The 112,888-nt window shown below is 45.6% G+C and overlaps 1 protein-coding gene across 1 annotated transcript; it reads left to right on the forward strand.

Annotated features, from left to right (window-relative positions):
- The first annotated feature begins 1,265 nt into the window (after positions 1-1,265).
- LOC143769388 (uncharacterized) lies at positions 1,266-81,810 on the forward strand. Its single transcript, XM_077257860.1, has 7 exons — positions 1,266-1,316; positions 52,989-53,138; positions 53,268-53,447; positions 53,531-53,654; positions 54,138-54,235; positions 55,535-55,625; positions 80,729-81,810. Exons 2-7 carry the CDS (start codon positions 53,061-53,063, stop codon positions 81,739-81,741), a joined length of 1,584 nt encoding a protein of 527 aa, XP_077113975.1. The 5' UTR covers positions 1,266-1,316; positions 52,989-53,060; the 3' UTR covers positions 81,742-81,810.
- The last annotated feature ends 31,078 nt before the right edge of the window (positions 81,811-112,888 follow it).

The following is a 112,888-nucleotide window of genomic DNA, read 5'->3' on the forward strand; positions in this document are numbered from 1 at the left end:
TTTTTTTCATGAACCATAATTTATCTTTGACGGACTTTCTCATGAACTTTGACATATCGTGCTTTGTTTGGCTTTTTTTTTTCAAAAAGAAACTGCATATAAAACGTTCTAAGCTTGACATGTTCATCCGCTATCAGGTTTTGTCCTGAGGAAGAGGTCCTGCGTGACTGTGAAACACGTTGACTTTGAAAACCTATGTGAATAAACGTTTTTAAGGAAATCTCCATATCTGATAGTCTTCATCAGCAGTGCAGGTACAGACACATTATACCCGGATCAGCCATTCTGCTCGGTCTTTGTCCCCGTGTCCTGCAGCAGCTGATTTATGCATTGAACATGTTGCTGAGGTGCCGCTCTATCAGGTGAGTGTAATACTCCTCTATTCTCATTACATCTTGTTATCAGATAAGACCCTATTTTTCGCCTGTTTGTTCCTCAGTATCTCGACTGCAAGAAATCTCTGTAAGGCTACGTTCACATTTGCGTTGTGCGCCGCAGCGTCGGCGCCGCAGCGCACAACGCAAACAAAAACGCGGCAAAACGCACGCTAAAACGCTGCGTTTTGCGCCGCATGCGTCCTTTTTGGCCGAAAGTTGGACGCAAAAAAAATGCAACTTGAAGCGTTTCTTGCGTCCAACGCTTGCGGCCATGCGGCGCAAAACGCAGCACAACGCATGTCCATGCGCCCCCATGTTAAATATAGGGGCGCATGACGCATGCGGCGACGCTGCGGCGCCCGACGCTGCGGCGCTGACCGCAAATGTGAACGTAGCCTAACGCTTTCAGGTTCCTTGGTTAGAAGCCATCAAGGACTGCTTGGACCTTAACTGGGTCCATCTGAACCCCCAATGCAGAAGCCAAATGTCCTGAGAACTGGACCTGCTGTACCACAAATTGCCATTTCTCCAGGTCAGCAAATAAATAGTTGTCACGTAGAACCTGACACTGGAAGGGGGTAAATAAGCAAGATTTCGGCATTTTAGCCCCCGGTGTGGAGGCGATAGCACAATCATATGCCGCCATATACTAGACGTCCGGTAACCGGTGATAATCCCCTCATGTGTGGGGTCTATTTGTCTCCAGAGAAATCACACGTTACATTCCACACAGAACATTGTGGAGAAAAGGCGGCGCGAGGTGATTGTGCCAGTAGTGAGGGCGAATAATGGCGGGAATGTCACTGACTGAGGAGAAGTCTCCATGTAGCGTCTTCACTGCGGATCACGTGACCCCTGACTCCTCCCTCCTGTGACCTCATCACAGGTCCTGTGCGCACAGAGCAGCCATATCTGTGGAGTGCGGCTCTGCAGGTGGAGGTATGTGGAGATTCCCCAGTACTGAGCGCAGCCGGGGACATTAACCCCTTCTGCACGGAGGAGACTCTTTATAAGAACCATAACGTTGTTGTTCTGTTTCCTGTAATAGATACATACGAGACAACTATGGAGGACAGGAAGTGAGGAGCGGAGTGTTCTCCTAGTACAGGGCCCCTTTCTTGGCCCCACACAGTGTAATGCTCCGAGTCCTTATGTAGTATGTATGATGCCCCCCACACAGTATAATGTTCCTACAGTACCGACATCCCCACACACAGTGTAATGTTCTCATAGTACCACCATAATAATAATAATCTTTATTTTTATATAGCGCTAACATATTCCGCAGCGCTTTACAGTTTTGCACACATTATCATCACTGTCCCCGATGGGGCTCACAATCTAGAATCCCTATCAGTATGTCTTTGGAATGTGGGAGGAAACCCACGCAAACACGGAGAGAACATACAAACTCTTTGCAGATGTTGTCCACACACAGCATAATGTTCTTACAGTACCGCCATACCCCCCCACATAGTATAATCTTCTCATAGTACCAGCATACCCACCACACACAGTATAATGTTCTTACAGTACCGCCATACCCCCACACAGTATAATATTCTCATAGTACCAGCATACCCACCACACACAGTATAATGTTCTCATAGTACCGCCGTACCCCCACACACAGTATAATGTTCCCATAGTACCGCCATACCCCCACACAGTATAATGTTCTCATAGTACCGCCATACCCCACACACAGTATAATGTTCTCATAGTACCGCCATACCCCCACACACAGCATAATGTTCTTACAGTACCGCCATACCCCCCCACATAGTATAATCTTCTCATAGTACCACCATACCCCCACACACAGCATAATGTTCTTACAGTACCGCCATACCCCCCCACATAGTATAATCTTCTCATAGTACCACCATACCCCCACACACAGCATAATGTTCTTACAGTACCGCCATACCCCCACACAGTATAATATTCTCATAGTACCAGCATACCCACCACACACAGTATAATGTTCTCATAGTACCGCCGTACCCCCACACACAGTATAATGTTCCCATAGTACCGCCATACCCCCACACAGTATAATGTTCTCATAGTACCGCCATACCCCACACACAGTATAATGTTCTCATAGTACCTCCATACCCCCACACACAGCATAATGTTCTTACAGTACCGCCATACCCCCCACACAGTATAATGTTCTCATAGTACCGCCATACCCCCGACACACAGTATAATGTTCTCATAGTACCTCCATCCCACCACACACAGTATAATCTTCTCACACCATCGCCATACCCCCCCACACAGTATAATGTTCTCATAGTACCGCCATACCCCCACACACAGTATAAAGTTCCCACAGTACCATCATCCCACCACACACAGTATAATGTTCCCACATTAGTGGCTTCCCACAGACACAGGATAATGTTTCCACAGGACTGGCATCCCCCTCACACACAGTATAATGTCCCCACATAACTGCCATCCCCCCACTTTCTAATGTTCCCACAGTACTGCCCCCTTCATGCACAATATGGTACCATCCACCTCACTGACTACCTCCGACCACCGACAATTAATAAATACTCACTTAGCCTCATTCTTGGTGCAGATACTAATGAACCCAGGATCTATGAGATATTTACCATACGATAGTTGGATAGGCAGGAGTGTATCATCCATAAAGGTAGCCCACTCGGTTGCTATGATGCCTATGAATTGACAGGGCTCGGTGGGGTGTGGTATTGGTCACCGTCTCCTTCCCATCATCACAATTTCAGCGATATCCACATTCCCATGACGGTGATACCGCTGAATAGATTAGTGAATCAGGGAGTGGAAAGCTCCTGATCCACCATTCAGCCTTCACTTCTGAGTCTGAGACTCCGTGCACTGCAGGCACAATGACGTCACTACATCACACCTGTAGTACGGAGCCTCAGTACTCACACCACACAGACCAGAGCAGCGCTCCTCAGGAACCGGGTTGGCTGAGTAATGTGTGTTTTTTTTTCAAATATCAGGAATTGTGGGGGCATCATATTAAGAGAAGAGCGGTTGGGACTCTCATACTGAATGTGTGGCTGTTAGGGGCCATTATACTGGGGTGTGGCGGACTATAAATGTCTCCATACTGAGCGGGGTTTTATTTTGTGTAGCAGGTTGTGGTGGCCATAATTAGAGATGAGTATGGCTGATCGAGTATAATCGTGGGTATTCGATGCTCAGCCAGTAATGAAGTACTCGGAACATAGTGAGTATTTCACTACTCACCTCGCTCTATTCGAATCTCCCGCCCAATATTTGCCAATCACAGTAATGCCGCAGCCTTCTTGGTTGTGGTCAACATTACTATGATTGGCTGGCCGCCCAGCGTCATACATGAGTCATAGCCTGGCTCTATATACTGTAAGCCCTGCTGCCGCCATTTTCTACACATTGCATGCAGAACATAGCTACTGTAGGGAGAGTGTGAGCAGCTGCTAGGGAGAGTTGTGTTTGGTTCAGAAATCCTCTGTAAAACCCCAAAACTCTTTTCAGAGCTGAAAGTATAAGGTCATGGACTGAGTAGTGACAGTTTTCCCAGCTATTTTTGGGGTCACATTTACCCCTGCAGGGCACTTATTTTGTGCTGTTGCGGTGCTGTGTTCACAGCGAATAGGACGCACGATACTACGCAACTGACGCGCAGCCTGCACCACTGTCTTGTGTTGTGACTGCGGTGCGTAATCTCACCTAAAACCTCAGGGCAATTTTTTAGTGGCAGCACCTCTGTCTTGTGTGGTGACTGGGGTGCGTAATCTCGCCTTAAACCTCAGGGCAATTTTTTTTGTGGCAGCCCCTTTGTCTTGTGTGGTGACTGGGGTGCGTAATCTCGCCTTAAACCTCAGTGCAATTTTTTAGAGGCAGCACCACTGTCTTGTGTGGTGACTGGGGTACGTAGCTTGCCTTAAACCTCAGGGCAATTTTTTTGTGGCAGCACCCCTGTCTTGTGTGGTGACTGGGGTTCATAATCTCACCTTAAACCTCAGGACATTTAATTTTTTTTGTGACGTTGCGGTGCTGTTTGTAAAACGCAAAGCAGTTCTAGGCTGTAGTTCTACCTTCCACAAAGCACTAACTGCTTCTTGTTCCCCAATATCTGCATCTGAACATCTGCAACTATGGCAGAAAAATCCAAAATTCCTAAAAGGGTGAAAGGAGAGGGACGTGGACGTGGGGCTGTGTTTGGTGCTAAACAAAGCACTGAGTCAGGGAGATCGAAGAAGGTTGATGCGTCTAGGTTCCTGGTGAAATTTCCCGGTTTTGAACATAAACATGTCTGAAAGCCAGAAGAACAAGAGCAGATACTGTCTTGGATGGCTGATAAGACCTCAACTAAATTTTCTAGCAGCACCCAATCGTCCATGACCAAATAGTCTCCTGTCCATACAGAGAACGCTGGGTCATCCTATTCTTAACCTGTTCCTGGTTCATCACCCTGTCAGGAGTCACCGGAAACATGTGACCCCAACCTTTGCCACTACGAGGATCTGTTTGGTCTATTTCCTTTCATTGCCTCTGGCCTCTCACCGCGCGACATTGAAGAGGAATGTGAGGAGATATCGTCTGTTGATGATAGCCAAATATTTCAAACCCCACGGCCAGAAGAAAGCCACTTTCATCCACGTGATATACAGGGTGAAGAGGTGGAGACTGATGGTGATGACACACAGTTGCATACCTCCCAACTTTTGAGGAAGGGAAAGAGGGACAAAGTTAGCGTCATGCGGAGCAAATTTTAGGCCACACCTCTGACCACACCCATTTCACAACTAGTCACGCCCTAACCACACCCATTTAGCACTGCTGATCACAATGTTTCATAAACAATAATTATAAACAAAAAAAAATATGGCCCCACAGTGCTTCATACTGTATAATGGCCCCACATGATGCTCCATACTGTATAATGGCCACACATGATGCTCCATACTGTGTAATGGCCACATATGATGCTCCATACTGTATAATAGCCACACATAGTGCTCCATACTGTATAATGGCCCCAAATGATGCTGTGTACAGTGTACTGGCCCCACGTGATGCTCCATACTGTATAATGGCCACACATGATGCTGCGCACTGTATAATGGCTCCACATGATGCTCCGTACTGTATAATGGCCACACATGATGCTCCAAACTGTATAATGGCCACACATGATGCTCCAAACTGTATAATGGCCCCACATGATGCTGCGTACAGTATACTGGCCCCACGTGATGGTCCATACAGTATAATTGGCTCACATGATGCTTTGTTCAGTATAATGGCCCCACACGATGCTGGGTACAGTATAATTGCCCCACATGATGCTGGGTACAGTATAATGGCCACACATGGTTACCCCACCCCCATCATTGCCTTCTCCATCACTACACACACACACCTTTCACCGCGCTCCCTCGCAGCAGCTGGCAGCTTCCACTCCTGAGGCGCTGAATGATGTCATACAGCTGCACCGCTGACTGCTCACGTCGCTGCAGCTGTGATACACCACTGATAAAGACCTCTCCGTGTCTCCTGTGCCAGTCAGCGTCAGAGCGAGGAGCAATATCTGCTTCGATCCGACACAGCTAGCGTCCACTCCGTACACCTCGTACACACGTGGCTCCGCTCCGTACACCTCGTACACACGTGGCTCCGCTCCGTACACCTCGTACACACGCGGCTCCGCTCCGTACACCTCGTACACATGCGGCTCCGCTCCGTACACCTCGTACACACGCGGCTCTGCTCCGTACACCTCGTACACACGCGGCTCCGCTCCGTACACCTCGTACACATGCGGCTCCGCTCCGTACACCTCGTACACATGCAGCTCCTCTCTGTACATCTCGTACACACACGACTCTGCTCCGCTCCGTTTACCTTGTACATACACGGCTCCGCTCCATACACTCGTGGCTCTGCTCCGTACACTTCGTACACACGCAGCTCCACTCCGTACACCTCGTACACACGACTCTGCTCCATACACCTTTCACACGCTGCTCCAATCCATCGACCTCATACACACGCGGCTGCGCTCCGTACACCTCATATACATGGCTCCGTACACTTCTTACACACACGACTCCGCTCCATACACCTTTCGCACACTGCTCCGATCCATACACCTTGTACACACGTACACGGCTCTGCTACATCCACACTGTAAACACCTCCTGACCTCACACATACGCTTACCCTCGTCCAGCGCCATGACAACCAGCAGAGTCCTGTACACGGAGGTCCTCCCGATCATGTGACCCCTGACTCCTCTCATCCTGTGACATCATCACAGGTCCTGTGCAGACAGAGCAGCCAATATGTGGTGTGCTGCTCTGTGGGTGCAGGGACTCGGGGACCTGACCAGGTGATATTACACACCTCCCAACCAGTGCTGGACAACTAATGTCCCACCCGTAATCGAGGGGCTGTCTGTCAAAATCGGGACAGTCCCGCTGGATCCGGGACGGTTGGGAGGTGTGCAGTTGCCATCTGGCCAGTCGACAATATCAAGACGGAAGGAGGATGACATGGACGACGAGGTGGTCCATGATGAGACCACCGATCTGACCTGGACCGTTGGCATGCATAGCCAGCACAGCAGCACAGAGGAAGAAGATGTATACGTAGCACCAAGAAAGGCACCAAGGGCTACTGGTTTGAGCACAGTGCGAAGTGTGTCAACTGTTGCCAAGAGCAATCCCTCTGTGCCCCAAGTCAAGGCAAGGGTGCGTTCAGCTGCTGTCAGGAATTTTTTTTTTGATAATCCCTCTGAACCAAATGTTGTCATCTGTAGCATCTGCCATATGAAGCTGAGCAGAGGCCAGGGCAAAGGCAACCAAAGCACCAGTATGTGGAAACACATGGCAGCCAAGCACTCTAGTCAGTGGGCGAAACAACAGGGTACCAAATCGGTGTTTGCGGGTCAAACCAGTGCCATGTCGCCTGTGATCTGTCCTTCCCAATCAGCTGGGCAGGAAGCAGGTGATCATCATACCTCTTGCACACAAGCTGCGGTTGCACAGACAAGACACACAACAAGCTCATCCACTTGTTTGTCCCAGCCAAGCGCCAAATTGTCCGTGCCCCAGATGTATGAAAGGAGGCGTAAATACCAAGCCACGCACCCACAAGCACAAATACTGAACGCGCACATTGCCAAGTTGCTAGCCATGGAGATGTTGCCATTTAGGCTTGTGGGGACACAGTTTTTCCATGATCTGTTGGCTGTGGCTGCTCCATGATACTCGGTTCCTAGCCGGCACTATTTTTCCTGGTGTGCTGTCCCCGCGTTACACCAGCATGTCTTAAACGATCTAAAGCGTGCTCTCACCAATGCCGTAACCGGGAAGGTCCAACTTACAACTGACACGAGAACAAGTACTTGTGGCCAGGGACGATAGATCTCTGTCACGGCTCACTGGCTCAACCTGGTGGAGTGTGGGACAAAGTCTGAATCTGGACCATCACATATCCTACCCTGTTGTGAATTGGGTTTCTGGGCTCCCCCGGTGGTCACTGGTGGTACTGAACTTGTGTGCTTCATCTCCTCTGTTCACCTGTTTCCATCAGGATGTGGGAGTTTTCTATTTAACCTTGCTCCTCAGTCATTTCTATGCCGGCCAACAATGTTACCAGAAGCCTTTCTGTTGCATGTTCCTGCTCCTAGACTACTATCAGCTAAGTTGGACTTGTAGTCCTAAGTTTGTTTTGCATTTTTGTTCCAGTTCTCTGTGTTTGAATATTTCTGAGGCTGGAAGCTCTTGTGAGCTGAAATTGCCACTCTAGTGTCATGAGTTGATATTAGAGTCTTAAAGTAATTTCAGGATGGTGTTTTGAAAAGGGTTTTCAGCTGACTGTGAAGTTCCCTTTTCTGTCTTCCTACTATCTAGTAAGCGGACCTCAATTTGCTAAACCTATCTTCATACTTCGTATGTCAATTTCCTCTAAAATCACCGACAATATATGTGGGGGCTACTGTCTGCCTTTTGGGGAAAATTTCTCTAGAGGTAAGCCAGGTCTGTATTTTCTTCTGCTAGGGTCAGGCAGTCCTCCGGCTGGCGCTGGGCGTCTAGGGATAAAACGTAGGCACGCTACCCGGCCACTGTTAGTTGTGCGGTAGGTTTAGCTCACAGTCAGCTCGAGTTCCCATCTTCCAAGAGCTAGTCCTTTGTATGCTTTACTACGGTCTCTTGCCATTGAGAACCATGACACTACCCACACCATGAATAGCGGGCGCAACCTCAATCAGTGTTTCTGCCCTATCATATACGTCCTTTCTCCCCTCTTCCTCCTCCTCCTCTGCCTCGTCATCCTATGCTAAATTACACTCTACATCACTCCCAAGTTGGGAGCAGTGCAGCAGCGCATCGGTAAAGCGGCATCATGCTCTGCTGAAGCTGATCTGCTTAGGTGAAACACCACACACTGCAGCAGAGCTGTGGCAAGGAATAAAAGAATAGACCGATCAGTGGCTCTCCCCACTGCAACGCCAACCCAGTCTGGTTGACCCGACAATGGGCATAACCTGGTGGTGGCTTTAAAGCTCAGGAAGCTGGTACACATGCCATGCATGGCTCACGTGCTGAACCTAGTGGTGCAGAAATTTATAAAAACATACCCTGACTTGCCGTACCTACTTGAGAAGGTGCGCCGTATTTGTGCCCATTTTCGCCATTCCTCAACCGCTGTTGCCAGTCTTGCAGCGCTTCAAAAGCAATTTAATTTGCCAAACCACTGACTCATTTGCGACCTGCCAACATGGTGGAACTCAACATATTATATGTTGGCAAGTATAAGTGAGCAGCAGAGGGCACTTGCTGAATACCAGCTTAAACATGCTCGTCACACTGAAACGCAGCCAAGACACATAACAACTGTTAAGTGGGTGTGGATCGCTGATATTTGTGAGGTGTTTGATAACTTTGAGTACTGCACCAAGCTTGTGAGCGGTGATCAGGCTATTATCAGCGTAACCATCCCTCTGCTATGTCTGCTGAAAAAAATCGCTGCAGAATCTAAAAATGGAATCTTTGCGTGCCCAGCAGCTGGGTATGTAGCAATATTTCACAATGTGTGATCCTACACAGCCTAGCCAATATCATCATGCAAGACTGGGGGATGAAGATGATGACGAAAACGAGGAGAGGACTTCTTTTTCAGTGGTACCGAAGGGACACCTCATGTTACAGAGGGGAATCCCAACCCCAGCTTCATGTCTGTCCAGCATTGGTTGGCTGGAAAGGAGGAGGTGGAGGAGGAGGAGAGTCAGTGTGAGGAGAGGATGGGTATTGTTCCTCCTTCTGGGTTTACAGAAGATTTGCCTCTTTGCAGCTTGGCACACTTCATATCTGACTGTCTGTGCCAAGACCCTTGCGTAATCCACATTTTCAATAGCAACCTATACTGGTTGGCCACCTTTCTTCACCCACAGTGCAAGGACAAATTTCCTTTGCTACTGTTGCAGTCACCAAAGGATTTCACAATTGAATCCTTCAAGAGGGCCGTTGTCGATCATTTGATGGCAACTGCACCCTCAGACACTACTGCTAGCAGAGGTACCAGCTCTGTGCAACAGCATGCATTAATGGGGAGAGGCAAGCCAAGCAGTTCCAAAAGAGGTGGTGGTAAAATGTCCACAAACTGGGCTATCTTCAATAAACCGGCTCATCACCAAGGACTAGCTAGAACAGTAACAATGTCAAGGAGGGAGAAGTTGAAAAGATGGTCAACGACTATCTAAGTGACCATACCTGCATCCTTCCTGATGCTTCTGTTCTGTTTAATTACTGGGTATCCAAGCTGCATAGTTGGCCAGACTTGCCTTATATGCCTTGGAGGTGCTGGCCTGCCCTGCTGCTAGTGTGATGTCAGACACACACGGTTGACTACAGAGAATGCAGGCAGGCTGATTCTGATAAAATTTAACAAGGACTGGATTTCGCAACAGTATTTAAGCCCTCCAGATGACAGTATCCCAACCTAAAGTCACCCAAAACGTTTTTTTTTTTGCAACTGGTGATCCATCCCTTCCCATACAAACCCCTTTTTGTCTTCTTACACGTGTTCAAATCCCGCTTCTGCCACATGTACCTCATGGTCAATAAGCTAAAAACAATGTTCCATTAATTAATATTTCCCATCAGAGGAACTTGTGATGAGACCCTTCTTAATTCATCAACCATGGTATCATGCCACTTGGGCTAATTTTTTGAGACACTATAGCTATGCCTGGACACTGGGCACTTCAACTACTGTGCTAGTAGTCCTAGCTTCATAATTGTTTGGCCCTTCAGACCTGCTTTGCTTCTTTCATCAACTATGATACAGCCCCTTGGGCTAATTTATGGAGACACTATGGCTATGCCTGCACATTGGGCACTGGAACTACCACGCTAGTAGACTACTTTGATAATTGTGTGGCTCTTGAGGCCTCCTTCCTGCATCAACCATGATACAGCCCCTAGGGCTAATGTTTTGAAGACACTATGGCTATGCCTGCACATTGGGCACTGGAACTACCGTGCTAGTAGTCTACTTTCATAATTGTTTGGCTCTTGAGGCCTCCTTCCTGTGTCAACCATGATACAGCCCCTAGGGCTAATGTTTTGGAGACACTATCTCTATGCCTACACATTGGGCAGTGGCAGTGGAGCAACAAGGACAGTAGTCCATGCTTTATAATCCCTTGTGATGATGTTGATGGGTGGCTTCTTCCTGCGTTAACCATCACACGGCCCCTAGGGCAGATCGCTCTCCTTACACCACTTGCACACTTAGCTGTCCATCATCAATCGCTCTTACGGCACTTCTGATATATCAATGGCACTGCGTAAGTGGCATACGAGTCCCGCTCTGCCAACAAGAAGCGACAGGACTTCAAATAGTGTTTGTACATTCTAGTGAAGCAGTGGTGTAAAACAACTCGTGCAGCCCCTGACCAGGTGCCCCCATGCTGGCTCAAACGTTGTCTGGATTAACAAGGTCCCTGTCACATGTCGAGGAACCAGGACAATCTGATGATAAATGGGCTACTGGACCAAACCATACATGGACAAGGCAAGAGAACCTGGATCTGATGAAATGCTACTATAACAACAGACCAAATGAGAGAGGATATATGAAGCATATGAGGAAACCGGACTGATACAAGACCTGCATGTCCACTAACTGAGAAACAACTAGTCACCCAACATTTCAATATCCTAAAGTGAAAGCTATTATCACAACTTGAGATGGATCAACTGCACTGTAGATCCACCTCACATGAAGACCTGGAAGAACAACATGTGCAACCCCCTGAAGATCCTGATCCAACCCTTCAACTAGAGAGCACTGCAGCTGGTTAGAAAAACAGAAGATCTTAGATAAACTAAATACCATCAATAACATAGATCGACTGCCAAGGCTCAGCAAAGAAAGACCACCAAACAGTATGCTAGAGGATGCCAATAGAGCAGCACTTGCATCAATACCTATCGCCACCATAACTCAAACTAATAACCTGATCTATGCTACTGCCTCAGCAATCATGGAAATGCTTGGCTATACAACCAGCAAGAACAACAGAAGTAGGTGCCCCCCCTTCGAAAAGAAGACTGTAGACAAAGATCAAGGTGCCACGAAGGGAAATCAGCTAACTATCAGAAATACAGAAGTGTGTAAAGATCAAAAATAAGACCAAGATGGACAAGTACAAAGGCCTGACCTCAACTGAAGAGACTGCTAAACAAAGGCTCACAGCACTCACTGCAACACTAGGGAGATACATTAGAGAAGCTGAGGCCAAGAAGATAAATGCCCTGTTCTCCAAAGAACCATCCAAAGTGTACTCCCAACTACAGAGGAACAGCACAAAGGCAGCCACTCCATCAATAGCAGAGACTGAACAATACTGGAGAAACATATGGGAGAAGGAAAAAGCAAACACCAGTGTGGAATGCCCACCAGGGCAGCATGGATACTCGGTACCGGTCCGGTCTTAAAGGGGATGTCACAGTGACTTTGACCCGGTCCGTGGCCCTGGGCGCCCAATTAAAGGGAAAGTCTTTTAGGTTTTTTTTTTGTAAAGTCTATTGTTTGTGACGCCACCTGTGGTGTTAAGTCAGTAGGGAATGTCGTTGCTTAAAGGGGTCCTCTGGGGTGATGGTATGCAGCATGATGGTAATGCTTCCTACAGGTGAAGCGGGGTCCCCAGGGCTTCCCAATTGTAGAGCACCGATGGTGTGGTGGATGGTTTGAGGACACAGGTTTGCAGTCTTTTACCTGGTTTACTGATGTTAGCAGTCCTCAGTCCAGGGTACCAGGTGCAGGGCAGCTGTGCTCCGGCCGGCTTGGAGGCAATAGGAGATCCCTCTCACAGGTGAGGTCCATAAACCTTTCCTACTTGCGCTTCTTTAGCTGGCGGAGTCCCTGCTGCTTTAAGCTTCATTGCAAAGTCCCCTCTCTCCTGTCCTAAGACAAATGTCTGTATGTTAGGCAATTCAAGCATGTTTATAGGATCTCTTAGATTACCCGGCTCTTTGGGTTACTGCTTCACCTCAAACTTGATGTGAGCAATTGACATAAAGTCCTATGCCCTCCGGTTCTGATGCACGTCCTGGAGAGCAACATGACCTCGGGCTCCCGGTACCCGGTTTCTGCGCTAAGACTCTGAGGGTGTCCTTCCGCTGTTCCCCTCCTGAGCCCTTTCCTCTCCTGTGCTTCTTCCCTCTAAGCTCTCCACTATACAACTCCTTCTGGTTCTCACTCTTTCCAGCGGTCACAGCTCCCACTTGGCTGTGCAGCCCCCTCCGTCTCTTCTAGACTTCTCTTTTCTTCAGTCTCTCTGAACAACTGCTCTGCTTGGTCACCCTGGACCAACTGCCTATCTCCTCTTCTAGGTCAGGATGCTTATAGCTCAGGGAAGCTCCCCTGAATCCAGGTCTTGAGTTCCCCCTCCTGGCCTAGATTCAGATGTGTTGAATGTGAGTGCCTTACCTGATAAAGAATCTCCCTTGCCTCCAAGCGAGACATCACCCTCCCTGAAGGGAAGGTAATATCACTGCAGCAGTCGGTTACCTGGGGTGCTGCAAGTGCAATGTGGCTGCAATATTTGAGAATGAAACACCGCAACCACCTAGAGCAAGAACCAGTCACCATTACAGAAGCAGACATCCAACAGCGGGTCAAGAACATGAAGTGCTGGACAGCACCTGGCCAAGACATGATCCTCACCTACTGGCTAAAGAAATTCACAGCAGTACATGAGCGCATAGCAAAGCAGATGAACCAATTGCTAAAAGCAGGCCACCACCCAACTTGGCTAACACAAGGAAGAACAGTGCTGATCATGAAGGATCCTCACAAAGGAACAGTTAAATCCAACTACCTCCCAATAACCTGCCTTACAACAACATGGAAACTTCTGTCAGGCATTATAGCCACCAAGCCACAGAACCATATGAACCAGTACACGAATCCAGCTCAGAAAGGCATCGGGCCTGATACCAGAGACTCTCAGCACCAGCTCCTAGTAGATAGAGCAGTCGCTCAAGACTCAAGATCCAGACAGACCAATCTCAGCACAGCCTGGATTGACTACAGGAAATCCTATGACTCAATGCCACACACATGTATCTGTGAATGCTTGGCTCTGTACAATGTCAACAGGAAATTTAAAACCTTCCTCAGAAACTTACTGGGGCTATGGAGAACAACATTGGAAGTCAACTCAAGACAACTAGCACAAGTGACCATCAAATGCAGCACATGCCAAGGTGAAGCACTTTCCCTATTGCTGTTCTGCATAGTCTTGAACCCCCTCAGTCAGATAATTACAGAGTCTGGCTATGGATACAAGTTCAAGATTGGAAGCACCATCAGGCACCCCCTCTACATGGATGACATCAAGCTGTATGTGAAAAATGAACAAGACCTCAATTACTGATCCACCTGACAAGGAACTACAGTGAAGACATCGGCATGTCCTACGGACTGGAGAAGTGTGGCCGATTGGTAATAAAGAGAGGCAAGGTAGTCAAGGCTGTCACGATATTGTAAATATTCCATGGTCTAAGTAATTTTCTGGAAGGTCCATGGTTCCAGACACATGCTGCGATTTGACTCCCCCTCCCTCCCCCCTGCTATACAGCTGTAATGTGAGACCAGCATGCCAGCAACCCTCACTGAGGAGTTTGATGGCCTTAAACTGAAAGTACAAGTAGAAGCACATGGAAAAAAACAAGGTTTGTTTGTCCATGCAAACATAAATATCATAGAACTGGTTAATCATAGAAGTGGGACAAATACATTTTTGGCATGTGCCTCGCTAGAACTACCAGCCAGTGAATTTTCTAGGTTCCAGAGCCAGCACAATTGAGAAATGGATTACTACATAACTGGGTCACCCAGCTACCCCATGTCTATGCTTAAATGAACCCCCATGTCACGCTGAGCATAACGACATGGGTGTCATCTTTCTATGAGGTTCATATGCCGAGATATGTGGAATGATGGTTTTTCATATACTCAAGAAAGAGTAGTGCATTCCATAGCTCTGCCCACCCATTGAGGTCATCCAGGGTAGGAGACCCTTAGTTTTGGGCAAAGGTGTAAAACTCAAAGGCCCAGAAAAGGGGGGTCTTTTGCCGGGGAATTCAGCTACAACAGGCTGTGCAATCTGACCTGAAGATTTTGGGGAAGGTCCCCTCCCCCAGCCACCACATGGTGTACAATTGAATGATATGAAAGAACTGTAAGTTGATTTTCATCGTTAATCCCTTTTTTTTGTAATTGTCTGTAAATACGATATTTGTCTTCTTTTGTAATATCTTTTTACTCTTTTGTAAACATTGCCTATCTTTTGGAGTAAAATATATAAAATTACTAAAATCAAATGGGGTAGAAACCGCGCTTGGGGAGAAAAAAATGATAATAATGAAATAGTTCAAAGACAAATGTCCCAAGAAGAGTAACAATACTACTTCACTAGAGAACAGTAGTAGCGACAGTAAAATAGTAGAAATACCATCATTTAATGAATTGCCCACCTCATAGACCTGAAATCATATCACCGAAGAGACAACTGTGGCTGTCAGCTTACCTAGGTGTGTGAAGTGCTGCGGCTTGCTGATTACAGGCTGCAGGTACCCGGGGCTGCGGCCCTGTCTGTGTCAGGCGATGAAGCACTACTTGCAGTGCACTACTGGAGGTATGTTCATCTGATTGCCTGGGGTTACGGCACTAGTTGTGCCGGATGGTGGAGCGCACTTGTGGGACCAGGGGTGCTCCGGCCGGTAGCGCTTGCTGGAATACCACGAGGAAGGAAAAAAGATGGCTGGTAGACTCCTCCTACCAGTGACGTCACTTGCAGTATGGATCGCCGAGGCGCTCAAAAAAGGGAGAGGGGAGCTAACCGACGCGTTTAGAAGAGGCTAAGCTCTTCCTCATCAGGGTTACCGCTATCCCTAACCTCCCTGTCATATATACAGCAAGTGACGTCACTGGTATGAGGAGTCTACCAGCCATCTTCTTTCCTTCCTCGTGGTATTCCAGGAAGCGCTACCGGCCGGAGCGCCCCTGGTCCCACAAGTGCGCTCCACCATCCGGCACAACTAGTGCCGTAACCCCGGGCAATCAGACGAACATACCTCCAGTAGTGCACCGCAAGTAGTGCTTCATCGCCTGACATAGTCAGGGCCGCAGCCCCGGGTACTTGCAGCCTGTAATCAGCACGCCGCAGCACTTCACACACCTAGGTAAGCTGACAGCCACAGTTGTCTCTTCGGTGATATGATTTCAGGTCTATGAGGTGGGCAATTCATTAAATGATTGTATTTCTACTATTTTACTGTCGCTACTACTGTTCTCTAGTGGAGTAGTATTAATACTCTTCTTGGGATATTTGTCTTTGGACTATTTCATTATTATAATTTTTTTCTCCCCAAGCGCGGTTTCTACCCCATTTGATTTTATATTACGTACACGGGTGGGCACTACCCGGTTTGATCCCAGCAGCTGAGGAGTATTGCGTTTTGGGAGAGCGCCAGTGGTTCGATATTTCATATAAAATTACTAGCTTCGTTTCTTCTTGCTCTATAACGTACTGTCACGTTCTCTGAAGTGAATTACGCTACTAAATGGGTTGGCTCTGGACCCATTATTAATTAAGAAGTCTGAGCTGGTGGCAGCAGATTTGTCCTGCGCCTTTGGGAAACCTAGTAGCGACGGACGGCGTTGATAAATATTGTTCCCGTGGAAGTAGTTATATCGCCCTCGCTGCAGTGTGCCCATCAGTCAGTACATAGTAAGGCAACCTTTCTGGCGGCTTCTTATCCTAGGTGCAGTACCCTGTCTGACTTGAGGGGAAGGGGGGCACCAGAGAGCTGCAAGTTCCAAACCGTATTTGGGAAGTGGGATGTAGATAAATCCCCTTCAGAAAAGAATCGGGGCACCCAAACAAGCTCGGTTCAGGACATATTGGTGTGAGTGGGTGGGATGATAAATGTTAATTCCCCGTGAGTCATGACTGTCACGCTCATGCCCTGACTGGTGGGCATGAGCTTGGGGGGTTTGTGGCCCCACTGTGCCACAAACCAGACTACCCTGGAAGGGGCGTGACTATGACAGCTGCCTGGGTTTTCACTGGAGCCTCTGATGGTGAGGTCAGGCTTGTGCAGCAGGCAGCTGCCAGCTGCTACTCCAGGGTGGTGTCTGGCTGTGGCTGCTGATCCCACTTGGAGAACAGGAACACTAGGACAGGTGCGGGCATCAGGCAGGACTGGCAGAAGAGCACAGCTGAAACTCAGACGAGTAAGCTGGCACGGCTGAGACACAGGGCTGGCAGAAGCACAGCAGAGAACTCAGGGCTGGCAGGCATGTCAGCGAACTCAGGGCTGGCAGGCATGGCAGAGAACACAGGGCTGGCAGGCACGGCAGAGAACACAGGGCTGGCAGGCACGGCAGAGAACACAGGGCTGGCAGGCACGGCAGAGAACACAGGGCTGGCAGGCACGGCAGAGAACACAGGGCTGGCAGGAACACTGGACTGGCAGGGACAGTGGACTGGTTGGTGTGGTGTAAGAAGGAACAGGTAGGGACCTGTTCACACAGGAGGTGCCGGTATGGATATGTAGTAAGAAGAAACAGGTAGGGACCTGTTCACACTGGAGGTGCAGAAAGGAATGAAGTATGAAGGAACAGGTTGGGACCTGTTCACACAGGAGATGCAGGTACGGAAACAAGCCAGAGGGAAAGGAGAATGAAGGAACAGGTTGGGATCTGTTCACACAGGAAGAGAAGTGCAAGACTGCAGATAGGAGTGGAAGAGCAGCAAGAGATAGTGTAGCAACAAAAACTAAGCAGAGCAGAACCGCAAGGAATGTGGAGAGGAGCTGCAGCAAGAGATTTCTGCAGAAGCTAAGCAGAGCGGAACCGCAAGGAATGCGGAGAAGAGCAGCAGCAAGAGATTCCTGCAGCAATGGGAGCGGAGCAGAGGAAAAGCCCCAAAGGTACAGAGCAGGCAGAGCCGCAAGAGTGCGGAGTGTAAGCAGACTGAGAACACAAGGAAAGACACAGCAGGGAAGGAAGCCACAGGCAAGGAGACTGAGATAAGACTAAGTTCAGACAACGGACAAGAACAAAAACACAGGGACCAGGATATTCTGCCTCCTGGAGGGTGGACAACAAGATCAAGGCAAGAACACAGCGAAAGACCACTAGAGAGGGAGTAACACAGAGCAAGACCTGGCAAACTCAGAAGCAAAACACAAACTGAGCTAACACATTGCACAGGCCCAGTTCACTGGGTGGAGCTGCACTAAATACTGGAGGCCTCTTGGTAATTGGTCAGGAACAGATTAGACAGGTGCACCTGATTCCTATAAGAACCAGAGAGTTCAGGCGCCGCCCCCCTATACACACGGCCAGGAAGCATGCAGAGAGCAGAGGCACAGAATATGGAGCTGGCAAGAAATAGAAACCACATCATGGCCTGGAGCAGTGGGTAAGATATTGTGAGAGATGAGAGGCCATGCCGTGATGCCAGCAGAGTTGTTACAGTGACATATTGGTGGCAGCACAGTGGGATCATAGAGCATTAGTGATCTGGTTTGAGCAATCATTCCTCTCACTAAAAACTTGCACAGTTCTTGCAAAAACTCTAGTCCTACTAGTCCTGAGACGATACCGTGTGTGCTTTCGATTATCCCCTCCCTTTCTCTTTGTTTTTCTATCCTATCTTTTATTTTGCAATGATGGCCGCAAAAGGAGAGCGCTGGTACTCCAAGCAGAATAAAGACACTCTTGTGAGAATATGCACGTACCACGGCCTGGACCCACATGGCAAAACCAAGGTCCAAATGGTCACGGAACTGGAGCAATTTGAAGCGGACCAAGCCGGTTCTCAGAGCCCAGTTGATGCAGAAGCCAGCACCAGTGCAAGTGGTGGTGCTGCAGAGCTCCAACTGGGGCAGGCTAACCCTACTTGCAACCAGGGTAGCGTGGACCACTGCCTGCAGTTGGCTCTGCAATAATGCTCCGCAGATGACACAGAGAGACGTCTGCAGCTGGTCCTGCAATTCCAAGAGGCAGAGAGAGCCCAACGGGAGGTGGAGAGAGCCGAGCCGCAAGCGGAGCAGGAGTACCAGGTGGAGTTAGCTCGACTCCAGAGACCGAGGTCGTCCCAGTCCAGCGGCAAGCCCAACAGCTCTCAGATCCCTAAACCCCGCCAGAGCACTTTCCTGTGATGGAAAAGGACAGGGACTTGGACATTTTTCTGCAGGCATTTGAGAAAGCCTGCAGACAGTACCGGCTGCCTGGGAACCAGTGGGCCAGATACCTGACCCCAGGGCTAAAAGGCAAACTCTGGAGGCATTTGCTTCTCTCCCGCCAGACCAAAGAAGACTATGGGGCCATCAAGCAGGCCCTGATAATAAAGTACCAGCTTACACCTGAGGTTTACCGTAGAAAGTTCCGGAACCTCCAATGTGGCCCACACGACAGATACAGCGATATGGCGCATGGACTTGGGACCCACTTTGACCAGTGGACCCAAGGACTGTCAGTAACCACCTTTGCACAGCTGCGAGACCTGATGATCAAAGACCAGTTCTTACATCTTGGCCCAGCTGAGGTGCGACAGTTTGTGATGGACCGAGAACCCAAAGACGTGGCTAAAGCAGCGCAGATTGCCGATTCCTATGAGGCCAACCATAAATCTGAAGTCCGGAAGCTAGTCACCGCCAGCTGAAGAGGGGGTAAGCCTGCAACCAACTCCAGTAACCCTGCCAGCTGACTCACCGGAGGCCCTGTCCCCGTTGCCAACAGCATCAGACCTACCACCAACCTCCAATGTTTTTCCTGTAAGCAGACTGGTCATATCAGTGCCAACTGTCTAGAGAAGCAGAACCCCCCCAGCCAAGGCCCTAAGGTGGTTGGGGCAGTTGGGAGGGTGTATTATTATTATTATTATTATTATTATTATTATTATTTATATAGCACCATTGATTCCATGGTGAGAAGGGGTTACATACAATTTACAGATATCACTTACAGTAAGCAAACTAACAGTGACAGACTGATACAGAGGGGAGAAGACCCTGCCCTTGCAGGCTTACATTCTACAGGATGGTGGGGAAGGAGACAATAGGTTGAGGGTTAAGTGATGCGGCAGCTCCGGTGTTGGTGAGGCTGTAGCTCTGGCAGTGGTGAGGAGGCAGCGGGGTCAGTGCAGACTGTAAGCTTTCCTGAAGAGGTGGGTTTTCGGGTTCCGTCTGAAGGATCCAAATGTGGTTGATAGTCAGGCGTGTTGGGGCAAAGAATTCGAGAGGATGGGGAATATTTGGGAGGAGTCTTGGAGGCGGGTGGGTGAGTAGCGAATGAGTGTGGAGGAGAAAAGGAGGTCTTGGGAGGACCAGAGATTACGTGAGGGAAGATCTCGGGAGATTAGTTCAGAGACATATGGAGGAGACAGGTTATAGATGGCCTTGTAGGTCAGTATTAGTAATTTGAACTTTTTATGCTGAGGGAATGGGAGCCAGTGAAGAGATTTGCAGAGGGGGGGGGGGGAAGCGGAGAAGTAGCGAGGATAGAGATGAATTAGTCGGGCAGCAGAGTTAAGGATGGGCTGGAGAGGTGCAAGGGTTTCAGCAGGGAGGCCAAAGAAAAGGATGTTGCAGTAGTCAAAGCGGGAGATCATCACACATCCTACATCGCATAGTCCAGTGCCCATATACCCATCATACAGATCCTCTATCCCAGTGCCCATATACCCATCAAATATCCTCCATCCCATAGTCCCATGCCCATGTACCCATCAAACATCCTCCATCCCATAGTCCAGTGCCCATACACCCATCATACATCCTTCATCCCATAGTCAAGTGCGCATATACCCAGCACACATATCCTCCATCCCATAGTCCCGTGCCCATATACCAATCATACATATCCTCCATCCCATAGTCCAGTGCCCATAAACCCATCACACATCCTCCATCCCATAGTCCCGTGTCCATATACCCATCACATATCCTCCATCCCATAGTCCCATGCCCATATACCCATCACACGTCCTCCATCCCATAGTCCAGTGTCTATATACTCATCATACACATCCTCAATCCCATAGTCCCGTGCCCATATACCCATCACACATCCTCCATCCCATAGTCCAGTGCTCATATACCCATCACACATCATTCATCCCATAGTCCAGTGCCCATATACCCATCATACATCCTCCATCCCATAGTCCAGTGCACAAATACCCATCACACATCCTTCATCCCATAGTCCAGTGCCCATATACCCATCATACATATCTTCCATCCCATAAACCAGTGCCCATATACCCATCACACATCCTCCATCCCATAGTCCTGTGCCCATATACCCATCAAACATCCTCCATCCCATAGTCCAGTGCCCATATACCCATCACACATCCTCCATCCCATAGTCCAGTGCCCATATACCCATCAAACATCCTCCATCCCATAGTCCAGTGCCCATATACCCATCACACATCCTCCATCCCATAGTCCAGTGCCCATATACCCATCACACATCCTCCATCCCATAGTCCAGTGCCCATATACCCATCACACATCCTCCATCCCATAGTCCAGTGCCCATATACCCATCACACATCCTCCATCCCATAGTCCCATGTCCATATACCCATCACACATCCTCCATCCCATAGTCCCGTGCCCATATACCCATCACACATCCTCCATCCCATAGTCCCGTGTCCATATACCCATCACACATCCTCCATCCCATAGTCCAGTACCCATATACCCATCATACACATCCTCCATCCCATAGTCCCATGCCCATATACCCATCACACATCCTCCCTCCCATAGTCCAGTGTCATGATCTCTGCAGGCAGAGATCATAGCAAGCCTATAGAGGGACAAGCTCTCGGAAGATGGAACTATACTGACCATGAACTAAGCCTGCCGCGCAACTAGAAATAGCCAGGTAGCATTTCCTATTTATCGCTAGATGCCCAGCTCTGGCCTAAGACCTAAATAGCTAGCAGAGGGAAATATAAGACCTGGCTCACCTCTAGAGAAATATTCCAAAGAAGACAGTAGCCCCCCACATATAATGACGGTGAGTTCAGATGAAACTACAAACGCAGCAGGAAAATAGTCTTAGCAAATTTGAGGTCCGCTTACTAGATAGCAGAAGACAGATAGTATACTTTCATGGTCAGCAGAAAAACACTAACAAAACACCATCCAGAGATTACCTTAAACTCTGGCATTAACTCATAACGCCAGAGTAGCAATCCCTGATCAACGAGAGCTTTCCAGACACAGTAACAAAACTTCAGCTGTGAACTGGAACAAATAGGCAAAACAAAACATGGACAAAAGTCCAACTTAACTAGTAGTTGTCTAGAAGCAGGAACAAGCACTGAGAGGCATCAGATAACATTGTTGACCGGCAAGAAACCACCAGAGAAATGAGCTTAAATAGCGACACCCACTACTGATGGAACCAGGTGAAACAGGAAAGAGGATGACAAGTCCAATTCCACAAGCGGCCACCGGGGGAGCCCAGAATCCAAATTCACAACAGTACCCCCCCCTCAAGGAGGGGGCACCGAACCCTCACCAGATCCACCAGGGCGACCAGGATGAGCCCTATGGAAGGCACGAACAAGATCAGAAGCATGAACATCAGATGCATTGACCCAAGAATTATCCTCCTGGCCGTAACCCTTCCAGTTGACCAGATACTGGAGTTTCCGTCTGGAAACACGAGAGTCCAAAATTTTCTCCACAACGTACTCCAACTCACCCTCAACCAACACCGGAGCAGGAGGCTCAACTGAAGGTACAACAGGTACCTCATACCTGCGCAATAACGACCGATGAAAAACGTTATGAATGGAAAAGGACGCAGGGAGGTCCAAACGGAAAGAAACAGGATTAAGAATCTCCAATATTCTATAAGGGCCGATGAACCGAGGTTTAAACTTAGGAGAAGAGACCCTCATAGGGACAAAACGAGAAGACAACCACACTAAATCTCCAACACAAAGCCGAGAACCAACACGACGATGACGGTTGGCAAAACGCTGAGTCTTCTCCTGGGACAACTTCAAATTGTCCATAACCTGCCCCCAGATGTGATGCAATCTCTCCACCACCGCATCCACTCCAGGACAATCCGAGGATTCCACCTGACCGGAGGAAAATCGAGGGTGAAACCCCGAATTACAGAAAAACGGGGACACCAAGGTGGAAGAACTGGCCCGATTATTGAGGGCGAACTCTGCCAATGGCAAAAAAGCAACCCAATCATCCTGGTCAGCAGAGACAAAACACCTCAGATATGTCTCAAGGGTCTGATTAGTCCGCTCGGTCTGGCCATTAGTCTGAGGGTGAAAAGCAGATGAAAAAGACAAATCTATGCCCATCCTAGCACAGAATGCCCGCCAAAATCTAGACACAAATTGGGTACCTCTGTCAGAAACAATATTCTCAGGAATACCGTGCAATCGGACAACATTCTGAAAAAACAGAGGAACCAACTCAGAAGAAGAAGGCAACTTGGGCAGAGGAACCAAATGGACCATTTTAGAGAAACGGTCACAGACCACCCAGATGACAGACATCTTCTGGGAAACAGGCAGATCTGAAATAAAATCCATCGAGATGTGTGTCCAAGGCCTCTTAGGAATAGGCAAGGGCAACAGCAGTCCGCTAGCCCGAGAACTACAAGACTTGGCCCGAGCACAAACGTCACATGACTGCACAAAGACTCGCACATCTCGTGACAGAGAAGGCCACCAGAAGGATCTTGCCACCAAATCCCTGGTACCAAAAATTCCGGGATGACCTGCCAATGCAGAAGAATGTACCTCAGAGATGACTCTGCTGGTCCAATCATCCGGAACAAACAGTCTATCAGGCGGACAACGATCCGGTCTATCCGCCTGAAACTCTTGCAAGGACCGCCGCAGATCAGGAGAAACGGCCGACAAAATTACTCCCTCCCTAAGGATACCTGTGGGTTCAGAATTACCAGGAGAGTCCGGGTCAAAACTCCTAGAAAGGGCATCAGCCTTAACATTCTTAGAACCCGGTAGGTATGACACCACAAAATTAAAGCGAGAAAAAAAATAAAGACCAGCGCGCCTGTCTAGGATTCAGGCGTCTGGCAGTCTCAAGATAAATCAAATTTTTGTGGTCAGTCAATACCACCACCTGATGCCTAGCCCCCTCGAGCCAATGGCGCCACTCCTCAAACGCCCACTTCATGGCCAAAAGCTCCCGATTCCCAACATCATAATTCCGCTCTGCGGGCGAAAATTTGCGAGAAAAGAAGGCACAAGGCCTAATGACGGAGCAGTCGGAACCTTTCTGCGACAACACTGCCCCGGCTCCGATCTCCGAAGCGTCAACCTCAACCTGAAAAGGCAGATTCACATCAGGCTGACGCAACACAGGGGCAGAGGCAAAACGGCGCTTAAGCTCCTGAAAGGCCTCTACAGCATGAGGGGACCAATTAGCAACATCAGCGCCTTGTCTGGTCAAATCAGTCAGTGGTTTAACGACATCCGAAAAACCAGCAATAAATCGGCGGTAAAAGTTGGCAAAGCCCAAAAATCTCTGAAGACCCTTAAGAGAGGAGGGCTGAGTCCAGTCACAAATAGCTTGCACCTTGACGGGATCCATCTCAATGGAAGAGGGAGAAAAAATATACCCCAAAAAGGAAATTTTCTGGACCCCAAAAACGCACTTAGACCCCTTCACACATAAAGAATTAGACCGCAGAACCTGAAAAACTCTCCTGACCTGCTGGACATGAGAGTCCCAGTCATCAGAAAAAATCAGAATATCATCCAGATATATTATCATAAATTTATCCAGAAAATCGCGGAAAATATCATGCATAAAAGACTGGAAAACTGAAGGGGCATTAGAAAGACCAAAAGGCATGACCAAATACTCAAAGTGGCCCTCGGGCGTATTAAATGCGGTCTTCCACTCATCCCCCTGCCTGATCCGCACCAAATTATACGCCCCACGAAGATCAATTTTAGAGAACCACTTAGCACCCTCTATACGAGCAAACAAATCAGTAAGCAATGGCAATGGGTATTGATACTTAACAGTGATCTTATTCAGAAGCCGATAATCAATACATGGTCTCAAAGAGCCGTCTTTTTTTGAGACAAAGAAAAACCCAGCTCCCAAGGGAGAAGAAGATGGACGAATATGTCCCTTTTCCAAAGACTCCTTTATATATTCCCGCATAGCAGCATGTTCCGGCACAGACAAATTAAACAAACGACCCTTTGGATATTTACAACCCGGTATCAAATCTATGGCACAATCGCACTCACGGTGCGGAGGTAACGACCCAAGCTTGGGTTCGTCAAAGACGTCTTGATAATCAGAGAGGAACTCAGGGACTTCAGAGGGAATGGACGACGAAATAGAAACCAAAGGTACGTCCCCATGAATACCCTTACATCCCCAGCTCAACACAGACATTGCTCTCCAGTCCAAGACTGGGTTGTGAGACTGCAACCATGGCAATCCCAGTACCAAATCGTCATGTAAATTATACAGCACCAGGAAACGAATAATCTCCTGGTGATCCGGATTGATAAGCATGGTTACTTGTGTCCAGTATTGTGGTTTATTATTAGCCAATGGGGTGGAGTCAATCCCCTTCAGAGGAATAAGAGTCTCCAAAGGCTCTAAATTAAAACCACAACGATTGGCAAAGGACCAATCCATAAGACTCAGAGCGGCGCCAGAGTCAACATAGGCGTCCGTGGCAATGGATGACAAAGAGCAAATCAGGGTTACAGACAAAATAAACTTAGACTGAATGGTGCCAATGGAAACAGACTTATCAAGCTTCTTTGTACGCCTAGAGCATGCTGATATAACATGAGTAGAATCCCCACAATAGAAACACAATCCATTCTTCCGTCTAAAATTCTGTCGCTCGCTCCTGGACAGAATTCTATCACACTGCATACTTTCTGGCGTCTTTTCCATAGACACCGCCAGATGGTGCACCGGTTTGCGCTCCCGCAGACGCCTATCAATCTGAATAGCCATTGTCATGGACTCATTCAGACCTGCAGGCAAAGGGAACCCCACCATAACATCCTTAACGGCATCAGAGAGACCTTCTCTGAAAGTTGCCGCCAAAGCGCACTCATTCCACTGAGTAAGCACAGACCATTTACGGAATTTTTGGCAGAAAACTTCAGCTTCGTCTTGCCCCTGAGATAGTGCCATCAAAGTTTTTTCTGCCTGAAGTTCCAAATGAGGTTCCTCATAAAGCAAGCCCAAGGCCAGAAAAAACGCATCCACATCGCGTAACGCAGGATCCCCTGCTGGCAATGAGAAGGCCCAATCTTGAGGGTCACCCCTGAGCAAGGAAATCACAATCCTAACCTGCTGAGCAGGGTCTCCAGCTGAACGAGACTTCAGGGACAAATAAAGCTTACAATTATTTCGGAAATTCTGGAAGCTAGCTCTATTCCCTGTGAAGAACTCCGGCAAAGGAATTCTCGGCTCAGATACCGGAGCATGTACCACAAAATCTTGTAAATTTTGTACTTTCGTGATGAGATTATTCAAACCCGCAGTTACACTCTGGAGATCCATTATTGTCAGGTGCACACAGAGCATACAGAGATTAGGAGGAGAGAGAGAAAAAAGACTGCAGCAAGGCAGACTGGAGGAAAAAAAAAAAAAAAAAAAAAATTCCAGCAGACTTCTTATAACTCTCCTTTCTCAACCTGGGTCTTTAACACTTTATTGGCCGGTCAAACGGTCATGATCTCTGCAGGCAGAGATCATAGCAAGCCTATAGAGGGACAAGCTCTCGGAAGATGGAACTATACTGACCATGAACTAAGCCTGCCGCGCAACTGGAAATAGCCAGGTAGCATTTCCTATTTATCGCTAGATGCCCAGCTCTGGCCTAAGACCTAAATAGCTAGCAGAGGGAAATATAAGACCTGGCTCACCTCTAGAGAAATATTCCAAAGAAGACAGTAGCCCCCCACATATAATGACGGTGAGTTCAGATGAAACTACAAACGCAGCAGGAAAATAGTCTTAGCAAATTTGAGGTCCGCTTACTAGATAGCAGAAGACAGATAGTATACTTTCATGGTCAGCAGAAAAACACTAACAAAACACCATCCAGAGATTACCTTAAACTCTGGCATTAACTCATAACGCCAGAGTAGCAATCCCTGATCAACGAGAGCTTTCCAGACACAGTAACAAAACTTCAGCTGTGAACTGGAACAAATAGGCAAAACAAAACATGGACAAAAGTCCAACTTAACTAGTAGTTGTCTAGAAGCAGGAACAAGCACTGAGAGGCATCAGATAACATTGTTGACCGGCAAGAAACCACCAGAGAAATGAGCTTAAATAGCGACACCCACTACTGATGGAACCAGGTGAAACAGGAAAGAGGATGACAAGTCCAATTCCACAAGCGGCCACCGGGGGAGCCCAGAATCCAAATTCACAACAGTCCAGTGCCCATATACCCATCACACATCCCCCATCCCATAGTCCCGTGCCCATATACCCATCACACATCCTCCATCCCATAGTCCAGTGCCCATATACCCATCATACACATCCTCCATCCCATAGTCCCGTGTCCATATACCCATCACATATCCTCCATCCCATAGTCCAGTGTCTATAGACTCATCATACACATCCTCAATCCCATAGTCCCGTGCCCATATACCCATCACACATCCTCCATCCCATAGTCCAGTGCTCATATACCCATCACACATCATTCATCCCATAGTCCAGTGCCCATATACCCATCATACATCCTCCATCCCATAGTCCAGTGCACAAATACCCATCACACATCCTTCATCCCATAGTCCAGTGCCCATATACCCATCATACATATCTTCCATCCCATAAACCAGTGCCCATATACCCATCACACATCCTCCATCCCATAGTCCTGTGCCCATATACCCATCAAACATCCTCCATCCCATAGTCCAGTGCCCATATACCCATCACACATCCTCCATCCCATAGTCCAGTGCCCATATACCCATCAAACATCCTCCATCCCATAGTCCAGTGCCCATATACCCATCACACATCCTCCATCCCATAGTCCAGTGCCCATATACCCATCACACATCCTCCATCCCATAGTCCAGTGCCCATATACCCATCAAACATCCTCCATCCCATAGTCCAGTGCCCATATACCCATCACACATCCTCCATCCCATAGTCCAGTGCCCATATACCCATCACACATCCTCCATCCCATAGTCCCATGTCCATATACCCATCACACATCCTCCATCCCATAGTCCCGTGTCCATATACCCATCACACATCCTCCATCCCATAGTCCCGTGTCCATATACCCATCACACATCCTCCATCCCATAGTCCAGTACCCATATACCCATCATACACATCCTCCATCCCATAGTCCCATGCCCATATACCCATCACACATCCTCCATCCCATAGTCCCATGCCCATATACCCATCACACATCCTCCATCCCATAGTCCAGTGCCCATATACCCATCACACATCCTCCATCCCATAGTCCCGTGCCCATATACCCATCATACATCCTCCATCCCATAGTCCCGTGCCCATATACCCATCACACATCCTCCATCCCATAGTCCCGAGCTGGGTGGCGCTGAGCAGGGAGTTCCTGGAGATGTGCTGTTATGTAACCTGGCAGTGCGGCTCTGTGTGCGGCCGCTGATGATGCGATTTTCTACGCCGGTAACAATAGAGCGCGGCAGTAATAGAGGAGGGGGATTCATTTCTGTCATGTGCTCTCTGCTCCTTTCTGGGGGGCAGACAATGGCTGGAGCTTATGTTCCCAGGGATGCGAGATTTCTCCCACCCGGTCAGTGTCTGCTGAGGTGTTGTGGAGTGGGAAAACTGCTGCTCATAGCAACCAATCACAGCTCAGCTTCTTGTAAACAGCTCTGGTGAAATGAAAGATGCTTAGTGATTGGTTGCTATGTGGAATGGGCGTCGCTTGACACGCACACACACATACATACACTCAGCTTTATATATATAGATTTTTTTTCTTTACGTTGGAGGGCCCAATTCCAGCTGTTGCTGTCGGACCTGTGATTTCTATCTCCTCCACTGTGTACAGGATAATAGAGTATAATAAAGTAGTTATGGACGAGACCTAACTAACATTGTGCAGTGACTCTGCTTTCCATATAGTGATGGATATTTCTTGTTGTTAAAACTATGATGGTTTTCACTTTAACCCTTTTGTTAAACCCCTCTGATCAGTGCGATCACACAACATACAAGCCTCTGATGGCTCCGGTGATGCCCTGTACTACTGTAGTGCCGTGTATCATCACTGCTGTCAGTGTAATACTAACGGCCCCATACACATGAGATAAGAGTTGGCTGAACGGTCATTTGGCAGACGGCCATCTCTCCCGACTCCCCCATTACACAAATATTCCAGCTTTCTTGTGGTCTGTATGAGAGAGTCGCCTCCAGACTCCTCTAGCGGAGGATTATCTACAGGAAGAACAAACGGATTATCCTCTGAATTTCAGGATGCCAGATTCTTCTCTACCCTGACATCATCTATCGGGAGGACCCAAATACATCGGTGATTTCATGGAACTTTAGTCTAAGGCCTCTTTCACACATCAGTTTTTTAGAATCAGTCACAATCCGTCAAAGACGGATCCTGTGCAGATTGTAAAAAACTGATGCACTGGACCCGTTTTTTTGATGGATCCGTCGAAGGAGGTGCTGCCGGAATTTAAAGAAACAAAATTCTGGAGAGGAGAGAGAGAGAGACATTTTTTCCCTGAATGGAAATTCTTCCTAGCATGCTCAGTTTCAAAAACTGGAATCCGTCACTGGATTCCATCTTATGATGGACAGCAACAGATTCTGCGTCCACTGCCTTCCATTATAGCCAACCATGGACAGCGCAGAATCCGTCGCTGACTGATTTTTTGATGCACACAAAACGTTACTATGTCTGTTGTCTCCGGGTGACGGACACAGAATTTACGACAGATGAAACGGAAGGCCATCCATCACCATCCGTCGCTAATACAAGTCTATGAGAAGAAAACGGATGCAGCATCAACATTTGCTGGATCTGGTTTTTTTCAGAAAATGATGGATTTTGATGGAAACAAAAAGTGTGAGAGAGGCCTAATGTGTATGGGGACTGTGAAGAAACCAGAGTATATCTTAATTACCCAGACATCTATGTTTTTGCAAACCAATAAGAACTGACTTTTCATCTGTATATTGGGTTGTGGATTTAAGTGTTTGTCTGGTGGTTCAAGAAGACAGACTTGCAAAGTGATATACCATTTAACATACTGTGTAAGTGCAGCGCCCCAGGGTCCTGGTCGTTGCAGTAATATCATTCTCCTCTAGGGGGGAGTGATGTTACGTTTGAAGGCAATAAAGGAGATCTCTTTACCAGGTATCACAAACATGCAACACATTTCACACTCCTGTCCACCAGGGGGAGCTATGCTCCTATTTATTAGGGCACTCTTCACAATTAGGTAAAACTGGTGGTCTGGATAGGAAGTTAGGCAGAAGCTGGCTGGGCTTCACTCAGCTGCTATCTGAGCTCCACTCAGGTAGTTGGTCCCTGACAGGGGTGGGATCCTGTCAGAAGCCTAGACAGAATGCCACGGAGCTGCGCCTGCCCCACGTGCGGCAGCATCCTAAGAAAGAGACACGAACAGAGAACTGTATTGTAGAGAGTGAGAAGAAGTCATAGCAAAAGGAAAGGAGTTCTGCCCTGCACAGGCTGCCTCCTTCTGAGGCGCAGGATCCAGTAGCCGGAACACCGACGGAGCAACAGTCCTTTATGCCTTGCTCCAGAGACCGGCAGGACAGCTAATTTCAAGTTACTGATCCACCCTATACCCAGGAGACACGGTAGCAACTTGTGGGGGCAGGGGCGTGCTAGAGTCCCTGTAAAAAGCCTCAGGCCACCAGTCAAATGGGTTTGTCCTATCCATCTGGGGGACAGAGAGAGACAAAACATCTATAACATCTTCAATAGTTGTGAGGACCTTATGAGAAGCTCAGCAGTAAGGTACTACAACACTCAGGTGCTAGAGGAAGGCTACTGATTTCCACCTGGATAAGGTGACTCTGGATTTGCCTCCAAACCGGCCGGACTCTGCCTGCCCTGTGATCTGGTGCTTTGGACTGTGGATGCTGAAGCCTTCAGTAAAAAGGTAAAGAGACTGCAACCTTGTGTCCTCGTTCTTCACTGCGCCTTACACCATCCACCATCTACACACTGGGAAGCCCTGGGGACATACTTCACCTGTAGGAAGGTATACCATATAGATGCCATAACATCACCCCAGCGGACCCCTAAGCAGTGTCGGTCACCCTGACCCAATACCACAGGTGGTATCACAAACATTTCCCCTTTAAAGACCTTTCCCTTTTACAACGGACCTCCCGAGGGCCACGGACCGGGTCAGCCACCCTGACATCCCCTTTGAGAACCGAAGGACCCAGTACCGAGTACCCTACTGCCCTACGGGGGCGCTCCATAAGTCTGTAATAGTAAGGGTACCGTCACACAGTCACACTTTGATCGCTACGACCGTACGATTCGTGACGTTCTAGCGATATCCATACGATATCGCAGTGTCTGACACGCAGCAGCGATCAGGGACCCTGCTGAGAATCGTACGTCGTAGCAGATCGTATGGAACTTTCTTTCGTCGCTTGATCACCCGCTGACATCGCTGGATCGTTGTGTGTGACAGCGATCCAGCGATGTGTTCGCTTGTAACCAGGGTAAACATCGGGTAACTAAGCGCAGGGCCGCGCTTAGTAACCCGATGTTTACCGTGGTTACCAGCGTAAAAGTAAAAAAAAAAAAACAGTACATACTCACATTCCGGTGTCTGTCCTCCGGCGTCTCAGCTTCTCTGCACTGTGAGCGCCGGCTGGCCGGAAAGCGAGCACAGCGGTGACGTCTGACGTCACCGCTGTGCTTTCCGGCTCTGCTGCTTACACAGTGGAGAGAAGCAGAACGCTGGGGGACAGACACCGGAATGTGAGTATGTACTGTTTGTTTTTTTTACATTTACGCTGGTAACCACAGTAAACATCGGGTTACTAAGCGCGGCCCTGCGCTTAGTTACCCGATGTTTACCCTGGTTACCCGGGGACTTCGGCATCGCTCCAGCGCCGTGATTGCAACGTGTGACCGCAGTCTACGACGCTGGAGCGATACTCATACGACGCTGCGACGTCACAGATCGTGCCGTCATAGCGTCCAAAGTGTGACTGTGTGACGGTACCCTAACTTGTACATAGTGTGTGTTTATCTTTGTTTATTGATGTGTGCTGATATGCTAATTGTATATTGAATTCTGGAACCAGCTTGGTGACTTCTAAGGCAGAGAGGGAAAGACTGTGCAAATAGATTGGTCAAGTAGTGCTACTTGATCTCATCACCATTGTTTACCTTATCTTGATGTTGGACTGAAGGACACTGGGTAATTCTAAAAATAGCTTACATGCCATGGGTATAAAAAGACTCAAAGATCACATCATTGTGCCTGAAGTAACACAGAGCTACCAGCGAGACATTCTGCAAACCACCCAACAGACAAGAGAAAGGACTGCATCCAATTCATCATGGCACCATCACGAGGGACACTGATCTATGATTATATAGGAAACAACCTAGGGGTTTTCAGCTCCAGTTGGAAGGACACAGATCTGATCCAGTGACCATCTCTGAACCATGGATATGTTTGGAGAAAGCCAGGTTTGGGACCCGCTGGTCACCTGGTTCCATGGAGATAGTCAGATAAGCCAGGTGGTGACTCTCATGTCAACTGGCTTTGGACCTTGTATGGAATCTATGGACTGCTCTCTGTCATCTTCCGGAACTTGTCGATATCTCTTCTCTATGTGTATATCACAGGTGGAATAGCGACCCTGGGAGCTCTGATATAACATCTACCATTATCCCGGCAAGATAGTGGAAGAGTGAGACCCTGTAATGTGCATTATATTGAGGTAAATGCTGAGATTGCTCTGTTTGCTATTGTGTGTTGTGGTTCAATAAAGTATTGCAACATTGTTTTACCTTATCCCTGTGTTGTCTGTGTAGTGTATTGCTCACCGGCAGATAGAGAGGGCATTTAGTGGTATGAGCCTGGTCCATGTAGTCTTGCTAAAGACAGCGGGGCCAGCGGACTTGAGCACCCACTGACCCCATTTCTCCACAGGGGCGTTAAAAGGTAACTTATTGGACGCTGCCTCTGGCCCGGCCTAATAGACCTTTGTACATTGCAGGCCAAACACCATTATTAGGCATGTAAGTATCGTAATAACTAGGCCGTCCAATACTATCGAGTACTTGGAGGTGGGGGGCCAAACTCTCACACCTTCTTAGGCTAGTTTCACATTTGCGGTAGAATCCACAGCGTTTAATCCGCAACCTGAAAAGCACGATAAACCGCATGCAAACACAGCGTTTTTTAGACGCATAAGGTAACACATGCGGTAAAAAAACGCAACGTTTTCATGCGTTTTCCATGCGTTTGCATTTTCTGTGCGCATGGTGGAAAATTTTACAGGAGAAAAAGCTAGATAAACAGACACCGCCAATGGGACTACAGTGGGCGTGTATTATGGGATATCTTTATATAGACCCTTGGACTGCTGAATTCTACAGATTTTGCTACTGTATCCTGTGTCATGATGGATCTTCAAATGGAGAGCTTTTATTTCAACCTGGATTTAAGTATCAAGTTGTTTCTTGCCTGTGCGTTTGCTTGGGAGCAACAAAGAAATAGAGAATGACACGGCGTAGGCGTTTTTGGAGACACCCCATTATTGAACTCTGGGAGAGCCGTGGAGCCTACCACACGTTATATGGCGAGCTTAATGCTAACCTGGACAAATTCCCGGAATATACCAGGATGTCTCAAGAGTCTTTTTGGGATTTCCTTGGTCGTGTCCAAGGAGCCATCCAGAGACAGGACACCCAGCTCCGTAGAGCGATTCCTGCAGAGGAACGTCTCCTGGTCACATTAAGGTACGTAATAATTCTAAACAAATGCCAGTCATAATTATTGTTGGTCCGCCATGTATTATTTGTATTTTCCTTTATGTCTTTAGCTAAACACCAGCATAAATAGAATTGATTGTAATTTATTTTTTTATTTTATTTCAGATTCCTGGCTACCGGAGAGAGCTTATCATCGCTCCACTTTCAGTACCGGCTTGGAATTTCCACCTTGTCTGGAATAGCTGAGGACACCTGCCGGGCTTTGTGGAACATTCTCCGGGATGAATTTATCCCCCTACCCTTCGCGGACACGTGGATGGAAATTGCTGAAAAATTCTGGAGTGTGTGTGATTTCCCCAACTGTTTGGGAGCGGTGGATGGAAAGCACATACGAATTATCAAACCCGCCAGGACTGGATCGGACTACTGCAACTACAAAAAATATTTTTTTGTAGTGCTCTTGGCAATAGCACATGCGTACTGTCGCTTCATCGCCGTGGACATTGGAAATTTTGGCTGTGGCAATGACTCACAGAATTTCAAGAACTCTGATATGGGCCGAGGTGTGTATGAAAAAATTTTAATTTTCCCCTGTCACGACCTCTCTCCAACACTCAAGGCCCACAGATGCCATTTGTTATGGTTAGAGATGAGGCCTTTCAGATGTGTGAAAACCTACTGAAACCATATTCCAGTCGGGACTTGAACCACACTAAAAGGATTTGTAACTGAAGACTGACCAGGGCCCGAAGAACAGTGGAGTGTACCCTTGGGATTCTTGTCTCAAAATTGCTCATTCTTGGGACAGCCATTAATCTAAAAATGGAGACAGTCGATGAGGTGGTCAAAGCCTGTGTGGTTCTCCACAATTACATAATGGCTAAGGAGCAACCTAACATTGAACTGGATGAACCAGTTGCAAACCCATTGCCAGATTACCAGCATCACCCGCTGTGGTCAACTGTTGAAGTTGGCCACATGCGGAACCAATTTCCTGCCTATTTTGATTCTGATATTGGACGTGTTGCATTGCAAGATAATATTGTGTAAAATGTGCTGTTGGGTTTGGGTCTGTACCAGTTATGTTTTAAATGTTCCTAATATTTTTGCTTAATAAATAACGTGTTTTGATCTCTTTACCGAGTGTTCTATGTATTTCCTCTAAAAACCACTTATGTTGCTAGTGGTAATGTAATTGACGTCATTACATCCTGATTCTGTTCTGCAGTATCTATTGGACGCATACTGAAGAGACCATGGAGGTATAATGCAAATCAGATCTATACTCACCAGGTCAGGTGTCAGAAATAATGAATTCGTCATGCGCAAAACCCAGCCTCATGAGTTCACTATTTCTGACACCTGTCCAGGTGAGTATAGATATGCCTTGTATGACCTCCATCGTCTCTTCAGTTTGTGTGAAATAGATTACGTAGACTGAAGAGAAAATGGAGGTTATACAAGGCAGTTCTCTACTCACCAGGTCAGGTGTCATAAATAATGAGTTTTTGACACATCACCTGTTGAGTATAGTTCTGCTTTGTATTACCACCATTGTCTCTTCAGTCTGCGACACAGATTAAGCAGACTGAAGAGATAATGGAGAAAATACAAGTAATATTATTTTTTGCCACCTCATAGCTCTATACCAAACATACAAAGCTGCAGTGTTGTACTTACAAACTACTGGAGCTATGAGGTGGCAAAAAAATAAAGCGCACGGCGCAGTGTGTTTATTCGGCACACGGTGTGTGTTGCCGGCGGAAAAATAAACAAATAACCAATTCCGGCACTTAGCCCCTGTCTTCCCACTCCCGTGTAGCGGTGTGATATGGGGTAATAAGGGGTTAATGTCACCTTGCTATTGTAAGGTGACATTAAGCCGGGTTAATAACGGAGAGGCGTCAATAAGACGCCTATCTATTATTAATCCAATAGTTGGAAAGGGTTAATAAAACACACACATTAGGAAAAAAGTATTTTAATATTCTTCATTTAACCATACTTACCATACGTCAGCGCCTGCAAAAACGTAAAATAATAAACCGTATACTACCTTTCCGCCGTAGTCCAATTAATAACTAGTGTCCCACGACGATCTCCCCTATAGAACAGTGACATCGGGTGATGTCACTGCTCTATAGGACCCTCAGTGACACACTGACAGGAGACAATGGCTCCTGCAGTGCATGTTGTGAATTCTGCTCTTGGGCTCCCTCTGGTGGTTATAAGTGGTAGCGCTGCTGTCTTTGGATCATCAGGTGTCTCCACTTATTACAATTCTGACTGGGCTATTTAGTCTGGCTTGACCCTTTAGTCAGTGCCAGTTGTCCATTGTTCCTGGACGATTCACATCCCTGCTTGGTCTCTCCTGCTTGCTGTATATTTCAACAAAGATAAGTTCTGGCTTTGTTTTCTGCAGTTCACATGCTGTGGGCCTATAGTTCAGTACATTTTCTTGTTTTGTCTTGTCCAGCTTGGTCTGTATAAGGATTTGTTCAGCCAAGCTGGTATCTCTGGAGATGCAGATATACCCTCCATATCTTTAGTTAGATGTGGAGATTTTTGTATTTTCTGTGGTCAATATTTTCTAGTGTTTATTAATGACCGCATAGTACTCTGTCCTATCCTTTCTATTTAGTTAGACCGGCCTCCTTTGCTAAATCCTGATTTCAGTCTGCGTATTGTTATGTGGAAGATAGCCGTAGGCACTACTATAAATTGTGGTGCACAAGTAGGTGCCCAAACCGTACTTATGTTGTGGATAAACTTGGCACACACGTGGTCAAATGAAAGTGAGATTTAATTGAAAGAGAGTACATACAATATTGACGTTTCGGTCTCAGATTAGACCTTCACCAATGTACCTCTCAGAGTATTTCACAGATTGACGTTCTAATTGGAGATTAATCCCTCTGCTTGTGGCTGGTACAGCTATAAATAGCAGGCTACACTTGGTGCCGGTGCTGTGCTATGCGGACGCGGCATCCACCGCTCGTCCTGAGTGTGAGACTCACACACACTTCTGGGAAACAGGAAGATGCGAAATAAAATCCATGGAAATATGCGTCCAGGGCCTCTCAGGGACCGGCAAAGGCAAAAGCAACCCACTAGCGCGGGAACAGCAAGGCTTGGCCCGGGCGCAAGTCCCACAGGACTGCACAAAAGAACACACATCCCGCGACAAAGAAGGCCACCAAAAGGACCTAGCAACCAAATCTCTGGTACCAAAAATCCCAGGATGACCAGCCAACACTGAACAATGAACCTCAGAAATTACCTTACTAGTCCATCTATCAGGAACAAACAGCTTCCCCACTGGACAGCGGTCAGGTTTATCAGTCTGAAATTCCTGAAGCACCCGCCATAAATCAGGGGAGATGGCAGAAAGAATCACCCCTTCTTTAAGAATGCCAGCCGGCTCAAGGACTCCAGGAGAATCAGGCAAAAAACTCCTAGAGAGGGCATCAGCCTTAACATTCTTAGATCCCGGAAGATACGAGACCACAAAATCAAAACGGGAGAAAAACAGGGACCATCGAGCCTGTCTAGGGTTCAGCCGCTTGGCCGACTCGAGATAAATCAGATTCTTATGATCGGTCAAGACCACAACGCGGTGCTTGGCTCCCTCAAGCCAATGTCACCACTCCTCAAATGCCCACTTCATAGCCAACAACTCCCGATTGCCAATGTCATAATTGCGCTCCGCAGGCGAAAACTTTCTGGAAAAAAAGGCACACGGTTTCATCAAAGAACCATCAGAATTCCTCTGAGACAATACGGCCCCTGCCCCAATCTCAGAAGCGTCAACCTCAACCTGAAAAGGAAGAGAAACATCCAGCTGACGCAACACAGGGGCAGAAGAAAATCGGCGTTTAAGCTCCTGAAAGGCCTCAACAGCCGTAGAGGACCAATTCATCACATCAGCGCCTTTCTTCGTCAAATCGGTCAGGGGCTTAACCACACTGGAAAAGTTGGCAATGAAACGGCGATAAAAATTAGCAAAGCCCAAAAATTTCTGAAGGCTCTTCACCGATGTGGGTTGAATCCAGTCATGAATGGCTTGGACCTTAACAGGATCCATTTCTATAGACGAGGGAGAAAAAATAAAACCCAAAAAAGAGACCTTCTGAACTCCAAATAGGCACTTAGACCCCTTCATAAATAAAGCATTATCACGAAGGATCTGGAATACCATCCTGACCTGCTTCACATGAGACTCCCAATCATCGGAAAAAATCAAAATATCATCCAAATACACAATCATGAATTTATCAAGATAATTGCGGAAAATATCATGCATGAAGGACTGAAATACAGAAGGAGCATTAGAAAGCCCGAAAGGCATCATAAGGTATTCAAAATGGCCTATTACGGGCGTATTAAATGCAGTTTTCCATTCGTTTTTTGGGGACAGGTCCAAATTTTTGAGCTTTAAAAATAACTGTAAACGGTTTTTTGCTCTGAAATCCTGTTCCTCTGGTGATCCCATTCAGCAGGTTAAAATTGTCATCTCTCTGCTGCGTGGTGATCCTCAGGATTGGGCATTTTCCCTGGAATCTGGGGATCCTGCTTTGCTTAATGTAGACACCTTTTTTCAAGCGCTAGGGTTATTGTATGATGAACCTAATTCAGTGGATCATGCTGAGAAGACCTTGTTAGCCCTGTGTCAGGGTCAAGAAGCGGCAGAATTGTATTGCCAGAAATTTAGAAAATGGTCTGTGCTGACTAAATGGAATGAGGATGCCTTGGCGGCAATTTTCAGAAAGGGTCTTTCTGAATCCGTTAAGGATATTATGGTGGGGTTCCCCACGCCTGCTGGTCTGAGTGATTCTATGTCTCTGGCCATTCAGATTGATCGGCGCTTGCGCGAGTGCAGATTTGTGCACACTATGGTGTTGTCCTCCGAGCGGAGTCCTGAGCCTATGCAGTGTGATAGGATTTTGTGTAGAGCTGAACGACAAGGATTCAGACGTCAGAATAGGTTGTGTTTTTACTGCGGCGATTCTGCTCATGTTATTTCTGATTGCCCAAAGCGTACAAAGAGAATCGCTAATTCCGTTACCATCAGTACTGTACAACCTAAATTTCTATTATCTGTTACCCTGATCTGCTCATTATCGTCATTTTCTGTAATGGCATTTGTGGATTCAGGCGCCGCTTTGAACTTAATGGACTTAGAATTTGCCAGACGTTGTGGTTTCCCCTTGCAGCCTTTGCAGGACCCTATTCCGTTGAGGGCATTGATGCTACGCCGTTGGCTAAAAATAAACCTGTTTTGGACACAGCTGACCATGTGCATGGCGCCAGCCCATCAGGAAGATTGTTGTTTTCTGGTGTTGCATAATTTGCATGATGCTATTGTGCTGGGGTTCTCATGGTTACAGACCCTGTATTGATTATCGCCTCTTGAATAAGATCACGGTCAAGTTCCAATACCCTTTGCCTTTGCTTTCTGATTTGTTTGCCAGGATTAAGGGGGCTAGTTGGTTTACTAAGATTGACCTTCGAGGGGCATATAATCTTGCTCGTATTAAGCAGGGTGACGAATGGAAAACTGCGTTTAATACGCCCGAAGGCCATTTTGAATACCTTGTGATGCCATTCGGGCTCTCTAATGCTCCATCTGTGTTTCAGTCCTTCATGCATGATATCTTTCGGAATTATCTTGATAAATTCATGATTGTATATTTGGATGATGTTTTGATTTTTTCCGATGATTGGGAGTCTCATGTGAAACAGGTCAGGATGGTATTTCAGATCCTTCGTGATAATGCTCTATTTGTGAAGGGGTCAAAGTGCCTCTTTGGAGAGCAGAAGGTTTCTTTTTTGGGTTTCATTTTTTCTCCCTCATTTATAGAAATGGATCCGGTTAAGGTTCAGGCCACACATGATTGGATTCAGCCCACATCCGTGAAGAGCTTTCAGAAATTTTTGGGCTTTGCTAATTTTTATCGCCGTTTCATTGCCAACTTCTCCAGTGTGGTTAAACCCCTGACAGATTTGACGAAGAAAGGCGCTGATGTGACGAATTGGTCCTCAGCGGCTGTTTCTGCCTTTCAGGAACTTATACGCCGATTTACTTCTGCCCCTGTGTTGCGTCAGCCGGATGTTTCTCTTCCATTTCAGGCTGAGGTTGACGCTTCTGAGATTGGGGCAGGGGCCGTTTTGTCTCAGAGGAATTCTGATGGTTCCTTGATGAAACCGTGTGCCTTCTTTTCTCGAAAGTTTTCGCCTGCGGAACGCAATTATGATGTCGGCAATCGAGAGTTGTTGGCTATGAAGTGGGCATTTGAGGAGTGGTGACATTGGCTTGAGGGGGCCAAGCACCGTATTGTGGTCTTGACCGATCATAAGAATCTGAATTTACCTCGAGTCTGCCAAACGGCTGAATCCTAGACAGGCTCGATGGTCCCTGTTTTTCTCCCGTTTTGATTTTGTGGTCTCGTATCTTCCGGGTTCTAAGAATGTTAAGGCTGATGCCCTCTCTTGGAGCTTTTTGCCTGATTCTCCTGGGGTCCTTGAGCCGGTTGGCATTCTGAAGGAAAGGGTGATTCTTTCTGCCATCTCCCCTGATTTACGACGGGTTCTTCAGGAATTTCAGGCTGATAAACCTGACCGCTGTCCAGTGAGGAAACTGTTTGTTCCTGATAGATGGATTAGTAAAGTTATTTCTGAGGTTCATTGTTCTGTGTTGGCTGGCCATCCTGGGCTTTTTGGTACCAGAGATTTGGTTGGTAGGTCCTTTTGGTGGCCTTCTTTGTCACGAGATGTGCGTTCTTTTGTGCAGTCCTGTGGGACTTGTGCGTGGGCCAAGCCTTGCTGTTCCCGCGCTAGTGGGTTGCTTTTGCCTTTGCCGGTCCCTGAGAGGCCTTGGACGCATATTTCTATGGATTTTATTTCAGATCTTCCGGTTTCCCAGAGGATGGCGGTTATCTGGGTGGTTTGTGACCGGTTTTCTAAGATGGTTCATTTGGTACCTTTGCCTAAATTGCCTTCCTCTTCTGATTTGGTTCCGTTGTTTTTTCAGCATGTGGTTCGTTTGTATGGCATTCCGGAGAATATTGTGTCCGATAGAGGTTCCCAGTTTGTTTCTAGGTTTTGGCGGGCCTTTTGTGCTAGGCTGGGCATTGATTTGTCTTTTTCTTCCGCATTTCATCCTCAGACAAATGGCCAAACCGAGCGAACTAATCAGACTTTGGAAACTTATTTGAGATGCTTTGTGTCTGCTGATCAGGATGATTGGGTGGCTTTCTTGCCATTGGCCGAGTTTGCCCTTAATAATCGGGCTAGTTCTGCTACTTGGGTTTCGTCCTTCTTTTGTAATTCTGGTTTTCATCCTCGTTTTTCTTCGGGGCAGGTTGAGCCTTCTGATTGTCCTGGGGTAGATTCTGTGGTTGACAGGTTGCAGCAAATTTGGGCTCATGTGGTGGACAATTTGGTGTTGTCACAGGAGGAGGCTCAGCGTTTTCCTAACCGTCGTCGGTTTGTTGGTTCCCGGCTTCGGGTTGGAGATTTGGTCTGGTTGTTTTCCCGTCATGTTCCTATGAAGGTTTCTTCTCCTAAGTTCAAGCCTCGGTATATTGGTCCTTATAGGATTTCTGAGATTATCAATCCAGTGTCTTTTCGTTTGGCCCTTCCAGCCTCTTTTTCCATCCATAATGTTTTTCATAGATCTTTGTTGCGGAAATATGTGGTGCCCGTTGTTCCCTCTGTTGATCTTCTGTTATGATCCTTAGTGGCTGAGGATCACAGAACTGACCAGCTAAGTAACAGAACATAGGACGAGCTCTAGGGAGGTGGTAACTGGACTGACCGCAATCCTGATCCTAACCGCACACACTAAAGGTAGCCGGTGAACGTGCCTAGAATTCTTAGACGTCTCGACACAGCCTGAGAAACTAGCTACCCCTAGAGAGAAAGCAAAGACCTCACTTGCCTCAGAGAAATAACCCCAAAGATATAAAAAGCCCCCCACAAATAATAACGGTGAGGTAAGGGGAAAATAAAAACGTAGAAATGAAACAGATTTAGCAAATGAGGCCCGCTAATCACTAGATAGCAGAAGACAGATAGGAAGCTGTGCGGTCAGTAAAAAACCCTATACAAAAATATCCACGCTGAGAGTTCAAGAACCCCCACACCAACTAACAGTGTGAGGGGAGAAACTCAGCCCCCTAGAGCCACCAGCAAGCGAGGAAATCACATATTAGCAAGCTGGACAGAACTCATCATAAACAAAGAAACATATTGAACACTGATGAGCAAAAAATGAACAAACAGAAACTTAGCTTCTCATGGAGAGACTGATAACGAATGTAGTCAGGAGAGATCAGAAGAGCACTGAATACATCGACAGCAGGCAACAACTGAAGGTCCAGGTGAGCTAAATAGGGAACCAACTAGCAGATGACGAGACATCTGATCCCAGCCAAAGACCCGCAGAATGACAAAAAGAGCCACCAGAGGGAGCCCAAAGACAGCACTCACACAGTACCACTTGTGACCACAAGAGGGAGCCCAAGAATAGAGTTCACAACAGTACCCCCCCTTGAGGAGGGGTCACCGAACCCTCATCAAAACTCCCAGGGCGATCAGGATGAGCCACATTGGAGGCATGAACCAAATCGGCCGCATGAACAACAGAGGCGACATCCCAGGAATTATCCTCCTGACCATAGCCCTTCCACTTAACCAAATACTGAAGCTTCCGTCTAGAAATACGAGAATCCAAGATCTTCTCCACCACGTACTCCAATTCTCCCTCAACCAGCACCGGAGCAGGAGGCTCAACAGAAGGAACCACAGGCACCACATACCTCCGCAACAGAGACCTATGGAACATATTATGAATGGCAAACGATGCTGGGAGGTCCAAACGAAATGACACAGGGTTAAGGATTTCCAAAATCTTATAAGGACCGATGAAACGAGGCTTGAACTTAGGAGAGGAGACCTTCATAGGAACATAACGAGAAGACAGCCATACCAAATCCCCAACAAGAAGTCGGGGACCCACACAGCTACAACGGTTGGCAAAGCGCTGAGCCTTCTCCTGCAACAACTTCAAATTGTCCACCACATGGTTCCAAATCTGCTGCAACCTATCCACCACAGAATCCACCCCAGGGCAGTCAGAAGGCTCAACCTGACCCGAGGAAAAACGAGGATGAAAACCAGAATTACAAAAAAAAGGCGAAACCAAAGTAGCAGAACTGGCCCGATTATTAAGGGCAAACTCGGCCAATGGCAAAAAAGTAACCCAATCATCCTGATCAGCAGAAACAAAACATCTTAAATAAGTTTCCAAGGTCTGATTAGTTCGCTCAGTTTGGCCATTCGTCTGAGGATGGAAGGCCGACGAAAAAGACAAATCAATGCCCATCTTAGCACAAAAGGTCCGCCAAAATCTGGACACAAACTGGGATCCTCTGTCAGACACAATGTTTTCAGGAATACCGTGCAAACGAACCACATTCTGAAAAAACAGAGGAACCAAATCGGAGGAGGAAGGCAACTTAGGCAAGGGCACCAAATGGACCATTTTAGAAAAACGATCACACACCACCCAGATGACAGACATTCTCTGAGAGACTGGAAGATCCGAAATAAAATCCATGGAAATATGCGTCCAAGGCCTCTTCGGGACAGGCAAAGGCAAAAGCAATCCACTGGCACGAGAACAGCAAGGCTTAGCCCGAGCACAAATCCCACAGGACTGCACAAAGGAACGCACATCCCGCGACAAGGAAGGCCACCAGAAGGACCTAGCCACCAAATCTCTGGTACCAAAAATCCCAGGATGACCCGCCAACACCGAAGAATGAACCTCGGAAATAACTCTGCTGGTCCATCTATCTGGGACAAACAGTCTCTCTGGTGGACAACGGTCAGGTCTATCCGCCTGAAATTCCTGCAGCACTCGTCGCAAATCTGGGGAAATGGCAGACAAAATCACTCCCTCTCTGAGGATACCAGCCGGCTCTGAAACTCCCGGAGAGTCAGGCACAAAACTCCTAGAAAGAGCATCAGCCTTCACGTTCTTCGAACCAGGCAGGTACGAGACCACGAAATCGAAACGGGAGAAAAAAAACGACCAACGAGCCTGTCTAGGATTCAGCCGCTTGGCAGACTCGAGATAAATCAGATTTTTGTGATCAGTCAAGACCACCACACGATGCTTAGCCAATGTCGCCACTCCTCAAATGCCCACTTCATTGCCAACAACTCCCGATTACCAACATCATAATTCCGCTCGGCAGGCGAAAACTTTCTTGAAAAGAAAGCACAAGGCTTCATCACAGAGCCATCAGAGCTTCTCTGCAACAAAACAGCCCCTGCTCCAATCTCAGAAGCATCAACCTCGACCTGAAAAGGAAGAGAGATATCTGGCTGACATAAGACTGGAGCCGAAGAAAACCGGCGCTTCAGCTCCCGAAAGGCCTCCACGGCCGCAGGAGACCAATTAGTCACATCAGAACCCTTCTTGGTCAATCCGTCAAGGGCTTAACCACGCCAGAAAAATTAGCGATGAAGCGACGGTAAAAATTAGCAAAACCCAAGAACTTCTGAAGGCTCTTAACAGATGTAGGCTGAGTCCAGTCATGAATAGCCTGGACCTTGACTGGGTCCATCTCAATAGTAGAAGGAGAAAAAATAAAACCCAAAAAGGAAACCTTCTGGACTCCGAAGAGACATTTTGAGCCCTTCACAAATAAGGCATTGGCACGCAGGACCCGAAATACCATCCTGACCTGCTTCACATGGGACTCCCAATCATCAGAAAAGACCAAAATATCATCCAGATACACAATCATAAATTTATCCAGATATTCTCGGAAGATGTCATGCATGAAGGACTGAAACACAGAAGGAGCATTAGAAAGTCCAAAAGGCATCACCAAGTACTCAAAATGGCCTTCGGGCGTATTAAATGCAGTTTTCCATTCATCACCCTGCTTAATACGCACTAGGTTATACGCACCACGAAGATCTATCTTGGTGAACCAACTGGACCCCTTAATCCGAGCAAACAGATCAGACAATAATGGCAAAGGATACTGAAATTTGATCGTGATTTTATTTAGAAGACGATAATCTATACAAGGTCTCAGAGAACCATCCTTCTTGGTCACAAAACAGAATCCTGCACCAAGAGGGGAGGAGGACGGGCATATATGTCCCTTCTCCAAAGACTCCTTTATATAACTCCGCATAGCGGCATGCTCTGGTACAGACAAATTAAAAAGTCGTCCCTTAGGGAACTTACTACCAGGAATCAAATTTATAGCACAATCACACTCCCTATGAGGAGGTAGGGCACTGGATCTAGGCTCATCAAATACATCCCGGTAGTCCGACAAAAACTCAGGGACTTCAGAAGGAGTGGAAGAAGCAATCGACACCAAAGGAGCGTCGCCATGAACTCCCTGGCAACCCCAGCTTGACACAGACATAGCTATCGAATCCAAGACTGGATTATGAACCTGCAGCCATGGCAGACCCAACACGACAACATCATGCAAATTATGTAGCACAAGAAAGCGAATCACCTCCTGATGTACAGGAGTCGTGCACATGGTCACTTGAGTCCAGTACTGAGGTTTATTCTTAGCCAATGGTGTAGCATCAATTCCCCTTAGTGGAATAGGGAATTTTAAAGGCTCCGAGATAAAACCACAGCGCCTGGCAAATGACAAATCCATCAGATTCAGGGCAGCACCTGAATCTACAAAAGCCATAACCGAGTAGGATGACAAAGAGCAAATTAGAGTAACAGACAAAATGAATTTGGACTGTATAGTACCAACGGTGACAGATTTAGCGATTTTTTTTTAAGCACTTAGAGCATGCTGAGATAACATGAGCAGAATCACCACAGTAAAAGCACAACCCATTTTGACGTCTATGATTTTGCCGTTCAATTCTGGTCAGAATTCTGTCACATTGCATAGACTCAGGTTTCTGTTCAGAAAGCACCGCCAGATGGTGCGCAGGTTTGTGCTCACGCAAACGCCTATCAATCTGAATGGCCAAAGCCATTGGCTCATTCAGACCTGCAGGCGTGGGGAATCCCACCATAACATTCTTAATGGCTTCAGAAAGACCTTTTCTGAAATTTGCAGCCAGAGCACACTCATTCCATTGAGTAAGCACCAACCACTTCCTAAATTTTTGACAATACACCTCTGCTTCATCCTGACCCTGAGAGAGGGCCAGCAAAGCCTTTTCTGCCTTGTTCTCATGATTAGGTTCCCCATAAAGCAATCCAAGCGCCAGAAAAAACGCATCCACATTCAGCAATGCAGGGTCTCCTGGCGCCAGGGAGAATGGCCAATCTTGAGGGTCACCACGTAATAAGGAGATAACAATTTTAACTTGCTGAGCGGAATCACCAGAGGAACGAGGTCTCAACGAAAGAAATAATTTACAATTATTCTTAAAATTCAGAAACCTAGATCTATCTCCAAAAAACAACTCAGGAATAGGAATTTTTGGCTCTGACATAGGACTGTGAACAACAAAATCCTGAATGCTTTGCACCCTTGCAGCAAGATGATCCATACTAGAAGTCAGACTCTGAATATCCATGTCTGCAGCTGAACTCAGAGCCACCCAGAGATTAAGGGGAAGAGAGAAGCTGGACAAACTGCAGCAAAGGAAAAAAAAAATGCACTCAGGACTTCTCCTATCCCGCTTCTGCGATGCATTAAACACTTTAGGGCCTGCTGTACTGTTATGATCCTTAGTGGCTGAGGATCACAGAACTGACCAGCTAAGTAACAGAACATAGGACGAGCTCTAGGGAGGTGGTAACTGGACTGACCGCAATCCTGATCCTAACCGCACACACTAAAGGTAGCCGGTGAACGTGCCTAGAATTCTTAGACGTCTCGACACAGCCTGAGAAACTAGCTACCCCTAGAGAGAAAGCAAAGACCTCACTTGCCTCAGAGAAATAACCCCAAAGATATAAAAAGCCCCCCACAAATAATAACAGTGAGGTAAGGGGAAAATACAAACGTAGAAATGAAACAGATTTAGCAAATGAGGCCCGCTAATCACTAGATAGCAGAAGACAGATAGGAAGCTGTGCGGTCAGTAAAAAACCCTATACAAAAATATCCACGCTGAGAGTTCAAGAACCCTCACACCAACTAACGGTGTGAGGGGAGAAACTCAGCCCCCTAGAGCCACCAGCAAGCGAGGAAATCACATATTAGCAAGCTGGACAGAACTCATCATAAACAAAGAAACATATTGAACACTGATGAGCAAAAAATGAACAAACAGAAACTTAGCTTCTCATGGAGAGACTGATGACGAATGTAGTCAGGAGAGATCAGAAGAGCACTGAATACATCGACAGCAGGCAACAACTGAAGGTTCAGGTGAGCTAAATAGGGAACCAACTAGCAGATGATGAGACAGCTGATCCCAGCCAAAGACCCGCAGAATGACAAAAAGAGCCACCAGAGGGAGCCCAAAGACAGCACTCACACAGTACCACTTGTGACCACAAGAGGGAGCCCAAGAACAGAGTTCACAACAATCCTCCTGCCCCGGTGTCGATTGATGGGGAGTTGGAGTATGTGGTTGAGAAGATTTTGGATTCTCGTTTTTCGAGGCGGAAGCTTCAGTATTTTGTTAAGTGGAAGGGTTATGGCCAGGAGGATAATTCTTGGGTTGTGGCCTCCGATGTTCATGCTGACGATTTGGTTCGTGCCTTTCATTTGGCTCATCCTGATCGGCCTGGGGGCTCTGGTGAGGGTTCGGTGACCCCTCCTCAAGGGGGGGGACTGTTGTGAATTCTGCTCTTGGGCTCCCTCCGGTGGTTATAAGTGGTAGAGCTGCTGTCTTTGGATCATCAGGTGTCTCCACTTATTACAATTCTGACTGGGCTATTTAGTCTGGCTTGACCCTTTAGTCAGTGCCAGTTGTCCATTGTTCCTGGAGGATTCACATCCCTGCTTGGTCTCTCCTGCTTGCTGTTTATTTCAACAAAGATAAGTTCTGGCTTTGTTTTCTGCAGTCCACATGCTGTGGGCCTATAGTTCAGTACATTTCCTTGTTTTGTCTTGTCCAGCTTGGTCTGTATAAGGATTTGTTCAGCCAAGCTGGTATCTCTGGAGATGCAGATATACCCTCCATATCTTTAGTTAGATGTGGAGATTTTTGTATTTTCTGTGGTGGATATTTTCTAGTGTTTAATACTGACCGCATAGTACTCTGTCCTATCCTTTCTATTTAGTTAGACCGGCCTCCTTTGCTAAATCCTGATTTCAGTCTGCGTATGTTTTTTCCCTCTCCTCTCACAGTCAATATTTGTGGGGGGCTGTCTATCCTTTGGGGATTTTCTCTGAGGCAAGATAGTTTTCCGTTTCTATCTCTAGGGGTATTTAGTCCTCCGGCTGTGACGAGGTGTCTAGGGAGTGTCAGGTACATCCCACGGCTACTTCTAGTTGCGGTGTTAAGATCAGGGTCTACGGTCAGTACAGGTACCACCTTCTCTAGAGTACGTCTCATGCTGCTCCTAGGCCACCAGATCATAAGTGCATCACTGAGAGGTTACCTTAGGACAAAGTCTCACTTTATGGCAATTGCTGCGTGGGAAAATTTCTCACACAGCAATGCCAAAAGTGAGACTAGGGACTATATTTTTTACAGTGGCGGAGGAATACAGTGTGGAAGGATACCTTCCTCTCGTCATTGTGTTCCTGGAGATCCTAGAGAGCGGTCACATCAGCTGATGCTGCCGTTCTCCACGGGAGATCGTCGTGGGACACTCGTGGATTTCTGCGGACAGGGAGTATATTGGTTCTTTTTATTTTAATCTTTGTTACAGATGACACTGGCTTCGGGGAACAAAGTGACAAGTGATGGCAAGTATGCACTCTGTTATATGTACTGTATGTCTGTATGCATGTGTAGCGCCCCCACCACCGCAGGGCCGAGGGGTACCCGGTACTGGGCCTCTGAGTCTCTGCTCTGGGGTTGTCACGGTGGCTAGGCCCGGTCCGTGACCCTGCTGAGGGGCGTACAATAAAGGTGGAGGTATGGGATGATGTTATGGTGCGGTGCAGGTCGCAGTAAATAACAAAGACACCAGGTTGCAGTCTCTTTACCTCTTTACTGAAGGCTTCTGGATCCTCAGTCCGGAATACGGTTAACCGGGCTGCGCAAGTCCAGCCGGTCCGATGGCACCTTCAGAGTTCCCTTTGCAGGTGGAAATCTGTGCCTACCTTCTAGCGCTTGTGTGTTGTAGTCCTCCCCTGCTGTGCTTACGGGATAGTCCCCACAACTGTTGTGTCTGTTTCTCGTGTTCCCTCACAACTCGATTCTGATGTTCTTCTTCGCCCGCCAGATGATATGGCTAAGACGCACCCGTATGACGGGGAGGCTCGGAGGTCTTCCGGGACCCTAGAGTCGCCCCTCTCCTGTTGTTGCCCTCCCTGTGTCTTCCTAGGTGATTTGAGTGAGACAGCCCGCCTATAACTGACTGTCCTGCCGTAGGTTTGAAGTTAGGCCTGGAGCTCTATACTTCCTCGGCGTTCTGGCCACCGGTTGCGCGCCTCAGTAGGATGTTGCCTCGTCTTACAGCACGACTCCTACTGGTATTCTCCTTGTTGCGTTGATCTCGTTTCTCACTCAGCACAATAAACCTCGCTTCTTGTCCTTTCTTAGGGCACCGCCGCGATCAGGTGCAGGCGCGGTCCCGTAACGTTCTCTCAGTTCGCTAGGCCTCTGTCAGGATCCCACCCCTGACAAGGACCCCCCTGAGTCTCTCCCCGCAACACCTCCTGCCACTGGATGTTGCCTGTTCGATCCCCAGTCAGCTTTCTGTCTAACTTCCTATCCAACCCCCAGTTTTACCAGACTGTGAGGAGTGGCCTAATACATAGCACCCTTAGCTCCCCCTGGAGGCCAGACTGTGAAGTGTATTGGTGTCTGTGATACCTGGTCAGGTGAACTCCTTCAGTGTCATCAGACGTACCACAGCCCCCCTTAGCGACGGAGCATCAGTACTGCAACGACCAGGACTCTGGGGCGCTGCACATGTATTGTATGTAATGTATGAATGTATTGTATGTAGTATGTATGTAGTATGTATGTAGTATTTTTTTTTTTTTTTTACATTCAGCACATTAGCCGGATGATGGGACTACTAATGTCCCATCATTGGCTAATTTGTCAATCACTGTCACAGGCATCGTCCGATGGGACTTGTAGTTCCATCGGACGATGCCTGCACACACGCACAGAGCCCCGGCAGGCCGCACAGAGCCCCGGCAGGCCGCACAGAGCCCCGGCAGGCCGCACAGAGCCCCGGCAGCCCGCACAGAGCCCCGACATGCTGCACAGAGCCCCAGCACACCGCACAGAGCCCCAGCAGGCACGCACAGAGCCCCGGCAGGCACGCACAGAGCCCCGGCAGGCACGCACAGAGCCCCGGCAGGCACATACAGAGCCCCAGCAGGCACGCACAGACCCCCGGCAGTCTGCACAGACCCCCGAGATGCCCGTACAAATCCCCGGCAGGCCCACAAAGACCCCACCCGCACACACAGACATGCACAGTGTCTGCCCACGCACCGCCCACACTCTTCCCTCCTCAGGAACAGGATGTAGAAGGACAGAAAGGGCTTATTTACATTCCGATATTTGTGTCCCATTGACTTGCATTGGTATCGGTATCGGCGATATCCGATATTTTTTGAATATCGGCCGATCCAATCCGATACTTCTTGATATCGGAAGGTATCGCTCAACACTATAGATTAGGCAATACAACACAACCCATTACACCACAAAAAATACTTACGTTCTCTGGGCAAGGACCGGTCTCAAAAATGCAAGGATGAGGTAATATTTATATTTGTGGATCCTTGCTCCAGAACCACTAGGAAGCCGGCTCTCAGGAGTTTCTCTCATCACACACACTTGTGTGATCCTGGCCAAGGTCACTGCTGCAGCACACCGCATTGCAATACTTACAAAATGCATTTCGGACCCGTGTCGGGGCATTGTCCCAGCCATCCCACATCGCTTTGGCTACCTCATTCCATAGCCGCCAGATCGTCACGTTGTCCGAGTGCTGCAGAACTTGGGTGTCCCACAATGGGACTCGCTCATGGACCAGGGAGATGAGGATATCATTGTCAATGAGTCCTCATCCCGTTCAAGAACCTAAAAAATAAAGACATTAATGTTAGAAACATTAACATAAGGAAAAGGAAGAAAACAACAGAGACAGAAAACTGGCATGAATATTCAAAGTCAAGAAAAAAAAGGAGTCAATAAGAAAAAGGTAAAGAAAGAGGAAAGTAAAGAAATGAACATTCAAGAATAGTAAAGTCAGGATACAATAAGCAGTCAGCCAGGTATACTTACACGCTGCCGCCTTGCCACCCGACCGTCTCCACGCTGCTCCTGCTCAGTCTCTACCGCAGTGGAAGAACTGCTCTAAAAAATGAAAAAAAAAAACTTTGTCACATGTGTAGATGTGACAGAGAATACTTACCAATCTGAGGAGGTGAGTACTCACTTCACTGACATGTTCGACTTGTGTAGGCCCAGGACGTTGCTCCTCCTCAGAAGAAGATGACGACATTCTGATGCATGCAGAATCAGAAAAAAAACAGAAATTAGGACATATAGAGACAGAAAATAGAAAATAAAGATATTGGCTTTGATGCATTGTTCAGAGTGTTGATTCCTCCCAGTTTCTTTCCTGCATCTGTCTGCTCTTGTTCCCAGTCTGCTGAGTTGTGGACTGCAAATGCCCACTCCCTCCTTTTATCAGTGTGTATGTGGCTAATCCGTGTCTAGACAGGTTTTCCTGTGGTACAACGCATGCGTTCACAAACGCATGCAAACTCATATGCTTGCGAACGCATGCGTTCACATAGACCATAATGCGTTTTTTTGCCGCATTCCTTCCGACAACCGCATAGGTTTCGAGGCAGCAAATTGACGCCTCTGAAATTACTACATGTAGCGTTTACGAAACGATGCATGCGTCGTCCAACGTGGCAACACGCTACCGATCGCAGTCACCTGCGTCCCTAATGTTAAAGATAGGAATACACGACGCATGCGGAAAATTGCGGCACAAACGCTGCGGACACAACCGCAAATGTAAAACCAGCCTTAGATGTCATGTTCTCTTTTCACAGCAGCAAGTGGTCAATCTGCCAGGGTTTTTGTTGAAGCCTCATCTGTGCCATCCCTGCGGTGCACATCTATGTTCTGGTGCACAAAAAGATTAATTTATTTTTAATAAATGTTTAACATGTTAAAAATTATAAAATGTGTCTTCTGCTTTTTTCATGTTTTTTTTCTTTTTCAAAGAATTGTTGGGGGCAATTTTCTTTAGAAACATTTTAATATCTGTTTTTTTCTGCTGTTTTTCTTGTAATATCGGAAAGCCTAAGGCCAGAAATAAACCCCATAAATCACTGTACATGGAGACTTTGGGATCAGATCATTTCTGTCCGCGTTGATTGTGGAAACAAAAAATATTTTCTAAAAGCCTCAAACTTCTGTGTGTGAATCAGAGCTGAGATCTAACATGATAGAAGATTACAGTGCGGGGAAGACGGGAAACCTTCATATAGACGGCCGGTGGTGATGGAGTCAGTGACCGACTCTGGCCAAATATGTTTCTAGAGCTGTAGTAGAAGGTGAAGATGTCGTCCTCATCATGAAGTAGTTATTTCTCATGTCGCGTGTAATGAATATCTCCTGCAGTATTGCTAATGCTGATTCCAGGGTCGGTAAATGAGACGAGAATTAGCGTTATGGAAGATGAGTCTATGAGAAACGTATTCAGCTGCCGACTCCGAGGAAGAAACTGCTTGTTGTCTGTGGCCTAAATATATAGGATTTATTAGTAGATGTAAAGAAGGAAACTAAATACTGTAAAATAATAAATCTCCTCATATGTTTCCCTTATTATCTCCAGTAATTGTATTATTACAGGATTCTTATGATGTTACATCGGCTCATCTTCTCATTCAGGTCTCTACAATATCGTATCCTCTCAGTGAAGATCTTCTACAAAAGACAATTTTCCTGATTTACCCATCACAGATGGATATGGACAGAGACAAGATGGTGGAGAGGATATTACACCTCACCCTAGAGATCCTCTTCCGGCTTACTGGAGAGGTGAGAGATTCTGATGACGTCACATTACATCATTCTTATCTATGGGAATAACAGATGGACAGAACTGGAGAGGTGAGGACTCTGGAAATGTCTGTAGTGAGATTTATTAATGTGTCTGTCCATTACCAGGATTACACAGTGGTGAAGAAGACCTCTAGTGAGCGCTGTCAGGACCCTGTGTCTGAGGGATGGGGAAGACCCCTGAGCCCAATCACGGGGCCTCCACCTCACCTCCTGATCCGTGAGGACATCAATGACCAGAAGATCCTAGAACTCGCCTACAAGATGATTGAGCTGCTGACTGGAGAGGTGACACTGCTGGGAATGCTGGGACATTATACAGTAACACTATGAAGGGATCGGGGGGATGACGGTATCATTGTATGTGTCAGGTTCCTATAAGGTGTCAGGATGTCGCTGTCTATTTCTCCATGGAGGAGTGGGAGTATTTAGAAGGACACAGAGATCTGTACAAGAACGTCATAATGGAGGTTCCCCAGCCCCTCACATCTCCAGGTAATAGACAGGACAAAATACACACGGCCTATAATTATCTGTCATACCAAAAGAAAAAGGAGACAGCACCGCTAATATTACTGGGTCTATGCGCCGCAGGTGTAATGTGCAATTGCAAGCTGTACCTCAGGATTCTGACATAGTGATGAATTCCATGGATGAGAAAAAAGTGGATAGCACTCACCGATCCTTTAAAATTCCATTCTTTATTCAGCAACGATTAAAAAATCATCATGGTTGGAAGAGTGAGAACAGCATTGACCCATAGAAGCACTGTAATAGCGCGAAACGGCCGTTGTCAGCATCTGCAACTACACACTCCTGTTCTCACTCTCCGGGCCATGATGATTTTTTAATCGTTACTGAATAAAGAATGGAATTTTAAAGGATCGGTGAGTGCTATCCACTTTTTTCTCATCCATGGAATTCTATAATTATCTATATGTAAAGAATGAATTCACTCCCTGTATGTGTTTCCTCCAGATCTGTCCAGTAAGAGGACAACACCAGAGAGATGTCCCCGTCCTCTTCTTCCACAGGACTGTAAACAAGAAGATCCCAGTGCTCCTCAGGACCATCAGGTAGATGGAGAGAAGGTGTCAGGAGATCTCCCCTATGATGTGTAGACGTCGGTGAAGGTCTTGTGCTCAGTCTTGTTTTATCCACCAGTATTACCGTATTTTTCGGACTATAAGACGCACCGGACCATAAGACACACCCCAAATTTTCAGAATAAAAATAAGGAAAAAAAAAATGTTTCAAATGGGGGTACGTCTTACAGTCCGAATTCAGCTTACCAGTGAAGGGATCGGCACAGGTGGAGAAGTGGTCACAGGGGTCTTTCGGTGGTCCAGGCTGGTGCGTTGGCCTCCAGGAAATCCCATCCCAGGCTGGTGCTCTGTGCTTGGGTAGAGGTGGAGGCTCTGTGCTCCGGGGCAGGGGCTGTGCTCCGGGGCAGGGGCTGTGCTCCGGGGCAGGGGCTGGGCTCCGGGGCAGTGGCTGGGCCCCGGGGCAGTGGCAGGGCCCCGGGGCAGTGGCTGGGCCCCGGAGCAGTGGCTGGGCCCCGGGGCAGTGGCTGGGCCCCGGGGCAGTAGCTGGGCCCCGGGTTAGTGGCTGGGCTCCAGGGCAGTGGCTGGGCCCCGAGGCAGTGGCTGGGCCCCGGGGCAGTGGCTGGGCTCCGAGGCAGTGGCTGGGCCCCGGGGCAGTGTCTGGGCTCCGGGCTGTGCTGCAGGCAGGGGCTGTGCTGCCGGGCTGTGGCAGCGGCTCAGTGGGGACTCCGACAGCATTTCGTCAAAACCCGGAGGCCCCAGCTCATCCGGCATGTTGCGGTGGCCTCCGAGAACATGGGCGCCGGAAAAATGGCCGCCGAGCCGGCGCACGCTCAGATTCAGATCTTGTTGCGAGATCTCGCCCCGAGATCTCGGGAGACGAGATCTCGTTGACGAGATTTGAATCTGAGCGTGCGCCATTTTCCCGGCGCCCATGTTCTCGTAGGCCACCGCAACATGCTGGATGAGCGGGGGGCCTCCGGGCTTTGACGAAATGCTGTCGGAGCCCCCACTGAGCCCAGAGAGCCGCTGCCACAGCCCCGCAGCACAGCCCCTGCCCGCAGCACAGTCACAGCTGCACCAGCATGGGAAGGGAGGCTGCATCGGGACCGCCGCCGCTGCCGCATACGGTAATTTGTAAGTATATTCCGACTACAAGACGCACCCCCATTTTCCCCTTACATTTTTGGGGAAAAAAGTGCGTCTTGTAGTCCGAAAAATACGGTATATGTTTTATACTTGTGTAATGAGAACGGTGGAGATGGCAGGATTAGAGCTGATCATAGATGTGACTTCTCCATCTGTCGGTGACTTTTATAATATTTGTTTCAGGGTGAAGATCTGACCCATATTAATACTACAGAGACATATGTGAGGGGGGATGAGTGGTGTAAAGAGGAGATTCCCACATATGACTACCCAGGTGAGTAGTAACCACTAAATGCAGAGAGGTCACAGATTCTTCTCATCACCGGCTGTGGCTGCTTTATCGGTGGTGTAGTCCGGCCGTATTACCATGATCGCCATTTTGCCTCTAGACCACAACATTCTCCTCCACCCAAAACTGTTCTAATGACTTTGGTCATTGAGAGCCCTTTTCTATAGAACTTACAACCTGGTAGATCCACCTACCCCCTGGGTTTAGGAGACGCTGTTACCTGCCCAGATCTGTGACCTATAAAGCCAAATGACAGCGTACGTAGAGTGTGCTGACAAGATAGAAAATCACGTAAAGAAAAATATTATGATGGGCCTGTAAGAGAAAGCGGAGGGTAATGATGCTGTTGGCTTCCTAGATCCCTGAGATCTTATCGGATGAATCTCCCTTCTCTCCCTTCTGTGCTGCTGAATGTGATCATATGGTCCCTACAAGACCAGGTCCAGTCTTTCTGGCCAAACTTCACTTTTATGATCGACAACATTAAATGTGCAGTGAGGCCAAGTGTGAATTTCTGGACAATAACAGAGTTTCCCTTTATCCTGACTTTTCAATTTGTATTAAAACCGACTAACTTCAAGGAGGATTGTGATAATCTACATAAACCCATCACACCGGTGCCATGATATATCTCTGAACTGTGCGTGGCTGATGGCTGTAATATACATTTATTCCTGCCTGCAGGAGATGTGTTGGCTCCAGTCCTGGTTTCATGGATTCACTCCACCTCATAAATTACATTGTTTTTGATCCTAAAAAATTCAGATTACTGCACAATCTCTCCCGAAATGGGGAGCAACATTATTTTCTCTAATCTTCTGGTCAGGATTCACAGTAGCTCCAATGGTCCACCATAAATGAATGCAACTCTGGTTTACTGCTGTGTAATCTGTATTTGTAGTTTTCAGTTAATGAGATTCTCGTGCTCTGGGGCGGGGCTTTATGTGGTGCTCTGGGGTGGGGCTGTGGATGGGGCTTTATGTGGTGCTCTGGGGTGGGGCTGTTGGCGGGACTTTGTTTGGGGCTGTGGGCGGAGCTTTATGTGCTGCTCTGTTTACATATTCATCTGTATTGGCTTATGACAGGTCGCTGACCCCTCACTGACCTGCCCCCATGTTACATAATGCATATAATAGTGTTGATATTATTGTTGATAATGCCTATAATATTGTGGCTATTGGGAGGCTTAGAAAAAAAATTACATCCAGCAAAATGACACCAGCGGCATCTGTCCAGTAGCTTCTATCTCTTACTTATAGATGCTATTGCACAGGCGCCGCAATCGACCGTATGACCTGTCATAAGCCAATACAGAGGCATATGTAATCAGAGCACCGCATAAAGCACCGCCCACAGCCCCGCCCCAGAGCACGACAATCTCATTAACTGAAAACTACAAATACAGATTAAACAACAACCACAAGACGGATTTCATCACCAGGTATCGGTGTAATCAGTATAACGGCACCGACCTGACAGTGTCTGTAGTCACTGAGCACAATCCTGCTGACAGGTTCCCTATAAGACATCTCCGCTCTGCACTATTATACACAGTTCTCTATAAATGTGTAATATTTCTTCTTGAAACTCATCTGACAGAAAATATTGGAGCTTCCGATAGTTTAGATTGTGAAGTCCCCGAGCCCCGTGCTCTAATTCCCCCAGAGAGGTTTCACCACTAGCTCCTCATTTATTACTGATGGAGACTGTTCAGTTTGAGCATTTCAGTAGATGTTATTGTCTATAGTCAGTTTTTGATTACAGTAGTGTCCACAATACTCTGATTTAACCTCTTCCTTCAGCCAGTTTTGTGTTCTTAATCAGCCCCATTTTTACAATCTGACATGTGTCACTTTATGTGGTGATAACTTTGGAATTATTCACAAAGGATAATAGAAAAAAAATGGATCTTACAAATTATTTTCCAGCTTCTCACAATACCCTACATACGATTGTACACTACTCTCTGGGCACATGGCAGTGTTCAGAAGGGAAGGAGCACCATTTAGTTGTTTGAATGCAGATCTAGCTGGAATAGTTTGCAGACACAATGTATTGGGAACACTGTTCGTTGTCAACTGGCAGCTCAAAAGATCTCCACCATGAACATGCTTGGCACTATCTTCTCTGCTTTCCATATCCCAAGGATTGCCTTGCTTATTGCCCTTTAACACCATTATATGGATCTGGACTTACACTGGGACCCCTAGGCTTGGACCATGGTGTTACCTGCTATTCTGTGGTATTAGATGGCAAGAAGAATAGTCAGGTAGCTGAGACAGAACCGGAAGGACAGAATACAGAATCAGAAGACACAAGAGTAGTCAGTAAACGGGCCATGGTCACAGCAGTAAACAAATACACAAGCCGCAAGCTGAGCACAGAGGACTGAACCAGAGGAGAACAACGCTGTTTCTGGCAGGGTCCGGCCATGTGCTTTGAGCTTTAGTAGGGTGTGGTACTTTCCATTAGGCTGAAGTAGGAGCAGATTACTCCAGCTGGACAGCAGGAACAGATCCCAGATGAGATTGGACACATCATATGCACAAGCCCTAATATGACTAAATGACAGAAAACCAGAATAGTCGAAATCCCCATAAAGTGATTCCATTTTACAAACTAATTCACTGAGGGTTATAATCTATACATATGTGGTCGAAATTGTTGGTACCCCTCGTTTAATGACAGAAAAACCGACTATGGTCACAAAAATATCTTGAATCTGAGAAAAGTAATACGAAATTTATGAAAATGAACAAATGAAAGTCAGACATTGCTTTTCAACCATGCTTCCACCAAATAAAAAAAAAATAAAACTCATGAAATAGGCCTGGACAGAAATGATGGTACCCCTGAAAATAATGTTACAAAAGGGACATGTTAAATCGCGGTGTGTCCACTAATTACCATCACAGGTGTCTACAATCTTGGAATCAGTGAGTGGCCTGTATATAGGGCTACAGATACTCACTGTGCTGTTTGGTGACATGGTGTGTATCACACTCAACATGGACCAGAAGAAGCGAAGGAAAGAGTTGTCTGAGGAGATTAGAAAGAAAATTATAGACAAACATGTTAAAGGTAAAAGATATAAGACCATCTCCAAGCAGCTTGATGTTCCTGTGACTACAGTTGCACATATGATTCAGAAATGTAAGATCCATGGGACTGTAGCCAACCTCCCTGGACGTGGTTACAGGAGGAAAATTGATGACAAATCAAACAGACAGATAATACGAATGGTAAAATAAAAGCCCAGAAAAACTTGTCATGGTTAGGACATGCTTAATGTCCTGTTCTCTCAGGGTTCAGTTTGCTGGCCCACCTTCTACTCTGTCACATGGTTCAGGTCCTGTTTGTAACCTGGTTAGTAACCCGGCATTTTGCTCAGCTCCCTTGTTGCTGTGTGCAGCTCTCCCCGCAGCAATAATTCCCGGGACATTGGACTATTCTGAAGTGCCCTTCTATGAGCCCTGACCTAAATCCTATTGAGCATCTTTGGAAAGAGCTGAAACATGGCGTCTGGAAAAGGCAACCTTCAAACACGAGACAACTGGAGCAGTTTGCTCCAGAGGAGTGGCCAAAATACCTGTCGAGAGGTGCAGAAGTCTCATTGACAGTTACAGGAATCGTTTCATTGTAGTGATTACCTCAAAATGTTGTGCAACAAAATATTAACCCTTTCGCGCCAGTGCCTGTTTTTGCCTTCGTAACCTGGCCAATTTTTTCAGTTCTGCTTCAACGAATCCTGGTGATTCTGAGATTGTTTTGTTGTGACATATTGTACTTTATGATAGTGGTAAAATTTCTTTGATATAACTTGCGTTTATTTGTTAAAAAAATGGAAATATGGCGAAAATTTAGAGAATTTTGCAATTTTGAAAATTTTAATTTTTATGCCCTTAAATCAGAGTCCTATCACACAAAATAGTTAAAAAATAACATTTCCCATATGTCTGCTTTACATCAGCGTAATTTCGGAAACACAATTTTTTTTGTTAGGAAGTTATAAGGGTTAAAAGTTAACCAGCGATTTCTCATTTTTAGAACAAAATTTACAAAACCATTTTTTAGGGCCCACTTCGCATTTAAAGTGAGTTTGGGGGGTCAGTATGACAGAAAATACCCAAAAGTGATACCATTTTAAAAACTGCACACCTTAAGGTGCTCAAAACCACATTCAGGAAGTTTATTAACTCTTCAGGTGCTTCACAGGAATGATTGGAATGTGGAAGGAAAAAAATAAACATTCTTTTCTTTCACAAAAAATTTCCTTTAGACCTAATTTTCTTTACTTTCACAAGGATAACAGGAGAAAATGGACTATTCATTTTGTTTTGAAATTTCTCCTGAGCATGCCGATACCCCATATGTGGGGGAAATCTACTGTTTGGGGACACGGCAGGGCTCGGAAGGGAAGGTGCGCCATTTAACATTTTGAATGTAAAATATATTGGAATAATTAGCGGTTGCCATGTCGCGTTTGGAGAGCCCCTGATGTGTCTAAACAGTGGACACACCCCACACATGACCCCATTTTGGAAACTAGACCCCTTAAGGAACTTATCCAGATGTGTACTGAGCACCTTGAACCCACAGGTGCTTCACAGAAGTTTATAACGTAGAGCAGTGGAAATAATAAAAAAAAAATTTTCACAAATCTTTTTAGCTCCATATTTTGCATTTTCATAAGGGTAACAGGATTAATTGCTCCATACAATTTGTTGTGCAATTTCTCCTGAGCACACCGATACCCCATATATGGGGGAATACTACTGTTTGGGCGCATGGCAGAGCTTGGAATGGAAGGAGCGCCATATTGGAGAGCAGATTTTGCTGGAATTGTTTGTGGGTGACATGTCACATTGTCAGAGCCCCTGACGTGTCTAAATAGTGGAAACCCCCAACAAGTGACCCCATTTTGGAAACTAAACCCCCCCAAAAAACTTATCTATATGTGTAGTGGGCACTTTGAATCCCAAAGTGCTAGACAGATGTTAATTATGTAGAGCTGTAAAAATAAAAAATCGTTTTTTCCACAAAAAAATCTTTTCACCCTCATTTTTTTCCAAAGGGTAACAGGTGAAATTGGACCCCAAAAGTTGTTGAGCAATTTCTACTGAGTATGCTGACATCCCATATGTGGGGGTAAACCACTGTTTTGGTGCATGGCAGAGCACGGAAGGGAAGGAGCACCATATTGAAGAGCAGATTTTGCGGGAATTGTTTGTGGGTGACATGTCACATTGTCAGAGCCCCTGAGGTGCCAGAACAGCATAAGCCCCCAAAAGTAACTGCATTTTACACAATACTTCCCTGAATGAATTCTTCTAGTAGTGCAGTGAGCATACTGACACCACAGCTGTTCCATAGAAAATTATACCATTGGGCAGTGAAGAAAAATAATTACATTTTTACCACTGAAATGTTGTTTTAAACCCAGAATTTACATTGGAAAATAGGTAGATAGGTAAATGGTCACTACACCCATAGATGAATTCGCAGAAGGGTGTCATTTCCAATTCCCAGAGGGGTATCATTTCCAAAATGGGGTCACTTCAGGGGAGATTCTTCTGTTATGGCACTTTGGAGAGCCGCTAAATGCCAGAACAACAGAATCTCCCCTGAAGTGACCCCATTTTGGAAATGACACCCCTCTGGTTATTCATCTATGGATATAGTGACCATTTTCACTACACGGATGATTTCCAGAAACAGTTAGTGGAGGTTTTAGAGCAAAAATTGCAAACATGTCATTGTAGTGCCCAATATATTGTGCCCAGCTTGTGTCTCTGGAGACATCCCCCCCCTCACCTACCCCCAGAAATTAAGTCAGCTCTACTCAGATGTGTCTCTCACTAAATAAACCAAATGCTTGAATGTTAAAGCAGTTTAAAAACGTGGTTCTGTGTGGAAGATTGTAAATCAGTCATGGAGGCATAAGACTGGCAATGATGGGCATTGTGGGCAATAATAGCGGGTATCATGCCTCATTCCTCTCTTGGAACATACACGACATCTTCTCTGGGGATCTTTCTTGTTTCAGTTGCTGGAATAAGTGCCATCAAATGTTGCTCAGTGAGTCTTCTGTCATCTTCAGATTATAAAGGATTGGGGGACAAAATTTCCAAAAACAATATTTTCAATTACTTTTTCCTGATAATCAAGGAAAGTATCTGCATTTCCTGCTTTTTTGTATGACACAAAAGAATTATATGTGGCCACCTGAAACAAATAAATGACAAACTTTTTATACCAGGTATATGATTTTTTTGATACCTGGTATGGCTGTAAAACTTAATATAATAATAATAATAATAATAATAATAATAATTTTTACTTATATAGCGCCAACATATTCCGCAGCACTTTACAATTAAGCGGGGACATGTACAAACACTCGGTACGAGTTAAGACAATTTAAACAGTGACATTAGGAGTGAGGTCCCTGCTCGCAAGCTTACAATCTACAAGGAAATGGGGCGGACACAATAGATGAAAAGTGCTCGTTATTTCAGGTCTGACAATTATAATAAATAGGGATTTTCATATAAAGCTGCATGATCCGGTCATCAGCCCGTGTGTTTAAGTGCAATAGTCAAGTATCAAGTGCAGTTATCATGTGTATGGAGGGTGTGGAGACAGATGAATAGTAGGGTGCAGATTCAGAGTAATATTTGGAAGGAGGGAACAGAGCAAAGTTAGTTTACTGAGTAGTTGATGTGGTAGGCTTGTTTGAAGAGATGGGTTTTTAAAGCGCGCTTGAATAGGTCGGGGCTAGGTATCAGTCTGATCGTCTGGGGAAGTGCATTCCAGAGAGCTGGCGCAGCACGAGAGAAGTCTTGGAGACGGAGGTGTGAGGTTCGGATTACGGGGGATGTTAGCCTTAGGTCGTTTGTAGAACGGAGGGCACGTGTAGGGCGATAGACAGAGATGAGAGAGGAGAGATATAAGGCGGTGCAGAACTGTGGAGAGCTTTGTGGGTAAGAGAGATGAGTTTATACTGGACCCTGTAGCGAATGGGTAGCCAGTGTAATGACTGGCACAAGATGGAGGCATCGGTGAAGCGGCTGGACAGAAATATGACTCTGGCTGCAGCATTCAAGATGGATTGGAGAGGAGAAAGTTTGGTAAGAGGGAGACCGATCAGAAGAGAGTTGCAGTAGTCCAGACGAGAATGAATAAGAGCGACAGTAAGAGTCTTAGCAGTTTCAAAGGTGAGAAAAGGTCGGATTCTGGAGATGTTTTTTAAGATGCAGGTGACAAGAGCGAGTGAGTGATCGGATATAGGGAGTAAAGGAAAGTTCGGTGTCGAATATGACCCCAAGACAGCGGGCATGCTGCTTGGGAGTTATGGTTGAACCCTCCAGGGTAATTTCGATGTTTGGTAGAGTGAGTTAGTAGAAGGGAGAAACACAGGAAGTTCCGTTTTGGAGAAATTTAGTTTCAGGTAGAGGGAGGACATGATCTTAGAGACAGCAGACAGACAATCCTTGGTAGTTTGAATTAGGGTAGGGGTGATGTCGGGGGTAGAAGAGTATAATTGGGTGTCATCAGCATAGAGACGATACTGGAACCCAAATCTGCTGATTGTTTGTCTAATAGGGGCCGTGTAAAGAGAGAAGAGGAGGGGGCCTAGGACTGAGCCTTGCGGAACTCCGATAGTAAGGGGACAAGGAGAGGAAGAGTAGCCGGCAAAAGATACAGTGAAGGAGCAATCAGAGAGGTAGGAGGAGAACCAGGAGAGGGCTGTGTCCTTGAGGCCTATAGTGTACAGGGGATGGGTGAGGATACACTAGGAGAGGGTAGATTTGGTCATGTGGCAGTTCAGAAGACAGAGGATCGCTGCAGGTTGTAGGCTTGTCGGAAGAGGTGGGTCTTCATTTTGAAGGTTTCCATGGTAGGCGAGAGCCTGATGTGTTGGGGTACAGAGCTCCAAAGTGTAGTGGAAGCACGGGAGAAGTTTATTGTTGGAAATTGGGATTTATAGCTTACCAGGAACAGAATCCTATTTCAAGGGGTCAGGAATTTGTATTTGTGAGGCTTTATGGTAGGAGACACAATTAAAATTGTTAGTTGGAATATAAGAGGACTGGCGGAGGGTACTCGGAGAATGGCAATTATGGAATATGTAAGAAAACGGGGCCCGGATGTCATTTGTCTCCAGGAGACACATTTGCTTACAGAAAAGGTAGATGTGTTAAAAAGGAGGTGGATTGGGAAGTGTTATCACTAGTGTTGAGCATTCCGATGCTGCAAGTATCGGGTATCGGCCGATACTTGCTGTATCGGAATTTCCGATACCGAGATCCGATATTTTTGTAATATCGGATATCGGTATCGAAACAACATTAATGTAAAAAGGTGTAAAAGAAAGAATTAAAATAAAAAAAATCGCTATACTCACCTGTCCGACGCAGCCGGGACCTCAGCGAAGGAACCGGCAGCGTTGTTTGTTTAAAATTCGCGCTTTTACTTGCTTACGTGAATTCCCGGCTTCTGATTGGTCAGGGCGGCCATGTTGCCGGGACGCGGACCAATCACAGCAAGCCGTGACGAAATTACGTCACGGCTTGCTGTGATTGGTCCGCGTCACGGCAACATGGCCGCCATTAACCAATCACAAGCCGTGACGTCACGGGAGGCTGGACACGCGCTTATTTTGAAAAGCGCGCGTGTCCAGCCTCCCGTGACGTCACGGCTTGTGATTGGTCACGGCGCCATATTGCCGGGATGCGGACCAATCACAGCAAGCCGTGACGAAATTACGTCACGGCTTGCTGTGATTGGTCCGCGTCCCAGGAACATGGCCGCCATTAACCAATCACAAGCCGTGACGTCACGGGAGGCTGGACACGCGCTTATTTTGAAAAGCGCGCGTGTCCAGCCTCCCGTGACGTCACGGCTTGTGATTGGTCACGGCGCCATATTGCCGGGACGCGGACCAATCACAGCAAGCCGTGACGTAATTTCGTCACGGCTTGCTGTGATTGGTCCGAGTCCCGGCAACATGGCCGCCCTGACCAATCAGAAGCCGGGAATTCACGTAAGCAAGTAAAAGCGCGAATTTTAAAGAAACAACGCTGCCGCTTACAATCGCCGAGGTCCCGGCTGCGTCGGACAGGTGAGTATAGCGATATTTTTTATTTTAATTCTTTCTTTTACACATTTATATGGTTCCCAGGGCCTGAAGGAGAGTTTCCTCTCCTTCAGACCCTGAGAACCATCAGGGATACCGTCCGATACCTGAGTCCCATTGACTTGTATTGGTATCGGGTATCGGTATCGGATTGGATCCGATATTTTGCCGGTATCGGCCGATACTTTCCGATACCGATACTTTCAAGTATCGGACGGTATCGCTCAACACTAGTTATCACTCTACGTATTTTTCATATGCTAGGGGGGGTCTCGATTCTGATTGGAGCGTCCACGCCTTTTGAAGAAATTGAGAATCCTGTAGATAGAGATGGGCATTATGTTTTGTTATTTTGCAAAATTTATGGGCAACCATTATGTCTGGCGGCTGTTTACTTCCCACCCCCATATTCTGAGAAAAGGGCTCAAGAAATATTTGAATTGTATAAACGAGGTATGGGATTACCTAGTGTTGAGCGATACCGTCCGATACTTGAAAGTATCGGTATCGGAAAGTATCGGCCGATACCGGCAAAATATCGGATCCAATCCGATACCGATACCCGATACCAATACAAGTCAATGGGACTCAGGTATCGGACGGTATCCCTGATGGTTCTCAGGGTCTGAAGGAGAGGAAACTCTCCTTCAGGCCCTGGGAACCATATAAATGTGTAAAAGAAAGAATTAAAATAAAAAATATCGCTATACTCACCTGTCCGACGCAGCCGGGACCTCGGCGATTGTAAGCGGCAGCGTTGTTTCTTTAAAATTCGCGCTTTTACTTGCTTACGTGAATTCCCGGCTTCTGATTGGTCAGGGCGGCCATGTTGCCGGGACTCGGACCAATCACAGCAAGCCGTGACGAAATTACGTCACGGCTTGCTGTGATTGGTCCGCGTCCCGGCAATATGGCGCCGTGACCAATCACAAGCCGTGACGTCACGGGAGGCTGGACACGCGCGCTTTTCAAAATAAGCGCGTGTCCAGCCTCCCGTGACGTCACGGCTTGTGATTGGTTAATGGCGGCCATGTTCCTGGGACGCGGACCAATCACAGCAAGCCGTGACGTAATTTCGTCACGGCTTGCTGTGATTGGTCCGCATCCCGGCAATATGGCGCCGTGACCAATCACAAGCCGTGACGTCACGGGAGGCTGGACACGCGCGCTTTTCAAAATAAGCGCGTGTCCAGCCTCCCGTGACGTCACGGCTTGTGATTGGTTAATGGCGGCCATGTTGCCGTGACGCGGACCAATCACAGCAAGCCGTGACGTAATTTCGTCACGGCTTGCTGTGATTGGTCCGCGTCCCGGCAACATGGCCGCCCTGACCAATCAGAAGCCGGGAATTCACGTAAGCAAGTAAAAGCGCGAATTTTAAACAAACAACGCTGCCGGTTCCTTCGCTGAGGTCCCGGCTGCGTCGGACAGGTGAGTATAGCGATTTTTTTTATTTTAATTCTTTCTTTTACACCTTTTTACATTAATGTTGTTTCGATACCGATATCCGATATTACAAAAATATCGGATCTCGGTATCGGAAATTCCGATACAGCAAGTATCGGCCGATACCCGATACTTGCAGCATCGGAATGCTCAACACTAATTACCACTGTTAATTTTTGGGGATGTCAATAATGTGATGAATGAAGAGAGGGACAGATATAAGAAAGGTTTAGGCAAAGGCACTAAAAAATTGTCAATGTTTGGGAATTATATGACAGATTTGGAGATGGTGGACCTCTGGAGAGTGAGGAATGAGAATGTAATCTGTTATTCCTGTTATTCTGCAACTCACGGCTCGCTTTCCAGGATTGACCTGGCATTGGGGAATGATTTAATGACGCACATGATTTGTGGGATAGAATATCTCACGACTCAGTTATTTCGGACCACAAACCTATATAACTCTTAATTAAACGGGCAGGTGGGAGGATTGGACGGGGAGGTGGGTGGAAATTTCACCCCCTGTGGCTTGAACATATTAATATGGATAACATAAAGAAGTAGATCACAGAATACTGGCAGTTTAATGAAGATAGCGCTGATAAGCGGGTAGTTTGAAAGCTTTTCTGAGGGGCCTTCTTTTTAGGGAGATTTCTAGATGTAAATCCAAGACTAGGATGGATGATAGGGAGATCATTGAGAAATTAGAAAGAGCAGAAAGGGACATGTTGTCGGACCCATCTGAGGTAACTCAATGTAGACCAAGGGAAGCCCAGAAAGTGGTTAATAAGTTGTATGTGAAAAAAGTGGAAAGAAGAGCTTTTCAGAAATTACAGTTTTTTGAGGAAGGAGAAAGAGGGGGGCACTTGCTTTCGGTGGTAATGGCGGCACAGAAAGAATCATCGTATGTGTTCAAATTAAGAACAGTTGGAGGTACTGTGTTGATAGATGTAGTAGATATCCTGGGTGAGTTTAGAAGTTTTCATGAGCAACTGTATTCATCTGGGTTGAGGGCTACATTGGGGGACATAGTAAACTTCCTGGGTGAGGCGAAACTTCCCAGAATAGGGGACTATGATAGGAGGAGGTTGGATGAACCTATAACGGAGGAGGAGATTAAACTTGCCATCATGTCAATGACTAATAACAAAGCCCCTGGAGCTGATGGTCTCCCGGTTGAGATATATAAGTATTTATTGGATATTTCAGTGGCTAAATTAAAGATAGGGAGGGAGGGAGAGTTGCTGGCGTCCATGAGAGAGGCGATAGTAGTGGTCATTTTAAAGGAAGGTAAGGACCCGGGATTGGCGGAGTCATATAGGCCGATTTCGTTGCTGACGGCGGATGTTAAGATTTTGGCTAAGGTAGTGGCTAACCCGTTGGCAAGTGTGGTCCAGAATCTGGTCCATCCTGATCAATCTGGTTTTATGCCAAATAAGTCTACAGCGATTAATTTACGAAGATTGTTCCTGAACTTGCAGCTGCCGTCTGACAATGAGGGTAATAGAGTTGTAGTCTCACTGGATGCGCATAAAACATTTGATGGTGTTGAATGGTGCTATCTTTGGGAGGTTCTGAGATCTTTTGGTTTCGGGCCGACTTTTATCTCATAGGTGAGGTTATTGTATTCTTCTCCGACTGCTAGGGTGAGAGTTAATGGAGAGCTGTCTGGAAGTTTTGGCCTATATGGGGGACTAGGCAGGGGTGGCCGCTATCTCCGCTGGTTTTTGTGTTGGAAGTGGAACCCCTAGCACAGACATTTAGGAACTCGGTTTCGGTTAGGGGGTTCCGGTATGGCATGATAGAGGATAAAATAGGCCTATATGCAGATGACATGCTACTATTTTTTAGAAAATTCTGGAGAGGCCTTGAAGGGAGCGCTGAATATTCTCAGGACATTTGGTGATATATCAGGTCTTGAAATCAATTGGGAGAAGTCAAATATCTTGATAGTGGATAAAGGGGGCGATGACATCCCAATATCAGGGGAAGGTAGTAAGCTGTTCAAATATTTGGGTGTTCAAGTGTCTATTCCTCTTTCGAGCTATGTCGATCTGAATCTGTCCCTATTGCTGGACAGGTTTAGGAAGAAAATAGGGGCGTAGTGCAAACTATACCTTTCAGTGGTGGGAAGGATAAACTTAATCAAAATGATTCTTATGCCCCAATTATTGTATGTATTACATAATTCCCCCGTTTGGTTGCCCCGAAAGTGGTTTCACACCATTAACTATATTTCGAGACCTTGTTTGGGGGAAGAAACAGCCAAGAATTAGGCTGGATTTGCTTCAGAGGCCTAAAGATGGGGGAGGACTGGCCCTTCCGAATCCCTGGATCTATTTTTTGGCAGCGTAGGGTCAGCAGATTAGAAGTTGGGGAGAGGTGAATGGACTGAGCTCGGTTCAACGGATTTTCATCTGGTTAGTGGGAAGGGACCCATTGGTTCAGGGATTGGAGGCGGGGGGATTCAGGAAGTTTGGAACGGCTTATCCTACCATGATATTGATTCAAAAGGTATGGGAGACAATTAAAAAGACAAGGGGAGTGAGATTTTTAACAAATCTCTCCCCAATATGGCACAATTAAATATTACCTGAATTTATTAAGATGGGAGAATTCAAAAATTGGAAAGCAATGGGTATTCAATATATGGCTCAGATTCAGGACGCACAAGGACTGACATCCTTTGAGGAACTGCAGGAGAGTTAGGAGGAGGTTGTAGGAGACCTGTAGGTTTCAATATGGGCAGTTGAGACATGCCTATCTTGCGCAGAGCAAAACGGTTGATATGGGAATTTATAGAGATATTCTGGTAGACTATGTCTGTGCAATGGGAGGAACGAAAGGGGTAGTCTCAGATATTTATAGGGGTTTGTTATATACCTTTCTTAATAGATTCCCTATTAAAGCAAAAGAGAAATGGGAGGAAGAGCTGGGAAGGATAGAGGAGGATAAATGGGAGGATATCATGGAGTATATTCCCCAATTATCATTAAGTGAGCCGGGTAGACTTTCACAATTATATGTACTTCACAGTGTATATAGAACTCCAGATAGGCTTTATAAGGCAGGGCTGAGACAGACATCCGAGTGTCCTAGGTGTCAATCCAAGGGGGCAGGGATTCTACACATGCTATGGCAATGTACGAGATTGAATTCATATTGGTTGGTTGTGGGAGAAGCAATTGGAAAATCGTATGGCTGTGCAATTGAAAGATCTCCTGTGATATATATTTCGGGTTACGTGGAAGAGATCCGAGTTCCAAATCATCATAAAGTGGTCATAGCTAGATTATTGTATGTTGCGCGAAAGCTAATTGCCAGGCACTGGTTGAGTGAGGTACCGCTGACTCTGCAGGAATCTTATAGACAGTCTGATATGGTTCTTAATATGGAAAAAGGTATTTGTGAAAAAAGGAAAAGTTTGAAAACCTTTGAAACACTTTTGAAACCGTGGATGGACAGGAACTGATTCCAAGGGAATGTGGCTTTATTATGTAAGCAATTATTATTATTATTATTTATTTATATAGCACCATTGATTCCATGGTGCTGTACATGAGAACGGGTTACATACAAATTACAGATATCGCTTACAGTAAACAAACTAACAATTACAGACTGATACAGAGGGGCGAGGACCCTGCTCTTGCGGGCTTACATTCTACAGGATGGTGGGGATGGAGACAATAGATTGAGGGTTGTAGGAGCTCCGGCGTTGGTGAGGCGGTAGCTTCGGTAGTGGTGAGGAGGCAGCAAGGTCAGTGCAGGCTGTAGACTTTCCTGAAGAGATGAGTTTTCAGGTTCCGTCTGAAGGATCCGAATGTGGTGGATAACCGGACGTGTTGGGGCAGAGAATTCCAGAGGATGGGGGATATTCGGAAGAAGTCTTGGAGGTGATTGGATGAGGAGTGAATAAGTGTGGAGGAGAGAAGGAGGTCTTGGGAGGACCGGAGATTACGTGAGGGACGATATATGGAGATTAGTTCAGAGATATATGGAGGAGACAGGTTATGGATGGCCTTGTAGGTCAGAATTAGTAGTTTGAACTGGATACGCTGAGGGAATGGGAGCCAGTGATAAGATTTGCAGAGGGGGGAAGCGGAGGAGTAGCGAGGAGAGAGATTAATTAGTCGGGCAGCAGAGTTAACCCATTACTTGCCAAATTAGAAATTTTCACTTTACGGATTTTTCAGAAAAGGGCGTCCCAATATTCAATTAAAAATGACAATGACATTCGGATTCTGGAGATATTTTTGAGCTGGAGGCGACAGGAGGTGGAAAGAGCTTGGATGTGTGGTTTGAAGGACAGGGAGAGTCAAGGGTTACTCCGAGGCAGCGGACTTCCGGTACGGGGGAAAGCGTGATGTCGTTAATTGCGATAGATAGGTCAGGTATGGAAGATCTATGATATGGAAAAAAGATGATGAGTTCAGATTTGTCCACATTGAGTTTGGGGAAGCGAGAGGAGAAGAAGGAGGATATGGCTGATAGACACTCCTGGATTCTGGACAGCAGAGATGTGACGTCTGGGCCAGAAAGGTAGATATGAGTGTCATCAGCATAAAGGTGGTACTGGAATCCATGGGACTTTATAAGTTGCCTCAGGCCAAGTGTATAGATTGAGAAGAGTAGGGGTCCTAGAACAGAGCGTTGGGGGGACTCCAACAGAGAAAGGGTGGGATGAGGAGGTAGTGTGAGAGTTGGAGATGCTGAATGTGCGGTTGGAAAGGTATGAGGAGATCCAGGAGAGGGCGAGGTCTTTGATGCCAAAGGAGGAGAGGATCTGCAGTTGGAGACAGTGGTCAACTGTGTCAAAAGCAGAGAACAGGTCTAGAAGGAGGAGTACAGAGTATTGTCCGTTAGCTTTGGCTGTAAGTAGGTCGTTAGTGATTTTTGTCAGGGCTGTCTCAGTTGAGTGATGGGGCAGAAACCAGATTTTAGATTGTCAAAGAGCAAGTTAGATGAGAGGTGAGAGGAAAGTTCAGCGTGGACGTGCTTCTCCAGGAGTTTGAAAGCGAATGGGAGCAGCGATATGTCCTGAGGAACCATATCATGGGGGGGGAAACGCGTAGAGGCGAGATCTGAACACAGATAAGTGCATCAGATTTTTTATTGTTTTTTGGTGTTTCACCATGTGTGTACTCTAAGATAAAATTGTTATTTGTAATTATAAGGTATATAAAGTGAGAAATAGCATCGCGAAACCCTGTATCTATGTGCCTTTAGGAAATAGAGGTTATTATATCTCCCTGGTCATTTTGTGTGATAAGTCACAAACAAAGTAGATATATGGCTTATGAATACTGGGGTTAATTCACTTTGTATTTTCCTTGTTTAAATCGCTATACATTTATGCTTCCACTGCAGCCCACTAGTATAGCCCCATAGGCACTTCCTTTAAGCGGTTCCACTTTTTGTAGGGACCTACCTAGGGCTTTTAAAGGGACAGCCGCCGAGGAGCGGGGGCGCCACTTTGCGGTCAAGAGGGTGCCAACCTCCGCTGTTAGGCAGGGCAGTCCGGGCAGGGACATATAAGGGCATAATAGCCAGTGAAGGAGGCTTAGAGCATACGGTTAGGGGTGCCACATGTTATCTAATTGAGCCTTTTCATTGAGGCACTTTGCACGTTTTGGTTATTGTGGCACTCTGGTGAAATATAATTTGGCATTGATTTGTTCGTACGAGGTTGGGCCCTAGGTGTGGGCAAGTGTGTTTTATCCACAATATCCACCTATTAGGGACCCATAGGGCATTTAGGGTCAGCCGTCGGGGAGCGGGGGCGCCACATTGCGTCCAAGAGGGTGCCAACCTCCGCAGACAGGCAGGGAGTACCCTAGGGACGCGTAGAAATCAGATTCTAGTCGGGTATCCCACCCCTTTTTTGCCCATGAACATACAGGCCAGTTTTTAAACCCATTCTCATGTAGAAGGGTGTTTTTAGGGGTTGTGTTGGTTTGTTATTCCTAGTTTTGAAATAAAGATATTGTATAAATTAGTTTTTGGTTTAGTTTTGATGTTGAAGTCACCCATTATGATGGTGGGAATGTCAATAGAGAGAAAATGAAGAAGCCAGGTGGAGAATTGGTCAATAAAGGCAGTAGCCGGGCCCGGAGGTCGGTATATGAAGGCCACTGCCTAAGCAATGTATGCTATTGTCCTATTCTTGTTTATAGATGCTTTAAGGGGGGGAATATGGGGGACTGTTTCAAAAACTTTTTGTAACATGTTTATCCTACTTTTTGACACAATTGTGTCTGTTTGTCAACTTGACTACTGTTAATAAAAAAATATCTGATGTCACTGATGTATGGAGGAGACAAGTTGTGAATGGCTTTGTATGTCATTGTTAGCGTTTTGAACTGTAGCCTCTGAGCAATAGAGGCCAGAGAGTAGGAGGTTGCAGTAGTCGAGGCGGGAGATGATAAGGGCATGCACTAGTGTTTTTGTGTTTTTCTTCAAGGAATGCATGGATCCGGGAAATGTTTTTGAGTTGGAATCGGCAGGAGGAGGCAAGAGCATGGATATGTGGCTTGAAAGAGAGGGCAGAGTCAAGGATCACCTCGAAGCACCGAGCGTGCGAGACTGGGGAAAGTGAGCAGCCATTGACATTGATGGATCGGTCGGGTGGAGGGGTAGAGTGAGGTGGGGGAAAGATGATGAATTCTGTTTTGTCGATGTTCAGTTTTGGAAAGTGAGCAGAATAGAAAGATGTAATAGCAGACAGACATTGTGGTAGTGAGGTCAGGTCCAGATAGGTAGATCTGCGTGTCATCAGCATAGAGATGATATTATAAACCGTGGGATTCAATGAGCTGTCCCAGGCTGAAGGTGTAGATGGAGAAGAGTACGGGTCCTAGAACTGAGCATTGGGGAATACAGACATGGGGCGAGATGAGGAGGTGGTGTGTGGGAGGGAGACACTGAATGTCTGGTCTGTTAGATATGATGAGATCCAGGATAGGGCCAAGTCTGTGTTGCCAAGAGATGAGAGAATCTGTAACAGGAAGGAGTGGTCCACAGTGTCGAAGGCAGAAGACAGGTTCAGGAGGAGGAAGACAGAGTAGTGTCGCTATGTTTTCTGTTTGGGTGTAAAACTTTAAGAACTTTTCTGTCAAGTCTTCGATGATGGGTCTGATTTTAAATAGTCTGTCATGTTCTGGGGCATTTCTGGACAGGCATCGACTATTGTCATTAACCCCTTAATACCATATGACGTACTATCCCGTCAAGGTGACCTGGGACTTAATTCCCAGTGACAGGATAGTACGTCATATGCGATCGGCCGCGCTCACGGGTGGAGCGCGGCCGGGTGTCAGCTGACTATCGCAGCTGACATCTGGTACTATGTGCCAGTTTATTAAACACACAGCTATACCACCAATATAGGGATTACAATATATCCTTATCAGTCCTCAAAATTCATCCGTTCCTGGTACACTGTGTAAGTGAGTGACTGCCGCCACCTAGTGGAAACAAACAACCCCAACACCACAATATGGATCACCAGAAAGCACCAAGACAAGGGAATATATAGAAATTGATATTTTATTTAATATATATTGAAAAATAACTCAATTCATTTAATAAGAACAATTAAAAATAGAATACACAGGACAAGAAGATAATAACATTTAGTATATAATATACCGGCCGCATTTACATAAAAAATCCCCGAACCTCACAGCTTATATATATAACCATGATCTAATGGCCTGAAAGTGCAAACGTGATCAAAAATATAAATAAAAATTAGCAGCAAACGCAGTGGAAATGACTAATGAAAAGACCTTATTTCAGGTCAAAATATTTCAATAATATAAGGATCAAAAGTGCAAATGTGCAAAAGATTATATGTGCAAGTAACTTGCAAAGGTGCAAGGTGCTACAGCTTTAATCAGCCGACTCAAAGCCACACGCTGTGTATAAAGATATAAGAGGAGGATTATACAGGGATTAACAGGTAAATACCTATGAATGGCCGTGTCATGGTTATATATATAAGCTGTGAGGTTCGGGGATTTTTTATGTAAATGCGGCCGGTATATTATATACTAAATGTTATTATCTTCTTGTCCTGTGTATTCTATTTTTAATTGTTCTTATTAAATGAATTGAGTTATTTTTCAATATATATTAAATAAAATATCAATTTCTATATATTCCCTTGTCTTGGTGCTTTCTGGTGATCCATATTGTGGTGTTGGGGTTGTTTGTTTCTACTATGTGCCAGGAGCGGTCACGGACCGCCCCTGGCACATTAACCCCCGGCACACTGTGATCAAACATGATCGCAGTGTTCCGGCGGCATGGGGAAGCATCGCGCAGGGAGGGGGCTCCCTGTCTGCTTCCCTGAGACCCTCGGAGCAACGCGATATGATGGCGTTGCTCCAAGGTTCTCCTACCTCCTCCCTGCAGGCCCCGGATCCAAAATTTCCGTGGGGCTGCATCCGAGTCCTGCAGGGAGGTGGCTTACCAGCGCCTGCACACAGCATGACCTGGTAAGCGTGCAGCCCTGCGTGTCAGATCAGTGATCTGTCACTATAACATGATGCCCCCCCTGGGGCAATGTTATAAAGTAAAAAAAAAAAATTCACATGTGTAAAAAAAAAAAAAAAAAATCCTAAATAAAGAAAAAATATATATATATTGTTCCCATAAATACATTTCTTTATCTAAATAATAATAAAAAAACAATAAAAGTACACATATTTAATATCACTGCGTCTGTAATGACCCCATCTATAAAACTGTCCCACTAGTTAACCCCTTCAGAGAACGTGGTAAACCCCCCCCCCAAAAAAAAAAAAAACTAGGCAAAAAACAACGCTTTATTATCATACCGCCGAACAAAAAGTGGAATAACACGCGATTAAAAAGACAGATATAAATAACCATGGTACCGTTGAAAATGTCATCTTGTCCCGCAAAAAACGAGCCACCATACAGCGTCATCAAAGAAAAAATAAAAAAGTTATAGTCCTGAGAATAAAGCGATACCAAAATAATTATTTTTTCTATAAAAGTTTTGATCGTATAAAAGCGCCAAAACATAAAAAATTATATAAATGAGGTATCGCTGTAATCGTACTGACCCAAAGAATAAAACTGCTTTATCAATTTTACCAAACGTGGAACGATATAAACGCCCCCCCAAAAAGAAATTCATGAATAGCTGGTTTTTGGTAATTCTGCCTCATAAAAATCGGAATAAAAAGTGATCAAAAAATGTCACATGCCCGAAAATGTTACCAATAAAAACGTCAACTCGTCCTGCAAAAAACAAGACCTCACATGACTCTGTGAACCAAAATGTGGAAAAATTATAGCTCTCAAAATGTGGAGATGCAAAAACTATTTTTTTGCAATAAAAAGCGTCTTTTAGTGTGTGACGGCTGCCAATCATAAAAACCTGCTATAAAAGTAAATCAAACCCCCCCCCTTCATCACCCCCTTAGTTAGGAAAAAATAATAAAATTAAAAAATTGTATTTATTTCCATTTTTCCATTAGGGTTAAGGCTAGGGTTGGGGCAAGCGTTAGGTTTAGGGCTAGAGTTAGGGCTAGGGTTAGAGTTATGGTTAGGGTTAGGGGTGTGGTTAGGGTTATGGTTGGGGCTAGGGTTAGGGTTTCAGTTAGAATTGGGGGTTTCCACTGTTTAGGCACATCAGGGGCTCTCCAAACGCGACATGGCTTCCCATCTCAATTCCAGCCAATTGTGCGTTGAAAAAGTTAAACAGTGCTCCTTCCCTTCCGAGCTCTCCCATGCGCCCAAACAGGGGTTTACCCCAACATATGAGGTATCAGCGTACTCCGGACAAATTGGACAACAACTTTTGGGGTCCAATTTCAACCGTTACCCTTGGAAAAATACAAAACTGGGGGCTAAAAAATAATTTTTGTGGAAAAAAAATGATTTTTTATTTTCACGGCTCTGCGTTATGAACTGTAGTGAAACACTTAGGGATTCAAAGTTCTCACAACACATCTAGATAAGTTCCTTGAGGGGTCTAGTTTCTAATATGGGGTCACTTGTGGGGGGTTTCTACTGTTTGGGTACATTAGGGGCTCTGCAAACGCAATGTGACGCCTGCAGACCAATCCATCTAAGTCTGCATTCCAAATGGCGCTCCTTCCATTCCGAGCTCTGCCATGCGCCCAAACGGTGGTTCCCCCCACATATGGGGTATCGTCGTACTCAGAACAAATTGGACAACAACTTTTGGGGTCCAATTTCTTCTCTTACCCTTGGGAAAATACAAAACTGTGGGCTAAAAAATAATTTTTGTGGGAAAAAAAATAATTTTTATTTTCACGGCTCTGCGTTATAAACTGTAGTGAAGGCACAGATGATTGGCCTCGGGGAGACCAAAGCATCCAACACCGCGGAGACACCATCACGTGTTTCTCAACGCAGTGATCCAGAACACTGCCCCCATCCCTTATGGGAAATATGCAAATGCATGTAGGATAGCTGCGGAGACACCATCACATGTTTCTCAACGCAAGCAGTGAATAGCCAGACCTTTCCCCGGGAAGGAACAACCACGGGAAGGACAGCATCCAATAAAGGAATACATCCAATACAGGAAAACCACCTATGCCAAGCATGGTATCCATCCACAGACAGCTGTTTCGGGGTGTTTGCCCCTCATCAGTGTGGAGTAGGAATCTGGCTATTAGGAGCAGTGCCTAGTAAAGGCTGTAAAGGCACAGATGATTGGCCTCGGGGAGACCAAAGCATACAACACCGCGGAGACACCATCACGTGTTTCTCAACGCAGTGATCCAGAACAATGCCCCAATCCCTTATGGGAAATATGCAAATGCATGTGTCTGTACCTTCACAGCCTTTTACTAGGCACTGCTCCTAATAGCCAGATTCCTACTCCACACTGATGAGGGGCAAACACCCCGAAACAGCTGTCTGTGGATGGATACCATGCTTGGCATAGGTGGTTTTCCTGTATTGGATGTATTCCTTTATTGGATGCTGCCCTTCCCGTGGTTGTTCCTTCCCGGGGAAAGGCCTGGGTATTCACTGCTTGCGTTGAGAAACACGTGATGGTGTCTCCGCAGCTATCCTACATAAACTGTAGTGAAACACTTGGGGGTTCAAAGCTCTCACAACACATCTAGATAAGTTACTTAGGGGGTCTACTTTCCAAAATTGTGTCACTTTTGGGGGGCTTCAATGTTTAGACACATCAGTGGCTCTCCAAGCGCAACATGGCGTCCCATCTCAATTCCTGTCAATTTTGCATTGAAAAGTGAAACAACGTTCCTTCCCTTCCGAGCTCTGCCATGCGCCCAAACAGTGGTTTACCCCCACATATGAGGTATCAGCGTACTCAGGACAAATTGCACAACAACTTATGGGGTCCAATTTCTTCTCATACCCTTGGGAAAATAAAAACTTGGGGGCAAAAAGATCATTTTTGTGAAAAAATATTATTTTTTTATTTTTAGGGCTCTGCATTATAAACTTCTGTGAAGCACTTGGTGGGTCAAAGTGCTCACCACACATCTGGATAAGTTCCTTTGGGGGACTACTTTCCAAAATGGTATCACTTGTGGGGGGTTTCAATGTTTAGGCACATCAGGGGCTCTCCAAACACAACATGGCGTCCCATCTCTATTCCAGTCAATTTTGCATTGAAAAGTCAAATAGCGCTCCTTCCTTTCCGAGCTCTGCCATGCACCCAAACAGTGGTGTACCCCCACATGTGGGGTTTCGGCGTACTCAAGACAAATTGTACAACAACTTTTGGGGTCTATTTTCTCCTGTTACCCTTGGTAAAAAAAAATCAAATTGGAGCTGAAATAAATTTTGTGTGAAAAAAAGTTAAATGTTCATTTTTATTTAAACATTCCAAAAATTCCTGTGAAACACACTGGTGTCACACTTGGTTATTTTTTATCATATAGACTCAAAAAATGACTTCAAATGAGATGTGGTCCCTAACAAAAAATGGTGTTGTAAAAATGAGAAATTGCTGGTCAACTTTTAACCCTTATAACTCCCTAACAAAAATAAAATTGGTTCCACAATTGTGCTGATGTAATGTACATATGTAGGAAATGTTACTTATTATTTATTTTGTGTGGCATATCACTGTGATTTAAAGGTATAAAAATTCAAATTTGGAAAATTGCAAAATTTTCAAAATTTTCCCCAAATTTCCATTTTTTTCACAAATAAACGCAAGTCTTATCGAAGAAATTTTACCACTATCATGAAGTACAATATGTCACGAGAAAAAAATGTCAGAATCATCAGGATCCGTTGAAGCATTCCATAACCTCATAAAGGGACAGTGGTCAGAATTGTAAAACTTGGGCGGTCATTAATGTGCAAAACACCCTTGGGGCTTAAGGGATTAAAATGACAAAATCTAATGAGCATTTAATAAAGGGTCCTAGGAAGAACGGCAGAAAACATTGGGGTGGCTTGAACAGGGCGGTTGGACCAATAGGACCGAATGCTCGTTTCTTTTTAACAAGCCCCATAGCGAATGTAAGTCCTAAAAAATTTTTCATTTCTATGACCTTAGTTGGTGTCCATAAATTTGACCTAGCATTATAGGATTGTGGATTCTGGGTGATGAATTTGGACACATATAAATTTGTTTGTAGGATATTATGCTCTAGCAAGCTATCTGTCAGAAACAAATTTAAAAAAAATAATTGGTCCAAAATTTTCCACCTCCACATTTATACCAGGAATGGCATTAAAATTAGGGATGAATGGAGTAGCCGAATCCGAAGCCTCCCATCTGGGAAATGCTACATCAAGAGGCAAAGCCCCTTGGACATTGGTGTGCACCAATTCACGTGCACTAGGGACAGCGCTAGTACTGGGCATTGTTCGCTGAGTTGGAGACATTTCTCTAGAAGCGCTATTTGTCCTTTTTGTTGTACTGGTCCTTGTGTGTGAGGATGGACCAGAATCACTGCTCATTTCTGAGCTATCACTGTCGCTGCTACTAAAGCCCTCGAAATCCACATCGTCATCTGGCACTGCACTTTCTTCGCTGTCAGAACATTAAAGTGCATAAGCCTCCTCTGCACTATAATACTAACAGGCCATTTTATTCGGGGGTTTTTTTTCCCGGAAATCGGAAACTCTGACGTGACGTGACTGAGGTGACCAAATTATTGGGGACATAATTGAGAAAAGCCTTATTCTGTAGCCTAACAGTAACCCTAACTTTAGAATAACAGTAACCCTAATTTTAGCCCCAACACTAACCCTAACTCTAGCACTAACCCTAACCTGCCTTATCTGTTTTTTTACTTTATAACAAGATCTCTGACTGACACAGCTGTTGCCAGCAGCACTTGTAACACTGGATTTCCTCTAATCTCTTGCTGACAGGAGATTTGAGGAGAAATAACGTTTTTATGAGGCAGATCGCCCGGGAAAGTTCATTGCTACAACAAACTTTCCCAGTGATTTGTCCATTGGCTGGTGTGACGCTGATGTCATCTGGACCTGAACCAATCAGGTCTCGATGAGGTCAGGGGTCACAGGAAGCGTTGTGCGCCAGAATCCCCTCATTATAAGGTATGTGGAGGTCCCAATAAGCACAAAACCACCGACCGTAGATAAACGTCGGCTCTCCACAAAACCCTGCTAGCGCCAACATTTATCTACCGTTTGCAGTCACGAAGCGGGTAAGTTAAGGGTACCATAATTTCTGTCCAGGCCTATTTCATGAGTTTTATTTTATTTTTTTAAATTATGTGGAAGCACCATTGAAAAGCAATGTCTGACTTTCATTTGTTCATTTTCATAGATCTTTTATTATTACTTTTGTCAGATTCAAGTTATTTCTGAGACCATTCTGGGTTTTCCGTCATGAAACAAGGGGTACCAACAATTTAGACCACGTGTGTAGGAGGAGGGAATATTTTGATTCCACAGCCACTTTCCGGAAATTAGCACGAAGTGCATGTTGGAGAGTGAAAATTACACATTTGCCATTTTATTACCCAGATTGTGCTCCAGGAGACACACACCGCAAATTAAGTGGATTCTTCTCACTATAATATTGGTAAATACAGGGATCCTAAATGTTGTTTGAGCACACTGCAAGACTCAGAAGTGAGAGCGGATTTTGCTGGATTGGTTTATAGAAACTCTTTTCAACAACCTTTGAGCCACTAGTGTGGGAACCTCTGTTTTTCCATTGACAGATGATGGATCTGAGTGTGGTCTTGTTTTTTGTGAGATGAGAATTAGTATTATTTTCGCCTACATAACATTGATTGGTTTCTTTTTATTCGATATTTGGGAGGCAGAATGAACAAACAGTTGAACACCACGCACTACTGGCTCATCCAACAAGGTTTTCTATTAGACTGTGAACTGTCATTGTCTTGGTAAATAATTAATGTTTTTACACAGCTTGCCTTTTTTATGGACAGTTTAAGTAGAAATGTTCAAAAATATAAAACTCAAGGATATTTTATTAAAAAAAAATGGTTTTTTATCTTAGCAGATGACTGTACCAGGAGATCAGAGGGACAGCCGACGTCTTCAATTTTTAAATCTGATGATCTTGAGATCCTAGAAGATACAACTGAAGTGAATGCCATTACTCCAGATATATCATCATCCATTCACAGCACAGATCTGTCATCTGATCCTATGAAACCGGTCCCATCTTCTGATTCATTACTGACTAGCAAGGAAAATCAAAGTCACAAAAGAGGCATTAAAAAACAAACTGCTCCTAAAGCAAAGAACTCATTTGCCTGTTCAGAATGTGAGAAATGTTTTGCACATAAATCATATCTTGTTAGACACCAAAGAACTCACACAGGGGAGAAGCCTTTTTTCTGTTCAGAATGTGGGAAATGTTTTAACCATAAAGCGAATCTTATTAGTCACCAAATAACTCACACAGGAGAGAAGCCTTTTTCATGTTCAGAATGTGGGAAATGTTTTAGCCAGAAATGGTACCTTGTTAGTCACCAGAGAACTCACACAGGGGAGCAGCCTTTTTCCTGTTCAGAATGTGGGAAATGTTTTATCCAAAAATCAGATTTGGTGAGGCACTATAGAATTCACACAGGGGAGAAGCCTTTTTCCTGTTCAGAATGTGGGAAATGTTTTAACCAGAAATCATATTTGGTTAATCATCAGAGAACTCACACAGGGGAGAAGCCTTTTTCCTGTTCAGAATGTGGGAAATGTTTTAACCAGAAATGGAATCTTGATGAACACCAAAGAACTCACACAGGAAAGAAGACTTTATCATGTTCAGAATGTGGGAAATCATTTAAAACGAAAGTAGAACTTGATCGCCATAAAAGAACCCACACAGGGGAGAAGCCTTTTTTCTGTTCAAATTGTGGGAAATGTTTTAACCAGAAAGGGCATCTTGTTAGTCACCAGAGAACTCACACAGGGGAGAAGCCTTTTTCCTGTTTAGAATGTGGGAAATGTTTTAAATGGAAAGTGCTTCTTGTTAGACATCAGAGGAGTCACACAGAGGAGAAGCCTTTTTGATTTTCTTAATGTGGGAAATATTTTACTTGGAAATCAACTGTTAATAAACATTAGAGACGTCACATAGTGGAGAAGCCTTTTTATGTTCATAATGTTGGAATAGTTTTGTCCAAAATTGAATCTTCTTAAATGGGTTGTCTCTTGTCATTCCTCATGTTTGCTGACAAAAGGATAAAACTAAATGTTATTAATTCCAAATGTAAAACTATACCCATAATTCACCCCCTGAAGGTTAGTCAGTAGTAGGGTTGAGCGAAATGGATCGGACAAATTAAAAAATCGCCGACTTTCGGCAAAGTCGGGTTTCATGAAACCCGACCCGATCCTAGTGTGGGATTGGCCATGAGGTTGGCGATCTTCGTGCCAAAGTCACGTTTCGTATGACGCATTCAGCGCCATTTTTCAGCCAATGAAGGAGGACGCAGAGTGTGGGCAGTGTGATAACATAGGTCTCGGTTCCCAGCATCTTAGAGAAGGGCATGACAGTGATTGGCTTGCTTTCTGTAGCATCACAGGGGCTATAAAAGGGCGTGCACGCCGACCACCATCTTACTTCTGCCGATCTTAGCATAGGGAGAGGATGCTGCAGCTTCATCAGAAGAAGAGATATAGTTAGGGAGGGAAGATTAACCCCCAAACTGCTTGTGCTGTAGCGATTTCCAGTGTCCAACACCACCTTTTTTTTGCAGGGACTGTGGAGGCTATATTTTTGTGCATCAGCTCTGTAGCTTATTAGGCTGCCTTATAAGGCTCCCTGATCGCTGCATTGCTGTTTGCACGCTGCTGTGCAAACCAACTGCTTTTTTAAAAGGAAAAATCCTGTTGCTCCTTTCTGCACAGTTATCTTGTTTATTTGTCCACACTTTTGTGTGCAGCAGTCCTTTTTATTGCTGCCATACTTGTCCTGAGATCATTGTAGGGAGATTGAAATTGTACTACAGTCCTTGTATTTTTTTATATATCTTCCAGCCACTTTCTGCCCCTTACATTGTGTTGTTTTATGCACAGGGCCTGAGTTTTGGTTCAGTTTCCCCCCCAAAAAAGGGAGATTTAAATTCTCACAAAGTGGATATACTTCAGTCCTGTTAGTTTGTCGTATATCAGCCAGCCACTGTCTGCCACTTACATTGTGTTGTTTTATGCACAGGGCCTGAGTTTTGGTTCAGTCTCCCCCCACCCAAAAAAAAAGGGAGATTTAAATTCTCAGAAAGAGGATATACCTCAGTCCTGTTAGTTTGCCGTATAGTTGCCAATCACTTTCTGCCACTTAGATTGCGTTGTTATATACACTGGGCCTGAGTTTTGGTTCAATCTCCCCCCCAAAAAAGGGAGATTTAAATTCTCAACAAGTTTATATACACCCTCTACCTTGTTTTCCAGTACCATATAATGGTTGTTATTTTGGTTAGATTTTCCAAAAAATGAGGAAGTCTGGTGGAAGAGCCCGTGGGCGGTGGTTGCCAGCTGGTACTGATGGTGGTGGTGCATCTGGTGGTAGTGGCAAAAGCACAATAGCACCTAAGGCTGGAGGTGTTGAGCCAGCGTCATCGTCTGGCTACACAAGGCCTCGAAGGCTCTCTTATCTGGGAGTAGGAAAACAGCTTTTAAAGCCGGAGCAGCAGGAAAAAGTTTTGGCTTTCCTTGCTGACTCAGCCTCTAGCTCTTTCGCCTCCTCTTCAGAAAGTTCCAAATATAAAAGCAGCGAGTCATCAGTGGATGCTCCCAGTCAGGAACAAGACGTTTCCTTGTGTCCTTCACCCAAACCAAAAGTGAAGGATGTGTCAGGCGACACTACAGGTTACTCCATGGAGCTCTTTACACATACCGTGCCTGGGTTAGAAAGGGAAATTGTTAACTGCCCATTACAAGATGAATCGAACATGGAGTGCACTGATGCACATCCAGACCTAGATTATTATGCTGTTCCATTGACTCAGATCACTACATTGCCTTTGCAGTGTACTGAGCCAGAATCTGACCCTGATGAGACTATGGTGCCCCGTCCCGAACGCTATAGCGCCTTACATGGTGACACAGAGGAAGGTGCACATGACATTGAAGAGGAGGTGATAGTTGACCCAGTTGTTGACCCAGATTGGCAGCCATTGGGGGAAGAGGGTGCTGCTGCCAGTAGCTCAGAAGCGGAGGAGGATGATCCGCAGCAGCCATCTACATTGCAACAGCTGTCTTCTGGCAGGCCCGTATCAGGCCAAAGACGTTTGTCAAAAACAAAAACAGTTTTAGGACAGCGTGGCCATCTGGAGAAAGTAGCACAGCGTGCAATGCCTGAAAAGGTATTCCATAGTAGGAAGAGTGTAGTGTGACAATTTTTTAACCAAGATCCGAATGATCCGTCAAAAGTTATCTGTAAGAAATGCTCAAAGACCTTTAGCAGAAGGAAGAATCTTCAAAATTTAAATACAATGTGCATGCTTAGACATTTAACCAGCATGCACTTGCAAGCCTGGACTAACTACCAAACGTCCCGTACCGTTGGTGCACCTGCTCAGAATGAAGGTAGTCAGCAATGCTACATTGCTTCCCTCACTGTAAGCCCACCGGTTAGGACACCACCACCAGCAAATGTGGAGGTATCGTCGCAAGGCCAAAGCTGTCAGGGAATCACAAAGTTGTTGGTAGGAAACACTGTATGTAGGCCAACATCAAGAATACCATCACCAACTATCTCTCAATCCGCCATGTCCACCACCACCTCTGCTAGTTCCACCATATGCAGCTCTCCAGTCCAGCTCACCCTACAAGAGACTCTCGTTAGGAAAAGAAAGTACTCATCCTCTCTTCCGCGTACACAGGGTTTGAACGCCCACATTGCTAGACAAATCTCGTTAGAGATTGTTAAATATTAATTAATAGACTTATTCTTGGTCTCGATGCAGTACAGAGCACATTGCTTCTTGCTGACAGTACAAAGAGCTATTTTTGTGTATGTATAAGTCAACGCCTTATAAAGGGTAACGTGATCCGTAGAAAAGATATATAAGCGTCTCTTAGGAGGGTGTGGGGGCCTTTTTGTCACGTGGGACTGTCACCTCCCACCTTCACATCATTCACCATGGATATCTGACAAGTCACAAGGAAGGACAGCTGGCAGCAGTAGCCATGAAGACCTTCAAACTTCAGACGTCACACAGACAGACTGCTTTTACCATTCAAACTTCGAGAAAGCTGAGTATCAAATGCTGATATCTATACATGGACAATCTGTTCGTAACCATTTCGTCTATTTTTATGTTTTGCTGCAATATGATTTTTCTGTGGACAATTCAATAAGCCACTACCTTTTCATGAGAATATCATGACATTTTTCTTTAAGAGTAACGCACCTGGTGAATAGTCTTGATTAAATAAATGTGCAAAATAAGCATATTTAACATTGCCGAAGCCAGCCAGTTTTGATTTTTGTGCTATTTTTGCGTGGATTTCCTTCACCTTCCACAGGGGGGAACATAGAAGAAGTTAGATTTTGTGCAAGTTTTCAGGAATTCCACTTCAAAACTTCAAGTCACAAAGATCTCACAAGAAGAACCTACGAATTACAGAGACTAACGGGTGTCAGATGAATTGACAAGTAGTAGGAGTACTACAAGTGCCGGACGTGTTGAAAATAGACGTGCTGAAAATAGCCGTGGTGAAGTGAAGTCCGGAGCCCAGCAAAAGAACTACAAGCTGAGATTTCAAGGTAAGACAAATGGATTTGATTAATTCTTATGCTAAATCAAGTCAGATAGAATTTGTAAGTTTGTACAGATCTAGTGTAGAAATATTTTGGCTTTCTTTATTTGCAGAATGCAAGATCGCGAATTTAAAGTTAGATTCTAAGCTAGTATCTAGGAAAAAAGAAAAAGAGCAACTGAAAAATATATTACATATGGTTAATGTATTTCACGAGTTTGTTACAGATAAGTCCAAAAAAGATTGTGTAGAAAGAATTTCTAAGGAAAAGGAAATTAATGATGTTCCCAAGATTGACTGTAATGTAAAGTGAGAGGAAGAGGAAGAGGTGACGCACGTGTCTGTAATGACCACTCAAGGTGACTGTCATGATTCCCAATGGCAAGGAAACATCAGAACACAAAAATAACGGACGAGCTCTGGGTGATGGAATCTCGAGCTGACCGTGAGCTAAATCTACCACACAACTAATAGTAGCCAGGGAGCATACCTACGACTTCCTAAATGCCACGCGCCAGCCGGAGGACTAACTATGCCTGGTAGAGGAAGGAACAGACCTGGCTTACCTCTAGGGAAATACCCCAAAAGATGATAGCAGCCCCCCACATGTAATAACGGTGAGTTAAGAGGAAAAGACATACACAGTATGAAAGTAGATTTAGCAAAGAGAGGTCCACTTACTAGATAGCAGAAGGATACAAAAGAGGACTTCACGGTCAACTGAAAACCCTTTCAAAAAACCATCCTGAAATTACTTTAAGACTCCTGTGTCAACTCATGACACAGGAGTGGCAATTTCAGCCCGCAAGAGCTTCCAGCTACAGAGAATAACAAAAACTGCAAACTGGACAAAAGATACAAAACAAAAGGACAAAGTCCACTTAGCTGATCAGCAGACTAGTAGCAGGAACATGCAACCGAAGGCTCTGGTTACAATGATGACCGGCAAGGAAATGACTGGAGAGCAAGGCTAAATAGGAAACTCCCAAACACTGATGGGAGCAGGTGAACTGAGACAGCAAAGCACACACAAGTCACCAGTACCACCAGCAACCACCAGGGGAGCCCAAAAAGCGGATTCACAACAGTACCCCCCCCTTAAGGAGGGGGCACCGAACCCTCACGAGAACCGCCAGGGCGATCTGGATGAGCCCTATGAAAGGCACGAACCAAATCCGAGGCATGAACATCAGAGGCAGTTACCCAAGAATTATCTTCCTGACCATAGCCCTTCCATTTAACCAGATATTGAAGTCTCCGTCTGGAAATACGGGAATCCAAGATCTTCTCTACAACGTACTCCAATTCACCCTCCACCAGCACAGGAGCAGGAGGTTCAGTAGAAGGAACCACCGGTACCTCATATCTCCGCAACAACGACCGATGGAATACATTATGGATAGCGAAAGATGCCGGGAGGTCCAAACGAAAGGACACAGGGTTAAGTATCTCCAAAATCCTATAAGGACCGATAAACCGAGGCTTAAATTTAGGAGAAGAAACCCTCATAGGGACAAAACGGGAAGACAACCACACCAAGTCCCCAACACGAAGGTGAGGACCAACACGACGACGGCGGTTAGCAAACTGCTGAGTCCTCTCCTGGGACAGTTCCAAATTATCCACCACTTGTCCCCAAATCCGATGCAACCGATCCACCACCGCATCCACTCCAGGACAATCCGAAGATTCAACCTGACCAGATGAAAAACGCGGATGAAACCCTGAATTGCAAAAGAAAGGAGAAACCAAAGTGGCAGAACTAGCCCGATTATTAAGAGCAAACTCTGCCAACGGCAGAAAGGCAACCCAATCATCCTGATCCGCAGACACAAAACACCTCAAATAAGTCTCCAAAGTTTGATTAGCTCGCTCCGTCTGGCCATTGGTCTGAGGATGGAATGCAGACGAAAAAGACAAATCAATGCCCAACCTGGCACAGACTGCCCGCCAAAATCTAGACACGAACTGGGTACCCCTGTCAGAAACGATGTTTTCCAGAATACCATGCAAGCGAACCACATTTTGAAAAAACAGAGGGACCAACTCAGATGAGGAAGGCAACTTAGGCAATGGCACCAAATGAACCATTTTAGAAAAACGGTCACACACCACCCAGATGACAGACATCTTCTGAGAAACAGGGAGATCCGAGATAAAGTCCATAGAGATGTGCGTCCAAGGCCTCTTCGGAATAGGCAAGGGCAACAACAACCCACTAGCCCTAGAACAACAAGGCTTGGCCCGAGCACACACATCGCAAGACTGCACAAAAACACGCACATCTCGAGACAGGGAAGGCCACCAGAAGGATCTAGCCACCAAATCTCTGGTGCCAAAAATTCCCGGATGACCTGCCAGAGTAGAAGAATGAACTTCCGAGATGACTCTAGTGGTCCACTCGTCAGGAACAAACAGTCTACCAGACGGACAACGATCAGGTCTATCCGCCTGAAATTCTTGAAAAGCACGTCGCAGATCTGGGGAGACAGCAGACAAAACTACCCCATCCTTAAGGACACCAGCAGGTTCAGAATTCCCAGGAGAGTCAGGCTCAAAACTCCTAGAAAGAGCATCTGCCTTCACATTCCTAGAACCCGGTAAGTACGAGACCACAAAATTAAACCGAGAAAAGAACAACGACCAACGTGCCTGTCTAGGATTCAGGCGCCTGGCAGACTCTAAATAAATCAGATTCTTGTGATCAGTCAAAACCACCACCTGATGTCTGGCACCCTCAAGCCAATGACGCCACTCCTCAAATGCCCACTTCATGGCCAAAAGCTCCCGATTACCAACATCATAGTTTCGCTCGGCGGCCAAAAATTTTCGAGAAAAGAACGCGCAAGGTCTCATCACCGAGCAGTCGGAACTTTTCTGCGACAAGACCGCCCCCGCTCCGATCTCGGAAGCATCGACCTCAACCTGAAAGGGAAGAGAAACATCAGGCTGGCGCAACACAGGGGCAGACAAAAAGCGGCGCTTAAGCTCCCGAAAGGCCTCCACAGCAGCAGGGGACCAATTGGCAACATCAGCACCCTTCTTAGTCAAATCCGTCAGAGGTTTAGCAACGCCAGAAAAACCAGCTATAAATCGACGATAAAAATTAGCAAAGCCCAAGAATTTCTGAAGACTCTTCAGAGAAGTAGGCTGCGTCCAGTCATAAATAGCCCGAACCTTGACAGGGTCCATCTCAATAGAAGAAGGGGAAAAAATGTACCCCAAAAAGGAAATTTTTTGAACCCCAAAAACACACTTTGAACCCTTTACACACAAAGAATTCTCTCGCAAAACCTGAAAAACCCTCCTGACCTGCTGAACATGAGACTCCCAGTCATCAGAAAAAATCAAAATATCATCCAAATACACAATCATAAATTTATCCAAATATTCACGGAAAATATCATGCATTAAGGACTGAAAGACCGAAGGTGCATTAGAAAGGCCGAAAGGCATTACTAAATACTCAAAATGGCCCTCAGGCGTATTAAATGCGGTTTTCCACTCATCCCCCTGCTTAATTCGCACCAAATTATACGCCCCACGAAGATCAATCTTAGAGAACCACTTAGCCCCCCTTATGCGAGCAAACAAATCAGTCAGCAAAGGCAACGGATACTGATATTTGACTGTAATTTTATTCAGGAGTCGATAATCAATACAAGGCCTCAGAGAGCCATCCTTTTTAGAGACAAAGAAAAAACCGGCTCCTAAAGGTGATGAAGAAGGACGAATATGTCCCTTTTCCAGGGACTCCTTAATATACTCGCGCATAGCAGCATGTTCAGGTACAGATAGGTTAAACAAACGACCCTTTGGAAATTTACTGCCAGGAATCAGATCTATGGCGCAATCACAATCCCTGTGGGGAGGGAGTGAACCAATTTTAGGCTCTTCAAAAATATCATGATAATCAGACAAAAATGCCGGAATCTCAGAGGGAGTAGATGACGAAATGGACACCAAAGGTATGTCCCCATGAACCCCCCGACATCCCCAGCTTAACACAGACATAGCTTTCCAGTCAAGGACTGGGTTATGAGATTGTAACCATGGTAATCCAAGCACCAAAACATCATGTAAATTGTACAACACAAGGAAGCGAATCACCTCCTGATGGTCTGGAGTCATACGCATAGTCACTTGCGTCCAGAACTGTGGTTTATTACAAGCCAAAGATGTAGAATCAATACCCTTCAGAGGTATAGGGACTTCCAGAGGTTCTAAATCAAACCCACAGCGCCTGGCAAAGGACCAGTCCATAAGACTCAGAGCGGCGCCAGAGTCCACATAGGCATCCACGGTAATAACTGATAATGAACAAATCAAGGTTACAGACAAAATAAATTTGGACTGCAAAGTGCCAATTGAAATAGACTTGTCAACCTTCCTAGTACGCTTAGAGCATGCTGATATAACATGAGCAGAATCACCACAATAGAAGCATAACCCATTTTTACGCCTATAATTCTGCCGCTCGCTTCTGGACATAATTCTGTCACATTGCATTTTCTCTGGCGTCTCATCAGAAGATACCGCCAAATGGTGCACGGGTTTGCGCTCCCGCAAACGCCGATCAATCTGAATAGCCATTGTCATGGACTCATTCAGACCTGTAGGCGCAGGGAACCCGACCATAACATCTTTAACGGCATCAGAAAGGCCCTCTCTGAAATTTGCCGCTAGGGCGCACTCATTCCACTGAGTAAGCACAGACCATTTACGAAATTTTTGACAGTATATCTCAGCTTCATCTTGCCCTTGAGATAGGGCTATCAAAGCTTTTTCAGCTTGAATCTCCAAATTAGGTTCCTCATAAAGCAACCCTAAAGCCAGGAAAAACGCATCCACATTGAGCAACGCAGGATCCCCTGGGGCCAATGAAAATGCCCAATTTTGAGGGTCACCTCGCAGCAAAGAGATTACAATCTTAACCTGCTGGACAGGATCTCCTGAGGAGTGAGGTCTGAGAGAAAGGAATAATTTACAATTATATTTGAAATTCAGAAACCGAGATCTATCACCGGAAAACACCTCTGGTGTAGGGATTTTAGGTTCAGAAATAGGAGCATGTATAACAAAATCTTGTAAATTTTGAACCTTCGTAGCAAGATTATTTAAACCTGCAGCCAAACTCTGAGGATCCATCTTTAAACATGTGAGCTCAGAGCCATTCAAGGATTATAAGGAGAGAAAGGCAAAGGCTGTAATTAGAGCTGAAATACAACTGATCCAACTATGGAGCAAGCATAGGGGAAAAAAAAAAAAAAATCTACAGACTTCTTTTTTCTCTCCTTTCTTCTGCCAATAACTTTAACAGCAGCCGGTCATACTGTCATGATTCCCAATGGCAAGGAAACATCAGAACACAAAAATAACGGACGAGCTCTGGGTGATGGAATCTCGAGCTGACCGTGAGCTAAATCTACCACACAACTAATAGTAGCCAGGGAGCATACCTACGACTTCCTAAATGCCACGCGCCAGCCGGAGGACTAACTACGCCTGGTAGAGGAAGGAACAGACCTGGCTTACCTCTAGGGAAATACCCCAAAAGATGATAGCAGCCCCCCCACATGTAATAACGGTGAGTTAAGAGGAAAAGACATACACAGTATGAAAGTAGATTTAGCAAAGAGAGGTCCACTTACTAGATAGCAGAAGGATACAAAAGAGGACTTCACGGTCAACTGAAAACCCTTTCAAAAAACCATCCTGAAATTACTTTAAGACTCCTGTGTCAACTCATGACACAGGAGTGGCAATTTCAGCCCGCAAGAGCTTCCAGCTACAGAGAATAACAAAAACTGCAAACTGGACAAAAGATACAAAACAAAAGGACAAAGTCCACTTAGCTGATCAGCAGACTAGTAGCAGGAACATGCAACCGAAGGCTCTGGTTACAATGATGACCGGCAAGGAAATGACTGGAGAGCAAGGCTAAATAGGAAACTCCCAAACACTGATGGGAGCAGGTGAACTGAGACAGCAAAGCACACACAAGTCACCAGTACCACCAGCAACCACCAGGGGAGCCCAAAAAGTGGATTCACAACAGGTGACCTTGACTTTGTGCCTCATGATGAAAAACAAGATGGAGGACACGTAGGAGACATGACAACTGACAAAGATGATGTGGAAGGGTCACTAAAAATAGAAGACGACTCAGAGGCCCAACTTCAAATTAAATCTAGGAAGACCTTGTTAAAATTATGTAAAATCATTCCTGCATATGATGACAAAATCGATGTGTGCAGAAATTCAGAGATTTTTGAAAGTTTTGCCGATAAGTATGATCTGACTAATCAGGAGAAAAATAAATTATTTAAAATTTGGCTACCAGTAAGTTTCTCCAGAAAATTCTCATTAAAAATGCAGGATGAAGAATTCCATGAAGAGATGACTGATGTAGAAAGATTAAAAATTTTTATATTTTGTGGATTAAAAGAAAATTATCCAGATCTTGATATGTAGTGCCCCCACTGCCGCAGGGCCGAGGGGTACCCGGTACCGGGCCTCTGAGTCTCTGCTTCTGGGGTTGTCACGGGGGCTAGGCCCCGGTCCGTGACCCTGCCGTGGGGCGCACAGTGAATGATCGGTGTGGATGTCGGTGCAGTTGTGGGGTGCAGGTCGCGGTAAATAACGAGGACACCAGGTTGCAGTCTCTTTACCTCTTTACTGGAGATCTCTGAGTCCTCAGTCCAGAATACGGTTCACCAGGCTGCGCAAGTCCGGCCGGTCCAATGGCACTTCCAGAGTTCTCTTCACAGGTGGAAATCGGTGCCTTCCTTCTTAGCGCTATGTGTTGTAGTCCTCCCCTGCTGTGCTTACGGAAAGTACCCCACAACTGTTGTGTCTGTTTCTTAAGTTCCCTCACAACTCGATTAAATGATGTTCTTCTAATCGTCCGTCCTTCCCTGATGTTACGGTTAGAACGGCACCCGTTTGTCGGGTAGGCCTGGAGTTCTTCCGGGACCCTAGAGACGCCCCTCTCCCGCAATTGCCTCCCAAGACTTCATAGGTGATATGTGTTAGACAGCCCGCCTTAAACTGACTGTCCTGCCGCTGTTTGGAGTATTGCTTGAAGCTGAATGTTATTCTACTCCCTCGGCGTTCCGGCCACCGGTAGTGCGCCTCAGTAGGGTGTTGCTTCGGTCTTACAGCACGACCCCTACTGGAATTCTCCTATTGCTTGATCTCGTTTCTCACTCAGCACAATCTATCTCGCTTCTAGTCCTTTCTTAGGGCACCGCCGCTATTCTGAGCAGGCACGGTCCCGTTACGTTCTTTCCAATGCCAAGCCTCTGCCAGGATCCCACCCCTGGCAGAGACCCTACTGTCTCTTCCTCCACAACACCCTCTGCCACTGAGTGTTGCTTCGTCCAATCCAGTCAGCTTTCTAATCTAACTTCCTGCCTGACCCCCGGTTTACCCACTATGGTGGGGAGTGGCCTAATGAATAGCACCCTTAGCTCCCCCCGGAGGCCCTGCGGTGAAATGTATTGGTGTCTGTGATACCTGATCAGATGAACTCCTTCGGTGCCATCGAACGCACCATGGCTCCCCATAGTGGCGGAGCCACAGTACTGCAACGACCAGGACTCTGGGGCGCTGCACTCCCCCCTGGTTAAACACAGTACTCCGGGACTGGGAAGAAAACAACAATACAAGTTAGCAAAAAGACATACAATTTTGTTGAGTGCAAAACAATAAGTATACTTGAACAGGCTTCCCTTTATGGGAGGTGAGGACACTTTAACGTTACAAACATAATTAAATATCATAGCAACATGCTATAATTAGCTTTTCTTACCCAACCGGGTATTCTACTAAGTGCAAACATTATTGACCAATAATTTAACTTTGCCTTTAAGGATATACACTCTTAATCCGCTAAAGACCTTCCTATAATCACATTATAAGGTATTTTAACTTTTACATTCTCCTACTTTGAATCTGCAGGACCGCCTGTCCCTATGGCACCAGACCTACTGCCTCTCCTTTCTTTTACAGGACCGCCCCGTTCAGCCAGGGCCTACTGCCTTTCTCTACTATACATGGTATAGACATAACATTCCTTTCAATTAGAGAACATGGAGCCGGCTCTACTTGGCTCCTATTAGGACTCACTCACTAACCCCTACGGGTCCACTTTCTGTCCTTAGTAACACATTTCTAACTTTCTATGGGGACTCAGGGTTTACCTTCTGTCCTCACCTTCATTATTACTTTCTTACTTTCACTTTAAGCAGAACTCTAAATCTACCCCTACGGGCTTTCTGCATCTTTCCTTTTAAAGAACATTATCTAGGTTTCACATCTTAAACAAATTGAACACACATAACTTTCCTATATGCAAAGCAGTTACATTTCTTCCAGAGCATCATCATCAGCATTTCTTCACATTTAACTAGTTAAAACACATACAACTTTTCTCATTCCAACATTACCATGGCATTACTGTTCTTAAAACAGTATCTCTCGTAAGTACGCTGTTGGACATCCCCTTTAAAAGAGGATCAAGTCTTTCTGAGGTAGCTCGTCTTCTCAGCCTACCAGTCTTTGTTCAGCAAAGGTTCCAGAACGGTATCTTCGCAAAGAGTCTTTAAATAAAACCAGTAGGAAGCGCCTTTAATAAGGTGCAAACTATTTACAAGAAAGTTTGTATCACGCACAGTCCATGATTACAGCAGTTCTTTCAACTTTTGTGCAGACTTGGAAAAGATAAACAAAACAACAGGGATCCCGGGTCAACAGAGGGATCCATAAAGAGTTAACCCTGGACGGGTTTAGCAACAACAATCAGGAACAGTAACTATTTACATTTTCAAAAGAAACAGTAAAACCTTACTGTGGTGAAGCGGAAGGTGGTCTCCTATCCGGCCTCACCAGGCCAACAGATCGCACTGGTGAGCCAGGACGCCGTTCCGGTCCCAGCAGTGATAAAATCCCTCGCCGGGAGGCCCTTCTTACTGGCAGGCGCACACGTTCCTCCGGGGCACGGCGGGGTCGGGTTTCTTGTGGTTCCGCGGGGCCGGGCTCCGCTGCTTTTCCCTTGGGATCACCTTCTTCCGGTGCTTCAGCAGCAGCCTGAAGGGCGATGCACCGCTGAACACCTCGCGCCACCCAGCCAGCTTCTCCCGTAGCCCTCCTCCATCGGGTGTACGTCACCGCATCACCTGGCTCCAGGTCGCGGGGAAATCTTCCGCTGCAGGGCTCCACTTCTTCCTGTTCCACATGGATTTGCAGCGGCTCCCCAATCTCCTGGATGACCCCGCGCCCATGTTGAGGGTTGAAAGAGACCACCACACCCCAATGAGACAAGGGGGGCTCCGCAACGGCGGTTAAATCGATCTGGGCTGCCGGTTGTGGTCGGTTCCGCCATGCAGCCATCAAGCGCCGCAGGTGCTCAGCCTCTGGCAGGATCTTCATGCCTGGTGCCTGCAGCGTACCTTCAGCCGCGGCCGGGTGGGAAGGAGCAGGGGACACCGGAGATAGGTGGACTTCCGTGGGCCGACCCAGCCGAGCAAGCACGCGGGCATCGACCTCCATGCGGCGCGCTATCTGGCGGGCCTCGGCTGCGGCTACACACTCCTCCGATGGTGGCAAGGGGGGTCGGCCCATTGGTAGCTCCGCGAGGGTCAGTCCCCACAACGCTGGTGCATCTGAGGCTGTGTCAGACGGTGCAGCCTCAGGCTGAATCGGATCAGTCCCCCGCGGGATTCTTGGTGTCGCCATCTTTGCTCCTTCTGCGGTGTCTTCTTCCCGCGGTCTCTTTCGTGGGCGGCCCCGTCCCCATGGTCTCCACCCTCCGACTAGGATCAGGAGGCGGACCTCGGCTGTTGACGGGCACGTCCTCAGGACACAGAAATACTTAGACTGGGCGGCCATTGCTGTTCGCGCTCTCCAGCTTGCCTACGCCCTCTTCACGCCCCTCTTCTCTTCCTGCGCTCTCCTCAGCGCTACAATGGCGGCGGAGTTTGGCGGCAAATGGCACAACACACAGTCCTCTCAATAAAGTACAGTCCAAGCACAACAAATCACAGTCTCTAGGCACACATGACCTGGTTCTTCAGGCTTAAGTAGATCCTGTTCGTGACGCCAAGTTTGTAGCGCCCCCACTGCCGCAGGGCCGAGGGGTACCCGGTACCGGGCCTCTGAGTCTCTGCTTCTGGGGTTGTCACGGCGGCTAGGCCCCGGTCCGTGACCCTGCCGTGGGGCGCACAGTGAATGATCGGTGTGGATGTCGGTGCAGTTGTGGGGTGCAGGTCGCGGTAAATAACGAGGACACCAGGTTGCAGTCTCTTTACCTCTTTACTGGAGATCTCTGAGTCCTCAGTCCAGAATACGGTTCACCAGGCTGCGCAAGTCCGGCCGGTCCAATGGCACTTCCAGAGTTCTCTTCACAGGTGGAAATCGGTGCCTTCCTTCTTAGCGCTATGTGTTGTAGTCCTCCCCTGCTGTGCTTACGGAAAGTACCCCACAACTGTTGTGTCTGTTTCTTAAGTTCCCTCACAACTCGATTAAATGATGTTCTTCTAATCGTCCGTCCTTCCCTGATGTTACGGTTAGAACGGCACCCGTTTGTCGGGTAGGCCTGGAGTTCTTCCGGGACCCTAGAGACGCCCCTCTCCCGCAATTGCCTCCCAAGACTTCATAGGTGATATGTGTTAGACAGCCCGTCTTAAACTGACTGTCCTGCCGCTGTTTGGAGTATTGCTTGAAGCTGAATGTTATTCTACTCCCTCGGCGTTCCGGCCACCGGTAGTGCGCCTCAGTAGGGTGTTGCTTCGGTCTTACAGCACGACCCCTACTGGAATTCTCCTATCGCTTGATCTCGTTTCTCACTCAGCACAATCTATCTCGCTTCTAGTCCTTTCTTAGGGCACCGCCGCTATTCTGAGCAGGCACGGTCCCGTTACGTTCTTTCCAATGCCAAGCCTCTGCCAGGATCCCACCCCTGGCAGAGACCCTACTGTCTCTTCCTCCACAACACCCTCTGCCACTGAGTGTTGCTTCGTCCAATCCAGTCAGCTTTCTAATCTAACTTCCTGCCTGACCCCCGGTTTACCCACTATGGTGGGGAGTGGCCTAATGAATAGCACCCTTAGCTCCCCCCGGAGGCCCTGCGGTGAAATGTATTGGTGTCTGTGATACCTGATCAGATGAACTCCTTCGGTGCCATCGAACGCACCATGGCTCCCCATAGTGGCGGAGCCACAGTACTGCAACGACCAGGACTCTGGGGCGCTGCAGATATTCTTCTAAAATTGAGGATTAGCTGGAAATAATGTACTTTTACATTCATGTCCATTTTTGAAAGGGTTTACAGACTGGTCAGTACGAATTCCAATAAAAAATCAATGATAAATTGTTTTGTAAACAAATTTCGATTCTTAAATCCTGCATCTCGTGTTATTGCGACACAAAAAGATTCTTTATATGAATGTGCGCAATCCCTTGAATTTTCTAGAAAACATGAGAATCTTGAAAGGAAAACAAATCATACTAAGGTTTTTAAACCAGGCAGAATTATATCTTATGAGAAGCCAAAATCAAAATCTCCAAAACTGACCCAAAATCACATCTATGAAGTACGAAGAAAATTACATATTTGCTACAAACCCTATGAGTCTTCCACTGAGGCTGCACTGAAAGGGTTAAAAGCTGAAGGGTCAGATCTCCCTGTAAAAATGGCGGAAATTGACAGATGGAAACAGGTGGTGAGTATCCCAGGGCCTGCTCAACTGAACACTCCATTATCGCAGCTCTTATTAAATAAAGTTTTTCAACAGATTATTGACAAAGAGGTAATTTTTGGGTTAGGAATTGGCTAAAAATGTAATCAATTATATGATGTGTAGAGGAGTTATACAATGTATTATTTATTAGTATGTAATTATTTTATACAATATATTTCTGCAGTTATATATATTAATATAGTATGCAGTAAATACTGTAGCATATTTATATAAGTAGAGATTATATTAACTGTATTTTTATATGTATAGTGAAATAATTAAAATGTATTCCAGTAATAATACTTAGAATTACATTAATTACATATATTAAATATATACATATGTATAACATATTTACATTATTTTGTTTTTAAATAAATGTGAAATTAACCTTTATCTTTTATTCTTCCTTAGAGCTTTCATTTCAAAACAGGAATTGAACAAATAAACTTCTTACATGAATTTATGTTTTATTTACACAGGAAGCTATAATAACTGCATGATTGTATATATTTAACACTTAATAAAAAAATAATACATAACTAATAAACTAAAAACTTGTTTTTTTTCCCTTTGCATGGTAATAATATAGTTTTTTTTCCTTCACTGCATGGCGTGACATGTTACACTTTCTTGTTTTTACTTAGAGCTATAAGAAACTTTAGAAGCTCCTCAGCCTTTACATTCAAACGGATTCAGTTGCAGACCTGTACTAAATATAACTGTACAACAAATGCACACATTTCATATGGAAGAGTCCTATCTATAGGTTAGAACATAGTGTTAAGTTAGATAGTGTTAGATAATATTTGGGGAATATTCAAATAAATATTAGAATACTAAATTTAATAGTATACAATGCGCATTGATTGATAATTAGGACACAATATTTTGGGTTAATATACATTTTTTTGTATGTGATATATATATTGTGAACTTCTATGTGAATCACAGTTTGAGTGACAGATGAGCAGTTGCTAAGTGCACTTAACGTAAGAGTGAAGTTAACAAGGGAGCGTGGAATGTGGAACGTGCGGTATGTAAGAGGCCTCATGACTTATGATATGTGGAGAGAAAGAAAAAAAACAACTTGTGTGTATGCAAATAAGAGTTAGTTAAATTGCAATAGTAAGATATATATTTAAATATTGTTTACTCAACATATATTTACATATATTTCTTTAATTATTATTTCTTGATTTAATAAATAGTGAATAAGTGCAATTACACATCAATATGGTTAAATTATAATTTTTTGATATCTAGTGTTTTTTTTTTAGTTACATAGATGGGTACACATTTTCAAACAAATATGTGGCACAAGCTGATATGACAGTTCTAAAATTAATTATTTTTAATTTTGGTTTTTACAAATTTATTTTTTTCATAAAATAATATTTTTTGGTATTAAGGGGGAAATGTGTTTTTGATCCAGATTACATCATCACATTTCATCAATACCTCTTTTTCACACATTTTAATAAAGAAGAAATATTAATAAGGTGTTATTGGGTATAACAACATTAAGTATTATAAAAGTCATTTTTTCCCTAATGAAGGTTATTATATGCAAAGCTGCATAATTTCAATATTTCAGTAATCCAAGGCTATGACAACATCTAGATAATGGAAATATTAAAGGGAATGTGTTATTGAGACATAACCTCAGCATTTATCTTCAACATATAAAGGCCTTATTTTTATTTTTATTTTATTCTCATTTTCATTTTTCACTTTTCATTTTTCCTTCAATTTTTATTCTCAATTTTTATTTTTTATCTCAAAAAGAAAAATCAATATTTAATAAAGTAATGTCTAATACAAGTATATTGCTTTATCAGATATAGTGATCATATGGTTTCATTATATAAGAAATGTTTCAATTCTGAGTTAAATACAACAATTCTTTCACTTATTCATTTATTCATATATATATATATATCCTTATTTTGGTTCATGGCTGCACATTCTTACATATTATTGGTTATAGTTTATTAATAAAGTTTTAGTAATATCAGCACTTGTTACATAAAAGACACACGGACATCTATGGGTTCAAAAAGAAATTACACTTATGACATAAAAATGTCCTTTTACATGAAGAATATGGCTAATAATATATTATCATTATTATTATTATTATTTTATTTTTCCAAATATGAATTCCATATTAATATAATTTAATAATTATATGGATATTATTGATTGCTATGGTAAGCTATGATATTATAAGTTAGGAAAATTACCAGATTTGGTATAGAATAGGGAAAGAAGACTTCAATTAAGACACCAAAAGTTACGTTAATAAAGACTTTGTATATTTTTATATTCAATTAAAAGTTACAAGAAGAAAAAGACGTTATCCAGAAGTTCCACAAGGTAACAATGCTATGATTTCTGAATAATAATAGACTGTGTCAAATACAATTCATGTCACCACTCACAACTACAGCATCCATCACTGACAAGTATGAGTACAATATCCTACCTGCCAACCACGGAGAGGACGATGATCCTATGATGCTAAGATGAACTGTGTTATTATGTTCCAGTGGTTTCCTATCACCTATAAGACTTCCATGAAAGCTGGTGAACAATCAGGTAATTGTCAGGACGCTACAACCTTGACATGTGTCCTGTGCACTAAGGACTGGTTATGGTGCTATGTTTAGCAGGGAAGAGTCAATGTAACCCTTGCTGTGCCGACCACAGATGTCACCTGTTCCAAGACCAGTGCGAATGATATAGAAGGATTCCAGAAATATCCAAGGTGAGCCAATGTAAGTCCAGGTTTTTAAAGGTGACACTGCACAGATATTACAGCTACATTTCATCTATGAACTTTGTTTTCTTATCAACATTTGAATTTATGGACTTTGATTGACACATAACACACAGTCTCTACAATATCTACATGCTATCATCTATTTCAAAAGAATTATAATAAAGATTGTTTTAAAAGAACCAAAAAGAAGACATCAAGATGAAGACCAGATGACATCAGACCTGAGATGCTTCAAGTAGATATAGGGAAGTATAGTCATATATTTTATATAAAAATTAGTCACGGCTTACCATAACATGAATTTACATATTATATTATTGAGTACGTAGAACAATATTATTATTATTATTATTGATATTCTGAACACTAAATTATTTTGCCAAAGAACAAAAGAAGAAAGAAGATCTTATTAATATATTTAATTTGAGGGTTCCAATCAATGAATGTCTGTCACCCTCAAAAGGGGGAATTGTTAAATATGAATTAATTGACTTATTCTTGGTCTCGATGCAGTACAGAGCACATTGCTTCTTGCTGACAGTACAAAGAGCTATTTTTGTGTATGTATAAGTCAACGCCTTATAAAGGGTAACACGTGATCCGTAGAAAAGATATATATAAGCGTCTCTTAGGAGGGTGTGGGGGCCTTTTTGTCACGTGGGACTGTCACCTCCCACCTTCACATCATTCACCATGGATATCTGACAAGTCACAAGGAAGGACAGCTGGCAGCAGTAGCCATGAAGACCTTCAAACTTCAGACGTCACACAGACAGACGGCTTTTACCATTCAAACTTCGAGAAAGCTGAGTATCAAATGCTGATATCTACACATGGACAATCTGTTCGTAACCATTTCGTCTATTTTTATGTTTTGCTGCAATATGATTTTTCTGTGGACAATTCAATAAACCACTACCTTTTTCATGAGAATATCATGACATTTTTCTTTAAGAGTAACGCACCTGGTGAATAGTCTTGATTAAATAAATGTGCAAAATAAGCATATTTAACAGAGATGATGCCCTACCGCTTGGTTGAAAGCGAAGCTTTCAAAGACCTGATGGCCTATGCAGTAGCACGCTATGACCTACCCAGTTGGCACTTTGTGAGAAAAGCCATCCCAGCCCTCCACCAGCATGTCAAAGACCGCATTGTCCATGCACTGAGGCAATCAGTCAGTGGAAAGGTGCAACTCACAACAGATGCATGGACCAGTAGGCATGGCCAGGGACGTTACGTGTTCATCACGGCGCACTGGGTTAATGTGGATGCAGGGTCCACAGGGGACAGCCATAGGTGGACAGTTCTGCCTAGCCCACAGGCTAGGAAACAGTTGGCTGTAGGCGTTCGCCACCCCTCTTCCTCCTCCAGAAGCAAAAGCTCGTCCATAGAGCGCAGAGGCACGACCACTCCATCCGCAGCTGCCAGTGTTGCACACGAGGTGTCCCATTATGGAACAGCTAGTGGTAAGTGTCAGCAGGCTGTGTTACAAATGAAGTGTTTGGACGACAACAGACACCGCGGAAGTACTGGCCGAGTACTTGCAGCAACAAACTCAGTCATGGCTGGGCAGTGTACATCTTGAGGCAGGCAAGGTAGTCAGTGATAACGGAAGGAATTTTATGGCTGCCATAGCCCTTTCAGAACTGAAACACATACCTTGCCTGGCTCACACCTTGAACCTGGTGGTGCAGAGCTTCCTCAAAACTTATCCGGAGTTACCAGCCCAGCTCCTGAAGGTGCGAAGACTTTGCTCGCACATCCGCCGGTTGCCCGTACACTCCAGCCATATGCTGAACCATCAGTGATCGCTGAATCTTCCCCAGCACCGCCTAATAATCGACATTGCAACAAGATGGAACTCCACACTGCACATGGTTCAGATGCTGTGCAAACAGAGGCGTGCTGTAATTAATTTGCGGGAGGATACACATACATGGGCAGGCACTTGGATGGCAGACATGGAGTTGTCTGGTGTGCAGTGGTCGAAGCTACAAGACCTCTGCCAAGTCCTTCAGTGTTTTGAGGAATGCACACGGCTGGTAAGTGCAGATGACGCCATCATAAGCATGAGCATCCCACTAATGCGTCTGCTGATGCAAAGTTTGAAGCACATTAAGGAGCTGGCGTCTGCAGCCGAGGAGGAGGGAAGGCTTGATGACAGTCAGCCCTTGTCTGCTCAGGGAACTCTCCTGGACGAGGTGGTGGATGAAGAGGAGGAGGATGATGGGGATGAATATTTATGGGAGGAGGATGCTTCTCAGGGGGCAATAGAGACTGGTGGCGTTGCAAGGTCAGGTACAGGGTTTTTGCGGGACACAAGTGATGTTGATTTGCAAGAAAGTGCTCCTCAACCCAGCACAAGCAGTGAATGGACACCTGGAAAATTGGCCCACATGGCTGAGTATCCCTTGCGTATCCTAAAAAGGGACCCCCGCATTATCAAAATGATGACCGATGACAATTACTGGTTGGCCTGCCTCCTGGATCCACGATATAAAGGAAAATTACAAAATATCATGCCACATGAGAACCTTGAGCAAATATTGGCTACCAAACAAGCAACTCTTGTAGACCATTTGGTTCAGGTATTTCCAGCACACAGCGGCGGTGATGGTTCTCACATGAGCCTTAGGGGGCAACATGGCAGAGGTGTTAGGGTGTGTGTCCACGGTCAGTAAACGCTGCTTGTTTGACGCTGCGCAGAGCTGCGGCGTCAAACACGCAGTGTCCAGATGTTCCAGCATAGTGGAGGGGATTTTTTGAAATCCTGTGTCCACTATGCATGGAAACCCGCACGCGGCGGCCCTGCGACTCTGGACATGCTGCGCGTCTTTTCAGATCGCAGCATGTCCGTGCTACCTGCGGCGACGCTGCGTCGCCGCAAGTAATATCACAGGGCCCTATGGCGAGGGGTGCGATGATCCCGGATGTGTACAGTACACATCCGGTATCATCGCATCCCACAAAGGGGGCGGGGCTTAGCGCCGAGCGGCATCGCCGCTCTGGCGATACCGCCGGCCATCCTGAACGTGGACACGCACCCTTAGATCTGCACAAATCTGAAGTGTTGTTGGGCAGAGGGGTTTTATGACCAGGTTGTGGAGTGATTTCGCAATGACCGCTGACATGACAGGTACTACTGCATTGATTCAAAGTGACAGGAGACAGCATTTGTCCAGTATGGTTACGAACTACTTTTCCTCCCTTATCGATGTTCTCTCTCACAGGTCATCCCCCTTTGATTACTGGGCATCTAAAATAGACACCTGGCCTGAATTGGCAGAATATGCATTACAGGAGCTCGCTTGCCCAGCTAGAAAAGAGTCTTCAGTGCTGCTGGTTCAATACTGACCGAAAAAAGGACACGTCTGGCTACCCAGAATGTTGATGATCTAACCTTCATTAAAATGAACCAATCATGGATTTCAAATTATTTTGCCCCACCTTCCCCTGCTGACATGTAGCTTGCCTGAAAAATGTCTTACTTTTGGCCTCCTCTTACTGACTTCTCCAATTCCTCCATTTGCAGCTGCTGAATGTCTACCATAAGCCATTTTTATACCTCCCTAAAAGGTCTGACTCCCCCCACAGGGCCGTGGTCACCACCTGGCGCAAGCATCCGTGCGAGTGCCGTTTGCCTGGACAGGTGGGTGTGCCCACTCTTAGGCGACGGCACTGGCACAGGGTCCCTCATAGTACAATGAAGTGTCTGTGACGGTGGTGGTGCACAACCAACGTCAGACACACCGTCGTAATATGAGGGTCCCTGTGCCAGTACCGCCACCCACGAGAGAGTGTTCCCCCCAGCTCGAACAGTGCTCTACCACATGCAATACTTACCTCTCCCTGCTCCACCACTGTGTAGTCTGTGCTGCTAAATCCTTCAATGGCACAGCCAATACAAATTTGTTGAAACGATAGTTAAAATATACAGGGGCCCTGGCCTCCATTTAGACCAGTTAATACTTTGCGCCTACTAACACTGTCTGCTTCTCAGCAGTGGAGCCCACCCCTGTACGTAGCTATGCCACCTGTTTATTTATGAACAATTTTTTGGCAGACATTTATCCCACTTTATTATTTGGGCCTACTAACTGTGTCTGCCACTCATTACAGTTTTCCTCCACTGAACAAAGCAATGCCGCCTGTTTAGTCCTGTTACCAATTTTGAACTGCATTTAGCCTACTTTAGTATTTGGGCCTACTAACTATCGGCCACTCATTACAGTTGTCCTCCCCTGAACAAAGCAATGCCGCCTGTTTAGTCCTGTTACCAGTTTTGAACTGCATTTAGCCTACTTTACTATTTGGGCCTACTAACTGTGTCTGCCACTCATTACAGTTGTCCTCCACTGAACAAAGCAATGCCGCCTGTTTAGTCCTGTTACCAGTTTTGAACTGCATTTAGCCTACTTTACTATTTGGACCTACTAACTGTGTCTGCCACTCATTACAGTTGTCCTCCACTGAACAAAGCAATGCCGCCTGTTTAGTCCTGTTACCAGTTTTGAACTGCATTTAGCCTACTGTAATATTTGGGCCTACTAACTGTGTCTGCCACTCATTACAGTTGTCCTCCCCTGAACAAAGTAATGCCGCCTGTTTAGTCCTGTTACCAGTTTTGAACTGCATGTAGCCTACTTTATTATTTGGGCCTATATCTGTGTTTCCTCCTCATCCTGCCCATTGCCCAGCCACTGCTAGATGAGTCTGCTGGTACATTGACCCAGACCACTACATTCCCCTTGCACTCTACACAGCCAGAATCTGACCCTGCTGAAAGTCAGGTTCCCCTTCCCGCATACTATACCACCTTACACGGGGACAAAGAGGAAGGTGCAGATGAAAGTGCAGGTTCCTTCATCAGGTGGGGGGGCATACTCATTGGCGATGTCACTGCCACAGGGCCCCTCATAGTACGCAAAAGTGTCTCTGGCAGTGGGAGGTGCCACCCGCCATCAAACACCGCCGTACTTTGAGGGGCCCTGTGCCAGTGCCAATGCCAATGAGTGGGCCCCCCCTGCTTGCTCAGGATCACAGCACTTGCAAAGTTGAAATACTTACCTCCCCTGTTCCACCGCCATGACGTATTCCGCGTTTCCTGGGCCCACGAAAATCTTGAGACAGCCCTACCCCCCCACAACTTTAGCCAAATGACCCCCTGTTTGCAATGCCTATTATTATAAAGTAAATTAAGATTGACAAGCTTAAGTAATAAGAATTGATGTTTTTGGCATTAAAATGGGCACTGTAGGTGTTTTCCTGTCCTCCACTCACTGCCGACTTTGATTCCCCATTGACTTGCATTGGGTTACCTGTTTCAGTCGGCCCCCGACTTTTCGCAATAATCGGCCGATTTCACCCGACCCAACTTTTGACAAAGTCGTTTTTTGCGAAACCCCGAAACCCGACTCGATCCGAAAAAAGCAAAAGTCGCTCAACTCTAGTCAGTAGGTGACTAATAGAAAAAACATGTACCCCACAGTTCAGTATATAGGGTGAGGTGACATATACACACTCACTCTCCAAGCCTCTCATTTCTACGGGTTTCATCGTCCTCACCAAAGGCGACTCATCAGGAGACTATTTAATATTGAAATATATTCAAGCGAGGCTAGACAAAAAAACCTAAAATCATATATCATGTTATCCGAAGCAGTCAGAAAACCAGCCACATATTGGAAGATCCCAGACCTCAAACTATATACTTTGTAAGTGTATACCCCATTCCAGTGTCAGGAATAGATAGTATGTGAAAATACAGTATAATTCTTGTTTTTTTCTCCTATAGGGACTGCTCTAGTTTGGTATTGTAACAGCTGTTAATTAGTAGTGCAGACAAATTGTCCTAGACTAAACTCTGTTTTCAGACGGCCCAATATGTACCACTCAGGGAAAACTTACCTGCTCCAAAGATCAATAGCAGCTTCTAACTAATAGCCATGCTGCGGTCTGTCAAGGAATGAGTGCAATATCGTTATAAAGACTAGGGATGTGTGTAATCATAATGTCTGTAATTTGTAATAGCAACCCTATTTCCAAGCCAAAACTGATATTAATAATTATATATATATATATATATATATATATATATATATATATATATATATATACAGGTCCTTCTCAAAAAATTAGCATATAGTGTTAAATTTCATTATTTACCATAATGTAATGATTACAATTAAACTTTCATATACTATAGATTCATTATCCACCAACTGAAATTTGTCAGGTCTTTTATTGTTTTAATACTGATGATTTTGGCATACAACTCCTGATAACCCAAAAAACCTGTCTCAATAAATTAGCATATCAAGAAAAGGTTCTCTAAATGACCTATTACCCTAATCTTCTGAATCAACTAATTAACTCTAAACACATGCAAAAGATACCTGAGGCTTTTAAAAACTCCCTGCCTGGTTCATTACTCAAAACCCCCATCATGGGTAAGACTAGCGACCTGACAGATGTCAAGAAGACCATCATTGACACCCTCAAGCAAGAGGGTAAGACCCAGAAAGAAATTTCTCAACAAATAGGCTGTTCCCAGAGTGCTGTATCAAGGCACCTCAATGGTAAGTCTGTTGGAAGGAAACAATGTGGCAGAAAACGCTGTACAACGAGAAGAGGTGACCGGAACCTGAGGAAGCAGTGGACTGAGTCTGGTGTGGAAACATCCAGAGCCACCGTGCACAGGCGTGTGCAGGAAATGGGCTACAGGTGCCGCATTCCCCAGGTAAAGCCACTTTTGAACCATAAACAGCGGCAGAAGCGCCTGACCTGGGCTACAGAGAAGCAGCACTGGACTGTTGCTAAGTGATCCCAAGTACTTTTTTCTGATGAAAGCAAATTTTGCATGTCATTCGGAAATCAAGGTGCCAGAGTCTGGAGGAAGACTGGGGAGAAGGAAATGCCAAAATGCCTGAAGTCCAGTGTCAAGTACCCACAGTCAGTGATGGTGTGGGGTGCCATGTCAGCTGCTGGTGTTGGTCCGCTGTGTTTCATCAAGGGCAGGGTCAATGCAGCTAGCTATCAGGAGATTTTGGAGCACTTCATGCTTCCATCGGCTGAAATGCTTTATGGAGATGAAGATTTCATTTTTCAGCACGACCTGGCACCTGCTCACAGTGCCAAAACCACTGGTAAATGGTTTACTGACCATGGTATTACTGTGCTCAATTGGCCTGCCAACTCTCCTGACCTGAACCCCATAGAGAATCTGTGGGATATTGTGAAGAGAAAGTTGAGAGACGCAAGACCCAACACTCTGGATGAGCTTAAGGCCGCTATTGAAGCATCCTGGGCCTCCATAACATCTCAGCAGTGTCACAGGCTGATTGCCTCCATGCCACGCCGCATTGAAGCAGTCATTTCTGCCAAAGGATTCCCGACCAAGTATTGAGTGCATAACTGAACATTATTATTTGATGGTTTTTTTGTTTGGTATTAAAAAACACTTTTATTTGATTTGTCGGGTGAAATATGCTAATTTATTGAGACAGGTTTTTTGGGTTATCAGGAGTTGTAGGCCAAAATCATCAGTATTAAAACAATAAAAGACCTGACAAATTTCAGTTGGTGGATAATGAATCTATAGTATATGAAAGTTTAATTGTAATCATTACATTATGGTAAATAATGAAATTTAACACTATATGCTAATTTTTTGAGAAGGACCTGTATATATATATATATATAATCTCATAAAAATGGACATAGGAAATTGAAGTGACTAAAAAGAAGAGTGGCTAACCATTTGGGATTTGTACAACAAACAATAAACCGTCAGATATGAGTTCAAAAAAGATTAATTAATTATATGCAAGGTAAATATATAAGACAAAAAACAATGGGTATTATGAAAAAGCCTTTATTATATACTATGGCAAACAGTGGCACAACTGTGCATGTACTTGGAAATTTCACCACAAGAGTTAATTAAAATATATATTTTTTTACAATAAGATATAAAAGTATTAGCAATAAAACGGACAAAAGGTAAAAAGTCAAAATATAGAATATTGTACAATCATCTGAAAATGATATGCAATGATGTGCATATATATTATGTATATATAAACATATGTATATATATATATATATATACATATATAAACACACTAAGATGGCCACACACTGGACCTCATCTTCACCCGCCTCTGCTCCCTATCTAACCTCTCTAACTCACCTCTTCCTCTCTCTGACCACAACCTTCTCACATTCTCTTCCCTCTCCACTCCATGTCTAAAATCCCCACCCCACAAACTTTCACACCCTCGCAGAAATCTTAAACACCTTGACCTACACTCATTCTCTGAATCCCTCCTCCCTCTCACAGTTATAAGTTCCTTACACAATGCGGATGATGGTGCCGCTCTATATAACACCACAATAGCTGTAGCTTTGGAATCTGCTGCCCCACTTACACATACCAAAGCTTGCAAAATCGACAGACAGCCCTGGCACACCAACCTGACCAAAGAACTGAGGCGAGCTTCCAGGGCTGCTGAGCGCAGATGGAAAAGATCCCACTCCAACGAGCACTTCATCGCATTCAAACAGTCCCTCACTACTTTCAAGACCACACTCGCCACAGCTAAACAAAACTACTTCTCATCTCTCATATCCTCCCTGTCTCACAACCCTAAACAGTTATTCAACACCTTCAATTCTCTCCTCCGTCCCCCAGCACCTCCTCCCTCCCCACTCATCTCAGCTGAAGACTTTGCCTCATTTTTCAAGCAGAAGATTGATAACATCAGAGACAGTTTTGGTCAACAACCCCCAGAGCCCTTCCTCCTGACTTCCCAGCCCTCCACCTCCAAAACCAACTTCTACACCATTACTGAAGATCTACTCTCCACTCTACTCTCAAGATCACATCTCACCACCTGTACACTTGACCCGATACCATCCCACTTCATCCCAATCCTCACCATAGTCTTCAACCCAACCCTAACCCATCTCTTCAACCTATCACTAACAATTGGTGTTTTCCCCTCAAGCTTTAAACATGCCTCCATCACACCTATCCTCAAAAGCCCTCTCTTGACCCATCCTCTGTATCTAGCTATCGCCCTACATCACTTCTCCCCTATGCCTCCAAGCTACTGGAACAACACGTCTACCTTGAACTGTCCTCCCATCTCTCTTCTTGCTCCCTCTTCGACCGCTTACAATCTGGCTTCCGGGACACCACTCCACTGAAACTGCCCTAACTAAGGTCACCAATGACCTCTTAACCGCCAAGAGCAAGCAACACTACTCTGTCCTCCTCCTCCTGGACCTGTTGGCTGCCTTTGACACAGTGGACCATTCCCTATTATTACAGACCCTCTCATCCCTTGGCATCACAGACTTGGCCCTATCCTGGATCTCATCATACCTAACAGACTGGACATTCAGCGTCTCCCACTCACACACCACCTCCTCACCTCGCCCCCTATCTGTCGGAGTCCCACAAGGTTCAGTCCTAGGGCCCCTGCTCTTCTCCATTTACACCTTTGGCCTGGGACAGCTCATAGAATCTCATGGCTTTCAGTATCATCTCTATGCTGATGACACACAGCTCTACATCTCTGGACCAGTAAGCAGTGCAGGGAAGTAGGCAGTGCAGAAGACGGAGGAGAGGAGAAAGATGGCGGAGAAAGACAAGGAGAGAATTCCTTCTTCTTTGATGCAGCCCGAGACGGCATCGCCAGAGCCACAGTGCCATCTCCCTGTACCACGGTTGGGCGGGGCGCACCACACACTGAGCAAGTCTCCCTGTACAATGGATTCTGTTGGGAGCAGACTGTACAAACCCAATATTTTTCATCCCCATATGGGGGAGGTGCTGATGGTTTGACAACTTTCCCCACTTTGTACACATAAAAATATAAATATCAATAAATATATATATATATATATATATATATATATATATATATCTGATATGGAAATTTGGCTCGGGGTGAATTTACCCCCCTGTGTGTATGCTGTGTCCGTTCCCAATTATTACCAGATCAGATATATTGAGCGCTCAAGACCAATTGTGCCGAATCCGCACACTCTGCTCTCAAATGTGCCTTCCACAGCAACAGCGTTCACAGTGATCGACCTGGCTAATGCTTTCTTCAGTGTTCCCCTCCATCCGGATGATCAGTTCCTGTTTGCCTTCACGCATCAGGTGGCACAGTACACATGGGCGGTGATGCCCCAGGGGGCCCAGAACAGCCCCTCGCAATTCACCAAAGCAATGTCCACAGTTCTCGCCAACTGGATCACAGAACATGCAGAAGTGACCCTGCTACAATACGTGGATGATCTACTCCTCTGTGCAGTTGACTTTGACACGTGTAAAACACATTCCGTGTCTCTCCTACTCTACCTGGCGGAACAGCGCTGCAAGATCTCAAAGAACAGTGGTCCAGTGGTGTCTGAAGCGAGTTACTTTCCTTGGGCATTGCATTGCTCACCAGACGAAACACCTGACAGATGATCGGAAGACCACAGTGGAGAAGATGGCTCCTCCAACAACTCCAAAGGCGCTACAAGCTTTCCTTGGTCTAGTTTCGTATTGCAGAGCCTGGATCCCTGATGCCTCAGTCCTAATGCAACCTCTGTATGATTGCTTTAATGCAACCCCATTCCTGCTAACAGATGTGGCCTCCAGTTCATTCAAAAAGCTAAAAGACTCTGTAGTCTCAGCGCCAGAACTAGGCCTACCTGACTACAAGAAGCTATTCCGTCTCTACCTGATGGAGAAAGAAGGCCATGCTACTGGAGTCCTGACACAGACTCACGGGGGAAGACAGAGTCCTCTAGGCTACTTCTCAGCTCGCCTGGATCCAGTTGCAAGGTGAGCCCCCTCCTGCATGAGAGCAGTATTTGCAGCACACACCCTTCTGGACAAGACTGCTGACATCATTCTTGGACATCCACTGGAAATCCTGGCTCCACATGACATCTCAGCAATTCTCAACCAAACCCAGCCAAAACATCTCTCCACCGCAAGACATCTTCGCCTGCAGTGCTCCCTACTACTGCCTGACAATGTCACCATCTCCAGATGTACAGTCCTCAATCCGGCCACTCTACTCCCACTCCCAAGGGGGGATACGAATATGGACCCTTCAGATCAAAATCTGCACGATACCTTCCACAAGGATCTGGATTTGCTCCGGACAGATGACCATAATTGCTTCAGTATCATGCAACAGGAAACAGCAGGACTACCCAATGTGGCAGAAGAGCCGCTGACCAACCCAGAGTTGATCCTCTACGTAGATGGCTCCAGATTTGCAGATGATGAAGGAAGATTCCACACGGGATGTGCAGTGACCAGCAATCAAGAAATCCTGTGGTCCAGAAGTCTGCCGCCTAGCCTGTCAGCCCAGGAAGCAGAACTAATAGCGCTGACAAAGGCCTGCCAGATGGCAGAAGGCAAAACTGCGAACATATACACCGATTCAAGGTACTCGCATGGCATAGCACATGACTTTGGACCCATCTGGGCTGCAAGAGACTTCATCACAGCAAGCGGAACAACCGTGAAACATCATGGATTCATTAAAGACCTGCTGAGCGCACTTCATCTTCCGAAAATGGTGGCAGTACTGAAAGTCAAAGCACATGGAAAACTGTTGTGAATTCTGCTCTTGGGTTCCCTCCGGTGGTTGCTGCTGGTAATGCAGTTGTCCCTGGATTGTAATTCTGCTCAGGTGTCCCTGCTTATTGCTTTCTTGCTGGGTATTTAGATTTGCAGGATCCTTTAGTTCTTGCCAGTTGTCCATTGTTTTTGGAGGATTCACATCTCTGTCTGATTTCTCCTGCTCTGCTGCCCAAATCAGCTAAGATAAGTTCTGGTTTTGTTTCTGCAGCCCACATGCTGTGGGCCTTACAGTTCAGTGCTTTTCAATGTTTTTTCTTGTCCAGCTTAGTCTGTGTAAGGATTTATTCAGCCAAGTTGGATTCTCTGGAGATGCAGATTTACCTTTCATATCTTTAGTTAGATGTGGAGTTGTTGTATTTTCTGCTGTGGATATTTTCTAGTGTTTTAATACTGACCGCATAGTATTCTGTCCTATCCTTTACTATTTAGCTAGAGTGGCCTCCTTTGCTAAATCCTGTTTTCAGTCTGCGTGTGTTTTTTCCTCTCCTCTCACAGTCAATATTTGTGGGGGGCTGTCTATCCTTTGGGGATTTTCTCTGAGGCAAGATAGTATTCCCATTTCTATCTATAGGGGTATTTAGTCCTCCGGCTGTGTCGAGGTGTCTAGGGAGTGTTAGGTACATCCCACGGCTACTTCTAGTTGCGGTGTTAAGTTCAGGGTTTGCGGTCAGTACAGCTTCCACCTTCTCCAGAGAACGTCTCATGCTGCTCCAAGGTCACCGGATCATAACAGTACAACTGGCCAAGAATGAGTTAAATGCATCTCAGAAGAAGGGAAGGAAGGTTTTGAGCCATTTTTTTTCTGTAGTCTGCTTTGTCTTTCCTTCCCTCTTTACCTCTGCGTTGCTGAGGAGTTTTTTGCTAGCATGGATGTTCAGGGATTAGCTTCTCGTGTAGACCAGCTTGCTGCTAGGGTACAGGGTATTTCAGATTATCTTGTTCAGACTCCGGTTTTAGAACCTAAGATTCCTACTCCTGATTTGTTTTTTGGTGACAGGTCCAAATTTTTGAGTTTTAAAAACAACTGTAAACTGTTTTTTGCTCTAAAACTTCGATCCTCTGGTGATTCCATTCAGCAGGTTAAAATTGTCATCTCCCTGCTGCATGGCGATCCTCAAGATTGGGCATTTTCCCTGGCATCGGGGAATCCGGCCTTGCTTAATTTTGACGCCTTTTTTCAGGCTTTAGGATTATTATATGATGAACCAAATTCTGTGGATCAAGCAGAGAAGACTTTGTTGGCCCTGTCTCAGGGTCAGGAAGTGGCAG

Source organism: Ranitomeya variabilis, chromosome 4 (assembly GCF_051348905.1).
Source record: "Ranitomeya variabilis isolate aRanVar5 chromosome 4, aRanVar5.hap1, whole genome shotgun sequence".
Lineage (NCBI taxonomy): Eukaryota > Metazoa > Chordata > Amphibia > Anura > Dendrobatidae > Ranitomeya > Ranitomeya variabilis.

Excerpts from the sequence above, each read along its gene's own strand:
- LOC143769388 (XM_077257860.1), top strand. The coding sequence starts at position 53,061 with ATGGATATGGACAGAGACAAGATGGTGGAGAGGATATTACACCTCACC. Across the intron at positions 53,139-53,267 it reads TCTTCCGGCTTACTGGAGAG|GATTACACAGTGGTGAAGAA; the intron begins GTGAGAGATTCT and ends GTCCATTACCAG. Across the intron at positions 53,655-54,137 it reads CCAGCCCCTCACATCTCCAG|ATCTGTCCAGTAAGAGGACA; the intron begins GTAATAGACAGG and ends TGTTTCCTCCAG.